This window comes from Spea bombifrons, chromosome 1 (assembly GCF_027358695.1).
Source record: "Spea bombifrons isolate aSpeBom1 chromosome 1, aSpeBom1.2.pri, whole genome shotgun sequence".
NCBI lineage: Eukaryota > Metazoa > Chordata > Amphibia > Anura > Pelobatidae > Spea > Spea bombifrons.
Genome location: NC_071087.1, coordinates 1,988,518 through 2,099,659, shown reverse-complemented (window position 1 = coordinate 2,099,659; position 111,142 = coordinate 1,988,518). Strand labels below are relative to the sequence as shown.

General features: G+C 42.2%; 4 protein-coding genes across 4 annotated transcripts; 2 read left to right on the top strand and 2 right to left on the bottom strand.

The window, feature by feature from the left end:
- Positions 1 to 1,879: 1,879 nt before the first annotated feature.
- LOC128467756 (vomeronasal type-2 receptor 26-like) lies at positions 1,880 to 9,962 on the top strand. Its single transcript, XM_053449467.1, has 7 exons — positions 1,880 to 1,977; positions 2,083 to 2,253; positions 3,226 to 3,517; positions 4,472 to 5,284; positions 6,103 to 6,327; positions 8,330 to 8,453; positions 8,866 to 9,962. The coding sequence occupies exons 1-7, from the start codon at positions 1,880 to 1,882 to the stop codon at positions 9,774 to 9,776; spliced, it is 2,634 nt and encodes an 877-aa protein (XP_053305442.1). The 3' UTR covers positions 9,777 to 9,962.
- Positions 9,963 to 21,710: 11,748 nt separating this feature from the next.
- LOC128467746 (vomeronasal type-2 receptor 26-like) lies at positions 21,711 to 36,134 on the top strand. The gene is made up of 5 exons (XM_053449454.1): positions 21,711 to 21,724; positions 21,967 to 22,258; positions 23,206 to 24,018; positions 33,967 to 34,090; positions 35,224 to 36,134. The coding sequence occupies exons 1-5, from the start codon at positions 21,711 to 21,713 to the stop codon at positions 36,132 to 36,134; spliced, it is 2,154 nt and encodes a 717-aa protein (XP_053305429.1).
- Positions 36,135 to 51,412: 15,278 nt separating this feature from the next.
- On the bottom strand, positions 51,413 to 81,035 carry LOC128467739 (vomeronasal type-2 receptor 26-like). The gene is made up of 8 exons (XM_053449443.1): positions 80,893 to 81,035; positions 79,547 to 79,723; positions 78,013 to 78,304; positions 77,068 to 77,871; positions 74,237 to 74,341; positions 69,692 to 69,815; positions 55,138 to 55,764; positions 51,413 to 52,004 (listed from the first exon to the last, which is right to left on the bottom strand). Exons 1-8 carry the CDS (start codon positions 81,033 to 81,035, stop codon positions 51,682 to 51,684), a joined length of 2,595 nt encoding a protein of 864 aa, XP_053305418.1. The 3' UTR covers positions 51,413 to 51,681.
- A 910-nt stretch (positions 81,036 to 81,945) lies between these two features.
- On the bottom strand, positions 81,946 to 102,678 carry LOC128467732 (vomeronasal type-2 receptor 26-like). The gene is made up of 4 exons (XM_053449431.1): positions 102,559 to 102,678; positions 93,833 to 94,057; positions 91,766 to 91,889; positions 81,946 to 82,862 (listed from the first exon to the last, which is right to left on the bottom strand). Exons 1-4 carry the CDS (start codon positions 102,676 to 102,678, stop codon positions 81,946 to 81,948), a joined length of 1,386 nt encoding a protein of 461 aa, XP_053305406.1.
- Positions 102,679 to 111,142: the final 8,464 nt, after the last annotated feature.

Below are 111,142 nucleotides of genomic sequence, written 5' to 3'. Positions count from 1 at the left end.
AAAGGCATTTATAGAGGCAGAGTGGCATATAGGGGGTTAAAAGGCATTTTTTGAGACAGAGTGGCATATAGGGGTTAAAAGGCATTTCTGGAGACAGAGTGGCATAAAGGGGGTTAAAAGGTATATCATGGGACACTCTGCCTCCTGAATTGGAACAGAGGTGACACTGGGGAGCTTAATGGGGACAGGGGCTGATTGGGGACAAAGATTACATGGGGGGCTGAATTGGGACAGCAATGATATGGGGGGGCTGAAAGGGGACAGAGGTGGCACTGGGGAGCTGAACTTGTGAACACATACAGACACAGATTTCTGTTTTTTGTTTAATCATTTAAAAATAATAATTTAAAAAAACATTATGTTGTTTGTCCCCCATGGACACACTTACATATACACACACATACCCATTGTTTTATTTTTAAAAAAAATACAAAAAAATATACAGTTTGTACAAAAAATAAATTAGTTTACTGACCTTCTACTTCTTCCATTTTGTGGCTTTTTCATCTTGACCTCCGTCCTCTGGTAGCTGCAGGCCGCCGTTCTCTATGCTAACAGGATGTCAGTGACCTGACATCCGGTGCTCCAGCAGTCTGAGTGAGAGGAGGCGGAGCTTTCACCCCTCACCCTGCTCTCAGTCTCATCATCACTAGGCGGCCATCAGATTGTTTGAAATCTAATCTAAACGGCCGATGCGTGCTGATGCCGCCGGCTGGAGCCACTTTAATCCTTTTTTTTATTTATTTAATATGCCGGATCGGCTTGCCATATTAAAAATATATAAAGTATTAAAGTAGCGCCGGCCAGCCGCATCAGCACGCAGTGGCCGTTTAGATTAGATTTCGGCCGGCCTGGGGGGGGCAATTGGCCCCCTGCCCAGCCTGTCCCTGGCGCCGGAGGCGGCTTCCAATCCGCCGGGCCCACAAATCTGCCGGCCCACCGGGAAATTTCCCAGTATCCCGGTGGGCTAGTCCGGCCCTGCTTGGGCCCCCCTGAGTGGCAGAACTCCAGGGCCCGGTCGCAGTCGTGACCCCGGTAGTTCCGCCACTGCCTGTTGTCTCTGTTAATCAATACTACTTGTTATGTCCTGTCTACCCATTGTACAGCGCTACGGAATTCGATGGCCACACACCCACAAAATGCAACCTGTGAAAAAAGAGCCTTTTGATTATTAGATCTCTATCCCTATTTTTGCTGGTGACAAACAAGTGCTCCTGCAACCAGGAGCACTTGTGTATCACCAGCATCATGTAGCCGAGTTAGGTATTTAGCCAACTCACATGAGCTTGACTGGGAGCGAACTGGAAAGAATCTCAAGCTAACTGGCATTCTAGCTCTGCTAAAAATTAGATATTACACAAATAACTCGCTTTTAATGAAGAACAGGAAACAGGAACTTGTTCTTTAAAAGAAAAAGTAAGATTAAATACTTTTTAAAATTCTAGAACTACTTTGGGTAACTGGGTGAAAAAAATATATAACTGGCTTGGAAGAGGGCTTATATTCGTTACTCTGTGGCATATTAACAATTGAATTATTAATAATCTTGTGCTTCTTGTACATCCCAGCAAGAAACTCATTTGTATTCTTAGTATTTGAACATTTGTAACATTTTAACTGGTGATTTAGGTGATTGTGCAATATTTTCAAAGCATTGGTTTTTGGTTCTACCTTAAATAATGCTATATTGCATGTCAAGGCAAAACCTAGATATTGTTTGTGTCCAACTATTTTAAAATTACATCTACTTTCAGTTTAATTACATGTGTAATTTATATATTTTAATAACAAGTCACGGCTCTGGCTTTAAACCTCATAGGCATAGAGCTAATTTCAGACTCCATTGACTTGCATTAGACTGAAGTGTATAAAAGGAGAGATGCTTCACTTGCATTACATTAGTTCACGCATGCAGCCGATGGCATCACCCTGCGTGGGGCTTTATACTGCTGAGTGCTATGGACGCTCGAGGTCTCTGTATGTTACATTGTGGAACATTGTGTCACGTGGAGAGGAAATATTGAGATCTTCAGCATGTAAAGTTTCCCTGTTTGTAATATTCCTGTGTGTGACTCCGTGTAGATCTGGCTCCCAGAGCTCACCTCCAGCCTGTCATCTGGAGAGCAGAATAAGTCTCGAGGACTACGAATATGTTCAAGACGGAGACATTATTATTGGAGGAGTGTTCAGAGTAAATAACTTGATGAATGATTATCGTGAAGATGGAATCATAACTATGATGGCTTGTATGGAGTAAGTAGAAAAACTTTACAATACAGAAGTCAGGAATGGTTTAGATAATAAACATGATGAGGGATGAGAAAGAAACATTGAAATGCATAAAGTGATTTAAGAAAGTACAGGAGAGGAGTTTATTCCAAAAGAGCAGAAATGTAAGAACATATTCTCTGTATAACCTGTAAAGTTCTTCTTTGTAGAAGAGTCCACAGATCCAATAAGTTGGCTTTTGTTTTTACATTTCCTCTGATAATTGTTAGCCTAGGTAGTCCTAGCTTGTTTTTAATGCTGTAAGGGTGTGGAGGGGGTAGAAATGTGCATGTATGTTCACTTGACACATGGTCTACTTACACACCAGTAAAGGGATCTAGACTTGTATGACTTTTCCTCTTTATTTTATACGCGTATTAGGGGGCAGTCATGTTTTGTCTCATATAATGGTTGAATGAGACACATAACAATGTGGGCTTACAGAAAAATACCTGAGGAGGTCCCTGCTTTACTACAATGTAACTGTAAGATGTGTTAATAAAGTGTCAGGCGAGGAAGATCCCCTGGCGGCAGGAATCAGGATTAATTGTAAAGGAGCAAAACATGTATTGTGGAGACCAGCTATGACTGCAGTAGGTAAGATGCAGGTGACAAGTATGTGAGCCAGAGGTTTAGTTGACTCAGGGAGCGTTAGAATTAAATGAAAGACTTTGTATGGATAAATCTTGCAGCCATTTGAGCCACTGAAGCTCAACCTCAGGGGAGTAGCAGCTGTTGCAGGTGAAAAACTAGTGATCATCATACTTACTACAATCAGTTTAGAGTCTAAGCATTACGTTTCTTTCCATAAGGTCTTTATATATATGTTGAATGGGTTTTTCTTTGCCTTTCGTTTTGAATATCTTTACCGTTTTCTTAACAAAGTATATACATTCCTACAGCTGCAACTGACTCATTTAAAAGAAAGAAAAAATTACATTTGTACTACTTCCACAGGCCTATTCCACATTTCTACAAAAATCTTTTGACCTTTATGTTTGCCATTGGGGAGATCAACAGTCATCCGGAAATGTTACCAAATATCACTCTAGGATATCATTTATTTGATTCATGTTCTAATGAAAAAAAGACTGTAAAAAGCGTCCTTCAGATTTTATCTGGACCAGGAAAGACCGTCCCTAATTACTCCTGTACTAAACGAGGGACCCTGGCTGGTTTTATTGGGGATGAACTTTCTGACACCACCATACCCATGGCACAAATCCTAGGGCTGTATGGGTACGCACAGGTGAGCAGAATATGCACCGTTAGTACAATTGTTTAAATCTCTTTAATAGATGTTAGTTACCTCAAACCCTGCACCCAAACCCATCAGCCCTAGGCGCACTTCTCGTGACATTTAAGCACCCTTGTGTTCAGCGAGCGTCTATATTATGTGGCATGTGATGGATTCTGTCTATACATACTGGGCAACTTCTTGTCTTTCTGTTTTTCCAGTCAGTTTTCAGCAGTCATTGTACAAATTCCAGGCTAGAAGCTTCCGGAAGCTCCTGTGTTGTCATGAAACTGCACCTGTGGATATTGGGGCCTACTTGGTGCATTAAGTCCCTTTCTTGTAGCAGGGGTATTCATAGAAACGCAAGCCGACTCCACTCCTACAGTACTGTCAGTAATGGCACAGTATGCCTCAACTTCCTGTCATGTGACAGGATCAGTCAGTAAGAAGCCCCTTTTGTAGTCATAAGAGCTTCACTTATGAGGTGTGTGGCACAACTTCATTGGTTTCCATAGACTAAACTTCAAGCCCTGGAGAGGAGCAGGTGCACAGCAGTACTTATACATGTTCCCAACACTCCCATCCAGCTAAGATAAATGTATTTCATTTCATAATTCTTGTAGAAATCTCTCTGATTGAAATACGCATTATACAGGGCCAGTCAGGCTCTTGGAGCAGAGGCTCATTTAGACACCTATAAAACGCATTATGCACTAATGTGGTTTCAAAAGAAAGCTCTGCTTGTCCTGTAATAAATAATGTATATTGTGTTCGCATAAAGAAATGTGAAAAAGGGAAATTAAAATTGAACAAAAGTGCTGTAAAGGATTCACTCATTCACAGTAAAAAAGATGTAAGACGGTCTTTGTTCATAAGGTCCAAAAGTTTTTGTGTAACTAAGTCTTGGTCTTCAGTTTCCGAGAGGGTGGTTGTAGCATCTGTTATAATCCATTTGTTTTCCTGTAGATCAGTTATGGCGCAACGCATTCCGTGCTCAGCGACAGACGAGTTTATCCGACGTTTTTCCGAACAGTTCAAAATGAACATGTCAGTTATTATATTTTATCCAAGCTGCTGAAATACTTTGGCTGGAACTGGGTCGGCATTTTAACCACCGATGATGAAAGTGGAGACAAGGAAAGCCAAGTACTGACAAAGTATATGAAAGACGATGGAATTTGTGCTGAATATGTAATAAAAATACATTATTTTCAAAGCATGGTTGAAAGTTTTGAATACGCTTTCAAAACAATAGAAAGATCATCATCTCAAGTTATCATATTTTGTGGTTCCTTTTCTGAAGCTTTTATGTTTATTATTAGGGAAACAAAACATTCATTAATCAATAAATATGTAATTCTTGGCACCACGTGGTCTTCAAACACATTTCTGTTCCGGCATTTCTCTGATGTATTTAACGGGACTCTGACACTGAAAGCGTATTACAGCGACCATGTTCCAAAACTTTCATTCTTCCTTGAGAAATTTCACCCAAAGAGCTACCCAAATGACAAGTTACTGGAAGATTTGTGGGTAACAGCTTTTGAATGCTTGTCTCCAGATCCCTATAAAAACCAGTATTATGAAATTCATTTTGGGATGTCACTTCGTAACTGTACTGGGAGAGAACGCTTGAACGATATTGTTAGTTTTTTCAACAACGGGGATGCTTCTCGAGTGAATAATGCAGTGCTTGCGATGGCTAAAGCCCTACACAATATGTACATATTTCAGGAAAAAAAACTTTATCGAAATAAAATAACTCATTACAAACATCAGGTAAGTCAGGAATCATGAAAAGAGAGTGATTCAGGGGCATCAGCAGTTGAAGTGTTCTTAGCAGTAATCTAGCAATAGCAAAAGTTGTGGTATTTACATAAAACCAATAACTCTGCAGCAGTACCCAATATATATATAATGGCCTGGTTAAAGTGGGAAAGGTTGGTCAGTCTGGGCAGGACTTTAAGTAAGGGCCAATCAGATGGCACAATTATTTTTGAATTGCCATGAGGATAAGTATTCACTGTTGCCCCTCTGTGGCTCTGCTGCCCTCTGTTCCCGTCTTCCTCTCTCTGCTGTCTCCAACTCACATCTGACCCTTTTACTCTGACCCATGCCTTCCAGGGCCTCTCTTTGATTTGACCTGCCCTCCCATTCACCTCTGCTCTGATTTGACCGGTCCTGCTCTCTTTGCTCTGACTCCCCGCAAATCCTCCAAGCCCCTTCTTGCCCTCCCTGCTCTGATTCACTTTGAGTCCCTTCTGCTCTGACCTGCCCCACCAGCTTCTCTCTGATGCTCTCAGTCCCCTCTGTTCTGACCTACCCCGTCTTGCTTCAATTGCTTTGATGCAGATGGACAGATAGAGGGAGTGAGGGGAGTAAAAGAGAGAGGAGGCAAGGGAGAGAGTGAACTGGGTGAGGGAGAGAGAAAACAGAGGTAACAGAAAAGACGGAGATAAAACCTGTGGAATGAGAGAGATTTCTTGTCATGGCGTGTCAATCACACGCACATAAGTTGAAGGATATGTTACAAATTGCCGATTCAGAAAATGAATAACAGCTGATTATATTTCAGTACTTTTGTATTTTTAATACAGTTGCACCATTACATAAGAAATCTGAAAGCCGAGGACCAAACTTCTCATCTATATTTTGATGAAAATGGAGAGCATGTTACCCCACACGTAATTCGGAACTGGGTTGGAAATAAGGAAGAAATTAAATCCTTTAAAGTGGTCGGTGTCTTTGATCCGTGGGCTCCGGCTGATCAGCAGCTTAACATCAAACCCGGTCTAATAACCTGGAAGAACGAAGCCAACCAGGTGAGAAGCTTTTTCTTTGTTTGTTATTAGAATATATTTCCTAGATTGTTATATTTGGACACTGACACAAGTTTGTTATTTTGGTTGTTTATCAAAGTAACTCCAGGTTACAGTTAAATAACGAATAATGCAGTCTCTCAGCTTTAATTTGAGGGTATTCACATCCAAATTGGACAAAGGGTCTTGGAATTACAGCTTTAATATTGAGATCCTACTTTTTCAAGGGACCAAAAGTATATGGACAATTGACTCAAAAGCTGCTTCATGGACAGGTGCGGGCCATTCCTTTGTTATTGTTTTCATCACTTAAGCAGGTAAAAGTCTGGAGTTGATTCGAGGTGTGGCATTCTCATTTGGAAGCTGGTCAAGCATCAGAGAGCTAGCAGGGACATTAGAAATCAATAGATTGGTACATTCTAAGGAAAAAAGAACACACTGGTGAACTCTGTGACTTCCATGAAAGACAACAGTGGTGGATGACCATAGGAGCCTTTCCACCACATCCAGCCAAGTGAAGAACACTCTCCAGGAGGTAGACATATCTTTATCCAAGTCTTACCATAAAGACAAGACTTCACGAGAGCAAATACAGAGGGTTCATGACACGGTGCAAACTATTCATAAACCCCAAGAATAGAAAGGCCACATTAGACTTTGCCAAAAAACATCTAAAAAAAAATCAATCACCTGATCTCAACTCGATCGAGCATGCATTTCACTTGTTGGAAACAAAACTTAAGTCAGAAATACCCACAAACATCTGAAGACAATGCCAGTAAAGCCCTTTGTGAAGTATCACAAAAGAGCAAATATTAAATCTTAAAAATAAACATTTTATTAATGATTGTGTTGATTTGTCCAATTATATTTGAGCCCCTGAAATAAGAGGACTGTGTATGAAAATGGTTGCAATTCCTAAATGTTTCATATGATATTTTTGTTAAACCCCTTGGATTAAAGCTGAAAGTCTGCACTTCAATAAGATCTCGAATGTTTTATTACAAATCTGATGCCGTGGTGTACCGAGCCAAAATTATACAAATAGTGTCAGTAATATTTTCAGACCTAACTGTATATAAAACGTGAACTTACACAAGTGTATTTAAAAAACAAAAACTGTCTGCGCTTCTTACCCTAATAAAGTTGGCAACAAATATATAAACATAATATAAATGATATATATTATGTTTATATATTTGTTGCCAACTTTATTAGGGTAAGAAGCGCAGACAGTTTTTGTTTCTTGTATACATTGTACAGCCAATACACTGTTTCTTGCAGCATGCTTACACCTGTTTGGTAGGCCTCGTATTACACATTTGTATTATTTGAGCCTGTGACTAGCTTAGTGCACCGACGTTTTTTCTTTTCCCTGTTTGCACATATTTGAGGTTGTTGTCTCCTCATTAGTTTGGTTGCAGCTTGCTGTCCAGGGGTTAATGGGGAGGAGGTTTAATTGCACCTCCCCCAACACATTAATAAGGTTTTGGTAGCAGTATAAACTGCTTTGTGTGCCCACTATGTAGGAGGTGAGAGTAGGTTCTCACCCTATTGAGAGTGTGCCTTGACGTGGCGGGTGAGCTTAATTATGCTTTGGCCAATTCATATAACCAAAACCTCTCATTTATATTATGTTTATATATTTGTTGCCAACTTTATTAGGGTAAGAAGCGCAGACAGTTTTTGTTTTTTGTATACATCGTACAGCCAATACACTGTTTCTTGCAGCATGCTTACAGCTGTTTGGTAGGCCTCGTATTACATGTTTGTATTATTTGAGCCTGAGACTAGCTTAGCGCACCGACGTTTTTTCTTTTACAAGTGTATTTAAGCCTGAGTAAAAACATTGTTATTGTTACAGAGCTACTTTACAACCAATATGAGATTACAGATATTATGGATAGTGTAACTTGGTAGAATGCCATTAAAGTAAAGACTGAGTTCTAGGACCTTTAAAAAAAAAAATCAGCATTTAAAAAAAATATATGTGTTTCTTGTTTAGATTCCAAAATCTCAGTGCTCAGAAAATTGTTTGCCGGGTTACAGGAAAGCCCCGGGGTCTGAGATCCATTTCTGCTGCTATGACTGCGTCCTGTGCTCAGAGGGAGAAATCTCCAATATGACCGGTATATCCTACCTGATGCTCTGATATTCTTACCAAAAAAATAATGTTTACGTCTGACTGATTAATGGAGAGAAAGCCCCGAAATCCACTGCATGTTCTGAACAAATCAGCCGACTTTATATTACTCCCATTCCCATCACAGATTGAAACCACAGGTCCCTACACTGACACCCAGACACAAGAGCACGGAGATATTACAAGAGCAGGTGGACAACCATTAGAAAGACAAATACCTGCAGCATGATCCTGACTATGGGTGGTTATTTGTTCTCATTAACAGTACTGCAGAATAAATGTCAATAATCTGCCTGAATCCTACAATCTTTTCATTTTTGGATGATTTACATCTTTTTTATTAATTAAATCTTTTTTATGAAATTAAAAATTGTGTTTTTTTTTGTTTTTTTTTACAGATAGTGAGGCCTGCACAAAATGCCCAGATAATGAATGGCCCAATGAGAAGAAGGATCTGTGTGTTCCCAAATTGGAAGATTTTTTGTCCTATGATGATGCAGTTGCTATAGCATTTACATCACTCTCAATTTTATTTTGTCTTCTAACTGTTACAGTATCAGGGATTTTTGTTTCCTATAAAAATACTCCAGTTGTAAAAGCCAATAATTGGAGCCTCAGCATGATCCTCCTGGTCTCTATCATGACGAGCTTCCTTTGTGTCTTTCTGTTCCTTGGTCGTCCTACGGATATAACCTGCATTTTACGCCAAACTGTCTTTGGAGTTGCCTTCTCATTAGCCGTGTCTTCTGTGCTGGCCAAGACTATCATGATTTTTGTCGCTTTTAAAGCCACTAAACCTGGCAGTGTCTGGAGAAAATGTCTCGGAATCAAACTGTCTGCTTCTGTTGTCTTGTTTGGCTCATCTGTCCAAGTTATAATTATTATTTTTTGGTTGTCCATTTCCCCCCCATTTCAGGAGCTGGACATGCACTCTTATCAGGGAAAGATCATCGTTCAGTGTAATGAGGGTTCGGTTATCGCCTTCTACTGTGTCCTGGGTTATATGGGGCTTCTGGCAGCTGTTAGTTTTATTATAGCTTTTTTAGCCAGGACATTACCGGACAGTTTTAATGAGGCCAAGTACATCACCTTCAGCATGCTGGTGTTCTGCAGCGTTTGGATTGCGATGATCCCGGCCTACCTGAGCACCAAAGGGAAGAACATGGTGGCCGTAGAGATTTTTGCCATAGTGGCTTCAAGTGCTGGACTTCTAGGATGTATATTTTTTGCAAAATGTTATATAATTATATTTAGACCAGAAATTAACTCAAAAACACAATTATTTCGTAGCAGAAATAACAATCCGTAGATATAATAAAAGTCAATACAGTTGGGGAATTAAATGTCTTAATGCTCCACGGATGTACTATGACATCTTAAGTGAAATAGCTTATATCAATATGTGCACCGGCAAGACATGTTCAGTGATAGCCTGAAGTCTGCATTACTGATTTCATGTTGACCGACCATGTGTAGCGACACTCAGCATAAATTGTTGAGACCTCAGACGGTCTATGTCAGGCATGTCCAAAGTCCGGCCTGCGTTCCGGACTGATAAGACCCCACAGATAAGTTGCCCAATTAAATTTGCATTTAATTTTAATGGTTCAAAGAATGTCAGGCAAAATGGTCAGCCCTCCCACATGTTCACTTCATCAAATCTGGCACTCTTCGAAAAAAGTTTGGACATGCCTGATCTATGTAGACTCTGCTGGGATCTCTAATGACTGCCCTCCGCTGGCTAATCACAGGAACGACTATAGAAAATATTGCTGACTTTATAAGCTTCTGGGTACCATCACAGGCATTTTGGAATTATGCAGAAAACACTAAAACATTATTTTATGTTTGTAAATAAACGAATTCTTCAATTATTTGGAGAGCCCATGAAATTGGCAGAAAAGTACAGAGATCCCATAAAATGATTGCATATGAGCGTCAGCAAGTGTTTTTCTCCTATTCTTGTGTGACATCACACATCGTAATAAAGAAGGTGGACAAGGCCTTTTTAATATAATAGCTCACGACTATGAATAATTACTAACGTTTTATTCGAGGAAAATAATGTTACTCTGACCACCCAACTGTAAAAAAACGGATCATGTATCAGCTCATTCTTAATGTAGTAAATATTAGAGGCTGGGAACTAATTTTGAAATAAAAAATTAAAATGAAGGAATTATATGACGGCTCTGACGGTGTATTGTTAGTTTTTATTCATATAACGCAGGACATTAGATGTAATAAAAGGATGTTTTATTTTACTGAGGGGGTAGTAGATAATTGGAATAGTCTCCCAGTAGATGAGGTAGAGTCTAATACGGTGAGGGAATTTAACCCCTCAGGCTGTTTTTATTTTTTTTGTACCCTTTTGTTGGAGGTTCATCAACTGGAAGCCCCTCAGCTATTTTCAGGAATCCCCTTTAGTGTTTCTCCACTTGGCCTTCTTTGAGATAAATTATGTTTACAATTCAGCAGCTTGCAGGCACCCGTACTAGATTCAAATTGCTTTTACGTTGGCAGTCAACTTCAAGATTGGAAAAGTGCATATCTGGATGGATGGATGAAATTATAGACATATTACAGGAGAAAAGTATAGTTAAAATGATACCATTTATTGGCTAACAAAGTTTAATTGCGAGCTTTCGAACCAAGTTGTTAGGTCTTGAAAGCTCGCAACAACTTCCATTAATGCCTGAGGAAGGGACCTAACAACTTGGTCTCAAAAGCTTGCAATTAAACTCTCAGCCTATAAATGGTATAATTTTAACTATACTTTTCTAGCTGTTCTTCCCCTCCATCCCAGCAAGCAGGTCATGTGATCAGCTGCACCAGTCAGGTGACAGTGAGGCTTTGGCTGGTTTTGGATGGGGCGGAGTATGAGAGGGAAGCTGGAAGGGGCTACAGGCTGACAGAGCTCAGGACTAGGCCCAAAGTGAGGCCTGATTAAATGTGTCTGCTCTTCCTGTTAGTGTGTCTTAGGGAAGCTGCAGCCTTCTCCTTAGCAGAGAGGAGCTGGTGAGGCTGCTGCAGCTGCTTCACAGCCCTGAGAACCCTGTGTGCTGAGGGAAGGTTCCTAATATCTGCTCAGAAGGAATATGCTGGTGAGTTAAACTGGTAGGCAGCCATTATCCATGCTCCACCTGCCCTGTATTTATAGTTAAAAGAAGCAGCACTGCTTTTATCCACTTTGAGGCCCTACTAAGGGACCCAAGACATACATCACCATCTTCTTAAAATTGCTGGAGGGGGGTGGTATTAGGAGTGAGTAGTTGAGTGTGTAATTATCTTACTGAGTGTATTATTCCTGCTCATGATTATTGCTACTGTTGATTTCATTACATGTGGGAATGTAATCTTGCTTCCCTCTGACTCCATCACTAATATTATTAAGGGTCCTGTTGGACAACATAACTTATTCTACAGGTCTAATGAGGTGGAGGCTCTGCCAACAGGAACGCAAATCAACAGAGTCTCATGGTACCCATGTGATTAGTAAGGTGCTAACCATGGGAGGCACGCCTGGCTGAAAAGGGGTTAATTCACTGCAGTAAAAGTGTGAAATATGATCGATTATTACATAATGTGAACAAAGAGAGCTGACCTTGTGATGGTAAAGATGTTCCAGGTATTTAAAAATACAGAAGGTTCCCCTTTTAATACTAATATCACAAAACACAATTATATCGAGGCACGTCAGTAACACTACCCCAATAGCCTTGTGATTGCTCCGAGGAGCAACCACATGTGCCATCCTGTAAATGACGTTGCCGTCATTCACAGGATGGCATTAACAATAGATATGAGTTCATAGAGGATCTATCCAGAACCTCTTCAGAACTCTTGAGCTCCTCCTGCAGGTTGAATGTAGGTACTGCATCCAACCATGCAAGGTCAATGGAGCCCAGCTCACTGAGTGATGAGTAAAAAAAAAAAAAATAAATAATAAAAAAAAAATTTAAAAAAGTCCTAAAATTCTTTATCTTTATAAAAATTCCAGCATGGAAAGAGTTAAAATATTGGGATTACAAATGCCCATAGGGTGTCTCGTATTAAAAAATGCATGAGTGGATGAGGTAAATTGAATTGGCCGGGTTCAAAGATGTCCCAAATATGGGACATGGGGGCAGTAGGATCAGATGTCTAAATGGCATAAAAATACACACCTCACAAAGGCAGCCTTTTACCTCCCAAATAACCCTACAAACCCATGCATGGGGGTTATCACTGCACTCAGGAGATGTTACTGAACGCATATTGGGGTGTTGTTTGACACGGACATATACCAGGAGCGATAAATTTATACCTGAAGTACAACATGTGTGTGGGGGGGGGGAGGTACTACCATAAAGTTTCATAAAGGCTGGTGGTAAAATTAGTGCATGGAAAGGGTTAAAATACCAGCATTTCAAATACCTTGGGGTGTCTAGTGTTTAAAAATATATGGTTTGATGGGGTAAATTGCATTGGCCGGCTTCAAAGATACCCGAAATGGCACACGGGGGGAAGAATTACCAGATTTGGAAAAAAGGTTTTGAAATAGCAAAACGCTACCTGTACTTATTGCCCGGTAACGTGCAGAAAAAAGCAAAAAAACATTTTATTTCTAAACTCAGGACAAATAGTAGAATCTATTTAGCAGGTTTTTGCAGATGAGTAAAGTTTTTTGTTTAAAAAGTGAGAAAAAGTAATTTTTTTACAAAAAAAATCCCCATATTTTATCATTTTTTTTTATAGTAAAAATTAATGGTATCTAAAGAAAGCCCTGTTTGTCCTGGAAAATATATAATATGTGTGGGAGCACAAAATGAGAGATGAAAATCACAGCTAAACAGCAACACTGAAAAATGTTAAAATAGCCATTGTCCCACAATATACTACGACTAATAACCTCTATTGTCCTTAAGGGGTTTATAGACAAGGACGTATCAATATGCTTGGAGCATTTATTGGATGTAAAGTGAAAGTCTCTTTCTCCTAATCAATGACAGGATTATGTGTACGTAACCAAGGAAGATGGATGGTGTCGCCTTGTCTTGAGTAACGATAAGGAGGCGTCATATTGCTGTTGGCCCCGGAATCAATCATCGCTGAGAGGTCGATGGAGTCTTCCTTCCACTGTGAAAGGATGGAGAGGGATAGATGATTTGTGAAACGTGGGGACACATCTTTGTGCACTGAAGGTGACATGGAAGGCCGTGCCTTGACTCTACGCTTGCATAACGTCCTTTGTTGCCGCAGTAGAGGCATAGATCAAGCGACTTGCGGCATTCTACTTCTGCCATGGACAAAGGACCTTTGACAAGGCCCAATTGCATAGGCTCCTCTGTTGAGTCTTTGGTTGGTCTCACGGTTGGTCAGACAGCAGGCCAGGTTGACGCAGATCTATTTGAATGAACAACCTGGAGAATTCTTGCAATGAATCTGGTATATTGGTACCTGCCAACTTGTCTCTGATGGCTTCAGACAAGCCTAACCGAAACTGATCATGGAGCACCGATGCGTTCCAGGTGGACTCTAGGGAAACCAGTCGAAACTCTGTGATATGCTCCGCCACAGGTCTTTTACCTTGTTTCAAGGCTCTTAACGTACAAGTAGTAGAGGAGGTCCTGAAGGGATCCTCATAGAGGGCATCCATGGCTTGACGGAAGGAAGCCCAGGTGTCACTCTGTGAGCGTCCCTCTGTCGTCATGGATACAGAGGATGAAAAGGGGGGGCGTGGTGAGCACGCGTGTGTGCCACCCTCCCTCTGGAGGACGGGGAAGGTATCGTGAGCACCCGCTACAATCAAACATTGGTAAAAAATGGAGGTGGAAACATTATGCTTTGGGGGTGTTTTTCTGCTAAGGGTACAGGACAACTTTGCCACATCAAAGAGACAATGGATGGGGCCCTGTACCATCAAATCTTGGGGGAGAACCTCCTTCCCTCAGCCAGGCCATTGAAAATGGGTCATGGATGGGTATTCCAGCATGGGTATTCCAAAACACATGGCCAAGGCAACGAGTGGCTCAAGAAGAAGCAAATTAAGGTCCTGGGGTGGTCTAGCCAGTCTCCAGACCTTAATCCCAAAGAAAATCTGTGGAGGGAGCTGAAGGTGCAAGTTGAAAAACGTCAGCCTTGAAACCTTAATGACTTGGACAGGATCTGCAAAGAGTAGTGGGACAAAATCCCTCCTGAGATGTGTGCAAACCTGGTGGCCAACTACAAGGAAGGTCTGATATCTGTGATTGTGGTGTTATTCTATGGGTGTTATCCCATAGGTGCCATTCATGGTTTGGCCACTGTTGATCCTGCCAGGCCTAAGGGAGCATGGTTTACTATGTTAATGGTTTGGGTAATTGTTGTGTTAACGCACCTTTTATGTTCAAAGGTTGTGTACAATGACTTTGTTAGGAAATTGGCTGTGGCCTTTTCATCCCCCCTTGGTGTCTGTTTATTTGTGTGATTATTGTGCATGGCATAGCACGGGTGTCGAGGCTACTCCTGTCAGGGGTTATCATATATATGATTCCTGTACAGATGAAAAAAAGCTGTGGAAAGCATTCTATGTGAATTATAATAATGTGTATGGAGTTATAGGTTATCAGCATTCGACTATTATTCCCATAGCACAGTTATGACCCACTGCCATCTCCAGTGAGTCTCCCGACCAGACAACTTGTACAAGGGCCCCAGCTTCACTCATCTGGAGAAGACCCAGAACACCAATGGTGAAATTCTTGTAACAACTCAAATTAGATTTGCATAATTGACAGCTATTGCGTGCATTGCAAACTTGAGTCTTATTGAAACACCTGTCCAATGTTCTGTAAATGATGGCTGTCTGAGGCTTGTGCGCAGCCTTCTGATATAATGCAGGGATAGTGTAAGGACTTACCTCAGACACAGGTCCTCGATGTCCTGCTCCCTGGCTGCTCCCGCGAGGATACTTCCTCTGACGGCTCCCCGGGCTGGCTCCAGACCTTCCTGGGTATCGAGTACGCCTCCTGAACCCGCTACCCGTCCACTGGTTTCATCGCATGGTTGACCACGCGGCAAACCGAGGCAACAGCGTCACCGTGTGGGCATATATAGAAATGTGTGTTCCAGCGGTGATGCGCTCTTATGACCTTGGTTGACCCCAGCTGGAATGAGTCTCATGCAGCTTCATCAATGAAGAATACATATGTACTTTATAAGTACCGTAACCCCTATATGACTGGAGGTTTTCCTATCTTAGTGCCTGAAGTTTTTTGGGTTGCCATAGTTGCTACATGTTCACTCACAATTCACATTTTTTGGAATAAACAAGGGCCTCTCCTTTGATAAAATCCTTTAGAAAAACAGTTTTGTCGGCTTACATATTTCTTTTGCAAATTAGGTGTTACTGACGGGAAAACCCTGCTTTATGCTCAGAAACGTTAAAGATTTTGGTAATTTTATAACAGCAAAATGCTATCCTAAATATTACATTATTTTTTCCTGTAATAAAGTGGCAGTACAGAGGGGTGTCCCTCTTCCCTAGGGACAAGGAGCTGATATACAAAGGGTTAACCCCCCCAACTCATCCGCCTCCTTACCCCATAAGAGAACACCGGATCACACGCCACCAGTTCTTCCTTGTCCATTGTCAGGGAAGGACAGTCAGTCTGGTGGGACACACAGGTTGTGGCCAGGGGGATCCCTCCTCTGATTGCTCCCCGGGTTGTGAGCAGAGCGAGGAAGTAACATCCGCATTGGCAGATGTTACGGAACAGAATGAGCGTTCTCTCTCTTTTCAGCCAGCAAGGGAAGGAGCATTCGCATGGTGGTGGAACGCACACGAAGATCTGATCGCGCTACAGAGCATAAGCGGATCAGATCTTCAGGGCGTGAAATTTGAACACTATAAGCTGTGCAGTCCAGTCTGACAACAGTGAGGCTTAAATAATGAAGAATGACACCAATCTAGTGAAAAAATGTGAAACTAAAGATATTGAATAATTGAGATATACTTCCCAAATAGACACGCACTGCAGCAACCCTCAAAAGCACTCCTCTCAGTGCTCAAATACAGACACAGCAAGAACAGGGGAGCATTTGCATGTAGGGAAAAAAACTAAATACAATAGTGTAATCCTGTTAAAATAATAAAATAATGCTGTGGATGCACTCAGAGATGGAAAACAAGCTGTTCGCATTAACTGTGTATCAGCAGATCTTTATTTCTTCTAAAACAATCTAACATATATAAAAACGCCAATGGTGCAGTATCCTCATGTGCTGTATGGTAAAACAGAATTGAATACATTGTCCGGCTCATCATCTCAGCCCTTACTGGATGTTGGAGTCCAGAGCGCAGGAGTGTAAGAACGCATACAGAGATAGAAACACACTTCACAAATGAGACACAAGCGGAATGTTTGGTTATAGGTATATTAAACAAAGCAAAGCAGACATCTCACCATAAGCAGCAGAGTAGGAAGCATATCATGCATACAGACTGCTGGGGAGTATGAAGGTAGAAAAGTCCAGGTAAGTACCGTATTTGCTCGATTATAAGACGACCCTGATTATAAGACGACCCCCCAAAATCTGAATATTAACTTAGGAAAAAAAGAAAAAGCCTGAATATAAGACGACCCCAAAGGAAAAAAGTTTTACCAGTAAATGTTAATTCATGTAAACTATTTTTTTTAATAAAAGCTATGATTGAGAAAAAGATTTTTTTTGTTTTTATTTCTTGTATTTTCCAACCTGTCCCCCAGTTACGCACATCTGCCCCCAGGCTTGCCACTCCAATATGGCACGACGTCATCCCGCAGCCCCGGCAACACAGCAGGAAGCACCGGTAAGTGTGTGTATGTGGGGGGGGTCTATTTGAGGTCTGATTAGAAGACGAGGGGTATTTTTCAGAGCATTTGCTCTAAAAAAAACCTCGTCTTATAATCGAGGAAATACGGTATTCAAAAGGGTCTGGGACAGGTAGCAAGCAAAAAGGGGAAATCCAGTAGCCAGTCCAGGTCAAACAGGCAACAGGCTGGCAAAAAGGTTAAATCCATAAGGCGGTCCGGGTCAAACAGGGAACCAGGCGTATGAATTCCTCTAAAGATGAAGGAATAGAAGTCCGTTAAAGTTCATCTTTGACGGCCTCAGACAAGCCCCAGCGAAATTGGTCATGAAGGGCTGGCTCATTCCAATTAGACTCCAGAGCCAGGCGTCTGAATTCCGTGACATATTCCTCCACGGGGCGCCGACCTTGTTTAAGGGTACGTAAGGTGGTTGCTGCAGAGGAGACCCCGTAGGGATCTTTGTAGAGAGAGTCTAATGCCTCCTGAAAGGATCGCCAAGAGTCCAATAAACTGTTGTTGCTATGAAGTAGATCATGTGCCCAGAGTTGGGGTTCTCCCGAGAGCAAGGAGATGACTGTGTGCACTTTAATATAGTCCGTAGCATAGGTTTGTGGTCTCAGGCGGAACAGGATCTCACAGGAGGTTATAAACGTACGGTACTTGCTGCGATCCCCAGAGAAACGTTCTGGTAAAGGGACCTGAGGTTCTAAAGCTGAAGCGCCTTCCATAACAGGGGGAACGGCAGTGGGTGGAACAGCAGGAGCTTCGTCAGTAGAAGCGTTTTGTTGCATCTGAAGGTGATGTACCTGTTGTCTCAGATGATGTTGCTCAGTCTGGATCTCCTGCAGCGTGTGTTGAAAATTAGACAACTGTTGGGTAAGGGCAGGAATCGTGTCAGCCAAACCTGCGGGTTCCATATTTAGGCTCAGTTATTATGTCAGGCTGATAGAAGTGAGGTGAGGAACCCAGTATGCAGGCTACCTTCCAGGAGATGAGGGAAGGCTAGTAGACAAGACGAAATCCAAAAACAGTCTGAAGGTCAGGGCGGGAGAGAGCAGCGAAGTCCGTATAAAAAGCCAAAGGTCAGGATCGGAGAGGACAGGAACAGCGAATAACAAAAGCCAAGGGTAAAAACCAGGAATCAGAATAATCGGGAGCGCAAACTAAATAGCTCTGTCAGGAACAATAACTGAGCACTGAGTGAAGCTCAGTGCCAGTTTTTAAATCCTCCACTAAGTGTCTCCCCACCCCCCTGCGTGGTGCCGTTGACGCGGGTTCCCTGGCTACGTCTTGCAGGAAGCTAGAAAAGGAAGGAGAGGGTGTGCGTGCCTAGAGACAGTTGCCAGAGCTGGTTCCTGGAGGACGGTGGTTGCAGCGGTGTGGGAGCTAGTACCCGCTAACGGCCGCGGACCCTGACACCTACTCATGATGATGGTAACACCCTGGACCTTATTTTTTTCTACTACTCCGCTCTCAACCTCCCTCATCTCCTCCCTGTCTCATAACCCTAAACAACTCTTTAGCACTTTCAATTCCCTGCTTCGACCAATCCCTACTACCCCTTCCACTAACCTTAACGCATTCTTCAATAATAAAAATCAAACTCAGATGAGATATCTGCAGTCACCACCCTGCCCTCACCCTCCCTCTGACTATGCGCCCCCTTACCCACTGACCTCTTCTACCCTCACTACATTAACTCATTTCTCTGCTGTCACTGAAGAGGATGTACATGCTCTTCTTCTTTCCTCTTGTCCAACCACATGCCCCCTTGACCCCATCCCTTCCCACCTCACCCAGTCTCTTTCATCTACCCTTGCCCCTACACTAACTCATATCTTCAACCTCTCCCTCACTACTGGATCTGCCCCATCCTCCTTCAAGCATGCTACCATTACTCCTATCTTGAAAAAGTCCTCCCTCGACATGACTGATCTCTCCAATTTCCATCCCATCTCTCTGCTTCCTTTCCCCTCCAAGCTTCTTGAAAGAATTGTTTATATCAAATTCACTAAGTTTCTAGATTCCAACTTCCTGCTTGACCCTCTTTAATCTGGTTATTGCCCTGAGACCACCCTTACTAAAGTTACTAATGATTTACTCACTGCTAAATCCAAGGGCCACTACTTCATACTTCTGCTGCTTTTGACACTGTGGACCACCCTATTCTCCTTCAAATGCTTCATGATCTTGGCCTCCATGACACTGCTCTCTCCTGGCTACTTCCTACCTCTCTGATCGTACCTTCAGCGTCCCTGTCTCCAGTAACACCTCCCTCCCTCTCTCAGTTGGGGGTACCCCAAGCCTCAGTTTTAGGACCCCTTCTGTTCTCTCTTTACACTTCCTTCCTTGGCAAACTGGTCTCATCCTTTGGCTTTCAATACCACCTGTACGCTGATGGTGCTATCATCTCCCCATCTACTCATGCATGCTGTCTTGGTGTTACCCTTGACTTCAACCTTTCGTTCACACACCATATTCATTCTGTCTTTAAAAACTGTCGTCTCCATCTTAAAAACATTGCCCACATCCGTCCCTTCCTAATACAGCATGCCACTAAGGCTCTTGTCCATGCCCTCATTATCTCCCGTCTTGACTACTGTAACTCTGTCTTAGCCAGTCTTCCTCTTAACTGTCTCACCCCTCTACAATCCACCATGAATGCTGCCGCCAGATTTATCTTCCTCTCACATCACTTTACTAATGTCTCCCCTCTGTCAGTCTCTTCACTGGCTGCCTGTGCGCTTCAGGATTCATTTCAAAATCCTCACTCTTACTTTCAAAGCCCTTCACAGCGGTTCCCCTCCCTACATCTCCTCACTCATCTCTAAACATCTAAATCATCTAAACACTCCTAACCGGTCTCTTCGCTCATCCAATGATCTCCTTCTATCCTCTCCTCTGATTTCTTGCTCTCATGAAAACTAGATATTACACAAATAACTCGCTTTTAATGAAGAACAGGAACTTTTTCTTTAAAAGAAAAAGTAAGATTAAATACTTTTTAAAATTCTAGAACTTCTTTGGGTAACTGGATGAAAAAAAATATAACTGTTTTGGAAGAGGGCTTATTTTAATTACTCTACTGCATATTAACAATTATTTAAAATAATGATCTTGTGCTTCTTGTGCATCCCAGCAAAAAAAATCATTTGTATTCTTAATATTTGAACATTTGTAACATTTTAATTGGTGATTTAGGTGATTATTTTTCAATATTTTCAATGCATTGATTTTTGGTTCTATCTACCTCAAATAATGCTATATTGCATGTTAAGGCAAAACCTAGATATTGTTTGTGTCAAACTATTTTAAAGTTACATTTACTTTCAGTTTAATTACATGTGTAATTTATATATTTTAATAACAAGTCACGGCTCTGGCCTCAAACCTCCGAAGCAGCTAATTTCAGACTCCATTGACTTGCATTAGACTGAAGTGTATAAAAGGAGAGATGCTTCACTTGCATTACATTAGTTCACGCATGCAGCCGATGGCATCACTCTGCGTCAGGCTTTATACTGCTGAGTGCTATGGACGCTCGAGGTCTCTGTATGTTACATTGTGGAACATTGTGTCACGTGGAGAGGAAATGTTGAGATCTCCAGCATGTAAAGTTTCCCTGTTTGTGATATTCCTGTGTGTGACTCCGTGTAGATCTGGCTCCCAGAGCTCACCTCCAGCCTGTCATCTGGAGATCAGAAGAAGTCTTGAGGACTACAAATATATTCAAGATGGAGACATTATTATTGGAGGAGTGTTCAGAGTAAATAACTTAATGAATGATTATCGTGAAGATGGAATCATAACTATGATGGCTTGTATGGAGTAAGTAGAAAAACTTTACAATACAGAAATCACAAATGTTTTAGATAAATAAACATGAGAAAGAAACATTTAAATGCATAAAGTGATTTAAGAAAGTACAGGAGAGGAGTTTATTCCAGAAGAGCAGAAATGTAAGAACATATTCTCTGTATAACCTGTAAAGTTCTTTGTAGAAGAGTCCACAGATCCAATAAGTTGGCTTTTATTTTTACTTTTCCTGTGATCATTGTTAGCCTAGGTAGTCCTAGCTTGTTTTGAATGCTGTAAGGGTGTGGAGGGGGTAGAAATGTGCATGTATGTTCACTAGACACATGGTCTACTTACACACCTGGACTTCTATGACTTTTCCTCTTTATTTTAAATGCGTATGAGTTACTCCATGGGGCAGTCATGTTTTTTCTCATATAATGGATGAATGAGACGCATAACAATGTGGGCTTACAGAAAAATACCCGTGGAGGTCCTTGCTTTACTACAATGTAACTGTAAGATGTGTTAATAAAGCGTCAGGCGAGGAAGATCCCCTGGCGGCAGGAATCGTGATTAATTGTAAAGGAGCAAAACATGTATTGTGGAGACCAGCTATGACTGCAGTAGGTAAGATGGCAGGTGACAAGTATGAGAGCTTTAGTTCACTGAAGCTCAACCTCAGGGGAATAGCGGCTGTTGCAGGTGAAAAACCTACCAGCGGCGCTAGTGATCACCTCACTACAATCAGTTTATGTCTAAGCATGAATGGGTTGTTCTTTGCCTTTTGTTTTGAATATCTTTACAGTTTTCTTAACAAAGTATATACATTCCTACAGCTGCAACTGACTAATTTTAAAGAAAGAAATTACATTTGTACTACTTCCACAGGCCTATTCCACATTTCTATAAAAATCTTTTGACCTTTATATTTGCTATTGGGGAGATCAACAGTCATCCGGAAATGTTACCAAATATCACTGTAGGATATCATTTATTTGATTCATGTTCTAATGAAAAAAAGACTGTAAAAAGCATCCTTCAGATTTTATCTGGACCAGGAAAGACCGTCCCTAATTACTCCTGTACTAAACGAGGGACCCTGGCTGGTTTTATTGGGGATGAACTTTCCGACACCACCATACCCATGGCACAAATCCTTGGCATGTATGGGTACGCACAGGTGAGCAGAATATGCACCGTTAGTACAATTGTTTAAATCTCTTCAATAGATGTTAGTTATCTCAAACCCTGCACCCAAAACCATCAGCCCTAGGCTCACTTCTGGTGGGATTTAAGCACCCTTGTGTTTAGCGAGCGTCTATATTATGTGGCATGTGATGGATTCTGTCCGTACATACTGGGCAATTTCTTGTCTCTCTGTTTTTCCAGTCAGTTTTCAGCAGTGATTGTACAAATTCCAGGCTAGAAGCTTCCGGAAGCTCCGGCGTTGTCATAAAACTGCACCTGCGGCTGTTGGGGCCTACTTGGTGCATTAAGTCCCTTTCTTGTAGCAGGGGTATTCATAGAAACGCAAGCCGACTCCACTCCTCTAGTACTGTCAGTAATGGCACAGTATGCCTCAACTTCCTGTCATGTGACAGGATCAGTCAGTAAGAAGCCCCTTTTGTAGTCATAAGAGCTTCACTTATGAGGTGTGTGTATCAACTTCATTGGTTTCCATAGACTAAGCTTCAAGCCCTGAAGAGAAGCAGGAGCACAGCAGTACTTATACATGTTCCCAACACTCCCATCCAGCTAAGATAAATGTATTTGATTTCATAATTCTTGCAGAAATCTCTCTGAATGAAATACGCATTATACAGGGCCAGTCAGGCTCTTGGAGCAGAGGCTCATTTAGACACCAATAAACCGTGCTATGCACTAATGTGGTTTCAAAAGAAAGCTCTGCTTGTCCTGTAATAAATAATGTATATTGTGTTCGCATAAAGTAAACGTGAAAAAGGGAAATTACAATTGAACAAAAGTGCTGTAAAGGATTCACTCATTCACAGTAAAACCATGTAAGACGGTCTTTGTTCATAAGGGTAAAAGTTTTTATTTAACTAAGTCTTCAGTGTTCGAGAGGGTGGTTGTAGCATCTGTTATAATCCATTTGTTTTCGTGTAGATCAGTTATGGCGCAACGCATTCCGTGCTCAGCGACAGACGAGTTTATCCGACATTTTTCCGAACAGTTCAAAATGACCATGTCAGTTATTATATTTTATCCAAGCTGCTGAAACACTTTGGCTGGAACTGGGTCGGTATTTTAACCACCGATGATGAAAGTGGAGACAAGGAAAGCCAAGTACTGACAAAGTATATGAAAGAGGATGGCATTTGTGCTGAATATGTAATAAAAATACATTATTTTCAAAGCATGGATCAAACTTTTGAATACGCTTCCAAAACAATAGAAAGATCAACATCTCAAGTTATCGTATTTTGTGGTTCCTTTTCTGAAGCTTTTATGTTTATTATTAAGCAAACAAAACATTCATTAATCAATAAATATGTAATTCTTGGCACAACGTGGTCTTCAAACACATTTCTGTTTCGGTCTTTCTCTGATGTATTTAACGGCACTCTGACTCTGAAACCGTATTACAGCGACCATGTTCCAAAACTTTCATTCTTCCTTGAGAAATTTCACCCAAAGAGCTACCCAAATGACAAGTTACTGGAAGATTTGTGGGTAACAGCTTATGAATGCTTGTCTCCAGATCCCTATAAAAACCAGTATTATGAAATTCATTTTGGGATGTCACTTCGTAACTGTACTGGGAGAGAACGATTGAAAGACATTGTTAATTTTATCAACAACGGGGATGCTTCTCGAGTGAATAATGCAGTGCTTGCGATGGCCAAAGCCCTACACAATATGTACATATTTCAGGAAAAAAAACCTTATCGAAATAAAATAACTCATTACAAACATCAGGTAAGTCAGGAATCATGAAAAGAGAGTGATTCAGGGGCATTAGCAGTTGAAGTGTTCTTAGTAGACTTGCGCATTCGTCTTCGGGCGAACATGAAAACGAGCACGAAGAGGCCGTTTTTTTGTTCGTTCCGAAGACACGCCGAAGAGAATACAGTGCCGGCAAAACGTAGGAGAATACGAAGACTCACAACTACGAAGAATCGAAGATTCTTTGTAATTTTCTTCGTTTTTGCCGCGCAGCCGCCAAAATTTCAAACAGGAGTGAGCTGATCTCGTCTGTCCAATCAGCTCACTCTTGTGACGTCACGCTAAGGGTCTCGTCCAATGCCTGTGCTGCTGTTTTTTTAATTCTGAAGGCGCCTTTATAAGACCAGAGCTTGCCTGAGAGATCCATTCATTTTTCGCTATGACTGCTTTGGCAACACTGCTGTGCTGCATCTGAGCGTTACAGAGAGAGATTGTTCTGTTCTGTGTGAGACTGGTAAGCCTTTCTCACAGTGTACTTCATCCTCACTTCAGTGCTAGTTAATATAATTAATAATAATAATTTGATTAATTTTTTTTTTTATTTAATTTGTCATCAACTGTAGTGTAAGTGCTGTTGAGTTGACAGTGCACTCAGTGCCTCAGTGGCACTGGGGTGCCCTTGCCCTGGGCTGGCACTAGTGCCTATTGCCTGTCCTGCTTAAATAAATTAAATAGAATTTATAAATGATAATTTAATAGAATCTATAATTTAATAGTTCATTATAATATTATATATATATATATATATTTGTCAGTCATATATATATATATACACTATAGTATACTAGTGTAGAGTGTACTGTAGACATTCATCTACTAGTGTCTAATTTAAAATCAGTAATATTAATTAATATAATTAATAATTGAATTCATTATAAAATTATATATATTTGTCAGTTATAGTTAGTAATAGTATACTAGTGTAGAGTGTACTGTAGACATTCAAGACATCTACTAGTGTCTAATCTAAAATCAGTAATATCAATAATTCTATAATTCTTTCTTATCTTAATAGTTAATTAAATTAGCTATAAATAAAAGTAATAATATTAATTAATTACTACTAGCGTATAGTTCAGCTAATCTTATTAGTACTGGTGCTGCAGCTCTATAGTTTGTGCTTTGTTTTAGCAACAGTAAGAGACCGAGTCAATTTTTCTTAATTAATCTTTCATTTTATTTCATTTGTTTTGCTCACCTCAGTCCATCAGTGAAGTGAACTTGTTGGGCTAGTGAGTGCAGCCGCATAAGTGCTGTGTTTTTTTTTGATCAGCAAGCAGTGACGTTAACTGTTTTGCAAAGATTTTCTCATTTATTTTACATTTTATTTCAATTTTATTAAAAGTACCCTTAGTGTTTTGCTCACCTCAGTCCATCAGTGAAGTGAACTTGTTGGGCTAGTGAGTGCAGCAAGCAGTGAAGCTAACTGTTTTGCTGTGACATTTTATTTTATTTCTAATTCTTTTCAAGAAAAATTGACTGTGACGAGCTGTACTAAGCAAAGCTTCAAGCTACTAGCTGTAGTACTAAAATAATGCTAATCTTCTTTAATCTTAATCTATAATATATTATAAATAATATATAACAATATAAATTCTAATTCATAATCTATAATATAAGTAATTCTAATTCTAAATTCTAATTCATAATCTATATTCTTCTATCTATAATACATAATATATAAGTAAATTATTTCTAATCTATTAATATTATATAACTTAATATTAATTAATAAATCACATACTGAATCTGATTTAACCTCACTTTACCTTAGTGGGTTTGAGAGCGTCTGCCTAGAGGTAGACTTATAGTAAGGAAATATAGCTTTAGGCTAGCATAGTAGTAGGCTAAGCTCTTAGGCCCGTGTAAATTCAAATTAAAAATAAAATACTGCTAGTTATTAAATAGTTAATCTTGAGTTAATAATTTAAATAATTTTAGCACTTTGGCAGATTGCACACAACAGCACAGTGCAGTAGTGCATAGTTTTACTTTTTAAGCAGTAGCACTGAAGAGAACTTCCTCTAATTTTTTTGTCTTTAATTCGTTTTTCCTTTTTTTTATTTTTATTTTTTTATTTATTTTTTTTTATAGTTTTTTAAACACTACACTACACTACACTACACACACAACACAAAATTTGAAATGGATCCTCCTTTTGGGACTAAGGACGGACAAGCTCCATCTACCACCACCACCAGCACCACCACCAGCACCAGTTCTAAGAAGCCTTTGCGTCAGTCTAGTCGGCCAAGTAGGCCAAGCTTTCGCTTATCATTTGGGGAAGCATTGCTTGAAGGATCATCAAGTAAAGGAAAGGCACCAAAAGCAGGCAGTAGTAGTGCGGCTAGGCCCACAAGCTATGGTTTTTTACGGAAAGCCTAAAGCACCAGAAGCACGTTCAAAGTTAAAGGGTAGCACAAGTAGTACCAGTGACTAAACAGAAGTGCCTTTTGCCCCAAGCAGCATCTTCCCCATCCACAAGCAGCATGCAAGGTACCAAGCAGAGCCAAATTAGCAGCAAGACTCAGAGGGGTCCCAAACCAAAGCGATCTCATTCCTTTGTAGGGAAAACCACCACCACCACCCCCACCTCTACCGCCTCTACCACCACTAGTGCTGCGCCTACTGTTCCCACTGGTACCGCCACGCCATGTCCTCCTAGTACCTCTAGCAAGCCACCAAGTCCTTACAAAATTTTTGTAAAGACAGTTAGAGAGAGGGCTACACATAGTGGAACTCCACCTAGCGAGGTAGCAGAGGAGCCTGAGACTGAGAGGCCAAGTGCAGAGTCTATTCTTCCTGCTCGCACTACTACTAGTCACGAGTCTCACAACGATATCAGTCTTAGCTCGAGCCTAGCAGGAATTCTATTCGATCTGGCTAATGAAGAGCTAGACTATGAGCCAGAGGAAGTAGAGGAGATGAGTGGTCAGGAATCAGATTCCTCAGGGAGCAGTGTCCAAATGACTAGTGCACAATTTTCCCCTGAGCCTCCACCTTCTCCGCTACGATCATCACCATCACCACCACCAGCAGCAGCAGCAAAACCTAGCAAATCTAAAGCAATTAGCAGTCCCACTATGGCCAGTACTTTTACCACCAGTCCCACCACCACTAGTTCTGCCTCTGTTCATCCACCCCAAGCAGTAGGAGCAGCACCCAAGGCACACCCCAAGGCTATGCGCGCCCCAATTTGGGAGCACTTTGAAAATGTTGAAGAAGGGCGCTATGGAAAGTGCAAACATTGTGGGAAGCTAATAAGCAGAGGGAAAGTGTCTGGCCATTTTACCAGTGCTAGCATGAAGCATCACCTCAGCACTCAACACAACGCTGTGCTATTGGGGAAAGATGCAGAAGTAAAACTTAGTGCAGGCAGCATAGCTGGTGGCCGTGGAAAAACCCCAACAGCTTCTTCTTCTGAGCCAATAGCAGCAGCAGCAGCAGCAGCTAGTGCTGGCAGCCAGAGACCAAGGCAGGTTGGAGCACTGCATGTCCAGCCCACCCTAGAACAATTTGTGGCATTCCAATCCAAATGCCCAAACAGCAGGCCAATAAAGTAACGCGACTGATTGGTCAGTTCATTGCTGTTGGAGGGGCATCCTTTTCTATGATCGAAGGGGAGCCTTTCAAACAATTGATGGCGGCTGTGGCTCCACAATATACAGTTCCGTCACGTTCCACTTTCAGCAGGAACATTGTCCCCTCATTGTATCGGTCCTGTGTTGCAGCAGTGAAAGAGGAGCTTTCCAAGGCTGCTGGTCAGTCTGTTCATTTCACTACAGATTTGTGGAGTGCACCTAGCGGCCAGCATGCCTTTCTTTCTTTGAAAGCACACTGGTGGGAGCCCGGTGTGTCTAAGGAAGCTGCTGCAGCAGGCTACCAATCTTTCCTTCTCCATGCAGAAGTGATGGATGAAAAGCACACTTTCCAAAATATTCTGCATGCAATGAGGAAAATGTTTAGCCTTTGGGTGGGAGCAGAGGCGAGCACCAATCTTGAAGTTGGTTTTGTGGTAACTGACGGAGGTGCCAATATGGTGAAAGCGCTGCGAGATGGTCATATTGTTGGTGTGCGCTGTGCAGCCCACATCATCCATCTTGTAGTGAAGGCAGCAATGTCAGAAGGAACTAATGTGGCAGCAGTAGTTCTGTCCCGCTGCAGAAAGATCGCTGGGCACTTTCACCATAGTGTTAAGGCTAGCCAACTTTTGAGGGAAGAGCAAGAGAGGTCAGGTCTTCCCGTACACTGCCTACGTCAGGATGTCAGTACACGGTGGAACTCCACGTTAGACATGCTCGAGAGGATTTTGGAGCAGCAGAGGGCAATCCATAATCTTGCCTCAGAGCACAATATTGGGATTACCTCTCCATTGAATAGGGAGGATTGGACAGTGATCGCCCAGCTAGTGGCAGTCCTTAAACCATTCAGGGATGCCACAAAAAATTTAAGCTCAAACACTGCCAGTCTGGCCCAGGTAATCCCAGTGTTCTCCCATCTAGGCAGCAAGATGGATGTGTTCCTTGAAAACCGTGAGGCTGTTCAAGGTGGCACTCTACATCCTGACGTAGCAGCCATAGTCAGGAAGCTGAAGGATCTGCTAAAAGTACACCTTCGCAAACGAATGGAAGAGAGTCCCGAAATGATGCTAGCGTGCCTTTGCGATCCAAGAATTAAGGGAAAGCTAGCTTTGAAATTTAATGTTCTCAGTAGCTACCGGGAGCAATTGGTCAACAAGGTGCGTGACTGGCAGCGTAAAATGGGAATGCTGTCCGAGGAGGGAGAGGTGCAGGAGGAGGAAGAGATGATGTGGCCTGCTACTCCTAGCAGCAGCATCAGCAGCTGTGCCACAAGCAGCACAACACAGCTGAGTGGAGCAGCTGCGTTTTGGGAAGAGGCACTTGGGAGTATAGTTGGACCATCTGACAGAGCTAGCAGCAGAAAGGAGAGTAGTGCTGCTGAAATGGTCAAACTTTACCTCTGTGAAGTTCCTTCTGCGCCTAATGTTGATCCTCTTAGCTACTGGGATGAAAAGAAGAGTGTGTGGCCTGCACTCTCATGGGTTGCGCAGCAGCTACTATCATGTCCGCCAACCATTGTTCAAAGTGAGCGCGTGTTTTCTATGACTGGAAACATACTGAGTCCACAGCGCTCACGCATGGCACCTCATCTGATGGAGCAGATTGCCTTCCTTAAATTCAATCTGCCCAAGTTGGGTTACCCAGCTCTTAGCTTGGAAAGTTATTTTTTTTTCTCTAATGTTTAAGGTAGTTTCTCCCCCTGGTTGCACATGTTTGTGGTGTGGCAACGTCTGCTACCTCCGCCGGTGTAGCCAATTTACGCTAGGGCCTAGTGTCTGAGTTCTGGAAGTCCGCTCCCAAACGCCATGGACTGACAGACTTTCATGCTTTGCCCTGGGGTGAAACAGGTGAGCGGGTCGTCAATTGCCCACTCATTCACCTTTTTCCGTTTCCAACGCTGCTGCTGGTGGTGGTGCCAGCATCTTTTGCCAGTTCGCTTCCTGGCTGAAATCATGCCTCAAATGTCCCTAATGGAGAGGGTAGTTTTTCCCTCTGGTTGCACTTGCTGCAGTGTGGCAATGCCTGCTACCTCCGCCGGTGTAGCCAATTTAAGCTAGGGCCTAGTGTCTGAGTTCTGGAAGTCCGCTCCCAAACGCCAAGGACTGACAGTCTTCGGATGCTTTGCCCTGGGGTGAAACAGGTGAGCGGGTCGTCAATTGCCCACTCATTCACCTTTTCCAATGCTGCTGCTGCTGCTGGTGTTGGTGCCAACGTCTCTTCTCTGCCAGTTCGCTTCCTGGCTAGAATCATGACTGAAATGTCCCTAATGGTAAGGGCAGTTTCTCCCCCCTGGTTGCACTTGCTGCGGTGTGGCAACGCCTGCTACCTCCGCCAATGTAGCCAGCTTACGCTAGGGCCTTGTGTCTGAGTTCTGGAAGTCTGCTCCCAAACGCCAAGGACTGACAGTGTTTGGATGCTTTGCTCTGGGGTGGAACAGGTGAGCGGGTCGCCAATTGCCCACTCATTCGCCTTTCCCAATTCTGCTGCTGCTGCTGGTGGTGCCAGCGTCTCTTCTCTGCCAGTTCGCTTCCTGGCTAGTGTCATGCCTCAAATGTCCCTAATGGTAAGGGCAGTTTCTCCCCCCTGGCTGCGTCTGTTTGCGGTGTGGCAACGCCTGCTACCTCAGCCAATGTAGCCAGCTTACGCTAGGGCCTTGTGTCTGAGCTCTGGAAGTCTGCTGCCAAACCTCTAAGACTGACAGTGTTTGGGTGCTTTGCCCTGGGGTGAAACAGGTGAGTGGGTCGCCAATTGCCCACTCATTCGCCTTTCCCATTTTTCAATGCTGCTGCTGGTGGTGGTGGTGCCAGCATCCCTTCTCTGCCAGTTCGCTTCCTGGCTAGAGTCATGCCCAAAATGTCCCTAGTGGTAAGGGCAGTTTCTCCCCCCTGGCTGCGTCTGTTTGCGGTGTGGCAACGCCTGCTACCTCCGCCGGAGTGGCCAGCTTACGCTAGGGCCTAGTGTCTGAGCTCTGGAAGTCTGCTGCCAAACGTCTAAGACTGACAGTGTTTGGGTGCTTTGCCCTTGGGTGAAACAGGTGAGTGGGTCGCCAATTGCTCACTCATTCGCCTTTCCCATTTTTCAATGCTGCTGCTGGTGGTGGTGGTGGTGCCAGCATCTCTTCTGTGCCAGTTCGCTTCCTGGCTAGAGTCATGCCCAAAATGTCCCTAGTGGTAAGGGCAGTTTCTCCCCCCTGGCTGCGTCTGTTTGCGGTGTGGCAACGCCTGCTACCTCCGCCGGAGTGGCCAGCTTACGCTAGGGCCTTGTGTCTGAGCTCTGGAAGTCCGCTGCCAAACGTCTAGGACTGACAGTGTTTGGGTGCTTTGCCCTGGGGTGAAACAGGTGAGTGGGTCGCCAATTGCCCACTCATTCGCCTTTCCCATTTTTCAATGCTGCTGCTGGTGGTGGTGGTGCCAGCATCTCTTCTCTGCCAGTTCGCTTCCTGGCTAGAGTCATGCCCAAAATGTCCCTAGTGGTAAGGGCAGTCCCCCCCCCCTGGCTGCGTCTGTTTGTGGTGTTCCTGTCTGCCTCTCTCTGCTGTCTCCAGCTCACCTCTGACCCTTTTACTCTGACCCATTCCTTCCAGGGCCTCTCTTTGATTTCACCTGCCCTCCCATTCACCTCTGCTCTGATTGAACCAGTCCTGCTTTCTCTGTTCTGACTCCCCGCAGATCCTCCAAGCCCCTTCTTGCCCTACCTGCTCTGATTCACTTCACCCAGAGTCCCTTCTGCTCTGATCTGACACCCCTTTCTCTGATCCTCTGAATCCCCTCTGTTCTGACCTACCCTTTCCTGCTTCAATTGCTTTGATGCAGATGGACAGATAGAGAGGGTGATAGGAGTAAAAGAGAGAGGAGGCAAGGGAGAGAGTGAACTGGGTGAGGGAGAGAGAAAACAGAGGTAACAGAAAATACTGGGAGATAAAACCTGTGGAATGAGAGAGATTTCTTGTCATGGCGTGTCAATGGCAGGCACATATGTTGAAGGATACATTACAAATTGTCGATTCAGAAAATAAAGAACAGCTGATTATATTTCAGTACTTTTCTATTTTTACTAAAAGTTGCACCATTACATAAGAAATCTGAAAGCCGAGGACCAAACCTCTCATCTATATTTTGATGAAAATGGGGAGCATGTTACCCCACACATAATTCGGAACTGGATTGGATATAAGGATGAAACTGAATCCTTTAAAGTGGTCGGTGTCTTTGATCCGTGGGCTCCGGCTGATCAGCAACTTAACATCAAACCCGGCCTAATAATCTGGAATAACGAAGCTAACCAGGTGAAAAGTTTTTTCTTTGTTTGTTATTAGAATATTCTTCCTAGATAAAGTTATATTTGGACACTGACACAAGTTTGTTATTTTGGTTGTTTACCACAGTAACTCAAGGTTACAGTTAAGTAACGAATAATGCAGTCCTAGCTTTAATTTGAGGGTATTCACATCCAAATTGGACAAAGGGTCTTGGAATTACAGCTTTAATATTGAGCTCCTCCCTTTTTCAAGGGTCCAAAAGTAAATGGACAATTGACTCAAAAGCTGTTTCATGGACAGGTGCGGGCCATTCCTTTATTATTTTTTCATCAATTAAGCAGGTAAAAGTCTGGAGTTGATTCAAGGAAGGACATTCTCATTTGGAAGCTGGTCAAACATCAGAGAGCTAGCAGGGACATTATGAGTGGTGAGCAGGGCCGGCCCGACAATGGAGCTGAGTGGGGCAACTGCTTCAGGCGGCACTTTTGAAGGGGCTGCACTTTACCGCCCCGCGCTTTTTTTATTTTTAAAGCGGAAGAGAGAGGGGTGCCGAGTGGTCAAGTTGTCAGTACCCGCTCGGCGCCCCTCTCTCTCTCCTCTGCGGCGAGTCTCCCTGTTCGGTCTCGGTGCCAGCTTGTAATGATAAGCGCCGGAAGATGACGCCATTTCCGCCGCTCAGCTTTACAAGCCAGCACCGAGACCGAACAGGGAGATTTGCCGCAGGGCTGCTGAAAGGTAAGTACAGGGGGGGGAGGAAGGGTAGATAATGGGGGTGGCAGGGACGGAGGGAGAGGAAGGGTAGATAATGGGGGGGGGTTTAAACTTCGCCCCAGGCAGCATTTTGTCTTGGGCTGGCAGATTGGTATGTTCTAAGGAAAAAAGAACACACTGGTGAGCTCTGTGACTTCCATGAAAGACAACAGTGGTGGATGACCACAGGATTCTTTCCACAACATCCAGAAAAGTGAAGAACACTCTCCAGGAGGTAGACATATCTTTATCCAAGTCTTACCATGAAGACAAGACTTCAAAAGAGCAAATACAGAGGGTTCATGACAAGGTCCAAACTATTCATAAACCCCAAGAAAAGAGAGAAAACATTAGACTAAAAAATAAAACCAGCCCGGTTCTGGAACAGCATTGTTTGAACAGAAAAAATAAATGAAGATCAACCTGTACCAGAAGGGTGGGAAGAAACATATACATAAGAAGCTTGAAACGGCTCATGATCCAAAGCAGACCACATCTTCTGTAAAACATGAGGCAGTGTGGTGGCATGGGCATGCATAGCTTCCAATGGCACTGGTGTTTATGGATGATGTGACAGAAGACAGAAGCATTCTGAAGTGTATCGTGATATATCGTCCGCTTAGATTCAGCCATGTGATGTCGATTGGACGGGGCTTTGCTTTAAAGAAGGACAATGGCCCAAAACATGTTGCAAAAGCAATGCAGGAGTTTTTTAAGGCAAAGAAGTGGAATATTCTTTAATGGCCGAATCAATCACCTGATCTCATCTCGATCGAGCATGCATTTCACTTGTTGGAAACAAAACGTCAGAAATACCCACAAACAAACATCTGAAGACAATGCCAGTAAAGCCCTTTGTGAAGTATCACAAAAGAGCAAATATTAAATCTTAAAAATAAACATTTTATTAATGATTGTGTTGATTTGTCCAATTATATTTGAGCCCCTGAAATAAGAGGACTGTGTATGAAAATTACTGCAATTCCTAAATGTTTCATATGATATTTTTGTTAAACCCCTTGGATTAAAGTTGAAAGTCTGCACTTCAATTAGATCTCGAATGTTTCATTACAAATCTGATGCGGTGGTGTACCGAGCCAAAATAATACAAATAGTGTCAGTAATATTTTCAGACCTAACTGTATATAAAACATGAATTTACACAAGTGAGTAAAAACAGTGTTATTGTTACAGAGCTACCTTACAACCGATATGAGATTACAGATATTACGGATAGTGTAACTTGGTACAATGCCATTTAAAGTAAAGACTGAGCTCTAGGAGCTTTACAAAAAATCAGCATTTAAAAAAATATATATGTTTCTTATTTAGATTCCAAAATCTCAGTGCTCAGAAAATTGTTTGCCGGGTTACAGAAAAGCCCCGGGGTCTGGGATCCATTCCTGCTGCTACGACTGCGTCCTGTGCTCAGAGGGAGAAATCTCCAGTATGACCGGTATATCCTACCTGATACTCTGATATTCTTACCAAAAATAATGTTTAAGTCTGACTGGTTCATTAATAGAGAGGAAGCACCGGAATTGACTGTGTGAACAAATCGACATTTTTTTTAATAAAGCTATGATTGAGAAAAATATTTAGTTATTTCCTTTTTTTTCAACCTGCCCCCCCAGTTATGCACATCTGCCCCCTGGCTTGCCACTCTGCCCCAGAAATGCCTTATACCCCCTATATGCCACTGTGCCCCATGATATGCCTTTTAACCCTCTAAATGCCACTGTGCCCTATGATATGCCTTTTGACCCCCTATGTGCCACTCTGCCTCCAGAATTGCCTTATACCCCTATATGCCACTCTGGCATTTAGGGGGTTAAAAGGCATATTATGGGGCAGAGTGGCATATAGGGAGTTATAAGGCATTTCAGGAGGCAGAGTGGCGTATAGAGGGTTAAAAGGCATTTCAGAAATGCCTTATGCCCCCCATTTAACTCTCCCTCCCCCTCCCTCCACCAAACTTACCGGAGAGTCCCCGGTGCTTAGTCCGGGCAGCGTGTAGAGCTCTACTCGATTTGCGTAACGCTCTACACGCTGCCCGGACTAAGCACCGGGCAGCTTGTAGAGCTCTACACGATTCGCGTAGACAACTTCCGCTGCAGCCGGGAGGAGGTGCGGTTAGCAGCGGGGGTTGTCTGCGTCCATCGCGCAGACCTTCCCCGGCTGTCAGAGATCACGGGGAACTCTGATCTCTGACAGCTGCAGAAGGTCTGCACGATGGACACTGACAACCCCCGCTGCTGGACGCACCTCCTCCCAGCTGCAGCGGAAGTTGTCTACGCGAATCGAGTAGAGCTCTACACGCTGCCCCGACTAAGCACCGGGGACTCAGAAGTACCGGTAAGTTTGGGGGGGGGCAGGAGGATCCAGGTCCCCTGCATCGCTGCGGGGGATCTGGATCTTAGCCTCATAGTCAGACCTAGTTGAGGTCTGATTATAAGACGACCCCGATTATAAGACGAGGGGTATTTTTCAGAGCATTTGCTGTGGAAAAAAACTTGTCTTATAATCTAGCAAATACGGTAAATCTTTTTCATGAAATAAAAAATTGTGTGTGTTTTTTTTTTTTTACAGATAGTGAGGCCTGCACAAAATGCCCAGATAATGAATGGTCCAATGAGAAGAAGGATCTGTGTGTTCCCAAATTGGAAGATTTTTTGTCCTATGATGATGGAGTTGCTATAGCATTTACATCACTCTCAATGTTATTTTGTCTTCTAACTGTTACAGTATCAGGGATTTTTCTTTCCTATAAAAATACTCCAGTTGTAAAAGCCAATAATTGGAGCCTCAGCATGATCCTCCTGGTCTCCATCATGACGAGCTTCCTTTGTGTCTTTCTGTTCCTTGGTCGTCCTACGGATATAACCTGCATTCTACGCCAAACTGTCTTTGGAGTTGCCTTCTCATTAGCCGTGTCTTCTGTGCTGGCCAAGACTATCATGATTTATGTCGCTTTTAAAGCCACCAAACCTGGCAGTGTCTGGAGAAAATGTCTTGGAATCAAACTGTCTGCTTCTGTTGTCTTGTTTGGCTCATCTGTCCAAGTTATAATTATGATTTTTTGGTTGTCCATTTCGCCCCCATTTCAGGAGCTGGACATGCACTCTTATCAGGGAAAGATCATCGTTCAGTGTAATGAGGGCTCGGTTATCGCCTTCTACTGTGTCCTGGGTTATATGGGGCTTCTGGCAGCTGTTAGTTTTATTATAGCTTTTTTAGCCAGGACATTACCAGACAGTTTTAATGAGGCCAAGTACATCACCTTCAGCATGCTGGTGTTCTGCAGCGTTTGGATTGCGATGATCCCGGCCTATCTGAGCACCAAAGGGAAGAACATGGTGGCCGTAGAGATTTTTGCCATAGTGGCTTCAAGTGCTGGACTTCTAGGATGTATATTTTTTGCAAAATGTTATATAATTATATTTAGACCAGAAATTAACTCAAAAACACAATTATTTCAAAGCAGAAATAACAATCCGTAGATATAATAAAGGTCAATACAGTTGGGGAATTAAATGTCTTAATGCTCCACGGACGTACTATGACATCGTAAGTGAAATATCTTATATCAATATGTGTACTGGCAAGTCTGCTTTACTGATTTCATGTTGACTGATCATGTGTAGCGACACTCAGCATAAATTGTTGAGACCTCAGACGGTCCATGTAGACTCTGCTGGGATCTCTAATGACTGCCCTCTGCTGGCTAATCACAGGAACGACTATAGAAAATATTGCTGACTTTATAAGCGCCTGGGTACCATCACAGGCATTATGGAATTATGCAGAAAACCCTAAAACATTATTTTATGTTTGTAAATAAACTAATTCTTCAATTATTTGGAGAGCCAATGAAATTGGCAGAAAAGTACAGAGATCCCATAAAATGATTGCATATGAGCGTCAGCAAGTGTTTTTCTCCTATTCTTGTGTGACGTCGCACATCGTAATAAAGAAGGTGGACAAGGCCTTTTTAATATAATAGCTCACGACTATGAATAATTACTAACGTTTTATTCGAGGAAAATAATGTTACTCTGACCACCCAACTGTAAAAAAAATCGGATCATGTATCAGCTCATTCTTAATGTAGTAAATATTAGAGGCTGGGAACTAATTTTGAAATAAAAAATGAAGGAATTATATGATGGCTCTGACGGTGTATTGTTAGTTTTTATTCATATAACGCAGGACATTAGATGGCTAATATATGTCTGGGTTATTTATTGAGTAGCTGTACATTAGATGTAATGAAAGGATGTTTTACTTTACTGAGGAGGTGGTAGATAATTGGAATAATCTCCCAGTAGATGAGGTAGAGGCTAATACGGTGAGGGAATTTAACCCCTCAGGCTGTTTTTATTTTTTTTGCACCCTTTTGTACGTGACAGCTAACAAACTCATTCACTATTTATACACAGACACTAATTGCAATTTAAAAAGCCACAGGTGTGAGAAATTAACCTTTAATTGCCAAATTAACCTGCGTGTGTCCTAACCTAATCTCTACGCACTGCATATACAAACACACACAGAAAAAACTAAATAATAAACGGAAACCATTACACTAAAACACATTTTGCAAAAAAGCACAAAAAATAAAATTGTCTATTTCTAACGCTAGTTGGAGGTTCACCAACTGGAAGCCCCTCAGCTATTCTCAGGAATCCCCTTTAGTGTTTCTCCACTCGGCCTTCTTTGAGGAAAATTATGTTTACAATTCAGCAGCTTGCAGGCGCCCGTACTAGATTCAAATTGCTTTTAAGTTGGCAGGGATGGGCCAGTCAAATTCAAGATTGGAAAAGTCCATATCTGGATGGATGGATAGATGGATGGATCAAATTATAGACATATTACATTAAAGAGGAAAAATCAACTCACAAGCATTACTACTTGATCCCCTCAAAAACCAATAGTCCCACTAACAGACTTGTGCATTTTTAACAAAATTTGCAGATTTCGTCAATTTGTAGAAATTAATTTAGCCAGAACTCGGACATTGGTTTACTTTTAGCCCCCCATCTCAAAGTCAGTGGCGACTCTAGTAACAATATATAGGGGGGGCACATAAGATACAACAGTCAAAACTGAGGGGGCACTAATATTTTCCACTGGAAAAAATGTGTGTTATCTGGGTGCTGGCCAGGTTCTATATGGGCAGTGTGGACGCCAGGGCTGATGTGTTTTTACGTGAATTCCAATTGATCTGTACCAGCAAAGCTGGGTTTGTGTGTTATTCTGTAGAAGCTGTGTGTCCATACATTATTTATGTATACCTGCAAATACAGGGTTTCTGTGTCATATTCAGTTGATTAATACCTGCAATGCTGTTTCCATGTATTTATTTGATCTATACCTGCAATGCTACGTTTCATATATTATTATTATATACCTGCAAATACAGGATTTGTATGTCTGATTCTGTTTACTTGATATATATCTTCAGTGCTGAGATCACAAGTGAATTTCAATTGATCTATACATGCAAAGCTGGGTTTGTGTGTTAATGTGTTGATCTATACCTGCTATCAGCAGCAGGGTCTAATATTTATATACCGTATTTGCTCGATTATAAGACGACCCAGATTATAAAACGACCCCCCAAAAATATGAATATTAATTAAGGAAAAAGAAAAAGCCTGAATATCAGATGACCCTATAGGAAAAACGTTTTACCTGTAAATGTTAATTCATGTAAACTATGTAAACTATTTCTTTTAAATAAAAACTATGATTGAGAAAAATATTTTGTTTTTATTTCCTTTTATTTTCCAACAAGTGGCATATAGGGAGGTATAAGGCATTTCAGGAGGCAGACTGGCGTATAGAGGGTTAAAAGGCATTTCTGGAGGCAGAGTGGCATTAAGGGGGTTAAAAGGCAATTCATAGAGCACTCTGCCTACAGAAATGCCTTATGCCCCCCATTTACCCCCCCCCCAAACTTACCGGTGCTTCTGATTCCCCGGTGTGTAGTTGGGACAGCCTGTAGACATCTACGCGATTCGTGCAGACACCCCCCGCTGCTAACTGCACCTCCTTCCGTCTGCAGCGTCTACACGCTGCCCCGGGAGTCCGAAGCACCGGTAAGTTTGGGGGGCATTAGACAGGAGGATCCAGATCCCCTCTGTTGGTTTTACATTGAGAAGCATAATAACTTATTAAGCTACCCAATGTATGTAACCAACAGAGGGCAGCATTGTGTCCGAAGTTATAATAAGTTATTTTGTTGGTCGCTGACACAGCGGGGATACCACTAGGACCCTGCTGCAAAAGTTAAAAGTCTGTGCCAGCGACCAACAAAGTTGCTGGTACGGACATTAGACTTAGCATAATAAAATAACTTATAACTTCGGACACAATGCTGCCCTCTGTTGGTACGATACATTGAGTAGCTTAATAAGTTATTATGCTACTCAATGTAAAACCAACAGAGGGCAGCATTCTGTCCGATGATATATTAGCCATCTGTGGCAGCGTGTTCATTTTCATTTATTAATTATTTAAATAAAATATATTCCCATGATCCACTCGTCTCCCCGCTGCAACAGTTAAATGTCTGCACTCGCGGACATTAATTCTGTCAAACTTGCAAACTCTTTTTTTCTATTTATTTTGGGTTGGTTTTTTTATTAAACCATTACAAGAAAGGATCACGGGAATATATTTTATTTGAATAAATGCAAACGAGCACACTAGCATATATGGCTAATATATGTTAGGACAGAATGCTGCCCTCTGTTGGTTTTACATTAAGTAGCATAATAACTTTGGATTTCAAGCATATGGAACAATGCTTCTTAATGTAAAACCAACAGAGGGCAGCATTCTGTCCAAAGATATATTAGCCATATGTGGCAGTGTGATCATTTGCATTTATTCCCATGATCCTTTCGTCTAACAGAAAAAAAACCCAAATAAATAGAAAAAAAAGAGTTTGCAAGTTAGACAGAATTAATGTCCACGAGTGCGGACATTTAACTGTTGCAGCGGGGAGTCCAGCAGATCATGTGAATATATTTTATTTAAATAATTAATAAATGGAAATGAACACACTACCACATATGGCAAATATATCTTCGGACAGAATGCTGCCCTCTGTTGGTTTTACATTGAGTAGCATAATGTTCTGCCCGAGAATATATTAGCTATATATGGTAGTGTGCTCATTGGTCGCCAGCAGGAGGCCCCCTGCTGGCGACCAATAGAGTTGCTGATACACACATTTAAACTACTGGCGCCAGAGCTGCTGCGGTACGTGTTAACCCCGTATTAACCCCTTAACCCCGTATTAACCCCTTAAAAAAACGAAGAAAAAACGAATATTCGCCCAAAGATAAGACAGTAATGGGCGAATATTCGCGGAATACGAAGATTTTTTTTTGACCAAGACGAGCACAAAGACGAAGAGCCCCCTGGTGCCTAAGTCTAGTTATAGTCTCAGTGAAAGAGTTAAAAAATGAGGAAAAAAGAAGATAGAAGGAAAAAGATTTAGAGAGAAAGATGGAAGAAAAAAATAATGAAACATGGAGGCAACAAGAGCATAAAGGACCTTACATATATTTCACAATGTCAAAATCATTATGTACCTCAGATGGCACCCAGGAGGTGCTTTCTGAATCTCAGATAATCCGACTGCCGTTCTAATGAAGAACACACAGGAAATCATTGCAAACCCATTAGAGATAGCTGGTGAAAGATGCTCGTCCATCGGAACGTCTCCTGACTTCCTCAGTGCAGGTGATCAGCAGCAGCTCTGTAGGATCGGGTATTTATCTGTGTTCAGCTGACTCTACGTTACACCAGGCAGCTGAGACTCATATAAATACTCAAAGTTTTATATTAGTACATTGGGATTTATTCTCTATGTAAGTCTCAGAGCAAAGCAAACATCATTCACAAAGGACCTAACTCACAAAAACCTTTGCTATCTTGGAATTGTAGTTTTGTTTAATTTTAACACCAATAACTTTTCACACTTTCAATGTCCTACTGAACCAGCGATACATATGGAGAATATATACTGATGTGGGGACATAAAGAAGAATTAAGGGGTATACATAGGTGTTATCCAAGTTTTGATGTGGGGCCATAGGTGGCCAGCTGGTTGTGTGGTGCAGTGCGTTTCATCTATTTATATAGCCATGGTGTAATCATCTTCAGTAAAACAGCAAAGAGGGTGGCTATGCTAGTGAAACCATGTTCAACCAGGATTAGGTGGTTCTGTCATTGCAGACAGATATAAGTGGAGAAACACGCAGAACAATAACGGACGAGTTGCAACATGAAAGGGTGCAGAAGAACGTGCAAAAACAAGGGAGGCATAGAGGCAAAGGGCTAGTGACACAGCCCAGCATAGGTGAATGAATGAGGGATAAATCACACCTGATGGTCATGAGATCTTCAGCTACCACTGAATCAAGTCACCTAATTAAGGGAAAGTTCTAGTACTAATCCTATCTAGTAACAGAAAAAACTGTACGCCTTTGTTAAAGCACAATGACATTCAAGAATGAGCTCACTAAGGCAAGAGTACAAAAAAAGAGCAGCTGACAAGACAGATAAATAATACATTTTGAAGCTTTGCAGCCCCTCTTTGACCCTAAATCCTTTTGTCACTCTTTTCTCCTCCGATGCCCCTCTTTTATAGGGGTTTTGAAAAGGCTCCACAGCCCTAAAATGACAATAATGTGTATGGAGACAGCAGGAAATGGAAAATGTAGAAAGTGTTATCAAAAATGTGTTATCAATAACAATATATACAATATGCCCTCATTAAAGGTTTGTAAATAGACTCTATCCACTAAAAAGGACTTTGTTATATCTTCATCAGCTTTGACTCGGGTTGCAGAATCCCTCAAGGATGAGACCCCAAAGGAGGGATTTAGATGATCCCACCATGAACACTTGATCCTCAACTTAGTCAAGTCCCGATGTTTCCTCTCATACTGGGACTTCTGTGGCTCCGTAGGCATGATCCTGTCATCAAGTCCCCGATGTTTCCTCTTATCCTGGGACTCCCGTGGCTCCACAGGCATGATCCTGTCCTCAAAAGGTCAGTTTCCATTCTCCCTTCTGTCACTGAAATTGCTTCACAGGAGCTTGATCATCCCTCCTCCAAGAGCCCCCAAGTCCCCTCCTTCCGAATCACCTCAGCTCTCTACTCCGTACTTACTTTGACCCAAAAGAGGGTGCTCTGGGACTGCCAGGAGAGCCGAGATCGGCCAGTGCGGTTATCGTACGCATGCCGGCTATCTTGCGGTCCGTCCCGGGGAAACTTTGAACTCTTGTCGCTCGGGGTCCCTTCGGCCGATTGTGTCACTTTTTGGACAGGATAGCCTCAGGTGGCTGCCGGTTGAGGCATAAAGGGCTCTAAGTGAGATGCTCTGGTTTTGGGTTTGTGGTATGTTAGGTAGAATCAGAGGAGGGGCAGTGGGAGCTTTTATAAGACCGGTTTTGCAGGCTTTAGGTCCCTTTTGATATCTCAGCTTCCCACCTTTCCCTATCTGTATGTACGTTTTCTTTTCAGCTGGTTGTCGGTGGTCAACCAGCTAAGGCTGCACCAGCCCATATGGGGGGGCTTGGTGCTGGGGAGTAAAATCGTTGGTGGCGTCTATGGGATTACCCTTGTCTGACACTGCTTTGCAGGTACGTCGGCATGTGAGAATAACAGTAGAAGGGGATTTGAGCCCTGAGCAGAGCTAATAGAAAATGATCATATGTGCTAAAGGTTTATGTGCTCTTCACTATTTGGTTTTATGCTATTACAATATGCTTCACGGTCATCTAAAGGTTAACCCCACTTTTGCCTTCATATGTTTTCTACAAAGCATTAGGAGGATGCCAGACTCGGTTCTCCCACTGTCATGTATAATTTGCAAAAAGAAGTCTGGGATAAATTAAATGCAAAAAACAAAAATTATAAGCAGTTTGATGCTACAGGGGTTTTTATGCAAAGTTATTAGTAATGCTGTCAATGATTTTGTTTGTTATGTAATCAGCCGTGTCATAGCATAGTAATATGTGATATCATACGAAAAAGTATCATAACCAGGAGCCCCTCTGCAGTATTGCCAGCACCCTGACGTAGAGTGAACATCATCGGGGATCCTGCCATTATCCGGGGAGTGTATCCTCTGTCTGCTGCCCACTGCTATGGAGCAGGGAAAGGTCCTGTCACCCGGTCAGAGCTGTCTGTATGCGGCCGGATGGTAAACGCTCCCCTGAGGCAGAGTAAGAATAAGCAGGACTGGTTGGCCAGAAACACCCTACCTTCCCTTTCCCTGTCCTGCAAATTCAAATCACCTTCCACAACAAAAATCTCTGGTTTAGATCACTTTATAAGCTTGTTTAACAATAACATGCCTGGCGCATCATGGTGTTAGTTAACTGACTATTTTTGCGTGACATTCCTGGGCCATCATTGGCCTTTAATAGGTTAAACTTAAATTGCATATTGTGTTTTATTTCAATTATTAGAAAAAATAATCAGTTAACCAATCGTTAGTTGCAACCCTGCTGAAAACATAAAAAAAATCTTAACTCAATGGTGCAATTATCTCCTCCTCCCCTCACTGTAAGGTGTCACCCTTACTTTAAACCTCTCGTTTAACCTCCATATTCAGCCTGTCAGAATAAACCACACTCTCAATCTTAAAAACATTGCTTACATTAGTCCCTGCCTAACACAAAATGCCACCAAGGCTCTTGTCCATGCCTTCATTATCTCCCGCCTTAACTATTGTAACTCTGTCTTAGCTGGTCTCCATCTTACCCAACTCACCATGAATCCTGCTGCCAGACTTATCTTCATCTCCCATTCACCTCTCCTCTCTGATGGTCTCTTCACTGGCTGCCTGTACACTTCAGGATTCATTTCAAGATCCTGACTCTTACTTTCCAAGCCCTTCACAGCGGTTCCCAAGCCTACATCTCCTCACTCATCTCTAAATACACTACTAATCAGTCTCTCTTCACTCATCTCTAAATACCCTCCGGTTAGGAGCGGAGAGCTTATCTATAAATACCATCCTAACCGGTCTCTCCGCTCATCCAATGATCTCCTTTTGTCCTCTGATTGATAGATCTCATGCATGCTTGCAAGATTACTCAAGAGCTGCTCCTATCCTCTGGAATGCCCTCCAATTCTTGAAATATGGGACCTCTACTGAGTCTCAAATGAGGTGTGGAACCCAGCAAACTGATCAGTCAAAATTTCATGCTTTAGAACTGTAATATGCATGTTCCAATTTTAAACCTATAGTGCCTAAAATACATGCCCAAATCCTGCACACAGGGGTGTTTCTGAATACAAATCAGTAATTTCACATACCCAGGGAAATGTACTGACAGACTGTGTTTGGATAGAATGCGTTTGTTAAAAATCAAATTTCACTGCAATGTTTAGGAAAGACTGGCGCTAAAATAGTTACATAAAAAGACTTAAAATGCCCCTAGTAAAATGGCAAGAAAATGCCACACCATTACACAACCACCACCCTGAACTGATGACACAAAGCAGGATGGGTCCATGCTTTTATGTTGTTCACAACAAAATACCAATTGAGCATTGTTTAAAAGCGACAGCCTACTTGAGTATTGTGGCTGGTGGCTGACCATCACACCTGGGAACTTTTGGGCTCCGGCTATCCGGAGCCTTCCCTTGCTGAATGCGGGCCAGGGCTGCCCACTGACGTCGGTGAGAATGCCCCCATTTACAGGGCAAAGGGTCAGGGAGCAGGGCATGTCAAGACCCACCTCCTGCGACCCGGAGGATTCAGCTCTTGACCCGAAGAACCGGTGCTACACCCGGGGTTAAAGACGCCTGTAACCTTACACCAGGGCTCGACAAATCCCAGGCGCCAGGTCGCCATGGCGACTGATAATTTTATCCTGGCGCCTAGGTGTTTGTGAGCCAAACCTATAATTGGGTTTAGGATCCAGATCCCCCGCGGCGTTGCAGGGGACTTGGATCCTCCTTTCCGGCAGCAGCGGGCGTCTGTGCAATGCAGACAACCCCGCTGCTGCCAGCGGCTCCGCCCACCCTCCTCACTGAACGGGGCTGGTACTTCCCACGAAGGTCACTGAGTCACGCTGGCCAGCTGACTCAATTCTATTTCGGATCAACGGGGACAGCTTATTAAAATGCTGCCCCTGTCGATTCGAAATAGAAGTGAGACAGCCGGTGCCGCTCAATAACTTTCGCGGGCGGCACCAGCACTGCTCAGTGACCTTTGTGGGCGGTGCCAGCCCCGTTCAGTGAGGAGGGTGGAGCCGACGGCAGCAGCAGCAGCGGGAATCCAACAGAGTGCACATCGGGGTCAGGTCAGTGGAAGTAACTGGGGGCATGCTTGGCAGTGGGAGGCTGGGACAAAGAGGGCTATGGGAGACTGGGGGCAAAGGCAAACTGTCCCCAGTTTCCTATAGACAGCTTTGTTACTAAATAGCTTTCCATAATCTCATGTTTAGTGACAGATGCCTATGGGAGACTGGGGGCAAAGGCAAACTCTGTCCCCAATTTCCTATAGGCATCTTTGTCACTAAACATGGGACTATGGGAAGCTATTTAGTTACAAAGATGCCTATGGGAAACTGGGGACATAGTTAATTAATAGTAATTAAAAGTATGCACTGGTGCTTTTTAATGTGGGCAAAGTGCTGGGGCAAAGTGTGAGTGCTGGGGCAAAGTTCTGGGGTAAAGTGAGGGCTAGGGTAAAGTGTGAGACTGTGAGTGCTGGGCAAAGTGTGGGTGCAGGGCAAAGTGCTGGGGCAAAGTGTGAGTGTAGGGCAAAAAAAAGTCCTGGCTCCTAACTTTTTTAGCTGGCTCCTAGATTTAAAAAAAAATTGTCAAGCCCTGCCTTACACGTTAACCCTCTCCCTCACGTATTCCTTTAGCTCTCCTTTCCTGGTCTCTCTCCTGCAATCTCCCTGACGGCGGCACTTTTACCCCAACTCACTGAGTGTCAGCTCGTTTACGCAGGACCCTGCTTACCCGCGGCTTCCAATAGTTATGTTATATACTACCTGTCCTGTATATCCATTGTACAGCGTGGCGGAACATGATGGCGCTATACAAAACGATAAATAATAATCGTAATAAAATAGGAGAACGCGGCAGATGCCAGAACTGGACAACCCAAAGACAACATCCCATAACTACAGCCATACTCTATATACATTTTATTTATATGCTCACATATTACCCTATAAATGCATTCAGGAATATTATAGAATTTATATATTATCAGTTATAATACGAGGCCCTGATAGCCTCAAAAGCTTGCAATCCATTATACGTCAGCCAATAAAGGTATTATCTATACCAAATTTACTTTGCATACAAATATATACTTATACACAGTATAGATTCATATTTCTGAGACATTTATTTATTAATATAGTATTATAATATAGAATTATATCAGAATATATATATATCCAATATATAGAGCTATATACATTACAGATTTGCATACTGATAAATAGAGTTATATACATTCGCCATTTATATTCCTGGAACATACAGTTATATACATTATGTATTTAGATTCTGATATATAGAGTTATATACGTTAGTTTATATACTGATATAGAGTTATATACATTGGAGATTTATATACTGATATATAGAGTTATATACTGATAAAGCTCACGCACTTCATGACATTCTCCATCCCCAGGTGGTAATTGTTGTTGCCCTGACTGCCCTCCCCCATACAGATAACTTGGGAGAGTTTTAAACATCTGGGGCCCTAAACAGCATTTCCCTGAAGTAAAATCTCAGACCACTCACAGCTGTGTATAATGTATGCAGCTCCCAGCATTTTCTCACTCACTTTTACTGCTGCTTCTGCTGATGGGCCCCTCAGCCACTGCCAGGACTCAAAATGGAGGAGCTGCAAGCAGGTCATGTGATCAGCTGCACCAATCAGGTGACAGTGAGGTTTTGACTGGGTGTTGAGAGAGGATGTGGGGCAGAGTATGTGAGGAAAGCAGGAAGGCTCCAGTCTGACAGAGCTCAGGACTAGGCCCAAGGTGACTCCTGATTAGATTTGTGTGCTCTCCCTGTGAGAGAGACTGTGTTGGGGAGGCTGGATCATCTTCATTAGCAGATAGGAGCTGGTAAGGCCGCTGCAGCTTCACAGTCCTCCCCACCCCTGAGTATCCTGGGTCTGCAGAGTGAGTGCTGTGTCCTGTGAATGCTGAGCTCTGCTGGAGGGAAGGCTCCTCATGTCTACTGAGAAGGAAGCTGCTGGTGAGTCTGACAGAGAGGGGCTGGTAGGCGGCCATTACCCATACACCACCTGTGCTGCAGGCAGGGGCCCCGTGAGGTACCTGTGTACTGCTTCACTGACAAAGGCACAGGGCTGCCTAAACTTGCCTAAAAGGGCGCTACCAAGTGCAGCACCGCTCTCCAGAAACTGTGGGGGGGTTGTTTAGAAGGGGTATTGCGGGGGTTGGGTAGTCAGATATGATATTCCTGTTACTGCTGCTGATATTAATACTTGTGGGTATCTGATCCCCATCCTCTGTATCTGACGTTAACACTGGTTGGGAGTATAACCCGAATCTGAGTTCAAGAGATGCAGGTTAAAGTAGTTTTTTTTTATGAGCATTTTATGTATTCTTTAAACAAACTGAAACCGGTAAATGATTTACTCCTCTGTGTCGTTATGATTCTTGTAGCTACCATAAAATAACAATTTGTTTGGACATGATCCAGAATCTCACCATTTCTTGTAGTTTTTGTCGGACATCCCTATTTTGCTGAAACCTTCTCAAAGTTGAGGGCCCAGCCACCACCAACTTGGGTAACGGCCCTTAGCCATTTAAAGCTGCTGTTCTACATAGATTTGTTTCCAACGTTCCCAGATTCGTATATTAGTACATAATATAGAATGCATCTTAACCCCTTAGTGACAAGAGTTTTTTTTATTCTTTGTACCCTTCGTAACAATGGCTGTTATAACATTTTGGTGGTGTTGCTGCTGATGCGCAGCAACACCACCTTAGCTACTGCCCTCCACTTCCACTCTGGCATAAAAGCACCGGCGGAAGTGAAGGGCAGCAGTGGAGGTTGTCTTTCACAAGTTAGATCCATTTCACCATCAAAGTGGTTTTGTGTTAACTTCTTGTTTTAGATAAATAATAATTCCCCTTACCTGGTTGTCCTTGTTCTATCATATAAATGAATGTGACCCTCTGGAGCTCACTCAGAGAAGTTACCCACAATGTTTCTAAATGCAGACTTATTTGAAACACCCAATTTGCAATTACGTAGTTGTATGCAAATTCTCCATGTTTATCGTATAATGCGCGGTCCAAGTGTGATTATCCTTTTTACATAGCGATGCAACTATTAAAACTTATTTTGAACAAAACAAGAGGAAATGTACGGAAATTACGGTCACAATGTAGGAGAGTTTTCTTCTACGTCATTCATCAAGAAAATAAAAATACCTCCCATTTTATAACAGAACCCAAACCCTCAACTAAAATAGACCTATACCTGATTTCTATTATTCACCTATTAGAACTTCATATCATTAACTAGCATCAATCTTTCATCAAACGTACGGCACGTCATTAGAACCAAAACCACCAGGGCCATCAAGGCACAATTTAGAGGAAAATAGTTTATTTTAGTGCAGGAAATGTACCGTATTTGCTCGATTATAAGACGAGGTTTTTTTCAGAGCAAATGCTCTGAAAAATACCCCTCGTCTTCTAATCGGGGTCGTCTTCTAATCAGACCTCAAATAGAGGTCTGATTATGAGACTAAGATCCAGATCCCCCGATCCTCCTGTCTCCCCCCCCACCCCATTTAACACCCCCCCACACACACACACTTACCGGTGCTTCCTACTGTATTGCCGGGGCAGCAGGTTGACGTCTACGCGATTCGCGTAGACAACGTCCGCTGCAGCCAGAAGGAGGTGTGGCTAGCAGCGGGGGTTGTCTGCGTCCGTCGCGTAGACCTTCCCCGGCTGTCAGAGATCAGAGTTCCCCGCACCGGTGCGGGGAACTCTGATCTCTGACAGCCGGGGAAGGTCTACGCGACGGACGCAGACAAACCCCCGCTGCAAACTCCACCTCCTTCCGGCTGCAGCGGAAGGAGACGTCAACCCGCTGCCCCATCAATACAGCAGGAAATTGGAAGCACCGGTAAGTGTGTGTGTTAAATGGGGGCATAGGGCATTTCTGGAATGCCTTATACCCCTATATGCCACTCTGGCACTTAGGGGGTTAAAAGGCATATTATGTGGCAGAGGGGCATATAGGGAGGTATAAGGCATTTCAGGAGGCAGAGTGGCGTTAAGGGGGCATTTAATAGAGCACTCTGCCTCCTGAAATGCCTTATACCTCCCTATATGCCACTCTGCCCCATAATATGCCTTTTAACCCCCTAAATGCCAGAGTGGCATATAGGGGTATAAGGCATTTCTGGAGACAGAGTGCTCTATACAATGCCTTTTAACTCCCTTAATGCCACTCTGCCTCCTGGAATGCCTTATACCTCCCTATATGCCACTCTGCCCCATAATATGCATTTTAACCCCCTAAATGCCAGAATGGGATATAGGAGTATAAGGCATTTCTGGAGGCAGAGTGGCACATAGGGGGTCAAAAGGCATACCATGGGGCACAGTGGCATATAGAGGGTTAAAAGGCATATCATGGGCCACAGTGCCATATTGGTGTGGCAAGCCTGGGGGCAGATGTGCGTAACTGGGGGACAGGTTGGAAAATACAAGGAAATAAAAACAAAAAAAATATTTTTCTCAATCAAAAAATAGTTTACATGAATTAACATTTACTGGTAAAACTTTCTTCCTTTAGGGTAGTCTTATATTCAGGCTTTTTCTTTTTTTCCTAAGTTAATATTCAGATTTTGGGGGGTCGTCTTATAATCAGGGTCGTCTTATAATCGAGCAAATACGGTACTTTTGTGAGGTGGATTGGAGAAGCTGTGGTGACTTCTCTAATGTATTACAGGGGCTGCAGCAGACAGTTTTCCTTGTTCCTGAGTATGGTTCAGTTAATGAAGCTATTCGCCCATTTATGCTATGATCCAAACCAGTAATTTGTGGACTAATCAACATTTGTATTATCTTTCTGCCATATCATCTATTATTCCTCATTGATAACTATTGGTGACAAAACCAAACATTCTACTGGAATGGCACACAATGTGAAAGGCTTTTTAAAAATAAAAATTTATATTGGCCAGTGCCCTACTACTGCTGCTGCACCTCTTTGACCATCCTTACTTTTGAGAAACTTTTTTTTTTTAGTTTCTGTAATCTATTAATTTTTATATATGAATTTTTAAATGCTTATTAAATCTAGGCTGGTTGTTGTGTTTTTTTATACAGGGATATAATGGGCTATAAGGATATGATTAGTTGGCTCTTGTTGAGGTAGTTGGCCCTGTTTTCCTCCTTCCTGCCTTGACTTTGGCTGCAACTTTGTATTTGTGCAACAATTTTTATATGTGAGTCAGGGTTTTTCAACCTCAGTTAACCATTGAATGGCCACTTAACTTCTCAGTGAATAGACCTATCTTGAAGACCTATGTGGCTCAAACCATTTCCTGCTCCATATCAAAAAGATGTCTATTGAGTGATGTTTTATGGTGCTAAAACTCATTATTTACTTTGACTGCTAAAATTGTGACCTCTGTGATTATTAGAACAAAATTCCCTCCAAAAGTAAATAACAGATTCAGGTTCATAATAAAAAAAGGGTGAAAAACATTGTGCACGGCTCATGGCATCTGTAACAAAGAATAATGTTAAAAGCCATCTGAAAACATGAAAGTCTTGTGATGGGTACAGGACAGGACAGCGATGGAAAGGTGTGGACAGAGTAATAGCCGTACAAGAGTTCCATGACTGCCATTACTAAACTCTGGTATCCAGATGACAGATGGGTTCCCAAGTGGGCTATCTTTCCGGAACCACTTCAGCATGTGCCTTATCGTGAGTCTAACATATCCCCTAATGAGCGATCTGATAGGGCAACAGGCTGCCTACACGATGATGTACAGTGTTCAGTGGACATTCCCATGGGGCCTTGCCACCAAGCAGGTTCAGGAAATCGCAGCTGTGACCCGGTGTGGGCAAGAGAGCAGGGGGAACAGGAAAACTGGGTAAGGGAACAAGGAAAATTAATATTTGAATCCGATTGCCTTTTGGAGTCAAGGAGGAATTTTTCCCCTGATGGCAAAGTTCGATGTAGCTGAATTAGTTTATCCCTTGCTTTGGATCAAGAATAGGAAGGTTAGGTAGAAGGGTTGAACTTGATGGACTAAGGTATTTTTCAACTTTATGTACTATATAACAGTGATCCTCCTGATCCATAGTCCAGCAGACTCAGCTAGATCCTGTTGAGTCAACTTGGGGCTGTCCGGTTAGATTTTATTCCAACTCAATTTGCCAGGAAAGGCCACCCACATTGCTATTCTGTATTCCTGTCCTGCAGTAGGATCATGTAGACGTCTACCCGCTGCCCGACTACACACCAGGGAGTCAGAAGCACTGGTAAGTTTGGGGAGGGGGAGCGTTAAATAGGGGGCATAAGACAGGAGGATCTGGGTCCCCTGCTGCGCTGCGGGGGATCTGGATCTTAGTCTCATAGTAAGATGAGGGGGTATTTTTCAGAGCATTTGCACTGAAAAAAACATTCTTATAATCGAGCAAATACGGTAATTGCATTTATTAAAATGTATTCTCATGAGCAGATAAAACCTTTTATATTTTATTCTACATTTATAACTGTTTGTCGCCATTCAGGCCATAGCAACAAATCTTTAATGAGACATATCATTACTGGGCACTTTGTCTCAAATCCCATTAGACAGCCAGGTAGGTGGACATGCTGCTGGCCTCTGGGTCCCCGGATCTTTTAGAAGAGCCGACGGACAGGATTTACCTATTACAGCATCAAGTTAAGAGGTGGCCATGGAGGAATATAGCTACTGGTCAAATACTGAACTGAGGAGGCCAACTATATGACTCTATAAATGAATCTTAAAATCCTGATTTTAGTAATCGTCCTTTTGTGTTCATGCTTGGATTCACCAAAATTATAAAACATTTTGGGAAAAATATAGAGCACAGAATTCCAGCGCTAGAAGCTAATATAGCAAAAATCTCAACAATCACTGTGTTTTTGCCAATAACGCTCATATAAGCCGGGATAAAAGAGATCCAGACGTTACAGAAGATCAGCATGCTGAAAGTGATGTACTTGGCTTCATTAAAACTGTCTGGTAATTTCCTGGCCAGGAAAGCAACTATGAAACTCACAGCTGCCAGGAAGCCCATGTACCCCAGAACAGTGTAAAAAGCAACTACTGACCCCTCATTACACTGAATAATGATCTTTCCAGGGTAGGAGTGAGTGTTCATTTCCTGGTATGGAGGGGAAATAGACAACCAGCAGATGCAAATGACAACCTGAATAAATGAACAGATAAACACAACATAATTGGGTAATTTGACTCCAATATATTTTCTCCACCTGCTGCTGGGTTTGGTGGCTTTGAAAGCGATGCAGACCATGATGGTCTTGGCCAACAGAGAAGACACAGCTACCGAGAAGAGGATTCCAAAAGCAGTTTGTCGCATCATGCAGGTTATATCCACAGGGCGACCGAGGAACAGAAACACACAGAGGAAGCTCAGGATGATGGACACCAGGAGAACAAAACTGAGGTTCATATTATTAGCTCTAACAATTGGGGTGTCCCGGTACAAAATAAATATAACCAAGATAATGGAGGTTACAACAGACATAAGAACTGATATAATGCTAAAAACCAATGCAATCAAATTGTCTTTGAAGGATAAAAATTCAGTGGGTTTCAGAACACAAGTATCCTTCTTCTCATTTGGCCACTGGTTTTCTGGGCACTTCTGGCAAGACTCTCCATCTGTAAAAAGTATCATAACGATATAAATCATTAAAATGTAGATCACAGAGCACTATTCAATATACTGTATTTGCTCAATTCTGAGATTATCCTGATTATAAAATGACCCCCAACATTTGAATACTAAGGGGAAAAAAGACTGAATATAGGACTACCCTATAGGAAACAGTTTTACTAGCAAATATTGACATGTAAACTATTTTTTCATATTTTATAAAAACAGCAATTGCGAAAAATTCATTTTGCTTTCATTTCATTTTGCCATCCTGCCCACAGAAATGCCTTATACACCCCTATATGCCACTCTGCCTTCCAGATATTCCTTTTAACCCCCTATATGCCACTCAGCCTCCCCGATATTCCTTTTAACCCATATACGCTACTCTGCCTCCAGAAAGCCCTTATAACCCCCCATATGCCACTCTTACCCTCCCCCGACTTACCAGTGCTTCCCTAGACTTCTCCCCATGCTTCAGATTCCATGGTGTCTAGTGGGGGCTGCCGTTGGAGGTCTGTGCGATGCGCGCAGACAACCTCTGCTGCCAGCACTTCCGCCGCGGCTTCTATGACTGAGCACTGGAAGGTCATATGATGCCGGCGCTCTGTCATAGAAGCCCTAGAGGAAGTGCTGGCAGCAGCAGAGGTTGCCTGCGCGTATCGCACAGACCTCCACCGGCTGCCAGAGAAGAGAATCCAGGTCCCCTGCTGTGTTGCGGGGGATCAGGATCTTAGTCTTGTATTCAGACCTCTATTTTAGGTCTGATTATAAGACGACCCCAAATATTTTGCTATGCACCTGTTGTGTTGGAGATCTCTCCTTCTGAGCACGGGACGCAGTCAAAGCAACAGTTGTGTTTCCCTTTGTGCAAAACTCGTCTGTAGCCAGAAGGACAATCTTCAGAACATCGAGAAGTAATAATCTTAAAACCAAGCAGTCGTTAATAAAAGGAATATCAGAACAAATCACAAATTGGCGTGATCTATGTTTCCACATCTGATCAATGACCCCCCCATTAACATCCCGTAGTAGGCTACCCAGAGCTTCCCCTCTTCATTGAAAAAGAGGAAAGTGATTTGACGAAATAGCACTTTATCTGGAGACTCCTGAAAGTTTCCCAGTTATGCACTTGACATGCTCAAACACACAAAACAACGCCATGACAAAGCTAGTCAGGCCAAACAAAAAAGAGAGCCTGAAAAATGAAAGTATTCTATTTCAGTTGGAAGTGGGAAGTAAAACGGACTCTGCTTACGCAACCATTTCCCTGTGAAAGATGTGATTAGATTATGCATTGCATCCTTTATTTACTATAATGGAAGAAATAGACACCGTGCCCCCACTGGCGGAGACCTCCATATTACTGATCCTTCACACGGAACAGAGTAAAGAGAACAGAGAAACCAGAAAAACCAACTGGAACAGGAGACACAGGGAAACATAACAAAAACAAGTGAGTGTGGAAACATAGACAGCCTACCTCTCCGTGTATCTCTCTATCTTTCACGAGACAAAGGACATTCTCTAACCTGGCAGTTGGGGGAGCTGCAGTTGCATCTTTCCAACAAAGTTCCTGGGATCTCCCAGGTTAGCGAATACACCCAAGATAGGCTGCTATATACGTAATGTAACATGACAAGGATATCAGGCTTTCCTACAGCTCAAATTTGACATTTGGAGTGCGGAATATGTAGATAGACATTGCTATTCTGTATTCCTGTCCTGCAGCAGGATCATGTAGACGTCTACCCGCTGCCCGACTACACACCAGGGAGTCAGAAGCACTGGTAAGTTTGGGGAGGGGGAGCGTTAAATAGGGGGCATAAGACAGGAGGATCTGGGTCCCCTGCAGCGCTGCGGGGGATCTGGATCTTAGTCTCATAGTAAGATGAGGGGGTATTTTTCAGAGCATTTGCACTGAAAAAAACATTGTCTTATAATCGAGCAAATACGGTAATTGCATTTATTAAAATGTATTCTCATGAGCAGATAAAACCTTTTATATTTTATTCTACATTTATAACTGTTTGTCGCCATTCAGGCCATAGCAACAAATCTTTAATGAGACATATCATTACTGGGCACTTTGTCTCAAATCCCATTAGACAGCTAGCTAGGTGGACATGCTGCTGGCCTCTGGGTCCCCGGATCTTTTAGAAGAGCCGACGGACAGGATTTACCTATTACAGCATCAAGTTAAGAGGTGGCCATGGAGGAATATAGCTACTGGTCAAATACTGAACTGAGGAGGCCAACTATATGACTCTATAAATGAATCTTAAAATCCTGATTTTAGTAATCGTCCTTTTGTGTTCATGCTTGGATTCACCAAAATTATAAAACATTTTGGGAAAAATATAGAGCACAGAATTCCAGCGCTAGAAGCTAATATAGCAAAAATCTCAACAATCACTGTGTTTTTGCCAATAACGCTCATATAAGCCGGGATAAAAGAGATCCAGACGTTACAGAAGATCAGCATGCTGAAAGTGATGTACTTGGCTTCATTAAAACTGTCTGGTAATTTCCTGGCCAGGAAAGCAACTATGAAACTCACAGCTGCCAGGAAGCCCATGTACCCCAGAACAGTGTAAAAAGCAACTACTGACCCCTCATTACACTGAATAATGATCTTTCCAGGGTAGGAGTGAGTGTTCATTTCCTGGTATGGAGGGGAAATAGACAACCAGCAGATGCAAATGACAACCTGAATAAATGAACAGATAAACACAACATAATTGGGTAATTTGACTCCAATATATTTTCTCCACCTGCTGCTGGGTTTGGTGGCTTTGAAAGCGATGCAGACCATGATGGTCTTGGCCAACAGAGAAGACACAGCTACCGAGAAGAGGATTCCAAAAGCAGTTTGTCGCATCATGCAGGTTATATCCACAGGGCGACCGAGGAACAGAAACACACAGAGGAAGCTCAGGATGATGGACACCAGGAGAACAAAACTGAGGTTCATATTATTAGCTCTAACAATTGGGGTGTCTCGGTACAAAATAAATATAACCAAGATAATGGAGGTTACAACAGACATAAGAACTGATATAATGCTGAAAACCAATGCAATCAAATTGTCTTTGAAGGATAAAAATTCAGTGGGTTTCAGAACACAAGTATCCTTCTCATTTGGCCACTGGTTTTCTGGGCACTTCTGGCAAGACTCTCCATCTGTAAAAAGTATCATAACGATATAAATCATTAAAATGTAGATCACAGAGCACTATTCAATATAATGTATTTGCTCAATTCTGAGATTATCCTGATTATAAAATGACCCCCAACATTTGAATACTAAGGGGAAAAAAGACTGAATATAGGACTACCCTATAGGAAACAGTTTTACTAGCAAATATTGACATGTAAACTATTTTTTCATATTTTATAAAAACAGCAATTGCGAAAAATTCATTTTGCTTTCATTTCATTTTGCCATCCTGCCCACAGAAATGCCTTATACACCCCTATATGCCACTCTGCCTTCCAGATATTCCTTTTAACCCCCTATATGCCACTCAGCCTCCCCGATATTCCTTTTAACCCATATACGCTACTCTGCCTCCAGAAAGCCCTTATAACCCCCCATATGCCACTCTTACCCTCCCCCGACTTACCAGTGCTTCCCTAGACTTCTCCCCATGCTTCAGATTCCATGGTGTCTAGTGGGGGCTGCCGTTGGAGGTCTGTGCGATGCGCGCAGACAACCTCTGCTGCCAGCACTTCCGCCGCGGCTTCTATGACTGAGCACTGGAAGGTCATATGATGCCGGCGCTCTGTCATAGAAGCCCTAGAGGAAGTGCTGGCAGCAGCAGAGGTTGCCTGCGCGTATCGCACAGACCTCCACCGGCTGCCAGAGAAGAGAATCCAGGTCCCCTGCTGTGTTGCGGGGGATCAGGATCTTAGTCTTGTATTCAGACCTCTATTTTAGGTCTGATTATAAGACGACCCCAAATATTTTGCTATGCACCTGTTGTGTTGGAGATCTCTCCTTCTGAGCACGGGACGCAGTCAAAGCAACAGTTGTGTTTCCCTTTGTGCAAAACTCGTCTGTAGCCAGAAGGACAATCTTCAGAACATCGAGAAGTAATAATCTTAAAACCAAGCAGTCGTTAATAAAAGGAATATCAGAACAAATCACAAATTGGCGTGATCTATGTTTCCACATCTGATCAATGACCCCCCCATTAACATCCCGTAGTAGGCTACCCAGAGCTTCCCCTCTTCATTGAAAAAGAGGAAAGTGATTTGACGAAATAGCACTTTATCTGGAGACTCCTGAAAGTTTCCCAGTTATGCACTTGACATGCTCAAACACACAAAACAACGCCATGACAAAGCTAGTCAGGCCAAACAAAAAAGAGAGCCTGAAAAATGAAAGTATTCTATTTCAGTTGGAAGTGGGAAGTAAAACGGACTCTGCTTACGCAACCATTTCCCTGTGAAAGATGTGATTAGATTATGCATTGCATCCTTTATTTACTATAATGGAAGAAATAGACACCGTGCCCCCACTGGCGGAGACCTCCATATTACTGATCCTTCACACGGAACAGAGTAAAGAGAACAGAGAAACCAGAAAAACCAACTGGAACAGGAGACACAGGGAAACATAACAAAAACAAGTGAGTGTGGAAACACAGACAGCCTACCTCTCCGTGTATCGCTCTATCTTTCACGAGACAAAGGACATTCTCTAACCAGGCAGTTGGGGAGCTGCAGTTGCATCTTTCCAACAAAGTTCCTGGGATCTCCCAGGTTAGCGAATGCACCCAAGATAGGCTGCTATATACGTAATGTAACATGACAAGGATATCAGGCTTTCCTACAACTCAAATTTGACATTTGGAGTGCGGAATATGTAGATAGATATTACTTGAAACAGATACTTCTGATCTTTTATTACTTACCATACCTGGGAACTTCTGGGCTCGGGGTTTTGGGCACGACCAGGGCTGCCTGCTAGCGTCAGTAGGTAATAACGCTGACGTCAATAGGTTGGTCAAGTCAGCTGGAAAGCCTCCAGCCAGGTGCTTCTCCCAGAGTTCCCAGGTATGAAAATTGCTTTTATGTCCAGGACAATAAGAATCACTGACCTCCCTGGAGTTGTATTTCCATGTTATGTTGCATTTATTGATGGCAAGTTGCTCTCCTTCTGGAGCAGATACATCGAAGATCCCGACATGTTGTTCTAAGACACTTTTATTTGAAAACATGACATAATTCCTAATGTGATAGACAGTCGCCATCTCTCCATTCTCATTAAAGAAAACATCCTTTTTTCAGAGCAAACGCTCATAAAATACCCCTCATTATATAATCCGTTTGAGTGACTCACAGCAGCAGCTCCTACTTACCAGCCCCTCCCTGTAATCACTGTGGCAACTGGCCCCGCCCCTTCCTTCTCCCAGAAGGCCAGAACCACATGGCTGTGACACTCATCTAACTGTAAGTATAAAATTAATATTTGGGCTACTGAAAGTTAGGGGAGGTGGGGGTTAATTTAGGGGCAGTTATGGTTAATGGGGTGTTTAGGGTTAATTTAGGGGCAGTTATGGTTAATGGGGTGTTTAGGGTTAATTTAGGGGCAGTTATGGTTAATGGAGTATTCAGGGGCAGCTATGGTTAATGGGGTATTTAGGGGCAGTTATGGTTAATAGGGTGTTCAGGGTAAATTTAGGTGCAGCTATTTAGGGGCTGTTGTGGTTGACAGGGTCTTTAGGGTTAATTTAGGGGCAGTTATGGTTAATGGGGTTTTTAGGGTTAATTTAGGGTAGTTGTTTTGATGGGGTATTTAGAGTTAATTTAGGGGTAGTTATGGTTAATGGGGTGTTTAGGGTTAATATAATGATGAGGACTGAGGGTTAATTTAATAAAGTTAACTTAAGGTGCAGTTAGAGATAAAGGGGGGCAGACTAAAGGGAATCTAAATCCTGGGGGCAGTGAAGATTAACCCAGTACTTATTTATAAAAGTATGGTGTCAGTGTGATGCGAACGGGTCTGTTACTCCATGAGGGGACTATGAGATATCTGGGGGGTATAAGGCATATACATTATATAAGGCATATGTGGGGAGGGCAGTGTGGCATGTCTGGGGAGGACGGAGTGGTGTATCAGGGTGTATAAGGGATATCTGGGGCCACAGTGGCATGTCTGGGGGTAGAGTGGAGTGGCATATGTGGGGAGGCAGCGTGGAGTGGTATATGTGGGAGGCAGCGTGGAGTGGCATATGTGGGAGGCAGCGTGGAGTGGTATATGTGGGAGGCAGCGTGGAATGGTATATGTGGGAGGCAGCGTGGAATGGTATATGTGGGAGGCAGCGTGGAATGGTATATGTGGGAGGCAGCGTGGAGTGGTATATGTGGGAGGCAGCGTGGAATGGTATATGTGGGAGGCAGCATGGAGTGGTATATATGGGAGGCAGCATTGTATATGTGTGAGGCAGCGTGGAGTGGTATATGTGGGAGGCAGCGTGGCATGTCTGGGAGGCAGCGTGGCAAGCCTGGGCTCAAATGTGCATTAATTGGGGGGGCTGGTTGGGAAATAAAGACAAGAAATGCATTTTATCAAAGTTTTTTTTTATTCTGCTGTTTGTATTTAACATCATTTGTTTATTAAATTATTTTAAATAAATGAAAAATTTACATTCATTTTTTTTATCCGATTAATCAACAAAATAATCGGCCAACTAATCGATTATGAAAATAATCGTTAGTTGCAGCCCTACTGTACACAGTGTGGTCTGACTAGTGACTTGTACAGTGGTAGAATTATTTCCTTGTCGTGGGCATCCATGCCCCTTTTGATGCACCCCATGATTTTATTTGCCTTAGCAGCAGCTGCCTGACACTGGTGGTCGCTACAGGTAAATTTACTGTTAACTAAAACTCCTAAATCCTTTTCCATGTCAGTCATCCCCAGTGTTTTCCCATTTAATACATATTCCCAGCCTGGATTTTTCTTCCCCATGTGCATAACCTTACATTTATCTGTATTGAACCTCATCTGCCACATCCCAGCCCAAGCCTCCAACCTATGCAGATCCATTTGTAATCGTGCACTGTCCTTTATTGTGCTAACAATTGTGTTTATATGAAAACAGGCATCAACTTTTTGGTATTTATTAAATTATTTTAAATACAAAAAAAAATGATTGTGTACTGGAAGCCAGCCATGCATCTCAGGTTCAGCCTGGCCTGATGGGTGGGACGAGTCTGATATTCTAATTGATATTCTAATGAAGAGGTCTTCTCTGTAATGGTGCAAGTGAGCAAACAATGGCCATGCCTCTCCTGGGTATTTACTTTACTATAGGGAGGCTCCCATGTTGTTTTTCTCACCTTAAGTAAATCAGGGTATGACCAGACATGGGTCCCTGGCTTATTGCATGGAGTTCTGAAATGTGGTTTTGTGTCTGTGTAGCAGTGAGTACCTGTGAGGTGGAGTCCCTGAGGTTTGATCTTTGGTTCATGATGGTGAATGTGTGGGGTTAGGTGTGCATTACATTTTCTGTTGCATGTGCTAGTAAGTGTTTTTTTGTCTATACACTGATCTTATCCTTTTAGGCTTGGTGTGAGGTGTATAGAGCCTAAGGGCTGTGGCTTCTTCGGCAAGCGTTTTTTTGTATATAGTCTTTGTCCGCACAACTGCACTGACTCTTTCACAGAGCACATGTGTTTTATTGCATTTTTGAATAATATTTTTTTTATAAACATGGGCATTGTAGACATTTTTGACACCTGAACGTCAAGGAGGCACCAGGTCCCCTAAAAATAGCGGGGAGGGACCAAGCAGATCAGGCCCTCTTGTAGGCATTATGGCCGAGGAGGAAAGGAAGGGGACCTGTATCTTTTGCGAGTGCGACCACTGGAGAAATTGAAGACGGGCACCTGGTGTCCACCGTGGCCTTATGACATGTTGGCACTAGCCATTTTTTGGTTTTCCTTCATAGCAAAGCGACTGACCTCGGGGCTTCAAAAAATAAATACCGTATTTGCTCGATTATAAGACGAGGTTTTTTCCAGAGCAAATGCTCTGAAAAATACCCCTCGTCTTATAATCAGGGTCGTCTTATAATCAGACCTCAAATAGGTCTGATTATGAGACTAAGATCCAGATCCCCCGCAGCGATGCAGAGGACCTGGATCCTCCTGTGTTAAAACCCCCTCCCCCCCCCCACTTACCCGTGCTTCTGAGTCCCCGGTGCTTAGCCCGGGCTGCGTGTAGAGCTCTACACGATACAATCGCGTAGAGCTCTACACGCTGCCCGGACTAAGCACTGGGGACTCAGAAGCACCGGTAAGCTGGAGGGGAGGGGGGCATAACACAGGAGGATGCAGGGGAGCTGCATCCTCCTGTGTTATGCCCCCTCCAACTTACCGGTGCTTCTGAGTCCCTGGTGCTTAGTCCGGGCAGCGTGTAGAGCTCTACGCGATTCGCGTGGAGCTCTACATGCTGCCCGGACTAAGCACCTAGGGCTCAGATGCAGGGGACCTGGACCCTCCTGTGTTATGCCCCCCCCCCAACTCAGAAGCACCGGTAAGTTTGGAGGAGGGAGGGGGAGTGTTAAATGGGGGGTGTAAGGCATTTCTGGAGGCAGAGTGCTCTTTGAAATGCCTTTTAACCCCTTTAATGCCACTCTGCCTCCTGAAATGCCTTAAACCTCCCTATATGCCACTCTTCCCCATAATATGCCTTTTAACCCTCTAAGTGCCAGATAGGGTTAAAAGGCATATAGGGTTAAAAGGCATATCATGGGGCACAGTGGCATATAAGGTTAAAAGGCATATCATGGGGCACTGTGGCATTTAGAGGGTTAAAAGGCATATCATGGGGCACAGTAGCATATAGGGGGTATAAGGCACTTCTGGGGCAGATGTGCATAACTGGGGGGCAGGTTGGAAAATAGAAGGAAATAAAACCAAAATATTTTTCTCAAGCATAGCTTTTATTAAAAAAAGTGTTTAAATGAATTAACATTTACTGGTAAAACTTTTTTCCTATAGGGTCATCTTATATTCAGGCTTTTTCTTTTTTTCCTAAATTAATATTAAGATTTGGGGGGTCGTCTTATAATCAGGGTCGTCCTATAATCGAGCAAATACGGTAGTAAAAAAAAAAAAAAAAAAAGTAAAAAAATAAATAAAATTGGGGTAACTTTATCGCTTCTCAGCCTTTTGGTTAAGATCATGTGTAGTACCCTAGGGTATGAGCGGGAAACTTGATCCTCGGGCCTTAAGGCCGAGGTATCTTGAAGCCTGATGAGTCCCCAGAGCAGTCCTGGGCAGTCACAATATTGCACTACTGATTGTGAGGAGCCAACGAGTGCGCAGAGCACCTACAGCTAGCTACACTTTACTCTGCTCTACTCTGACACATTTGGGCTGGGATTATGAAGACATTTTTTTAAAATAAAGTAAACTTTTTTTTAGTTAAACCTCACCAACTTCACTCGTTTGTATGCCCGTGTGACAATGATTTTTTGTAAATAGATATGTGTGAAGTTTTTTTCTTTGGAAACACGGAAGAAGGATATATGGAAATGGACGCTAATTTACGGATTGAACGCACTGCTGCAGTGAAACAGGACACCGGCTTTTTTGGTAGGAGAGATGGTGGATACTTTATTGCTCCCCATCTCTTCCACATGGTTACAGTGGTTCCCCTCCTCGTCGTGGGAGTGGGACTGCGCAGATCCGGCCCTCCTGCAGGCCTTTTTATTGGGGTAAGTGTTGCTTGCCAAAAGGCCAAGATCAAGTGAATACTTGTGAGAGAGGGAAAGCTTGGTCCTCTGGCCTTGCAGGAAGAGCCCAAGAAGATCTGGCTGTCCTACAGGCCTTATGGCAGGGTAGGGAAGGAAGTGTCGCATATCCCGCAACACCAGAAGCAAACGAAGAAGAGGACATGATGTCCACAGCGGCCTTATGGCGTGCTTGGCCCTAGGAGATTTTTTGTTTACTTCTCAGTGGAGCAGCTGGCCTCGGGGCTTCAATAAATTAGGGTAAGTATCTGTGTTGATATGTTACAGTGCCGTTGAAATTCCTGAGGTGCGATCATCATGCGCTAAGGAAACCATAAGCAACATATATGTCTGTGAAGTCTTGTTCGCCTGTCGCATTATCTCTGCCGTATAATAGGCTTACGGCTCCGTCAACAGGAAACCGGCAGCTGGCTGTCCTGAGTTTGGGTTATTAAAAACTGCAGTTTACTTTGTAAGTCAAAGTTAATCATGTTTGATGTTTCATTGTCTGTGATATATTCAATAAAAGTCATTTATTCGTGGAGTTAAAAGTTGAAAGGGACATTTTAACTGACATAACCAACTGCTTTAAATAATAATAATAATGTATATCATCATTACTATTATTAATTTGCGGGTATCATGTATCATAGTGTTATGTGAATGGCTTTATTCATTACTTGTAAAGAGCTGCACTTCATGACGAGCAGATGGTTAACAGCAAAGCTCAGCGTCAATTTCCAGAGGGAACGGCTGAGACTTTGTTCTTTTCTCTGCTGTAAGAAAGTTCCTGGTTATTTCATCATCTGATTTCCTCTGACTGTAATTCCCGGGTCGCCCCTGTAATTACATATCTGGCCGAGACGCGTTTATTCAGAGATCTGTGTGTGAAGCCAAAAAAAAGTCCGAGAAACTTTTCAATGACAAACAATCTGATTTCTAAGCAAATCCACATTTACAGAACTGACATCATCTCCCGCTGGGAACAAGTGTGTGACTGCGATGTCGTTTCTACTGTGCAAAAGAAATGGCCAAGTTTAATGAATTTAATATTATAATCAAATCAAATCACTTTATAATATCAGTGATAAATGTCATTTGCTTGTTATGAAATAACATGTAATTGTATATATAAAATATTACCAGTATTTATACCCCCTGCTTTAAAGAATTATTAAAGAATATTTAATATGAGGATATACATAAAATGAAAAATTACAATTTTGAAATGTGCAATTAAAAAAAATAATAAAACAAATAACATCAATAATACCAATAATATTATATTATCAGAATTACAATGATTATTATTTATTTGAGGGTATCCTGTATCACAGTGTATATGACATGTAAAGAGCTGTAGCCTTGACTTTTTTTACGGCAATTAATAAATAGAATAAGCTGGCAACATTTTTCATGATGATAATATCATTTACAATAAAAGACAAAGGCTTTTACTCAGTACAGCAAGATGTGGTAAGATAGCGTCACAGAAGCCTCCACAACTTTGGAGGCACCTGGCGGCTGTACTTTCCATCATATATGGTGGACCCCTGGATTGCATTATTTACTTCCAACAGGTGACAGTGGACAATAGAAGCCCAGTATACGATACTGGGTCCCCTCAAGGGAAACCCAGACAAATTCCTCCCCCATGGGAGGGCCGGATCTTCGAGTATCACCATGAGCGGTAAGACCCCTTTGCCTTCGGGGCACTCCCGCAAGGGAGTAACCCCCTTTAGGCTTCACTGCCAAAAAACAGTGATCCAAAACGAAAATCAAGGGGTGAACGTGGCCTCGCAAAGTGGTTCAGCAACCGTGAAATCAAAAAAGGCAATTAATCAGCACACATGCTTCAACACATTGTGATGTATAAATAAAGTAAATAAATAAGGGCAGGCCGTGACTGGCCTAGCCAGATTCAAAAATAAATTTCACTCCATGCCCATATGGTGCAACAGAGGAAGCCCGCCTGTGCAAAAACATGCACAGCGGCGTGCAATACTGCACATGGTGACCCCAGCATCTCTGCCAGGGCAATTTAAGCACCTCAGGCTCCATGCTTCCCCCCAGGCAAAAGAGGTACTACACTTGATCTTAGCCAGAAGGCCAAGCAGTGACAGCAGACACTAATCGCAGTACAATATCTGGTCCCTTTGCTTGGATTTATGTTTAAGTCTCCCTGTACCTGATGGTATTGGTTCTGATGGCAGGACTGTGTAAGTTGCTGTGGTTTTCTGTTATAAATTAGTGTGCATATGATCTGCATATTGCATTTTACATATGGTATGATGCATGCTGGATGTAACTCACCGCCACCCTATTGAAAGGCTCTTGGAGGCTGGTGGTGATTGTGGTTTATGATTTTGTCTGGGTTTTTCCCCTTTGGGGAACCCCAGAATAGTTGTTTCAATATAAGTCTTGGTCTGTTATTGGGGTAAGTTTTGGTTAAGATCAAGTGTAGTATCTCTAGGACAGGAGGGGGAAACACTTGATTCTCTGGCCTTAGGGCTGGGGCAACAAGGAGCCTGAGGTGCTGATTTGCCCCAGCTAAATGCCGGAGTCATAAAACGCACAGCCTGCGCGCCACTGTACAATGTGAGTGCACAATCTCACTTAAGGTTTTTCTTTGCTACTATGCACGCTTCTCCCCCTGACCCTTATGGGCTTGGGGTTAAGCAATTTTTTTTTTAATTTGGCCAGGCGAAGAATGGCTGGCCATTATTTATTTATTATCCACTCACCTTTTGCACGTTATCAAACCCACGGCGAGGCCACTATTTTGTTTTGGATCACAATTCTGGTACCAGGTTTTTGTTTTGGTCACTGTTTTCGCAGTGAAGCTTGCTTCAGTTGGAGGAGGTGTAGGGAGCCTTATGGACCTTCCCTCCATCCAAAAAAGGGTCATTCCTCTTGGGGATTGACTCAAAGTACAAAGGAGTCTTACCCTTTGGGGTGAGACTTGAAGATCCGGCCCTCCCATGGGGGAGGGAAGGAATTTTGTCTGGGTTTTCCCTTTGGGGAAGCCCAGAATATTTTTTCAGGCTTCCACTGCCTTCCAAGCACAGATGCGGCACCAAGGAGCACGCACCTCAGGCTCCAAAAAAAAATATTGGGGTAAGTCTCATTGCTGCCCTTATTATATATTATATTCCTGCCTGACAGTTACAATTTCATGTTCTTGATGACCACGGAGAGAAGGGTGGATTGTCTGGAAGGTGTACCCAGTCAGGGTATGGGTTATTCCTGTCACACTGGTGGCAGCGGTGGGATGCTTCCTTCCAAGTGGGACAGCCAACCCTCCACTGGGATTGATTACCGTGCGGGCAGAGAAGGAGCAATGGCAGGATCCTCGGCTCTGGAAGTGGAGTTCGGATGGTGTATGACGGAGGACGCACAAAATCTCTTTCAGGGGCGCTCATGTAAAACAAAAGGGAGACACAAAAACCAACAACAATATTGTAGACTATATTGATGAGTAGGTCAATATGTGTTCTGTAGTGCACTTACAATAGTGCCGAAATATTCATGCCTTTCCCACTATCTTCCATGTCTGTGTATGACAGTTTAAAAAAAAAAACGACCGATGGTGTAGTATATTCTTTCAGGTGTATATAATATAATAAATAGTTGAACTCACAAGATCCACTGCACATAAAGCTATGTGCAAGAGGTGGCTGGGAATGATGTAGAAGACTCGACGGTCCCCGGGATCTGTATATCCCCTTCTAGTTCCTCTGCCCTTTGTCTATGGTGTCCAGGTGTCAGTGACCCCCAATGGGTACGGAGTGTAGACTTGTAAAGCTTACCAACCAGAAAACCTATTTGGCCAGTATGCATCCAATGAAAAATACTATTTCGCTAAGTATATGTATATAAATCAATTTATTGTGGGACTAGCCCTAAAAAATGTAAATTGTTTACATATGCTTGATATCTGTTAATAAAAAATAAATCTAAAATGCCATATATTTAAAAAGCCTAGTAAAAGTTCTTTCCTCAACACGTTTCGCAGTCTTGGGCTTCCTCAGGAGGTAAAAAATAGTAGTAAAAGAAAGGTCCTGCTTCTTCCATTCTGAAAAATCAGAGAGGTAAAAGTGTAGCTATCCCCCAAAATCCCCTACTAAGTCAACAAGGAGCAGCCTTGAGTTTAACATCAACCTTGGGAAGTAACGGTAACGCAATCAATGAGATTGTAATATTTCAATGGTGCCCAAGTGAAGCAACTGCCCAGTCAATGTTATGTTATAGGGAAGTGCGATCAATCAGACAGCTGCCTGCTGCATCAATGTTACTCTACAGGGATTGGCACAGGTAGCCCAGCTTGACACCTATAATGTGTGGCTGGCTGCCTGTTGGTGATGCCATGGAGCTCGTTTGAGCAGGGCCCTCCTCACCGGTTGTCTCTATTAGTCAATTTATGTTACATACTACTTGTTATGTCCTGTCTACCCATTGTACAGCGCTACAGAATTTGATGGTGCTATATAAAACAAAGGGGAAAAAAATAAAAAATAATAGTGCAATATGTAAACACTGAAAAATAATTTGATATGGTGTCTAATCCACTCACAAGCGGGCTGGATAGAACAGGCTCATCAAAGGATTCAGTAGAATGTTCTATTTCATAGCTTCTAAAATCTGTAAAAACAAATGAACCGGAAATGGTGCAGTATCTTCCACAGGAATGGTCTCAAATAAGTCTGGATACACTTATAATTAGACGTGGCACAGCTAAAAGTGTGCAAAAACGTATATAGATGGAATGTCCTGGCTCAGCAGGTGTTCCGGTATACTTTCTCTTGTGTATTTCTCGTATTTCTCACCGCGTTTCGCCGATGGTTCGTCGGCTTCCTCAGGAGAAAATTCAAAAGGATAAAGAGAAAATGCAAGTCCAATTTTTGAAGTACTGGATATTTCATGCTTTCAATGGTTAGGAATTGAAAATCTGGAAAAGAAAGTGTCAGAATTTGGAAAAAATAAATTAACTGATCTACGAACAACTCTAGAGCAGATGGAGTGCGACAGCGTAGTGGGCAAAACAGTTGGCAGAGTAGAAAGAGATCCTAAAAGTGTGGAGTTTTCTGCCGAATAACTTCACCTGTCTAGCCTTCCTAGCCTTCTGGCTCCTCACTATGCTGGAGGGGCTAATCCCCTGGCTGCTACAAAAAAACAAAATACTGTCTGCGCTTCTCACCCTAATAAAGTTGGCAACAAATATATAAACATAACATAACATAATGCTAGTCAGCTTGCACCCAAGTCTAATTCTCACCATGTGGACGCCTCATTTTCACTGTAACTTATAAAAGATAGAAGGGTCAACATAGTTGCTTTTTATAAGTAAGATTGGATTTAAAGATATGCTTCCTAGAAGTCCAGGACATTGGGGTATTGTGTGCAATAATGTGTTTTGATGTCTAGGAAACCAATTCAAGTTTCTGAAATTGACCATTGACAGTTATAAGATAATGAAACATATAATTCAGAATATTTTTTTGTAACTATTTGGTTAAATCTTTAACTTTGCTTCCAAGTAAATATGTTTTTGTATTTAATTGCTGTCGAAAAAGAATTATATAGCATTTTGGAATAAATATACATCCTACAAGTACTGCATTTGAAGCCACTATGGCAAAAATCTCTACGGCCACCATGTTCTTCCCTTTGGTGCTCAGATAGGCCGGGATCATCGCAATCCAAACGCTGCAGAACACCAGCATGCTAAAGGTGATGTACTTGGCCTCATTAAAACTGTCCGGTAATGTCCTGGCTAAAAAAGCTATAATAAAACTAACAGCTGCCAGAAGCCCCATATAACCCAGGACACAGTAGAAGGCAATAACCGAGCCCTCATTACACTGAATGATGATCTTTCCCTGAGAAGAGTGCATGTCCAGCTCCTGGAATGGGGGGGGAAATGGCCAACCAGGAAATATTAATGATAACTTGAATGGATGAGCAGAGCAGTACTATAGAATTGGAGACTTTCACACTGACCCAGTTTGCCCAGGAGCTGCCGGGTTTTGCGGCTCTGAAAACAATATAGATCATGATTGTTTTGCTTAAAATACAAGACACGGCTAATGAGAAGAGGACTCCAAAAGCTGTTTGGCGCAGCATGCAGGTTACATCCTCAGGACGGCCGAGGAACAGAAACACACAGAGAAAGCTCAGCATGATGGAGACCAAGAGGAGGAAGCTGAGGTTCTTGTTATTGGCTTTCACAATTGGGGTATCTCTGAAGACAATGAAGATCAGTAATATTACAACAGTTACAAGACAAAACAGAATTGATACAAAGGATAAAACCGCAGCAACTGCATCCAAATATGATAGAAACTCCACCGATTTTGGAATACATCGATCCCTTTTCTCATTAGACCATTTATCACTTGGGCAAACAATGCAGTTCTCACTGTCTGAAATATAACACAAAACACAAAGTAATATTATGTCTCAATAAGTAATTTAAACATAAACAGCTTGATTGTATTTCATGATAAACCAGAAATACTATATATAAATCATAAGTATAATTATTCTTTGTTTAATTATCACATACATTCTTTGTTTAACCTCAAAAGATGTAACATGACCGTGCTTTGAATATCACTGGTTTTAATTCAAAATTGACCTTCTTTGTCTCAAACGTTCTCTTGGACAATATGAAGACTTCTCCAGCGCTTATGGTTGACTGGAGCTCTTTTGTAAAGATGGGCATATAGGTCCCTCCGACTGATGTGATGACTTCTCTGTCTTACATAGAATTTCACTAAAGATAATAAAAAATGATCCTCTACCACTTCTCTGAGAAGTCTGTTCCACTTATTCACCACCCTCTCGCATGGGAAGGAAATGTAAAAAGTACAGAGGAGCTTACGGACCAAAAAAAGAAGCAAAAAAAAACTCACTATGACCATATATCCTGAGCAAGTAACTGTTAACAAACATAGGATTCTAACCCTTTAACACCTAAGGGGCCTATTTGACGCTACTTGTTTTTTTCTTATGTTTTTTGCCTTTGCAAAAGTGAACCAGCTGTGTGCAGAAGCCTGGAGTTTGGGTGTCGTGTAATAAAGTGTTTATCATTATACCTCTGAGATGCTGGGTATCACAGCTGATTTTCGGCTGACAGGTAGTTTTTTTTTGCCCCTTGGGTGGGGGAGGTGATGTTCAGCTCCAGTCAACCCATGTCCATCTTGTCCATTATTTGCTCTTTTATAGTTACACCTGCCTCTCCTTGTGGCTCGCAATACCCCCCGGCCCAACCCCACCCTCTACCCGACCAGGAGCAGGCATTCATTCCTACGCACCTACTATAAGTATATTATTTGTATGTTTTATGTAATCTTTTATACCAGATCTGTTGGATATCTCTCCCTCCGAGCACCGCACACAGTCGTAGCAGCAGGTTTGTGTTCCAGGTCTCAGAACTTTTCGAAATCCATGTAAACAGTTCTCTGAACACTGAGACTTCGGAATCTACAAACAGGAAAAGAGAACAAAAAGAAGATAGTTTCGATGACTTTGAAGTCCTGTAAACCTATACCTTTCATATTTGTCAATAATACTTTAAGAATTTCCATACATTTCTGGTAATTCTAACTTGATTGGAGGATCGGGAAGAGGACATCACTGCAAGCGCCACTATTTTGGTGGAAGTTCCAGCCGGGTTATGGCCGCAGAGATGCAGACAAAGATAGGAGACTGAAGATGTAGAAGTGAAAGTTGTCGGCATAGAAGGTAAGGAAACATATAGAGAGCATGAGGGAGAATGAGGGTGTGAAAGTGGGCACGGGGCAGCAAAAGATGTTGACAGTTGTTTATGATTTTTGTGTAGGTTATGTGTCATTTCTAAATACCCCCAAATTGTTTCCCTTTCACTAGCACCAGTCTTTCTCCCCTGACGTTCATTGGCACCACATTTTCATTATGTATGGTTGACAGCCCATAAACTTTGTTTTTTTTATCTATGTACCTTGGGAGGTTCTTGATTACGCAAAGCACTTGTATTACCGCACTTTTGCTTGGGATGTACTTGTTGCTGAGGGAAGCCCTTTCCATTTGCATCTGCTTGGTGCCAGTAACATTGGTGTCAAAATTAAATTGTAAAACAAAGACAAGAATGTATGAAGTTCATTGGGTCACCGGCATCAATAGTGGTTGTGATGTTAGGAGTCTGGTTAAAAAAGGGGGGATTTCAGGGGTCATTAGGTTTGGGGAAACCCAGGAATCCTCCACTACAAGCCCAGATTCAGTGTGCCTCCTTTTGTGACATGGATTCTGATCAGTGTCCCCTTGTGTGACACTTTCAATGTCAATGTCACGAGCAGTCCCGGCATCTGTGGCCCGCTCCATCACACTTACCACAATGGAAGGGGCTCAGGTGAGTAGAGGGGTGCCGCTCCCCTTGGTGGTGTTTTTGTGTGTCGCCTCTGTCCTCTACTTTGTCTATCCAGCGTCCCTGTGAGGAGCATGACAGGGTAGGGGCAGTGATGTCAACGGAGGGGTGGAACCCTCCTTTGGTGCCACTGATGGGGGTGGAGCCACAGTTGTCTTGCATGAGGAGATGCCCAAGGGCTCCATAAAAGCCCACTCCTTTTTCATGCTCTTATTCTGGAGCTCTCCTGATGACCCAGAATCCCTCCTTGCTTCCGCCTGCTGACCCCTGGATTGTTTAAACAGATTTTTGCATTACTGCCTTCTGCCTGCCTGCTGACCACTGGAATGTTTATGCAGACTTTGCTTATTGCTTTCCGTCTGCCTGCAGACTCCTGGATTGTTTATACAGATTTTGCTTTATTTGTTTTCTGCTTGCATATTCTTTTGGACTGCCCATTACATCTCAGCTGGTCTTTCCTTATCCTCACCGCTATTGTCTTGTATTTAGGTTCCTATTCTTGTCCCCGCCAAATAGGGCCCCAACAGTCAGATACCTACTCTGTAAGCATGGCAAAAGATAGGCCATCTGAATCATTTGCCAGAATAGCATAAACTTCCTCTGCGTTGAAAAAATACACAATTTGACAAAAAATCTCATAAATGTCCCAAATAACACATGGGAGCAGGGTGGCCAGATGTAAAAATTGCAAGTTGAACAACTGAAAAGCACAGCTCCCAAAAGTGGACTTTAAGCCCCAAATAACATGACAATCCTATTTGTGGATGGTATCACTGTACTCAGGAGACGTTGCTGAACACATCCTGGGGTGTTGCTTTGAAGTGCTATATTCCAGGAGCTGTAAATGTATACCTGAAGTACTATGTGTGTGGAAAAAAATACTACAAACTTTGGTCATGGCTGGTAGTAGAAATAGTGCATGGAAAGACTTCAAAGATGTCCCAAATAGGACATGTGGGCAGAATGACCAAAAACAATATATTTGAAATAGCGATATGCTACTTAACATAAAAATATTGGACACATATAAGAATCTATTTATGTTTTTTCTCATCAGCTTTTGTAAATAAGTAAATCATTTTTCAAATAAGCCAGAAAAGTGTTTTTTTCATTGCTCATATATATATATATAATATATATATATATATATATATATATATATATATATATATATATATATATAATGTAAATGGGTTAAGCCCTATTAGCCTAGTATACACAAAAAGAGAGGTTGGAATGCAGCACTCAGCAGTGAAATGGTGCACGAGACAGGGTACCACCAAGTCCCTCGATAAATCCAAAATAAAGAAGCTGAGGCTCAGCACTTCAAATGAGAAAGACCTGTGCGTCGAAACGTTGCCTGTGTGAAATAAACTCACCTTATCATTTGAAGTGCTGAGCCTCAGCTTCTTTATTTTGGATCTATTAGCCTAGTAGATACAATGTAAAAAAAAAATATATATATATATATATATATATATATATATATATATATATATATAATGTAAATGGGTTAAGCCTTATTAGCCTAGTAGACACAATGTAAAAAAAAAACAGAGTATTGCACAGTACACAGTGATATCTTTTTTATTGGACTAACATAATATTTAAAAGACAAGGTTTCGAGATTTATCCTCGCTTCATCCGGTCTGAAACAATACTGATCAACATGATAGAGGGTACAACTTTAAACAAGTTATGGTATTAGAGAAGGGTTGAACGGGAGTTATGTGGGGTGTCATAAATAACAGGCCTGGAGGTGAAAAATGCAGAGAGGTAGAGAGACAACAGAAGAAATGTTAAGACGGTTATTGTCATGAATCATACAAAAAAAAAACACAGCTCTGTCCTTAACCCCTTCGGTCCTGAACCGTCAAAAAATTAAATAAGCTTAAAAAGTGATCAAGGATCACTTTCTTCGCTTATACGGCCTTGCTGTAATGCCTCGATGTCGAGGCATTCAGCAAGGCCGAGATCAGCATCGGGGGCCATGTCTGGCCCCTCCCCGGGGCGTCAACAGCCCCCGGGCGGACGCCCGTTTTAAAAGCGTTTAGGAGGCGATCAACGATCGCCTCCTAAACTTAAATGGTGTCGCTGGAATGCCTCGATCAGGAGGCATCCAGCGACACCAAACACTTACCTCTGGATGGGCTGTGACCGCTCCGGAGAGCGGTCACAGCCGCAGCTGCCGGTGTTCTTCGCCATCAGCAAGATGGCGGCGGCCCGGGAAAATAAACAATAAAGATGAAAGAGTTAGCTAGATGGTCTCCAGACCCTCTAGAGAACTCTGGCTCCACTTGCTGGTTGAATACAGGTACTGCATTCAACCATGCAAGTCAATGGAGCCCAGCTTTCTAATCACTATGTGATTAGTAAAATATTCAAAAAAAAAAAAAAAAATGAAAAAAAATGTGCTAACATTTAAAAATAATTATGCATTGATGTCACTAGATGAACCATCCAGTACCAGCAAAATGTGTAAAAAAATATAAAAAAAGTATTAAAAAAATAAAATAAAAAAATTAAGTTTATTATTTTGAGCAAGTGCTAAAATTTCTCAAAAAGCTCAACAAAGAGTTAAAATAAAAGCACTTCAAATACCCAAGGGGTGTCTAATATAAAAAAAAATGGCTGATGGGGTAAATTGGAGTGGCCTAGCTCAAAGATAGGGCATAGGTACAGACTGACCAAAACGGAGAAAAAAAGCGCACTTCCCAAATGTGGCATTTTAAATCTGAAACAACCCGACAAATCCATGCATGTCGGGTATCACTGCACTCAGGAGATGTTCCTGAACACACATTGGGGTGTTGTTTGATAGTGACATATACCAGAACCTGTATATCTATAACTAAAATACAATTTGTGTGGAAAAAAAAATAAAAAAAATTACTATTACAAAGTTTGACAAAGTGTAGTTCTATAATTGGTGCATGGAAAGGGTTAAAATAACATCATTTGGAATACCCTGGGGTGTCTAGTTTTCAAAAATATATGGTTTGAATGGGTTAAATTGAGTTAACCGGCTTCAAAGATATTCCAAAGAGGAGATGGAGACAGACTGACCAGATTTGTTAAAAAAGATTTGGAAATCATAAAACGCTGCTTGTACTTATTGCCCTATAACTTACAAAAAACAGCAAAAAAACATAAAAACATTGGGTATCTCTAAACTCAGGACAAGTAGTAGAATCTATTTAGCTAGTTTTTTTACTTGCTTTTTTAGGTGAGTAAAAGATTTTTCAAATAAAAGTCATAAAATGTGTTTTTTTTCAATTTTTCACCATGTTTTTTTATTTTATTTTATAGTAAATAAGATGATATGATCAAAATAATGGTATCTGAAGAAAGCCCATCTTGTCCTGAAAAAAAATATATAATTTATGTGGGTTCACTAAATGGGTGAGGAGAAAATTACAGCTGAACACAAGCACCACAAAAGTGTCAAAACAGCCTCGGTCCCACAGGGTACAAAACGAAAAATGAAATTCCCTTGCCTTACCTGGTTGTCCTTGTTCCTCCATTTTACTGAATGCGAGTCAACGATGAGCTGCTGACCCTCTGGAGCCCACTCAGTGAAGTTACCCACAATGTTTTTAAATGCAGACTTATTTGATAAAAACACCCAATTTATAATTAAGTAATGGTATGCAAATTCTCCATGTTCATCGTATAATGTTCGGTCCAACTGTGATGCAATTTTTATCCTTTTTATATAGCGTTGCACCTATTAAAAATAATTTTCAACAAAATAAAGGAAGATTCAGTAACAATGGTCTGATTATGAGACTAAGATCCAGATCCCCCGCAGCGATGCAGAGGACCTGGATCCTCCTGTGTTAACCCCCCCAACTTACCGGTGCTTCTGAGTCCCCGGTGCTTAGTCCGGTCTGTAGAGCTCTATGCGATATAATCGCGTAGAGCTCGACACGATACAATCGCGTAGAACTCTACACGCTGCCCGGACTAAGCACTGGGGACTCAGATGCACAGGTAAGTTGGAGGGGGGGCATAACACAGGAGGATGCAGGGGACCTGCATCCTCCTGTGTTATGCCCCCCCCCCCTCCAACTTACCGGTGCTTCTGAGTCCCCAGTGCTTAGTCCGGGCAGCGTGTAGAGCTCTACGCGATTCGCGTGGAGCTCTACATGCTGCCCGGACTAAGCACCTGGGGCTCAGATGCAGGGGACCTGGACCCTCCTGTGTTATGCGCCCCCCCAACTCAGAAGCACCGGTAAGTTTGGAGGAGGGAGAGGGAGTGTTAAATGGGGGGTGTAAGGCATTTCTGGAGGCAGAGTGCTCTGTGAAATGCCTTTTAACCCCTTTAATGCCACTCTGCCTCCTGAAATGCCTTACACCTCCCTATATGCCACTCTTCCCCATAATATGCCTTTTAACCCTCTAAGTGCCAGAGTGGCATATAGGGTTAAAAGGCATATCATGGGGCACAGTGGCATATAGGGTTAAAAGGCATATCATGGGGCACAGTGGCATTTAGAGGGTTAAAAGGCATATCATGGGGCACAGTGGCATATAGTGGGTATAAGGCACTTCTGGGGCAGATGTGCATAACTGGGGGGCAGGTTGGAAAATAGAAGGAAATAAAACCAAAATATTTTTCTCAAGCATAGCTTTTATTAAAAAAATTGTTTAAATGAATTAACATTTACTGGTAAAACTTTTTTCCTAAAGGGTCGTCTTATATTCAGGCTTTTTCTTTTTTTCCTAAATTAATATTAAGATTTGGGGGTCGTCTTATAATCAGGGTCGTCTTATAATCGAGCAAATACGGTATGTGGAGGGTTGCACCCAGGTAAGCATATGCAGCTGGTCGGGTCCTTAGCATGTGGACTAATGATGGAATGAAGGGTGACCTCTAGAGGCTGAAATGTATAAGACTCCTATAAATAAATACAGAGTCCAGGCTAACAGGGTGGAATCCTGACGCAAGTGTCGGGTAGTCAGACAAGCTAAACTGGTACATGTAGAGAACAGACTGAAGTACAAAATCACCAGGAAAAAGAATAGGTAAATAAAGGCTCCAGGTACTCAAGAGTTCCAGCGTCAGGCAGATTTATTGAGACAAAAAAACAACGTTTCAACCTCACAATGAGGTCTTTTTCAAGCACCACCACCAGCCTGAACAATTGGTACAAGGCAGGATGGATCCATGCTTTCATATTGTTTACGCCAAATTCTGACCCGCCATCTGAATGTCACAGCTGGAATCGAGACTCATGAGACCAGTCAACTTTTGGTGAGCCTGTGTGAATTGTAGCCTCAGTTTCCTGTTCTTAGCTGACAGGAGCGGCACCCGGTGTGGTCTTCTGCTGCTGTAGGCCATCTGCTTCAAAGTTCAACGTTTTGTGCGTTCAGAGATTCTGCATACCTTGCTTGGAACGAGTGGTTATTCTCCTGTGACCTCTGGTTTGTTCACATGCAACTCTGCAAACCTAAGCCATGCTGTCATGTTCTTTTTAGAGAGAGGAGGCTTTGTCTTGCAACCCTTCCAAACAAACCATATTTGTTCAGTCTTTTTCTTATTGTAATGTCATGAACCTTAACATTTATCTTGCTAAATGAGGCCAGTAGAGTCTGAGATTAGCAGCAACTGCCTGCTACCTAACATCTTAATTTGTATAGAACCAGCAAGGGTGTAGTTAGTTTTTCACAAGTCTTCTACATTTTGGCTTTATTTTTGTTGAATAAATCATGACACCATGTAATATCATGTGTTGTTGTTCATCTGAGGACATATTTGTAGACCTGCTAAAGAACAGATGATTGTTTTTAGACAAGTGCAAATGGGCCAAAAATAATACAGACTTATTTTTTTCTGATTCATTTTTGGCCCATTCATTTCTGGGCGTCCACGTCCCTGTTTGGAGTTGCTGGGTTATGTCTGTGGAGATGCGGACGAAAAAAGAAAATACCAGATTAAGAATTTAAGATTGAAGACAGAATGGAGAAGATGAGGAAGTGGAAGTGGTCAGCAGAGAAAGTAGGGAAATATTCAGAGAGTGTGAGAAAGAGAGTGAATGAGAATAAGTGTGAGAAAATTATCAGCTTTTTGCTTAATTTTCCTTGTTTTCGGGGCTTCGTAAGAATTACTGAATTTACCAAAATTCTGTAAATTTGCAATTCGTACAAATCTGAATGCAGAAGTCCAATTGTTATTATGTCCTGATATGTAAAACAATAAAATTCAATGAGGGTTTACTTTCTTTTTTACACGACTGTATTTACAATTAGGTATAAAGGCTGCTAGGAAATATATTCATAAATAAGTCGCTTAGAACTTCTTCCTGTATGTCCGTCAGCATGCATACATACCTGGTGTTTATAGATGTTTTGAATTGTATTTCCTTTTGCTTTCTCGTTAACTAAGTGCATTTCGTTCAAAGCTTTAACTAAAGCACTCACTGAAATAAACACCCGGGGAGAAACACCAGCCGTCAGATGACTTTTAACATGTAATGTATGTTTCCCACTGCAGTTATACAGAGAGATTTTATAGATTTCTTCAAAAATCATATTCTTATAAGAATTTTCTGATAAACATCCAAAATGCCTTATCCATATATCTTCAAGAAGCTTGTCTGCTGGACGGTTTGAAGGATGGATATTATCAAAGAAACTTCCGGTATCCGGCAGCGCTAGAGGATGCGGTTCTATGGCCAGACTGCCACTCAGGGGTTCTACAAAGTAATCTGAGAGATATTCATTGGAAGCCCAGGCAGGAGGAAGGATTAATGTTCTATCTTTATGTTTGAGATACAGAATAAAAATATAAATAATTCTGTTGCTGAATGAGCCGCAGAGTATAATAATTTGAGCCGATGACATTAAAACAGTTTCTGACATTATTTTCATATTTTCAGATAGTTCTTGTGATAAACTAATTTTTACAGTGAAGGAAATACAAATTCCATAACTTGTCAGATACGCTCTCAGAGCCTGACTCTCTGTCTCTCCGGTGTCATCATCAACCGTGAGAATTCCCACCCAGGTCCATCCGAAATGTTTTAGAATCTTCATTATAATTTTATGATAGACAAGATAATTTTGAACAGAGCGAAAGAAATGTGGATAAACACGTCTATCACTCAGCGCATAGTCTGTCGCTCCATAACTGATCTACAAGATGGAAGAGAAAAGTGTAAACATTCTGCAGTAAAGGTTTCTAATAACAGCTTGGAGTCAGACATGGTTGTGATCTCACCATGAAACTGAATGCTAATGTCAGACAATACATGGAAGACCATTCAGGTTTCTCACCTGTGCGTATCCATACACCCCTAGTAACTGTGCTATGGGAATGGTAGTACTAGAATGGTGATCACCAATAAATCCAGCCACGTTGTTAGAATTCGCACAAGAGTAATTAGGGACGGTCATGCCGCGGCCAGACAAAATCTGAAGAATGCTTTTCACAGCTTTTCTTTCATCTAAACAGGAGTCATATATATGATAACCCAGGGTAATATTTGGTAAAATGTTTGGGTTGTTGTTCAATGTTTCAATGGCGAATTGAAAGACCAGTAAATTGATGTAATCCATGAGGCTTGGGCTGTGAAGGTAGAAGAATTAGATTAAATCAGAAGAACATAGTCAGAGGTCTGCCAGATAAAAACACTTATTAAGACTTTTTTGTAGGAATACCATGTTACCATCAACTAGCAAAGGTTCTAGATTTAAACAAATGGCAAAACAGGTCATGGGGCGGTGGAGAGTACTAGCAGTGTCTTCTAAACAGGATCCGTATCCACCTCATACTTGGTGATGATGATATCTGTCTTCAGCCCATTCTTAGCCCTGTTTAAGATGGTTGCATATGTCTGAATACAGTGGACAGTAGTGGTCATTGATGAGTCTATTCCCACCCAGTACAGCATGTGGCCCCTCTTTACAGATGAACATTTTAGGTTTATTTTTTCAAACATTCAGTAGAGAATTCATCTTATACATCTTTTTTAAACAGAAAAATCCTTTGAAATCTAAGAACCACATAGTATAGTCTTTCTCTTTCTGTCTTTTCCCTCCTCGGCATCTCAACTTCTTTTTCTTTTGTGCATCCTTATATGTTTTAGCCATTTCTGCATATTGCCAGTCTTAATGTTTTATGTGCTTTGGAATAAATGCAATATGTAGAAAAAATGACGAAATTGGCTTGCGCAAAAGAGCTTCCACTCCCCATTCTTTTTATAAAATATACAAAAAAAGCTGTAGTCAACATTTCGTTTAACTCTTGTAGCATTTATCAAGCCTTTATCATGGTCTCAAAACGGGGTTTCAGCTCCTTAGTGTAAACCTGCTTTATTTTATTTCTATACACATTTTATATAAGTGAAATATAAGTGAAATATAAGCACATATATTGTCTTCTCTATTTTCCTTTACCCCCACAAATCTCTTAAATATTCGGAAAAGTGATTTAAGCCTCACAATCTGTATTACAGATACTTATTTTCTTCAATATCTTGATAATATATTTTTAAATCGATGTGGCTAGAAGGAATGATCTTTCATCAATGCAAAAAAATATTTAACACCCCAATTAAGTCAATTGTATAAAATGTATAATATTGGAAAAAAACATCTTACATTGTATAAAGTTAATTAAAAAAAAACAGCCTAATAAAGAGTGATAAATATACATAAATTGACCTCAAAATAACAGACATTACAGTCATTACAGTGTGTATAAAGTTAAGAGAGTTAAATCTCTGAGAAAACTCAGTTTAAACTTTAAGAACCAAAATTGTTCTGCAGATATTATTTCCTTCCTTTATGGTTTGTTGAGGGAACTTACTCGGTACAGACATTTATGGGGAAAATTTGATCCTGTCCAAAAAGAAAACCACCCATTCGATTATTCACTGTGAGAACTCCTCCAATTATAATGTCCCCATCTTTAAAATACTCAAAGTCTTCAAATAGCCTGAAGATGTTTAAATGACAGGCCGGTGCTGGGCTCTGGATCTCAGATCTGCAGGGCGTCACACACAGGAGCAACAAACAAACGAGACATTTCAATGGTAGAGCCTCAGAGATCGGCATCATGCAGCCCAGTAACCTGTCGAGTGCCAGAGAGTGTCTGCCGGGTTCGGTGGAATCGAGCACCGTGTGGGTCAGTGGCATCTGCTTCATCTGATATCATTGTAATGAACCTGAACATCTCGGCTCTTTTTATACAGTGCGGTCTCATTCATTGCAATGGAGTCTCAATATAGATGCAGGACTTTGTGTTTTGGGATCGCAATTCTATGTTGGTTTTAAATTATAAGAAAACCGCAGAGCGCCGGTAATTGTCTGCATGGACAGAAATATACAAACGCAGACTTTAATGTCTTTAGAGTATTAGTTAGTTTTAGAAGGAAGTTTCACTCATCTGCAGTTTTGTGCCCTTTAATAATATTTATACAGTTTTCTTAGATCTAAATGTTATTCAGCACTTTTTAATTAATCATTGATTTTTCTGTATATGTCTTTTTAGGAAATATAATTCATGGAGGTCTTCTGAATGGATATGATTATATTCTATTTTATAATATGATAATTTAGCACAGAAATGCACCATTTGTTTTAATGTAATATATATATATATATATATATATATATAATTTATATTATCCAGCTCTGACATCCACCATTAGCATAGTCAGGACATCTCTTTATAAAATGTCTGTCACGTGCTATAATCCCCCAGTGCATATTGCATCAGGATCCTGCTGTCAGTCAAAACAGGAAGTAATAATAACCCACTTCCTGGACTCTCCCTGCATTATATCAGAAGGCTGCGCAAGAGCCTCTAGCACTAGACTTTGTTTACTTTGTGAAGCTGTTTCCACAAATATCTTTGGGCAAAACATCAAACAGCCATCACCTACAGCACACAGACTTAAGTTTGCAATGTAAGCAATAATAGGGTCTTAGCAGACAGGGCCCATGTGTGAGTGTGGGGGAGTGTATGAGTGTATATAGGTCTGTGCCCCCTCCTCCCTGTCAGCCATTTTCCCGATATCGGCTTAGGAGCAGATTCTTCTCCCAGAGCAGCACACATTACTGCCAGGACATGGGTGTTGAGAGCATACTAGCAGCCCTGAGAGCTGAAGTGAAGGAGGAGGTGGCAGACATCTGCAGGCTCAGTTGGCACACCTGCAGGCATCAGCCACGATTAGCGCTCCCGAGGATGACCTGTCGCCGCACCATGCAGCGCGGGCTGCGTCCTCCGACCCGCTTGAGCCCTTCTGAGGAGACCCGGTCAGGGTACAGGAGCAGGAGCCCAAGCACAGACTCATGGGCTCAGCAGTCTGCAGCTGTGAGGTCTGCACAACACTCTCCTCCACATCTTAAATCCTCCTCATCGCTGTCCAGGGGACAGAAAGATAGTATAAGCAGGTTGTTTAAGCATTGGGGACCAAGATGGTACAGGCAGGGTGTTTATGGGACAAAGATGGCACAGGTAGCGTGTTTATGGCACAAAGATGGTGTATGCTCGGCTGTTTGGGGACAATGTTGACTCATGCTGGGCTGTTTGGGGACAAAGATGGCACGTTCCTATTTGTGTATAATTTGGGTGCTGGTCAGGTTCTACGTGGGCAGTGTGGACGCCAGGGCTGGCTTTGGGGTGTGCGACCTGTGATCTATGCCTGTAATTTAGGGAGTTTATCTATACCTTTGCTGGGAGAAGAGGCTTTAATTTAATTTCCCAAATTAGCACAAATATGAACATGATCTGAAATATATTTTATTAGATTGTCCTTTAAATAATTTGTAACCAATATGCAAATGAGTGTACAGAAGGAAACACAAAACTATTTAGGGATTCATGACCGGTTCATTTAATGTTTTATTGTACATGTTACCTGAAGGGATGGATACATGAGATCTGGAGGGCCGATCATCTCAATTCCAATCAGTGAATCTTTCAGTTGTTCAGAATCCAGCAATTAACTCATTTATACTCATAATATGGGCATAAGCATTATATCTACACTGTCTGTAGAGGTTTATTTGGGTCTTGTTGTGTGTGTTTTGATTTGTGTGCTGCTGGTTTAGCAGTGCTTTATACTTCCTAAAAGTCCAGGACATTAATGTATTGTGTGAAAAATACTTTGTGATGTCCAGAAAACTAATTTAAGAGTATAACATTGACCATTGATGATTTTAGATTAATAAAACTTCAATTTCAGAATATGTTTCTCATAACTATTTGGTTAGACCATTAATTCTGCTTCCAAGTAAATATGTTTTTGTATTCAATTCCTGTCTAAAAAGAATTACATAGCATTTTGGAATAAATATACATCCTACAAGTCCTGCACTTGAAGCCACTATGGCAAAAATCTCTACGGCCACCATGTTCTTCCCTTTGGTGCTCAGATAGGCCGGGATCATCGCAATCCAAACGCTGCAGAACACCAGCATGCTGAAGGTGATGTACTTGGCCTCATTAAAACTGTCCGGTAATGTCCTGGCTAAAAAAGCTATAATAAAACTAAGAGCTGCCAGAAGCCCCATATAACCCAGGACACTGTAGAAGGCAATAACCGAGCCCTCATTACACTGAATGATGATCTTTCCCTGATAAGAGTGCATGTCCAGCTCCTGGAATGGGGGGGAAATGGCCAACCAGGAAATATTAATGATAACTTGAATGGATGAGCAGAGCAGTACTATAGAATTGGAGACTTTCACATTGACCCAGTTTGCCCAGGAGCTGCCGGGTTTCGCGGCTCTGAAAACAATATAGATCATGATTGTTTTGCTTAAAATACAAGACACGGCTAAAGAGAAGAGGACTCCAAAAGCTGTTTGGCGCAGCATGCAGGTTACATCCTCAGGACGACCGAGGAACAGAAACACACAGAGAAAGCTCAGCATGATGGAGACCAAGAGGAGGAAGCTGAGGTTCTTGTTATTGGCTTTCACAATTGGGGTATCTCTGAAGACAATGAAGATCAGTAATATCACAACAGTTACAAGACAAAACAGAATTGATGCAAATGATAAAACAGCAGCAACTGCATCCAAATATGATAGAAACTCCACCGATTTTGGAATACACCGATCCCTTTTCTCATTAGACCATTTATCACTTGGGCAAACAATGCAGTTCTCACTGTCTGAAAAACAACACAAAGTAACATTATGTCTCAATATGTAATTTTAACATAATATATATTTTTTAATGTGATTGTACTGCATGGTTTTAGGAAAATTACATTTTATTGAATCAGGGAAACAAATGACATTGAGACATTGGAAGAGAACATAATATATAGGGAGAGACATTGGGTTAGACAATAGCTCAACATCATAAAAGGAGTAGGATGACAAGGAAAGAAAAAGCTGCGGCATCTGACAATGACTGAACCTCTTCACAGAACCAATAGACACACAGGGAGAAGGGCTGCAGTAAGTAGAAGGGGTCTTAAGGTGTAGGCGAGAAAAAGGTGGCCAACTGCCAGCCGAATGTTCACTGCTGAAGCAATAACGCTAGAACCGGAGAACATTGGAAGGACAGCCAGCAAGCCCACACCCCACTATATGCCTCCATCCTGTCAGAGGCCAAATGGACCAGTTCTTCCAAACCCTGTATCTCCTCCATGCAGGAAACCCATTGACGCAAGTAGAGGACCTCAGATTGATTCCAGTAAAGTGGTATAAGACTTTGAGCTGCATTGAGAAGATGACGGAGAACCAAGCGTTTCATTAGTCCCAGAGACTGCCCTGAGTGAAGAAGGAGACCAAAACTCGGGGTAGGCCGGATTGGCTCACCGAAAACCTCCTCCAAACAAAGAAATATCCCGGCCCAGTAGGGCTGAAGTTGAATGCAGTCCCACCAGATGTGCAGGTAGGTACCTCTCTCCACTCTACATCTTCAGCAGGTTGGATTACTCCCCGTCAAGAGTCTACTGATGGCAACCGGAGTCCTGTACAACCTAGTCAACAGTTTATAAGCAGTTTCCTGCTTTTGAAGCAATATAACATTTATGCGTCAAAATACAGACCTTCTCCCACTCCCCCCGTCAAGAGTCTACTGATGGCAACCGGAGTCCTGTACAACCTAGTCAACAGTTTATAAGCAGTTTCCTGCTTTTGAAGCAATATAACATTTATGCGTCAAAATACAGACCTTCTCCCACTCCTGTTCGGAAAGGGCTTCCCCGAACTCAGCTTCCCATTTCCCCATGTACGCCGGGAGGAGCGAAGAATCCCTCTCCAGGAGCAGACAATAAATCATAGAAATACCACCCTTGGGGAGACAATCACGCCTGACTAGCTGTTTGAACGGGGTTAGGATCCTAATAGATGGTGCTTACACGGGAGCGATTTAACATATCGTATAATTTCAAAACGTTGCAACAGAGTACCCCGGGCCGTAGGAGCTGCTCGTTCAAAAGATAGAGGAGCAGTGCCATCCCACAGCAGCAAAATGGAGACATCAGGAGTTAACTCCAAAGGGGGTAAGTAAAAGAGAGGTGTGGTTTAGTGAATGAGGGGACAAATGGATATATATATGTTATATATATTGGCAGCACAGTATAATATTAATATATATTGGCAGCAGGGTCTAATATTAATATATATCAGCAGCAGGCTCTAATATTAAAGAATGAAAAATAACATCATATTTCAATCAAGGTCTTTCCTTCAAAGCGAAAAGTACATATTATGTATGTCTAACGCATATACATTAGTGATGTCCGGATCATGAACGAATCGTTCATTTGATCCGGTTCTTTTTAGTGATCCGGATGAGTCGGTTCACTAGACTGAACGATTCGTTTGTAGCGGTTCAGTCTGTGAATCATCATGCAGCTGTAACCTGATCCTAGAGCTGTGAGTCATCTGCAGAGCACTCTGGGGTCAGGTTACAGCTCATTAATTCTCACAGGAACGATGACTCATAGAGTCAGAGAGTCGTTCAAAGAGTCGAATGATCCGAAGAGTCGAATGAACCGAAGAGTCGAATGAACCGAAGAGTCGAATGAACCGAAGAGTCGAATGAACCGAAGAGTCGAATGAACCGAAGAGTCGAATGAACCGAAGAGTCGAATGATTCGAATCTTACAGGGATCCGGATCTTACAAGGATCCGAATCTTACAGAGATTCGAATCATTCAGAGAATATTACTGATACCATACTTTTATAAATAAATACATTAATAATGTTCACACTGCCCCCAGGATTTAGATTCCCCTGAGTTTGCCCCCCTTTACCTATAACTACACCTACAGTTAACTATATTAAATTAATTAAATTAACCCTCAGTCATCAGCATAAAATTAACCCTTATACCCCATCAACCATAACTGCCCCTGAAATTAACCGTAAAGATCCCATTAACCATAACGGCCCCTGAAATTAACCCTAAAGACCCCATTAACCATAACGCCCCCTGAAATTAACCCTAAATACTCCATTAACCATAACTGCCCCTAAATTAATTGCATGTACTCCAGATAAATTACCTAATAAATTGGTATGGTTGATGGGGTCTTTAGTGTTAATTTGGGGGCAGTTATGCTTAATGGGGTGTTTAAGGATAATTTAGGGGCAGTTATGCTTAATGGGGTCTTTAGTGTTAATTTAGGTGCAGTTATGCTTAATGAGGTGTTTAGGGTTAATTTGGGGGCAGTTATGCTTAATGGGTCTTTAGTGTTAATTTAGGGGCAGTTATGCTTAATGAGGTGTTTAGGGTTAATTTGGGGGCAGTTATGCTTAATGGGGTCTTTAGTGTTAATTTAGGGGCATTTATGCTTAATGAGGTGTTTAGGGTTAATTTGGGGGCAGTTATGCTTAATGGGGTGTTTAGGGTTAATTTGGGGCAGTTATGCTTAATGGGGTCTTTAGTGTTAATTTGGGGGCAGTTATGCTTAATGGGGTCTTTAGTGTTAATTTGGGGGCAGTTATGCTTAATGGGGTGTTTAGGGTTAATTTGGGGGCAGTTATGCTTAATGGAGTGTTTAGGGTTAATTTGTGGGCAGTTATGCTTAACGGGGTCTTTAGTGTTAATTTGGGGGCAGTTATGCTTAATGGGGTGTTTAGGGTTAATTTGGGGCAGTTATGGTTAATGGGGTGTTAAGGGTTAATTTTAGGGGCAGTCATGGTTGATGGGGTGTTAAGGGTTAATTTTAGGGGCAGTCATGGTTGATGGGGTGTTTAGGGTTAATTTAATGGTGAGGGTTAATTTAATTAATTTAATAAAGTTAGCTTAAGGTGCAGTTGCAGGTAAAGGGGAATGTAAATCCTGGGGGCAGTGATTATTAATGTATTTATTTATAACAGTATGGTGACATTCTCTGAATGATTAGAATGCCAATGAAGGCAGAGAGTCGTTCAAAGATCCGGATCTTACAATGATCCGGATCTTACAATGATCCGGATCTTACAATGATCCGGATCTTACAGTGATCCGGATCACTGTAAGATTCGGATCCCTGTAAGATCCGAATCTTTGAACGACTCTCTGCCTTCATTGACATCACTGGAGGCAGGGGGGAGGATTCATAATGAAAGGGGCGGGGCCAATCGTTAGTGTGCCTGCACGGAGTTACTGGAAAACAGTAACTCCGTGCAGACACACTGAGTGATCCGAAGATCCGGATCATGAATCGGATCATTTCAGTGAACGAATCGAAATGATCCGATTCACTTTAATGATCCGAACTTCCCATCACTAATATACATACATATATATATATATACCGTATTTGCTCGATTATAGGACGAAGTTTTTTCTAGCAAATGCTCTGAAAAATACCCCTCGTCTTATAATCAGGGTCGTCTTATAATCAGACCTCAAATAGGTCTGATTATGAGACTATGATCCAGATCCCCCGCAGCGATGCAGGGGACCTGGATCCTCCTGTGTTAACCCCCCCCCAACTTACCAGTGCTTCTGAGTCCCCGGTGCTTAGTCCGGGCTGCGTGTAGAGCTCTACACGCTTCCCGGACTAAGCACTGGGGACCCAGATGCAGGGGACCTGGATCCTCCTGTGTTAACCCCCCCAACTTACCGGTGCTTCTGAGTCCCCGTTGCTTAGTCCGGGCAGCGTGTAGAGCTCTACGTGATTCGCATGGAGCTCTACATGCTGCCCGGACTAAGCACCGGGGCTCAGATGCAGGGGACCTGGATCCTCCTGTGTTATGCGCCCCCCCCAACTCAGAAGCACCGGTAAGTTTGGAGGAGGGAGGGGGAGTGTTAAATGGGGGGTGTAAGGCATTTCTGGAGGCAGTGCTCTGTGAAATGCCTTTTAACCCCTTTAATGCCACTCTGCCTCCTGAAATGCCTTACACCTCCCTATATGCCACTCTTCCCCATAATATGCCTTTTAACCCTCTAAGTGCCAGAGTAGCATATAGGGTTAAAAGGCATATCATGGGGCACAGTGGCATATAGAGGGTTAAAAGGCGTATCATGGGGCACAGTGGCATTTAGAGGGTTAAAAGGCATATCATGGGGCACAGTGGCATATATGGGGTATAAGGCATTTCTGGGGCAGAGTGGCAAGCCTGGGGGCAGATGTGCATAACTGGGGGGGCAGGTTGAAAAAAAAAAAGGAAATAAAAACAAAATATTTTTCTCAATCATAGCTTTTATTAACAAACAATTGTTCACATAGTTTACATGAACTAACATTTACTGGTAAAACTTTTTTCCTACAGGGTCGTCTTATATTCAGGCTTTTTCTTTTTTTCATAAGTTAATATTCAGATTTTGGGGGGTCGTCTTATAATCAGGGTCGTCTTATAATCGAGCAAATACGGTATATATATATATATATATATATATATATATATATATATATATATATATATATATAATATAGTGTATATGTAGCGTTTTATAACTGCCTCCCCCTACTTTGGTCCCTGTCCCACCATGTGCCCCCCTTAAATATGAAAGCTGGAGATGCCACTGATTGTAGGTTCTTGTGATACATGAGTATAAGGGTTATAACTAGTGCCCCTTTCAGGAGGTGTCTCCACTGCTCAAGAGCAAGAATTATGGCTAGTGCTGCTGGCATGAAGCAAATCACTATAGAGGTCCAGTGCAAGATGGATCCAACCCCACCTTTGAATGCCTTCACCTCAAGAACTGCTATGCTATCTTTCCATACATTATTTATGTTTACCTGCAAATACAGGATTTGTATGTTTTATTCAGTTGCACGTGCTGTTTCCATGTGTTGTTTACTTGATCTATACCTGAACTACATTTTGTTGGTGTCATAATAATGGTAAACTTTTCTTTCAAACATTGGAAGGCCATAACAGCATCTCCATCACTCCCCTTACTGGTTAGGGTTGTTAAGGGAGTGATGAGTTTGGAGTAGTTGCGAAAAAACTTCCTTTAATAGTTCACAAAACCAAGGAACCGCTGTAAAGGTTTAAGTCCATCAGTCAATCTAGAATGACTATATAATGTATGCCAGAAATGCCACCTTGGTTACCTTGCAGATGCATCATTCCAGGTTTGCGTACAGACCGTGGGTAAAAACAGGTGAGCACATTGCAAACATGCTTTTGGTGGGTCGGTAAATTGGTAGAGGAGAATGTCATCCAGGTGCACCACAATGAGCTGTTGAGGGTAGTCCTGAAGACAATTTATTAACTCCTGAAACACTGCAGGGGAGTTGCAGAGACCGAAAGTCTTGACCTTGTATTCGTAATGGTCCGCCCAGGTGTTGAAGGAAGTTTTCCACTCATCCCCTGACGAGGTTGTAAGCTCCATGCAACATGCCAAATAGTTACTTGATCAAGGGCATTCTCCCACAAGAGAACAAACAGCGATATGCGATATGCATTTCAGTGGGTAATCTTGTCCCTGATAATCCATTAAGGGGCATAAATCACCCTCCTTCCTTGTAACGAAGAAGAATTCTGCTCCTGCGGGTGATGAGTAGAGCCGGATGAACTCTCTTGAGATTCTCCTCCATCACCTGCATCTCAGGAATGGATAAAGAGTAGACACAGCCTTTGGGGTGCATGGTCCAAAGGAGTAATTCTATAGGACAGTCATAAGGTATATGAGGCAGTAGTTTCTCAGACTCCTCCTCATCCACGTATTGTTGGTATTGCTTGGGCATAACGACAGTAGAGGAAATTGACAGTGCTAAGGTAGTAACTCTCACTGGTTTGTGACAATGGAAGGCACAGTTCAATCCCCAAGATTTTATCTGTCTGGTGCTCCAGTCTATGACAGGGCCTTACCTCTGTAACCACTGGAAGCCCAAAACCATAAGAATTGATGAGGAACATTACATTACATTACATTTCACCTATTTTTAATGAAAAGGCCGACTGTTAGAGCAAAAGGCTTTGTGGTGTGGGTATCCTCTGCTGGCTGAAGTGGTCTGCCATCACTCCACTAGGCGGAGTCTTCCTTGGTTGAATAGGTAGACCCACTTAGGAGCAGAATCAAGAGTCCTGACAGGCCAGAATCCAAAAATGCATCTGTGCCTGTGGAACCCGTGGACTGGATCAGACAAAATACAATGGTCATGTGAGTGGATTTGAGATCAGGGTTTACATCCATGGCATAGTTCACGGAACCCTGTTTGATAGTGAACAACAAGGTGGAGGCAGTTGTCCTCTGTCTTGGCAGATCAAAGACAAAGTGCATGGCCCCACTAACACAATAACAAACAGGTGGAGCGTTCCTTTACTAGAGGGGGCAAGCCATTGCTTTGTCCATTAGAAGAGAGATGACATAGCCCAACTTGGCACGGTCAGAAGGGAATTAAGACGGCATCAATTCGGAATGTGTTTCACATTGATTCAGAAATCCTTGACAACCTGTAGGGTCTTCACCGTAACCTGAAGGCGCGTGTAGAGGGTTAATGGGGTCTATATAGTACTAGGAACGAGAAAATTGGCCAGTTCATGCAGGACGTTTCTTCGCACTCGTTCTCTCTATTATGAACACGGGAACAAGAGTGGGCGCTTACTGGCTAGGGCGTTGTGGGCCAAGCAACAGACACTATACATTAATAGCATTAAAATGACTAAGGGTCTGGTTTCTTGCTTTCCTGCTGACATAGCTGACTCCTTTTGTCATTACTACCGCTCACTCTACAATCTCCCCTGTGATTCGGAGGGCGCTACCCGAGCATCTCTCATACACGCTTACCTGGAGGAGCATGTAAGCTGAAAACTAACGGTGGAACAGCCTGAGGCTATGGAGGGGGAGATCAAGGAGGACACAGGGAGACTAAACACAACAACGTGTAGAAGTGCAATAAGCACGTAACAGCAGTGTTCGGTAGAGCGATGGCAATGTAGCCAAACCCTCAGTCAATGGTAGAACGATCTGCTTGGGGTAAACGGAAGCACCACTTTAAGTGGCAGCAAGGTAGAAGAATAATAAATGAGAAGTACAATCTCCACAGTACTTCACAGCCATGACTCACACTTTATAGGTAAGAACCAGAACCATCCTGAAACAGAACAAAGTTTACGACGACAACCATATTAACCTATCACTATGCTTCTTCATGGTACAAGTGGAGCCATCATTGGGTAAAGGATAGTTGGAAAGGGAATCCCCAGCAATATCGGATGCCTCTATCCTGAAGCAATGACGTGAGTTGCCTCAACATCTGCCGATTGCGTAATGTGACAGCGGAAAGATCTTGGTACAGTGCCAAGGTTTGGCCTTCAAACGTAAATTAGCGGGAATTCCACGCCGTGTTCATTATTTCTTCCTTCATAATAAAGTCCTGAAAGCAACATATTACTCTCTGTGGGTGGATCTGTTGGCCTGCCGCGTGGCCGTAGTGTGTACCCTGTCTAGGCGTATAGGGGAATCCAGGTCACGGCCCAAGACAGTGTTGAAGTGCCGCTGTAATGGCGGCAGCAGATCCTGAGGGCCGTCTGATTCCCTCAGGCCCCTCACCCACACGTTATTACACCTACCTCTATTCTCGATGTCTTCCACTGATCGCCGCAACTCCGTCGCCAGACCCGTTAGTTGGGAGGTTGTCCGCTGCATCTCCTACACCTGCACTGTAATCGCAAGCAATATCCTCCTAGTGGATGAAATCATGAGAGCAGGAATGTCTTCTCTGAAAGGATAAACGTCTGAATGTTAGATATCTTCAACGCATTCGGCTGCTTCCTTCAATTTACTGAACGTACAGATCCAGTAAAAATGTGTCACTTAAAACTGTTAAACGATAGCACCTATTGAATCCTGATTGACCCAATGTTCAAAATGTATTGGAAAATGTATTTCCTGTTGTGTGATACGAGTATGCGAGTCTTTAAGGTGGGAAGTACGCCGTTCCACTCCAGCTATATCTGTCACCTCTTCATGCAAGGTGCGCTTAACCTACTCGATCAGGTTACTGAAATCCACCTTAGTAGGGAGGGAGCGGAACATCTCCTGCAGGACATCCGTGGACGGAGCAGCGCCAGTTTTTGCACAATTTTCCTTGGTCTTGTCTTATATTCCGGAGCCATCTGTCTATCCTATGCATGTTTAAATTCCCCCACTGTATTAACCTCTACCACATATGCCAGAAATCTTTTCCACTTATCTACCACCATTTGACATGGGAAGGCAATGTTAAAGTACAGGACCAAAAAAGCCTCACCATGAGTCGATATCTTGAACAAATTTGCTAATCATATATTAAACCGTAAACAAATATTGGATGCTAATGCTTTAATACCTAAAGGAATCTCTTTTTTTCAGAACCAGCTGGATACAGGAGCATGGAGTTTGGGGCTAATGTAAATCTTTCTGATTATACATCTGAGGTGCTGGGTATCACAGCTGGTTGTCGGCTGCCAGGTAGTTTATTTTTTTGCCCCTTGGGTGAGGTTGGTGATGTTAAAGCTCCAGTCATGCCTGTGTTGTCTATTATTTGCTCTTTTATAGCTACACCTACCCCTACTTGTGGCTCTCAATACCCCCCGGCCCAACTCCACCCTCTACCCGACCAGGAGCAGGCCTTCATTCATACACACCTACTACGGGTATACCATTTGTATGTTTTATGTAATCTTTCATACCAGATCTATTGGATATCTCTCCCTCCGAGCACCGGACACAGTCGTAGCAGCAGGTTTGTGTTCCAGGTCTCAGGACTTTTCGATATCCAGGCAAACAGTTCTCTGAACACTGAGACCTTGGAATCTACAAACAGGAAAAGATTACAAGAAGAAGATAGTTGAAATGACTTTGACCATTACAAATAGCGTATGTTTGAGCCACTCTTATAAATGCATAATTCATTGAAGAAGCACAATCACAGAATACTAGATATATCTACTAAAAATATTAAAGATAAACATGTAGTTTCCTTGTTTTGAACAATACAATAGGAGTAGAACATAATTGGATGATTAGATAATTAGAAAATCATTCAACAAGATCAAAATAATTCATTGCCTTTCAATTCAAAAAATATAATAGCCTACAAGTCCCTAGATGAGTGTTTAATAATACTTGTACTACCCCTTAAATTTAAATGGAAGGGTTTCCATCACCTTTTACCCACCATAACGTATGTAATGATATTGTATACCTGCAAATACAGGGTTTTTATGTCTTATTCAGTTGCACGTGCTTTTTCCATATGTTGATCTATAACTGAACTACAGGGAGTAAGTAAAAGGGACTCTGGGGATGATTACGGGGGTCAGAAGGAGGGAAGACTGCACTGACACTCACAGTCTTCCCCTGATCTGCAGTTAGTTTGGCAAATATATATATATATATTTTTTTTTTTTTTGGTGTGGTAGCGGAGAGAGTGATTGCATGCTAGGGAGCATGGAGCGGGGCCCAAGGAAATGCTTGGGTAGGGTCCAATTTTTTCACTATAAAATATGTTGGCAACAGGGTCTAATACTTATATTTATATATATATATATATATATATACATATATTGGCTGCAGGGACTAATATTAATATATAACGGCAGCAGGGTCTAATATTAATATATAATGGCAGCAGGGTCTAATTAGTATATGTCGGCAGCAGGGTCTAATATTAATATATAATGGCAGCAGGGTCTAATTAGTATATGTCGGCAGCAGGGTCTAATATTAATATATAATGGCAGCGGGGTCTAATATTAGTATATAACGGCAGCAGAGGCTAATATTAAAGAAACTGCCAGTTCCGCTGCTATTTTGAAGTCATATTTCAATCACGATCTTTACTTCAAACAGATAAATCCATATTGTGTAGTTAAAAATGCATGTCTAAAGCATATATATATATATATATATATATATATATATATATATATATATATATATATATATATATGCACACAGAGCAGGCCTTAGGTGTTCTGGCGCCCTGTGCAGACTACTCCTCTGGTGCCCCCCATCCCAAAAAAAGAAAGGAAAAAAATCTTGTCACTATCTATCTCCTCTCCCCCTTTATCACTATCTACCACCTCTGCCTCTCTGGTCATTAAATCATCGGGTTTTTTTGTTTGTTTTAACTTTATTTAACATCCTCCATGTTAAATAAAGTTAAAAAAAACTTTATTTAACATGGAGGATGTTAAATAAAGTTTAAGAAAAAAATGATGTTTTAATTTAAGTCCCAGGCAGGCGCCCCATTTTATAACATCCCTCCTACTTTGGTCTCTGTCCTCCCATATGCCCCCCTAAATATGAAAGCTGGAGACGCCACTTATTTTCAGGGCATGTAGGCATGTAGTAGGGATCTAAGGAGTTAATAAAATGGATTCAAAGGTGCGAAAGGGTAAAAACATAGATCATGGTCTTATAGAAGACGTGCTGTACACTCGTTATATATATATTATAGAGAAATTTCCCCCAAAAAAGTGGACATCATTGGTAAGTGGAGTGTGACTGCTTCTAATTATTTATATAGATGAGATGGCAAAGGCAAACAGTCCAGAAATCGGCTGCAAAATGAGCAGAACAAGGGAAGGTATTTCATTACAAAGGAAGTTGTTGTATGTTGGATCTGGATAGAAAAGAGTTAACGGGAAGCATGATATCAGTATAGAAGGAAAATGCCTCTACAGTTACAACCATTACCCTGTCAAAGTTGTTTTCTTTTAACCTCTTTATATAATGTTTATATTCCCCCTTACCTGGTTGTCTTTGTTCCTCCATATTACGGAATGCGAGTCAATGATGAGCTGCTGACCATCTGGAGCCCACTCAGTGAAGTTGCCCACAACGTTTCTAAATGCAGACTTATTTTCTAACAACACCCAATTTGTAATTGTGTAATAGTATGCAAATTCTCCATGTCCATCGTATAATGTGCGGCCCAACTGAGATGCAGATGTTATCCTTTTTATATAGCGATGCAACTGTTAAAAATGATTTAGAACAAAACAAGAGGACATTCACAGTCACAATGTAGGAGAGTTTTCTTCTACGTCATTAATCAAGAAAATAAAAATATTTTACAACAGAACAAATATTCGCCCGTTTCCGTCTTCTTTTCGGGCGAATATTCGTGGACATTCTTCGTGCTTGTTTTATCTTCGTTTTCTCCCGGCTGCGTAGCAGGGGTGAATACGGGGTTAAGAACACATCGGAGCAGCAGCAGCAGCAGCAGATGCGTTCGCGCCGTGAAGGAACGTGTGTGCGACTCTATTGGTCGCCGGAAGGGGCTGGTCTGGCATCAACGAGTGAATTGCAGAACTGCAGAATGCACCTCATTCGTTGATGGCAGGCGAGCCCCCTGCCGAAACAACCAATAGAGTTGCACACACGTACCGAGGTGTACTGTACACAAAATGACCTAGACAAATGCTCCAAGGAACGTGGCCTCCTTTTTATCATACACAGTCACACATCCATAGATGTTTAATAAAAGAATAGGGATTATTTTACATTTTTAAATTGATTTTGGACCACTTGTAATACATGCCTAACATTTGCTACCTATTTACAATGGCATACTTTGCAACAACCCAACTTTTACTGGACAGGACTGGAAAAAAGCAGGACTGTCCACAAAAATGTTGGGTGTGTTGGCAGGTATGTGAATGGAAAAATGTTGGACAAGAACTAAAAAATAGCTTAGGGTTAATGTACGGTTATTTTTAAGATTATTAGCAGTGCACTGTTTTGGTTAAAGATGTATTATGTCTAAATAATAATTTAATTTTAATGGGTTTATTTAATTTTATTTTAAAGTTATATTTATTATTATTTACTTTATTATATTTATTTAATGTTGTAGTGCTACCCTACCCAGCTACACCTATGTGCACTAGCATACCTAGTTTAGCTAAATTTGATGGGACAGGAAAAAAAGCAGGACTGTCCCTGAAAAGGTTGGGTCTGTTGGCAGCTATGTGGATGGAAAAATGTTATAGGGTGAAGTGTGAGTTATAGCGTTAATGCTAGTGAGTGTAGAAGTGAAGGCCAGGACAAATAACAAGAGGAAAGGTCCTTGTGATTTGTGAATTGTACATGTGTGTGTTATGTGTTATGTCACTGTGTTATGTGTGTTATTGTGTGTGTTATGTTTGGTAGGTTGTGTATCAGACGGAAAAAAATGAAATGGAAATGGAAAAGGAAATGGAAAAGGCGAATGAGCGGGCAATTGGCGACCCACTCACCTGTTTCACCCCAGGGCAAAGCATCCAAACAACTGTCAGTCCTAGACTTCCAGAGCTCAGACACTAGGCCGTAGCGTAAGCTGGCTACTCCGGCGGAGGTAGCAGGCGTTGCCACACCGCAAACAGACGCAGCCAGGGGGGAGAAACTGCCCTTACCATTAGGGACATTTTGGGCATGACTCTAGCCAGGAAGGGAACTGGTAGAGAAGAGACGCTGGCACCACCAGCAGCAGCAGCATTGGGAAAGGCGAATGAGTGGGCAATTGACGACCCGCTCACCTGTTTCACCCCAGGGCAAAGCATCAAAGTCTGTCCATGGCGTTTGGGAGTGGACTTCCAGAACTCAGACACTGGGCCCTAGCGTAAATTGGCTACACCGGCGGAATTTAAGAAAGGCAATCTGCTCCATCAGATGAGGTGCCATGCGTGAGCGCTGTGGACTCCATGTTTCCAGTCATAGAAAACACGCGTTCACTTTAAACAGTGGTTGGCGGACATGATAGAAGCTGCTGCGCAACCCATGAGAGTGCAGGCCACACACTCTTCTTTTCATCCCAGTAGCTAAGAGGATCAACATTATGTGCAGAAGGAACTTCACAGAGGTAAAGTTTGACCATTTCAGCAGCACTACTCTCCTTTCTGCTGCTAGCTCTGTCAGATGGTCCAACTATACTCCCAAGTGCCTCTTCCCAAAACGCAGCTGCTCCACTCAGCTGTGTTGTTGTGATGCTTGTGGCACTGCTGATGATGCTGCTGCTAGGGGTAGCAGACCACATCATCTCTTCCTCCTCCTGCACCTCTCCCTCCTCGGACAGCATTCCCATTTTACGCTGCCAGTAACGCACCTTGTTGACCAATTGCTCCCGGTAGCTACTGAGAACATTCAATTTCAAAGCTAACTTTCCCTTAATTCTTGGATCGCAAAGGCACGCTAGCATCATTTCGGGACTCTCTTCCATGCGTTTGCGAAGGTGTACTTTTCGCAGATCCTTCAGCTTCCTGACTATGGCTGCTACGTCAGGATGTAGAGTGCCACATCCATCTTGCTGCCTAGATGGGAGAACACTGGGATTACCTGGGCCAGACTGGCAGTGTTTGAGCTTAAATTTTTTGTGGCATCCCTGAATGGTTTAAGGACTGCCACTAGCTGGACGATCACTGTCCAATCCTCCCTATTCAATGGAGATGTAATCCCAATATTGTGCTCTGAGGCAAGATTATGGATTGCCCTCTGCTGCTCCAAAATCCTCTCGAGCATGTCTAACGTGGAGTTCCACCGTGTACTGACATCCTGACGTAGGCAGTGTACGGGAAGACCTGACCTCTCTTGCTCTTCCCTCAAAAGTTGGCTAGCCTTAACACTATGGTGAAAGTGCCCAGCGATCTTTCTGCAGCGGGACAGAACTACTGCTGCCACATTAGTTCCTTCTGACATTGCTGCCTTCACTACAAGATGGATGATGTGGGCTGCACAGCTCACACCAACAATATGACCATCTCGCAGCGCTTTCACCATATTGGCACCTCCGCCAGTTACCACAAAACCAACTTCAACATTGGTGCCTGCCTCTGCTCCCACCCAAAGGCTAAACATTTTCCTCATCGCATGCAGAATATTTTGGGAAGTGTGCTTTTCATCCATCACTTCTGCATGGAGAAGGAAAGATCGGTAGCCTGCTGCAGCAGCTTCCTTAGACACACCGGGCTGACACCAGTGTGCTGTCAAAGAAAGAAAGGCATGCTGCCCACTAGGTGCACTCCACAAATCTGTTGTGAAATGAACAGAGTGACCAGCAGCCTTGGAAAGCTCCTCTTTTACTGCTGCAACACAGGACCGATACAATGAGGGGACAATGTTCCTGCTGAAAGTGGAACGTGACGGAACTGTATACCGTATTTGCTCGATTATAAGACGACCCTGATTATAAGACGACCCCCCAAAATCAAAATATTAATTTAGGAAAAAAACAAAAAGCCTGAATATAAGACTACCCTATAGGAAAAAAGCTTTAGTAGTAAATATTAATTCATGTAAACTATTTTTTCTGATTTAATAAAAGCTATGATTGAGAAAAATATATTTTTATTTCCTTTTATTTGCCAACCTGCCCCCCCAGTTATGCACATCTGCCCCAAGGCTTGCCACTCTGCCCCCAGGCTTGCCACTCTGCCCCCAGAAATGCCTTATACCCCCCTATTTGCCACTCTGCCCCATGATGTGCCTTTTAACCCTCTATATGCCACTCTGCCTCCAGAAATGTCTTATACCCTCCTATATGCCACTGTGCCACATGATATGCCTTTTAACCCGCTATATGCCCCTCTGCCCCATGATATGCCTTATACCCCTATATGCCACTCTGGCATATAGGGGGTTAAAAGGCATATCATGGGGCTGAGTGGCATATAGGGGGTTAAAAGGCATTTCTGGAGATATATATATATATATATATATATATATATATATATATATATATATATATATATATATACTGCTAACAGCAATCACACTCCTATCAAGCCAAGGCAGCCAGTACATGCTGGAACCTGGGGATGTTAGAAGTGTGATTACAGCCTCCATATGCCATGCTACCACCCCCACCCCCCTTACACATCCATGCTATCACACACACACACTCATTCACAAACATTTAAATACTCATTCATTCCATTAATCACACATACTTCACACATTAATCACAAAAACCCTCCCCCACCCCCTTACCTGAACTGCAGATCTCCCACTCGCAGACTTCTGCAGGGGCCCGGCTGTGCGAGCAACTTCTCTGGCCCCGCCCCCAGAGGAAGGAGGGGGAGGTAGAGTTATGTGAGGACTGTGCTAGCTTCCTGTTTCCTGCTGCTAATAGCAGAGACGGTGCTCGCGATCAAAGCCCGGTAAGCAGCACGGCCGAAGCAGAATGAGGTCTGATTAGAAGACGACCTCGATTATAAGACGAGGGGTATTTTTCAGAGCATTTGCTCTGGAAAAAACCTCGTCTTATAATCGAGCAAATACGGTATTTTGGAGGCACAGCCGCCATCAATTGTTTGAAAGGCTCCCCTTCGATCATAGAGAAGGATGCCCCTCCAACAGCAATGAACTGACCAATAAGTCGCGTTACTTTATTGGCCTGCTGTTTGGGATTGACCTTTTGGATTGGAATGCCACAAATTGTTCCAGGGTGGGCTGGACATGCAGTGCTCCAACCTGCCTTGGTCTCTGGCTGCCAGCACTAGCTGCTGCTGCTGCTATTGGCTCAGAAGCAGCTGTTGGGGTTTTTCCACGGCCACCAGCTATGCTGCCTGCGCTGATTTTTACTTCTGCATCTTTCCCCAATAGCACAGCGTTGTGTTGAGTGCTGAGGTGATGCTTCATGCTAGCACTGGTAAAATGGCCAGACACTTTCCCTCTGCTTATTAGCTTCCCACGATGTTTGCACTTTCCATAGCGCCCTTTTTCAACATTTTCAAAGTGCTTCCAAATTGCGGCGCGCATAGCCTTGGAGTGTGCCTTGGGTGCTGCTTCTACTGCTCGGGGTGGATGAACAGAGGCAGAACTAGTGATGGTGGGACTGGTGGTAACAGTACTGGCCATAGTGGGACTGCTAATTGCTTTAACTCTAGATTTGCTAGGTTTTGCTGCTGCTGCTGGTGGTGGTGGTGATGATCGTAGCAGAGAAGGTGGAGGCTCAGGGGAAAATTCTGCACTAGTCATTTGGACACTGCTCCCTGAGGAATCTGATTCCTGACCACTCATCTCCTCTACTTCCTCTGGCTCATAGTCTAGTTCTTCATTAGCCAGATTGAATGGAATTCCTGCTAGGCTGGAGCTAAGACTGATATCGTCGTGAGACTCGTGACTAGTAGTAGTGCGAGCAGGAAGAACAGACTCTGCACTTGGCCTCTCAGTCTCAGGCTCCTCTGCTACCTCGCTAGGTGGAGTTCCACTATGTGTAGCCCTCTCTCTAACTGTCTTTACAAAAATATTGTAAGGACTTGGTGGCTTGCTAGAGGTACTAGGAGGACATGGCGTAGCGGTACCGGTGGGAACAGTAGGCGCAGCACTAGTGGTGGTAGAGGCGGTAGAGGTGGGGGTGGTGGTGGTGGTTTTCCCTACGAAGGAATGAGATCGCTTTGGTTTGGGACCCCTCTGAGTCTTGCTGCTTGCTGCTTGGTACCTTGCATGCTGCTTGTGTATGGGGAAGATGCTGCTTGGGGCAAAAGGCACTTCTTTTTACTCACTGGGCTAGTAGAAGTACTAGTTGTGCTACCCTTTAACTTTGAACGTGCTTCTGGTGCTTTAGGCTTTCCGTAAAAAAACATAGAACTTGTGGGCCTAGCCGCACTACTACTGCCTGCTTTTGGTGCCTTTCCTTTACTTGATGATCCTTCAAGCAATGCTTCCCCAAATGATAAGCGAGAGCTTGGCCTACTTGGCCGACTAGACTGACGCAAAGGCTGCAGGGGGATAAAAAAATTAAAGACTTTGAATTTACACGGGCCTAAGAGCCTAGCTACTACTACTATGCTAAACCTACAGCTAAACCTACAGCTATATTAGTATTCTAGTCTAACTCTAGGCAGACGCTCTCAAGCCCACTAAGCTAAAGTGAGGTTAAATTATATATAATATTATATTATTAATAGATTAGAATTACTTATATTATGGATTATAGATAGAATATAGATTATGAATTAGAAATAATTACTTATATATATTATAGATTATGAATTAGAATTTATATTATATTATATAATATATTATAGATTAAGAAGATTAAAGATTAGAATTATTTTAGTACTACAGCTAGTAGCTTGAAGCTTTGCTTAGTACAGTTGTTGTCGTCACACAGTCAATTTTTCTTGAAAAGAAATTAGAATTAAAATAAAATGTCACAGCAAAACAGTTAGCTTCACTGCTTGCTGAAACACACAGCACTTATGCGGCTGCACTCACTAGCCCAACAAGTTCACTGATGGACTGAGGTGAGCAAAAAAAATGAAATAAAATGAAATAATAATTAATTAAGAAAAATTGACTTGGTCGCTAAAACAAAGCACAAACTATAGAGCTGCAGCACCAGTACTAATAAGATTAGCTGAACTATAAGCTAGTAGTAATTATTAATTATATTTATAGCTAATTTAATTAACTATTAAGATAAGAATTATAGAATTATTGATATTAATGATTTTAGATTAGACACTAGTAGATGTAGTATACTATTACTAACTATAGTATATAGAACTGACAAATATATATATAATTTTATAATGAATTCAATTATTAATTATTAATATTACTGATTTTAGATTAGACACTAGTAGATGTCTTGAATGTCTACAGTACACTCTACACTAGTATACTATTACTAATACTATACTAACTATAGTATATATAACTGGCAAATATATATATAATTTTATATGTATTCAATTATTAATAATATATTCTATTAAATTATTTATAAATTCTATTATTTAATTTATTTAAGCAGGACAGGCAGTAAGCACTAGTGCCAGCCCAGGGCAAGGGCACCCCAGTGCCACTGAGGCACTGAGTGCACTGTCAACTCACCAGCACTACACAGTTGATGACAGACAAATTAAATAAAAAAATGATTAAATTAATAAAATTATTATTATTAAATATATTAATTAAGTAGAACTGAAGTGAGGATGAAGTACACTGCGAGAAATGGCAGGCTGAGGCTTACCAGTCTCACACAGAACAGAACAATCTCTCTCTGTAACGCTCGGATGCAGCACAGCAGTGTTGCCAAAGCAGTCACAGCGAAAAATGAATGGATCTCTCAGGCAAGCTCTGGTCTTATAAAGGCGCCTTCAGAATTCAAAAAACAGCAGCACAGGCATTGGACGAGACCCTTAGCGTGACGTCACAAGAGTGAGCTGATTGGACAGACGAGATCAGCTCACTCCTGTTTGAAATTTTGGCGGCTGCGCAGCAAAAACGAAGACGATTCTTCGTGGTTGTGCGTCTTCGTCTTCTCCTACGTTTTGCCGGCACTGTATTCTCTTCGGCGCGTCTTCGGCACGAACAAAAACACGGCCTCTTCGTGCTCGTTTACATGTTCGCCCGAAGACGAATGCGCAAGTCTAGTTATAACCATTGGATGATTTCATGGATCACTGAACCCGTCTCTATGTCATATATTTATTAGTAGCTATAAAGGCTGACCAGAATTCATATTCTTAAAAAAAGCCTTAGAAATTCTTCCTGTATGTCCGTCAGCGTCTGACACGTGAAGCAGTCTGTATTTCATACATACCTGGTGTTTATAGATGTTTTGGATTGTATTTCCTTTTGCGTTCTCGTTATAAACTAAGTGCATGTCATGCAAAGCTTTAGCTAAAGCACTCACTGAAATAAACACCCGGGGAGAAACACCAGCCGTCAGATGATCTTTAACAAATAATTTAGGTTTCCCGCTGCAGTTACACAGAGATATATTATAGATCTCTTCATAAAGCCTATTCTTTTCAGAATTTTCTGATGAACATCTATAACGCAATGTCCATATATCTTCGAGAAGCTTGTCTGCTGGACGGTTTGAAGGTTGGATATTATCAAAGAAACTTCCGGTATCCGGCAGCGCTAGAGGATGCAGTTCTATGGCCAGACTGCCATTCAGGGGTTCTACAAAGAAATCTGTGAGATATTCATTGGAAGCCCAGGCAGGAGGAAGGATTAATGTTATATCTTTATGTTTGAGACACAGAGTTAATAGATCAATAATCCTGGTGCTGAAAGAACCGCAGAGTATAATAATCCGAGCCGATGACATTAAAACCGTTTCTGAGATAATTTTCATACTTTCAGAGAGTTGGTGTAATAAACTAATTTTTAAAGTTAAGGAAATACAAATTCCATAACTGGTCAGATACGCTCTCAGAGCCTGACTCTCTGTCTCTCCGGTGTCATCATCAACCGTGAGAATTCCCACCCAGGTCCATCCGAAATGTTTTAGAATCTTCAATATAATTTTATTATAGACAAGATAATTTTGAACAGAGCGGAAGAAATGCGGATAAACACGTCTATCACTCAGCGCATAGTCTGTCGCTCCATAACTGATCTACAAAATGGAAGAAAAAAGTGTAAACATTCTGCGGTAAAGGTTTCTAATAACAGCTTGGAGTCAGACATGGTTGTAATCTCACCATGAAACTGAATGCTAATGTCAGACAATACATGGAAGACCATTCAGGTTACTCACCTGTGCGTATCCATACACCCCTAGTAACTGTGCTATGGGAATGGTAGTAGTAGAATGGTGATCGCCAATAAATCCAGCCACGTTGTTAGAATTCACACAAGAGTAATTAGGGACGGTCATGCTGGGGCCAGACAAAATCTGAAGAATGCTTTTCACAGCCTTTCTTTCATCTAAACAGGAGTCATATATATGATAACCCAGGGTAATATTTGGTAAAATGTTTGGGTCGTTGTTCAATGTTTCAATGGTGAAAAGAAAGACCAGTAAATTGATGTAATCCATGGGGCTTGGGCTGTAAAGGTAGAAGAATGAGATTAAAGCAGAAGAACATAGTCAGAGAGCTGAAAGATAAAAACAATTATTGAGACTTTATAGCAGTACCATGTTACCATTAACTGGCCTGGACCCAAACAAACAGCAAAACAGGTCATGGGTCGGTGGAGAGTACTATAACATGTGCTCTAAACAGGATCCTTATCCACCTTTGTGAGAAAGATTTCTGTCTCAAGCCCATTCCTAGCCCTGTCTGAGATACAGCGGTGGCCATGTCAAGGTCTAGTCCCACGCAGTACAGCATGTGGCTCATCTTTACAGACTGAAAGTGTGTTTATTTTTATTTTTGTAACAAAGTAAAGAAATTATCTATGTTTCTTTAAATAAGAAAAATCCTTTATAGTATATAGTATAGTGCCACTTTCCTTCTGCAATTTCTGCATATTGTCTTAATGTTTCATGTGCTTTAGAATGAATGCAATATACATAGAACAAAAACTGACAAAACAAGAATAATCTTTCGGCAAAACAACTAAACAAATAGATACTAAATCCCCCTAAATCAAGTCAATAGCATAAAATGTATAATATTGGAAGAAAACAAATCTTACATTGTATAAAGTTAATTTCCCAAAACAGTCAAAGTAATAAATACGCATTTATAAATCTCAACGTAACAAACATTACAAATAGTACTGTGTGCACGAGTTATACCTCTGAGATAACACAGGGAGAAATAAAAATGTAATAACTTTAAACAGCGGCACAGCAACTGGATTAACTGGTTAACACAGTCATGGGTATGATTCCCTTGGATTTGGCTCTTAATCTCTTAATTTCACAAACCAAAATTTGTGCTACAGATATTATTTCTTTCATTTTATGGTTTGCTGGGGAAACTTACATGACACAGACGAATTTGGGGGAAAAAATATCTTGTTCCCATAAAAAAATCCTCATTTGACTATACACCGTGAGAACTCCTCCAATTATAATGTCCCCATCTTTAAAATACTCAAAGTCTTCATATGGTTTGATGACTTGCAGATGACAGGCCGGTGCTGGGCTGTGGATCTCAGATTTGCAGGGCGTCACACACAGGAGCAACAAACAAACGATACATTTCAATGGAAGAGACCCAGCGATCAGCATCATGCAGCCCAGTAACCTGCCGAGTGCCAGAGAGTGTCTGCCGGGTTCGGTGGAATCGAGCACCGTGTGGGTCAGTGGCATCTGCTGCATCTGATATCATTGTAATGAACCTGAACATCTCGGCTCTTTTTATACAGTGCGGTCTCATTCATTGCAATGGAGTCTCAATATAGATGCAGGACTTTGTGTTTTGGGATCTCAATTCTATGTTGGTTTTAAATTATAAGAAAACCGCAGAGCGCCGGTAATTGTCTGCATGGACAGAAATATACAAACGCAGACTTTAATCAAATGTCTTTAGAGTATTAGTTAGTTATAGCAGGAAGTTTCACTCATCGGCAGTTTTGTGCTCTATAATAATATTTATAAAGTTCTCTCAGACGTAAATGCCTTTCAAAACTTTTTAACTTTATCATTGATCTTTTAGCATATGTAATCTTTTGCTCCCTATGCATTTTTTATTAAATATAATTCATGTAGGTCGTCGTGTATTTTTGTTTTTGGTGCGATTATATTCTATCTTACTATTTTAAATGAAAAGTTTGTTAAGTTAGTAAAGAAAATGCATCATTTACGGTAAAATTAATTTTTTTGTAATGATGCATTACTTCCTATAATCCCCAGTATATTATGCAAATCTAACTTGAGTTGTATCAAGAGTTTCACAGTTAAGATGGTGTTCTGGGTCTTCACCAGATGAATGAAGCTGGAGCCTTTGTATAACTTGTCTGGTCTGGAGACTGGAGATAGTGGGTCATAATTCCTATGGGAATGGTAGTACTTGAATGGCGATCACCAATAAATCCAGCCACGTTGTTAGAATTCGCACAAGAATAATTAGGGATGGTCATGCCACGGCCAGACAAAATCCGAGAATGTTTTTTGCGTTTTTTCTTTGATCCAGACAGAAATCAGGAGTAGCCTCAACTCTCAGGCTATGCCACATCCAACAATCACACAAATAAACACAGACACCAAAAGGGGATGATAAGGCCACAGCCGATTTCATAACAAAGTCATTGCACGCAACTTGTGAACATAAAAGGTGCGTTAACACGACAGTGATCCAAAACCATTTGCATAGGAAACCAAACCATAAACGTCACCTATAGGATGGCATCCGGTGATGCCCCGGTCGAGGTACCAGCAAACATGCTCAACCAAGAACCAGGTTATAACACCACATGACATAAGTCCTATTCCCACCTCCTCTCACTCTCTCTTCTACTTCTTCTAGCTTCTGGGGATATCTCCCTAAACCCTGGGCCTCCTTTGGTGCTCTCTTCCTCATCATCTCCCAGTCAACATTCCAGAAACCTCAATAATCTTTTCCACATACCCTGCCGCTCTTCCTACCCCCCCCATTTACCTTTGCACTCTGGAATGCAAGTTCTGTCTGTAACAAACTAACAGCCCTACATGTCCACTTTGCCTCTAGTTCCTTAAACCTTTTCGATCTTACGGAAACCTGGCTAACCTCTTCTAACACTGCTTCTCCCGCTGCTCCCTCCTATGGTGGCCTACACCTCTCTCACACTCCCAGACCTGATGACAGGAAGGGTGGAGGGGGTAGGCTTCCTACTGTCCCCTACTTGTACTTTTCAACATATTCCCTCTGCCCCATTACTCTCTTTCTCCTCCTTGAAATCTATGCCATCTGACTATGTCATCCCATCTCCATACGCATAGCTGTTATATATGCCCCCCCTGGCCCGGCTAACACCTTTCTTGATCACTTCTCCTCATGGCTTCCTCTCTTCTGACGTTCTTTCTGTTGTCCTTGGGGATTTCGACATCCCAGTTGACACCCCATTGAGTCCCATGGCTTCAAAATGTCTTTCTATTACCTCCTTGTGTGATCTCCAACAACGTATTAACTCCCCTGATGGTAACATAGTCACCACCCTGCCCTCACCCTCCGACTTCTTCTCCCTTCACTACATTAACTCATTTTTCTGCTGTCACTGAAGAGAATGTACATGCTCTTCTTCTTTTATTCTAGTGCAACCACATGCCCCCTTGACATGATTCCTTCCCATCTCACCCAGTCTCTTTCATCTACCCTTGTCCCTACTCTAACTTATACCTTCAACCTCTCCCTCACTACTGGATCTGCCCCATCCTCCTTCAAGCATGCTACCATTACTCCTATCTTGAAAAAGTCCTCCCTCACCCCGACTGATCTCTCCAATCACCATCCCATCTCTCTGCTTCCTTTCACCTTCAAGCTTCTTGAAAGAATTGTTTATATCCAATTAACTAAGTTTCTAGATTCCAACTTCCTGCTTGACCCTCTTCAATCTGGTTTTCGCCCTCGACACTCTACTGAGACCGCCCTTACTAAAGTTACTAATGACTTACTCACTGCTAAATCCAAGGGCCACTACTCCATGCTAATCCTACTGCACCGGCTGCTTTTGACACTGTGGACCACCCTCTTCTCCTTCAAATGCTTCATGATATTGGCCTCCGTGACACTGCTCTCTCCTGGCTCACTTCCTACCTCTCTCCCTCTCTCAGTTGGGATACCCCAAGGCTCAGTTTTAGGACCCCTTCTGTTCACTCTGCATATCCTCCCTTGGAAAACTGATGTCATCCTTTGGCTTTCAATACCACCTGTACGCTGATGACACCCAGAGCTATCTATCCTCCCCTGATCTCTCCCCCTCTGTCTTAGATCATGTAACTAACTGCCTTGCATCTGTCTCTACCTGCACGTTTCTTGAAATGTAACCTCTCCAAATTTGAACTCCTCATCTTCCCTCCCTCCAATGCTAAGATTCCCCCATCTATCTCTCAATGTTAATGGTGTTATCATCTCCCCGTCTACTCATGCACAGTGTCTTGGTGTCACCCTTGGCTCTGACCTTTCGTTCACACCCCATATTCAGACTGTCTCTAAAAACTGTCGTCTCCATCTTATAAACATTGCCCGCATTTGTCCCTTCCTTGCCCATGCCCTTATTATCCCGTTTTGATTACTGTAACTCTGTCTTAGCTGGTCTCCCTCTTAACCGTCTCACCCTCTACAATCCACTGTGAATGCTGCTGCCAGACTTATCTTCCTCTCACGTTGCTTCACTAATTCCTCTTCACTCTGTCAATCTCTTCACTGGCTACCTGTGCGCTTCAGGATTCATTTCAAAATCCTCACCCTTACTTTCAAAGCCCTTCACAGTGGTTCCCCTCCCTACATCTCCTCACTCATTTGTAAATACACTCGTAACTGGTCTCTCCACTCATCCAATGATCTCCTTCTATCCTCTCCTCTGATTTCTAGCTCTCATGCCTGCTTACAAGTTTCCTCCAGGGCTGCCCCTATCCTCTGGAATGCTCTCCCCCGGCCTATCCGTCTTTCTCCGTGCCTTTATTCCTTCAAAATATCCCTCAAGACCCACTTCTTTAAGGATGCTTACAACATAGCACATTAATGCACTCCCATATTCCTTTAGCTCACCTTCCCTAGTCCCTCTCCTGCAATACTTTTACTAGTGTGGCTGGTCCATCCCTTACACCGGCACTTTTACCTATTGTGTAATACACCTTAAATCCCTCTAGACTGTAAGCTCGTTTGAGCAGGGCCCTCCTCACCTGTTGTCTCTGTTAGTCAATTTGTTATGTTACATACTACTTGTTATGTCCTGTCTACCCATTATACAGCACTATGGAATTTGATGGCGCTATATGAAACAATAAATAAAAATAATGACATCCCCACACACACCCCTGGCAAACTACCGCACCCTGGGTATAACAGAAACAGAGAGAAGATATTAATCAGGAACAAAACCAGAAACATAGCAACAAAAAACAGCTCACAAATAAGGGAGGGATGGTGGAACAAACACACAGGGTAAGCTGGCAAAACAAAACAGCCCCGATCCTCCTTTTCCTAACCTTTTATATTCCCGTCAACTTCCTTCCCCTCTTATCTGAATTTTTAACGACCCCTTGACCTAATTCTGCTCTGTCAAGGCCCCCTTTAGTTTATGCATCGATATCCGCAACATTTCCTGAATGTCACCATTTGATTTATTGATAGTAGCAAGCCAGTTCATGTGACTTCATTTAATTAACGGGGCTGACCAGATTTACTGGATACGCCAGCACACCAAATAGCTGGGTGGATTGAGAAAGGGCCACATGCCTGTTAAGAGTATTCTGTGGAATCCCTGATGCTTTTGTAGTGGGGGCCACATAAAAATGTAAAGGGACCCCTCAACTATCATTTGCTTTAAAGTGCTTATGATGGCTGGAAAGTTGCTTTAACTCTATTGACCACTTAACTTTGTAGGGAATTACAGCTAAAATTACAGCTAAACAGCAACACTGAACAATATTAAAACGCCTTTGTCCCAAAATGTACTACGAGAAAGAAACAGTCTTGTCATTAAGGGGTTAAAAGGGGAATCTTTTGTATTTATAAATACCTGGAAGGACTTTATCATCACAAGGTCAGCTCTCATTATCACATTATGTTATCATATGTCACACTTTACTGCAGTGAACTCAGTTCGGATATTGTGGTGTATAGAATTTAGGGCTGCAACAACGAATCGATAAAATCGATAATAATCCTTGTCAACGATTTTCATAATCGATTAGTTGAATCGATTTTTATCGATTTATAAAAAATGATCAAATAGAGATCGGATTATAACTCTAGAATCCAGACCCCCCCGCAAAGCTGCAGGAGACCTGGATCTTCTCGGTGAGGGTCTGTGCAAAACGTGCAGACATCCTCCACTTCCGCCGGGGCTTCTATTACTGAACCCGGCGTCACATGACCTTCCGGTGCGGCTTCCATCATGGAAGCCCCAACGGAAGCGGAGGGGAGATGCGGCTGTCTATGCGCATCGCAGACCCCTACCGGCTGCCGGAGAGGATCCAGGTCCCGTGCAGCGCTGCAGGGGATTTGGATTTTAGTGCGCGATGTGCGCAACCTCCGGTACTTCATCTCACTGCCACTTCCACCTGCCCCACCAGGGGTTAATATATCAACAGAAGAAAAACAGGACAAGTAAGCAGCACTGGGTAAGTATTATCTTTATGTTTATGCTCATTTGCCCTGTGTTTCTTCTGTTGATATATTAACCCTTGGTGGGGCAGGTAGAATTTTTGCGGGATCTATTAATTATGTGCATTCATATATGGGGCTTTAAGGCATATAGGGAGTATAAGGCATATTAGGGGGCAGAGTGGCATATAGGGGGCTATAAGGCATATCAGGAGGGGTATAAGGCATATCAGGGGACAGAGTGGCATATAGGAGGTATAAGGGGACACAGTGGCATCTCTGACATATAGGAGGGTATAAGGCATATATATATATATATATATATATATATATATATATATATATATATATATATAGGGGCAGAGTAGCATATAGGGGGTATAAGGCATTTCTGGGACAGAGAGGCAAGCTGGGGGTGAGATGTGCATAACTGAGCAAAAATAGTTTACATGAATATTTACTAGTAAAGCTTTTTCTGGTATTTTTTGGGTTCTTGTTAAAATATAGCTTTAATTATTATGTCAGTAAAATAAGAAGGCAAATCGTGAAATGCCATTGTAAATTATAAGTTTTTATTTATATTGGTTTTTTTTTACCCGATTAATCGAAAAAATAATCGGCCAACTAATCGATTATGAAAATAATCCTTGCAGCCCTAATAGAATGCAAATGTGTCTCCCAGTGTTGGATTTTCATTCCAAAAGATACCAAGGAATACACAACCCCATATCCTTAATGTTTCCTGAATGCCACTTAACAATTATAACCCCTCTTTGAGCAGGTGTGCCTCCCAGGGTTAGCACCTCACCAATAACAGGGGTACCTTATATTTGATTGAGGTTCCTGTTGGCAAGGCCCGCACCTCATTAGACCTGTAGAATATAAGTTATGTTGCCCAACCAGGACCCTTTATAATATTAGTGATGGAGTCAAAGGCAAACAAGATTACATTCCCATATGCAATAATATCAGCAGGAGTAACAGGGGTAAAACATGAGCAGGAATAATACACTCAGTAAGAGAATCACTCATTCTAACTACTCACTACTAATACCACCCCCCTCCAGCAATTTTAAGAGAATGCTGATGGAAATGTGAATTGAGGTCGTGCTGCTTCTTTTAAATGTAAATGCAGGGCAGGTGGTGCATGGGTAATGGCTGCCTACCAGTTTTACTCACTGGCAGATTCCTTCTGATCAGACATTAGGAACCTTCCCTCAGCACTCACTCTGCAGACACAGGGCACTCAGGGCTGGGGAGGACTGTGAAGCTGCAGCAGCCTCACTGGGTCCTCTCTGTTAAGGAGGATACTTACAGCTTCTGTAACATACTTAAAGGGAGAGCATTAAAATCTAATCAGGGCTCACTTTGGGCCTAGTCCTGAACTCTGTCAGCCTAAAATTCCTTCCCTCTCTACCCTCCAGCCACCTACATCCTCTTGCAAAAACAAACAGAAAGTCTCACTGTCACCTGATTGGTGCAGCTGGTTGCTGGGGTGGATAGGAAGAACAGCTAGCGCCTCCTTTTTAAGTCCAGGCAGAGTGACCCATCAGCAGCAATAAAAGTGTGGAAATGTAGAGGACCGCATAAAGATAAAGTAAGAGGACAGTTGTAAAGGTTCCTCTGGGGGTCACCTCAAAAGATCATGGCATTTGTTAGATCTTTGTTAGATCAGGTTTGATCAACTGTTTTTTTCGTTAGATCTACTCTAAAATAGGCAATATTAACAATCGTATTCAGGGGGCGGGGGCTGACGCATAGCCAGCCCCCCCTCAACAAAAATGTCAACAAAATGTTACTGATTATGATAGCTCTGCGTTAGATCAGGTTTGATCAGACAACATTTTTGTTAGATCTAGTCTAATTACTGTGATATTGCATATTTAATGAGGGGGGGCTGGCCCCCCTCGACTGAAATTTGGATTTTTTTAATGGATTTTGGTAGATATTCGTTAGATCCGGTTAGATCAACTGTTTTTTTCGTTAGATCTATCACGCAGGAGGCGGTATTAACAATCCGGTTTTGTGTGGGGGGGATGGCAATACATACGGGTTGGCCCCCCCTCAACTGAAATTTGGAAATTTTTTTATGGATTTTGGTAGATATTCGTTAGATCCGGTTAGATGAACTGTTTTTTTCAT

Excerpts from the sequence above, each read along its gene's own strand:
- LOC128467756 (XM_053449467.1), top strand. The coding sequence starts at position 1,880 with ATGCTTCACTTGCATTACATTAGTTCACGCATGCAGCCGATGGCATCA. Across the intron at positions 1,978-2,082 it reads TATGGACGCTCGAGGTCTCT|ATCTGGCTCCCAGAGCTCAC; the intron begins GTATGTTACATT and ends GACTCCGTGTAG. Across the intron at positions 2,254-3,225 it reads ACTATGATGGCTTGTATGGA|GCCTATTCCACATTTCTACA; the intron begins GTAAGTAGAAAA and ends CTACTTCCACAG.
- LOC128467739 (XM_053449443.1), bottom strand. The coding sequence starts at position 81,035 with ATGAGTCTGTGCTTGGGCTCCTGCTCCTGTACCCTGACCGGGTCTCCT. Across the intron at positions 78,305-79,546 it reads CCCATAAATGTCTGTACCGA|CCCAAGCCTCATGGATTACA; the intron begins GTAAGTTCCCTC and ends CTACCTTCACAG. Across the intron at positions 55,765-69,691 it reads AGAGATATCCAACAGATCTG|ATGGAGAGTCTTGCCAGAAG; the intron begins GTATAAAAGATT and ends TACTTTTTACAG.
- LOC128467746 (XM_053449454.1), top strand. Across the intron at positions 24,019-33,966 it reads TAACTCATTACAAACATCAG|ATTCCAAAATCTCAGTGCTC; the intron begins GTAAGTCAGGAA and ends TTTCTTATTTAG. Across the intron at positions 34,091-35,223 it reads AGAAATCTCCAGTATGACCG|ATAGTGAGGCCTGCACAAAA; the intron begins GTATATCCTACC and ends TTTTTTTTACAG.
- LOC128467732 (XM_053449431.1), bottom strand. The coding sequence starts at position 102,678 with ATGACCGTCCCTAATTACTCTTGTGTGAATTCTAACAACGTGGCTGGA. Across the intron at positions 91,890-93,832 it reads GGAGGAACAAAGACAACCAG|ATTCCAAGGTCTCAGTGTTC; the intron begins GTAAGGGGGAAT and ends TCCTGTTTGTAG. Across the intron at positions 82,863-91,765 it reads AGAGATATCCAATAGATCTG|ACAGTGAGAACTGCATTGTT; the intron begins GTATGAAAGATT and ends GTTGTTTTTCAG.